The sequence below is a fragment of the Lactuca virosa genome, chromosome 6 (assembly GCF_052849685.1).
Source record: "Lactuca virosa cultivar CGN04683 chromosome 6, Lactuca_virosa_CGN04683_v6, whole genome shotgun sequence".
NCBI lineage: Eukaryota > Viridiplantae > Streptophyta > Magnoliopsida > Asterales > Asteraceae > Lactuca > Lactuca virosa.
The window spans coordinates 13,202,872-13,347,050 of NC_136431.1; the positions used below are offsets into that span (position 1 = coordinate 13,202,872).

The window sequence follows — 144,179 nt, forward strand, 5'->3', positions numbered from 1 at the left end:
TAGGGTTTCGTTAGTCGGGCACCACCCACTACCACCTCGGGTAGTGGTGGTCAACGGCGGTGGCTACCACCTCACGGTGGTGGTGGTGGCCTTTTCTCGATTTTTTCGGCCAAACAAAGCATACACAACACATACTAACACCAAACAATTGGCTGAAACTAACACACACACACACACACACGCATTGCACACACCATCACTTAACAACGGTGGTGAGCGGCGACAACTTGATGGTTGGCGTCGGTTCCACGCACAAAAGAAAGGGAAGTAACATCCGAAATCATTTCCTTGCTGGCGAAACGAATGCAACGATAACATCTTGCCGCTACCTGCTTTGATTCCCTTACTCGGCCTCTCCATTTCTCGCCGGAAAAGACAGCAATGATAGAAGTAGGGTGGTGGTTGCTCGACTTCACTGCATCAGGCTACCACGATGAAGACGGTGGTACGATAATCAGATACTTCTTTCTCTCGACTGCCTCGCTCTTTTTATGTCATAGAGGGGAAAAGGAACGTCGTCGGTCGGCCAAGATGGTGGCGGTTGAGCTGGGCGGCGGCCGGAGGGAGTGGGAAGGAGGGTGTCGGCTGGGAGGAAACGATTAGGGTTAGGGTTTGGTAGGTGATGATGGGTTATAAACCCAGCCTCAAGAAACTTCCGTCCATAATGACATAATCAGTCCCTCCTCTCCAAAATGTTTCCATTTTAGCTCCAATATTGAATGACCCACACTTTCGTACTTGACAATTGTTACTCCGAAACATGCTACATACATATTCATAAAAACAATATTTTATATTGATAAAGTGATTACAAACTACTGGATACAAACCGACTATTTCAAAGTGTTATATATTACATCACTTCCCAGGATTCTATAGTTTTATACATATGAGAGTGCAAAATACAATAGTTTCAAACTATTCAAAAATCTTCTATCAATACAATAGTTTCAAACTATTCAAAAATCTTCTATCAGTATATAACTATACTGGATGCTTATCTCCTGTAATTTGTTAAACATTGAGAGGGTAAGCGGTGACGCTTAGTGAGTTCAATAATAGATACAATATAACATTATGCCATATATATACTTCAATATGGCAGAAGCAAAGAGGAACAAGGAACAAAAAAGGCATATATGAATCATGTGACAAACTTTCCATATCAATCATTGATTTGATTCAAAGATATACAATCAATGAGACATAACAATTTCCATACTTGATATACATCAATAAAGCTTTGGCCCAAATGGCACAGAAGACTTACAACTTTGGATTAACATTTTGGTAGATTTCAGGCTTATAGCCCTGTCTAACCTTCTGCCAATACCATAGAATAGAAATCATTCTCTTACGGAGACATGTTCTACATGGCCAGAGGCTACATACCAGTACCAATGTGAATCTAAGTCCTTTCACTGATCACATGGTCAAAGGTATTACTTTTCTATCAAAAATAGCGAATAAAAATAACACGGGAAAATAACCCGGAATAATAACACTGAAAAGCACATAGCACATATTACACATAACATACAATTGTTCCTATATATTAAACTCACCGTGAAATAACCGGGGGTTAAAATAGTAATTTGGGCAGCACTTCGTTACTATAATTAGCTTTCTTCGTTGAAAACCAGGAGTTTTCTTGAAAATCGGGCCCTGCGAGGGTTGGGCTTCAAAACCGAAAAGATGAATTTTTTTCGGGGTCTCCGGGCACTTCGGGACGTGTTTCGGGTGCTAAAATTGATACCGGGGCTTCGGGGGATGTCAAAATAGTGAAAGTATTGAAAAAGGGGTGAAAATGGCAAAATCTCCAAAACTACCCGGGAAGGCTCGCAAGCCTTGTATTTATAGGGGAGGTCCGAAGGTCGGCCGAGAGGAGTGAGTCAGCAGTGAGGGCACGAGGCAGCAGGAGGCGAAGGCACGTGGGTCGGACAGATGGCACGCATGCGAGGTGCCAGCGCTTCGGACGCGTCATCGGCTTCGGACACCTGTGCGACACGCGTCGCTCCTCGGACGCGCCACGACTCGGATGACGTAGCTGCTTCGGATACATGGCCAGCTCGGAGCGAGGGTGACGTGGCTGGTCCGGATGAAGCTTATCCATGCGAATATTCTCGAAAATTGGGCCCCAATCTTCTAAAATCCATAACTTTCGCATACTGGCTCCGTTTTTGACGTTCTTTATATGCACGCGTAGGTAAAACTATGCTCTACAACTTTCGTTTAGACTTCGTTGGCTAATTTTGACTTTATGTTTAATATTATTATTTTTAACAGACCAGGACAGGAAAATCCGTTAAAAATTCATAACTTCTTCATCCGACATCCGTTTTCGTCAGACTTTTTACCGTTGTACTACTAATGACGAGACCTTCGATTCTCGTTTAGGTTGTGTTGGCTAAAAATCACTCGATCTAAAATTCGAGTTTTTAGCTGTCTGCTACTAAGCTGAAACTTAGAAAAATCATAACTTCCTCATACAAAATCAGATTTTGGCGTTCTTTTTATCGAACTTCTCGGTTTAACGAATACTACGACTTTCATTTGGATCACTAAGGCTAAAAAGTAGTTTATAAAAAACTCACTTTTTACGCTGAATAGTGTTTGCCGGTTTTGTTGCGGATCTTCGATTGGTCATAACTTCTTCCTTATAACTCGGATTTCGACGAGGTTTTCGCCAAAATGTTTCTAACGAGATTATCTACAACTTTAAATAATAGAATTTTACTTATTTCAAATTTTATATTTTCGTTAAATTTCTCCATTTGACATTTGATTGGAATCTCATAAGACTTCCAATACTTTCTGAATGATTCTAAGCATAGTTTTACTTCATTTCTAGTAAAAACCATCTGTTAGAACTCAACATTCAAATTCACATAATATTTCGTAATATTATTCACTTTTATAATTTACAATACACGATAACTGAACGTGTATGTTACAAATACCTCCTCCTTTTGAGGATTTCGTCCCTGAAATTACATCGATTAAAATAAATGGGGATATTTTGCTCTTATCTCATTCTTATTTTCCCAAGTATAATTTGGGCCTCGATGGTGTTTCCACTTGACAAGCACCAACTCTACTTCTTTATTACATAGATTAGTTGTTCTTTCATTCACGATCTGTTCAGGCTCTTCTACATATCTTAACTTATTATCCAATTTCACCTCGGATAATGGAACTGTCTCATCATAGATGCTCAAGCATTTGCGCAGATAACTCACATGAAAGACATCATGAATACCTGCCAAATCTTCAGGCAATTCCAAGCGGTATGCTTGTTTACCAATCCTCTGGATGATTTTGAAAGGACCAACAAATCTAGGGCTTAGTTTTCCTTTCTTCCCAAATCGCATAATGCCTTTCCACGGGGATACTTTTAGCTTTACGAAATCACCCACCTGGAATTCTATGGGTCGTCTCCTCTTTTCTGTATAGGACTTCTGTCGATCCTGGGCCGCTTTCATTCTTTCTCGTACAATTTGAATCTTGTCAGTGGTGTCTTGAATCATTTCAGGGCCTCCAAGGATCTTCTGTCCTATGTCTCGCCAACATAATGGCGTACGGCATTTGCGACCATATAATGCTTCATATGGTGGCATTTTGATTGAAGCGTGGTAACTGTTATTATACGAAAATTCGACAAGAGGTAAGTATTTATCCCAGTTACCACCGAACTCCAAGACACATGCACGAAGCATATCTTCTACTATTTGGATTGTTCTCTCCGTCTGGCCATCTGCCTGGGGATGATAAGCTGTGCTGAGAGCAACTCGAGATCCCAATTCACGTTGCATACTCGCCCAAAAGTGAGAAGTAAAGCGAGTATAACAATCGGAAATGATCTTTAGTGGCACACCATGTGTTGCAACAATTTCATCCAAGTATACTTGTGCGTATTTCTCCATTGGAGCCGTTTAACGCATGACAAGAAAATGAGCGCTTTTAGTCAGGCGGTCAACGATTAACCAAATGCTATCATGCTGTCTAGCAGTCTTTGGCAAATTGGTAATAAAATACATGGACAGTTCTTCCCATTTCCATACAGGAACACTAAGACTTTCTAGGGTTCCGTAAGGCTTTTGGTGCTCTGCTTTGACTTGTAAGCATACTAAGCATTCCTGTACATATCTTCCAATGTCTCTCTTTAATCCAGGCCACCAATAATCAGCTCTTACATCATAGTATATTTTTCTTGTACCAGGATGTATTGACAGTTTAGATTTATGGGCTTCATCTAAAATCTTCTGTCTTAATCCACCAATCTTTGGAATCTATAGATGATTCTTGAATACCTTTTATCCTCGTGGATCATCAAGTAAAGCATCATTATAATGTATCATCCCTTCTTTCTTCACATTTTCTGGCTTTAGGGCCTCTTCTTGCCATTTCTCCAGTTCATCTAAAATAGTGAATTTTACTGTAGTATGAGTAATAGCATAACACATACTATTACGATAAACCTTTCTGCTAAGTGCATCGGCAACTACGTTGGCTTTTCCAGGATGATATAGGATTTCACAGTCATAATCTTTGATCAGTTCCATGGCTCGTTGTTGTCTCATATTCAAAGTTTGCTGACTGAATATGTACTTGAGACTTTTGTGGTCGGTAAATAATTGGCATTTTGTACCAAAAAGATAATGCCTCCAAAGTTTTAGGGCAAATACCACTGCAGCGAGTTCGAGATCATGAGTGGGATAATTCTTTTCATAATCTTTCAGTTGTCTTGAGGCATAGGCTATCACTTTACCACGTTGCATCAACACACAACCGAGTCCCAATCTTGAAGCATCGCTATATACGGAGAAATCATCATCACCTACTAGGAGTGATAAGATTGGAGCATGAGTGAAAAGTTCTTTTAGGGTTAAGAAAGCTTTTTCTTGGGCTTCACCCCATTCGAACTTCACTTCCTTCCATGTAAGACTCGTGAGAGGTACGGCTATACGAGAAAAGTCTTTAATGAATCTCCGGTAATATCCCGCGAGACCCAAGAAACTGCGAATTTCGGAAGCATTACTGGGCACTTCCTAATTTTGAATAGCTTCGATTTTCATAGGATCTACGGATACACCGTCACTAGAAATCACATGGCCGAGAAATTGAACTTGACGAAGCCAAAATTCACATTCCGAGAATTTAGCATATAGTTTCTCCTTTCGAAGAAGTTCCAATACCGCACGAATATGAATGGCATGATCAGCTTTAGACTTGGAATAGATTAGAATATCGTCAATGAATACGATAACAGATTTATCGAGCATTGGGCGGCATACCCGATTCATCATATCCATGAATACAGCAGGAGCATTTGTTAAACCAAACAGCATAACAAGGAATTCATAATGCCCATATCGAGTACGAAAAGCAGTCTTCGATACATCCTGCTCGTGAACTTTCAACTGATGATAGCCAGATCTCAAATCAATCTTTGAGAAATAGCTAACACCCTGAAGTTGATCAAATAAATCATCAATGCGAGGTAGTGGGTACTTGTTCTTGATAGTCACCTTATTTAGCTCACGGTAATCAATACACATTCGCATCGATCCGTCCTTCTTCTTGACAAACAATACCGGAGCACCCCAGGGAGAGGTACTCGGTCGAATAAAGCCTTTGTCAAGTAATTCCTACAGTTGGATCATCATTTCTTTCATCTCGGTTGGCGCAAGACGATAAGGAGTCTTTGCAATCGGAGCAGCACCAGGCACAAGGTCAATTCGGAATTCTACTTGCCTGTCCGGAGGAAGTCCAGGCAATTCTTCGGGAAAAACATCTGGATATTCTTTAGCAATGGGAACATCATTTACCGATTTCTTTTCCTCTTATGAGATATCGACTGTGTAGGCCAGATAGATAGAACACCCTTTCGATATGAATTTACGAGCTTTGAGGAAAGAGATTATTTTTAAGATTCTTTGTTCGTCGTAGACATAGATAGGATTCTCCCCTTCAATGGGAATACGTACTATCTTTTCATAGCACAAGAGTTCTGCGTGGTTCTTTGACAACCAATCCATGCCGAGAATAATGTCAAAGTTGGGCAAGGAGATAGGGATCAGGTTAGCAAGAAAATTATAGCCTTCAATTTCTATAACACAATCCCTATAGACTTTATCAGCAAGTAACGATATATTTCCCGCAGTATCTACGTGAAATGGTTGCGCGAGTACATAGCAAGCAATTTGAAAGGAATGCACAAATTCATAAGACACAAAAGAATCTGAGGCACCAGAATCAAATAAGATGTGAGCAGGTCTAGAGTTGACAAGAAATGTACCCGTCACAACATTCGGGTCCTCGCGTGCCTCCTCTGAGGTAATCTGGAATGCACGACCCTTAGCTTTTGGCACCTCCTCCTTTTTAGTTGGAGTACCCTTTGATTGTTGAACAGGAGCTTGACTTCTCGCCGGTTGTTGAACAGAAGCTTGACTTCCCGTCATCTGACTAGTAAGAGTAGGGCAAAAACGCTTCTTGTGGCCAGTAATACCACATGCATAACAAGTAACATCCTTTCTTGGGCAAGCTGGCTTTATATGACCCTTTTCTCCACATCCATAACAGACAATGGATTCATTGTCTATTTTGCATTGGCCCGGATGATTCCTTCCACAAACACGACATGAAGGCGATTGAATAGAAAAAGATTGTGATCTACTGCGTCCACGAAAGGCATTTTGAGTTTGTACTTGATTACCAGATTCAGTCCGAACGGATTGAGCTGGTAGAAAAGAGGGAACAGGAACAGTTCTTTCAGTACGTAGATGCTTCGGAACAGTAAAAGTGGCATCACGTATTTCTAAGTCATGCTCGCGTCTTCGAGCATACTCAACGGCTTTATCGAATGACAGAACTTCCGATTGGCAACGAAATCGTGGATTGCGTGTCGTAGTCCCTCCATGAATAACTGAATCTTCTCGTCTTCAGTTGGAATATACTTTGTAGCAAACATTGCTCTTTGATTAAACTGAGTTTCATACTCATTCACAGTCATTCCTCCCTGTTTAAGTTCGAGGAATTCCTTCTCCAATCTCCTCCTCATGTCTAGAGGACAATACTTCTCTATAAAACGAGTTTTGAACATTTCCCAAGCTAAATTCTCCTGGTCAAACCCGTTGAGAGCTTCATATGTTGCTTCCCACCAGACCAAGGCTTCTCCGATGAGCATTGCGGAAGCATAATTAGCCTTGTCTTCATTATCCACATGAGAAATACGAAACACTTTCTCTGTGTTCTGGATCCAGGTAAGAACAACAATGGGATTAAGAACACCAGAAAACTCTGTAGCACCACTACTCTTGAAATCTTTGAACGAGGGATGCTTCACCTCTCCTTTTGAAGATTCTCCAGTGGCTTTCTCTTTTCCTTTATCACCATTCTTTTTGTGTTCTTCGAGAGTCTGTCGAATAACACCGGTAAGTTTACCCAAGAGTCGCTCCTCACGAGGAGATAATGGAGTATTCACTTCCTCAGGTTGAGGACCTCCACCAACCTCAGGGGTATGGCTACTAACCTGTTCAGCCATTGCTCTGCAATATGGAGTAACATTGTATTTTAGAACATTAGGGTTTGTCATTACCTAATACTTTTACTTAAATATTTCCTATGGTTTGTATCCATATACTTACAATGAATCTGCTCATATATTGAACTTCCAATAGTTTAAGTCTAAATACCAATCCGTGGAATTTAGTTCACTTAAACTACTGCTCTGATACCATGATTGAAAGACCCACACTTTCGTACTTGACAATTGTTACTCCGAAACATGCTACATGCATATTCATAAAACAATATTTTATATTGATAAAGTGATTACAAACTACTGGATACAAACCGACTATTTCAAAGTGTTATATATTACATAACTTCCCAGGATTCTATAGTTTTATACATATGGGAGTGCAAAATACAATAGTTTCAAACTATTCGAAAATCTTCTATCAATACAATAGTTTCAAACTATTCAAAAATCTTCTATCAGTATATAACTATACTGGATGCTTATCTCCTGCAATTTGTTAAACATTGAGAGGGTAAGCGGTGATGCTTAGTGAGTTCAATAATAGATACAATATAACATTATGCCATATATATACTTCAATATGGCAGAAGCAAAGAGGACCAAGGAACAACAAAGGCATATGTGAATCATGTGACAAACTTTCCATATCAATCATTGATTTGATTCAAAGATATACAATCAATGAGACATAACAATTTCCATACTTGATACATCAATAAAGCTTTGGCCCAAATGGCACAGAAGACATACAACTTCGGATTAACATTTTGGTAGATTTCAGGCTTATAGCCCTGTCTAACCTTCTGCCAATACCATAGAATAGAAATCATTCTCTTACGGAGACATGTTCTACATGGCCAGAGGCTACATACCAGTACCAATGTGAATCTAAGTCCTTTCACTGATCACATGGTCAAAGGTATTACTTTGCTATTAAAAATAGCGAATAAAAATAACACGGGAAAATAACCCGGAATAATAACACTGAAAAGCACATAGCACATATAACACATAACATACAATTGTTCCTATATATTAAACTCACCGTGAAATAACCGGGGGTTAAAATAGTAATTTGGGCAGCACTTCGTTACTATAATTAGCTTTCTTCGTTGAAAACCAGGAGTTTTCTTGAAAATCGGGCCCTGCGAGGGTTGGGCTTCAAAACCGAAATGATAATTTTTTTTTCGGGGTCTCCGGGCACTTCGGGACGTGTTTCGGATGCTAAAATTGATATCGGGGCTTCGGGGAAGTCAAAATAGTGAAAATATTGAAAAAGGGGTGAAAATGGCAAAATCTCCAAAACTACCCGGGAAGGCTCGCAAGCCTTGTATTTATAGGGGAGGTCCGAAGGTCGGCCGAGAGGAGTGAGTCAACAGCGAGGGCACGAGGCAGCAGGAGGCGAAGGCACGTGGCTCGGACAGATGGCGCGCATGCGAGGTGCCAGCGCTTCGGACGCGTCATCGGCTTCGGACACCTGTGCGACACGCGTCGCTCCTCGGATGCGCCACGACTCGGATGACACAGCTGCTTCGGATACGTGGCCAGCTCGGAGCGAGAGTGACGTGGCTGGTCCGGATGAAGCTTATCCATGCGAATATTCTCGAAAATTGTGCCCCAATCTTCTAAAATCCATAACTTTCGCATACGGGCTCCGTTTTTGACGTTCTTTATATGCACACGTAGGTAAAATTATGCTCTACAACTTTCGTTTAGACTTCGTTGGCTAATTTTGACTTTATGTTTAATATTATTATTTTTAACAGACCGGGACAGGAAAATCCGTTAAAAATTCATAACTTCTTCATCCGACATCCGTTTTCGTCAGACTTTTTACCGTTGTACTACTAATGACGAGACCTTCGATTCTCGTTTAGGTTGTGTTGGCTAAAAATCACTCGATCTAAAATTCGAGTTTTTAGCTGTCTACTGCTAAGCTGAAACTTAGAAAAATCATAACTTCCTCATACGAAATCAGATTTTGGCGTTCTTTTTATCGAACTTCTCGGTTTAACGAATACTACGACTTTCATTTGGATCACTAAGGCTAAAAAGTAGTTTATCAAAAACTCACTTTTTACGCTGAATAGTGTTTGTCGGTTTTGTTGCGGATCTTCGATTGGTCATAACTTCTTCGTTATAACTCGGATTTCGACGAGGTTTTCGCCAAAATGTTTCTAACGAGATTATCTATAACTTTAAATAATAGAATTTTACTTATTTCAAATTTTATATTTTCGTTAAATTTCTCCATTTGACATTTGATTGGAATCTCATAAGACTTCCAATACTTTCTGAATGATTCTAAGCATAGTTTTACTTCATTTCTAGTAAAAACCATCTGTTAGAACTCAACATTCAAATTCACATAATATTTCGTAATATTATTCACTTTTATAATTTACAATACACGATAACTGAACGTGTATGTTACAAATATTTACCAAATACACCCCATCTTCCATAATTCCTCTCAAATTCGATCCATAATTTATTGAACAACCCCTTAGTCTCCAAAATCTCTTCAAATGAAGTCCCAGAAGTTACCAAGTAGTCCCTGCCTTCATAAATATTTACGAAACCAATCCGAAACTTACACTTTTAACCCCCGACTTCTAAAATTGTGACAGTTAGCTCCTCGAGAACATACCTTGCTATACAATTATTGATTTTAGGGCTACTATTCGTTCATTTATTTATTTATTTATTTACTTAATAAACGGGGTGTTACACCAGGTCCGGTTTTTCAAGTTCTTGGACACGGCCGGACCGGTACAACATTATGTACAAGTCGTTAAAACGTGTTTTTGGGTTTAAACTTATATTCAATTGTAATTCAATTGAATATAGTAACAAAAACAATAAACTTATAGTCAAAAATCATGTAGAAACTCTAAATTATACGTTCGAGAAAAACCGAAAATAAATGAGTTATGGTTGTTTAAAGAATTTCACATAATACAAATGTTTACATTTCTTGCTGAAAATCTGAAATATTTGATATCCCAACTTCAAAATATAACATCAAATACAAAAAAAATATAGTGTAAAATCATCTACAAACTCTAAATTACACCTTGGAAAAAACTGCATCTTAATCCGACTTAAAACAAGAAAGAAATGGAAAAAAAAGGACTGAGCCCGTAAAATAACCTGACCGGTTTTGACCAAATCCTAGAACCCAGAACCGGCCCCGAGTCCAAAATCCGATCTAGTCCACAAGTCCAAATGGTCACTCCTAAGGAAGATCATATACCCCTCTCTTATACTCGTTCATTTTCTTCAGTATCATTCCTTAAATCAATTCCCCGAAATCTATCGAAATTATCCAGTAAAATGGCATCAAAACAAAAATTATCCATATTTCAACATCGAATTCCAAGTCATCAGAACTATTTTGAAGCTCCATTTTGATTCAAACATCATCATCTATAGATTTAAACCAAATCGGAAATCAATTTTTGTTCAATCCCGTCTTCAAATCAAATCGGAAATTATCCCATCGCCATTCCTATTTATCCCCATCGACGAACACATCCCCTTCAACCAAATCGAAATCAGGTAAACCCACTTTTTGATTATCATCCAAAACTTCATCACTCTCAAAATATTTTTAGATGAATATTGTGCGTGCAGGGCATCATCGACGAAAAGAAAAAAAATGCAAATGAGATTATCTCGAAATCGATATAACCACAAAGATTGACATCGGATTTGGATTATTAAATTTTTGGTTTGACAAATATTGTATGGAATCGAAATTTTATTATTTCGAGTATTTTTTTATCCAAGGACTAAAAAGACAATAATAATTAAATTTAAGAATCGAACACAACAAATCGTGAATGAAGAACACGGGATAGATGATGAATTGATACAACCATATGGAACAAATCGATTCATGACAATAAGATTGTTAGCTTAATCGATTGAGCAGATGAGATTAATTTTTGAATCTCAACATAGAACAAAAGTCGATGATAAGAATTGGATATGAGGCTTGAAGAACACTTCCTGATGATGGTTGGGAAAAGGGGTAGCGTAGTGTCACGGATCAAGTTTCCGAAAGTTCTCCAGATCATATAAAGAACGTTGGTACGATAAAGAATACTCGAAGAGTCTCCGGAGATATCAAGAATACCCTACAAGGACCTGGAAGATGCTAGAAAATTATAGATGCTCGTGGAACAAGATGGAACGATATGGAATAATCAAGAGGACACTCGACGAAGCTAAGACGAGCCGGAAGACTTTGGAATGACCTAGAACATGCTAGGTCATGAAGGAACAAATTAGATAATGTTGGAACGTCCTAGACATCTCTAGGATATTGTAGATAAGTATGGTACATTCTAGAGTCTTGTAAAAGGCATGTAGATATAATTGGAATAGTCTAGAATAATCAAGAAACTACGGGATCTAGACCCTTCCATTTAAGGAGGTGCAAGATCCTATAAATAGGGGGGAGTTCATTTGTAGCAAACCATCGAGAAGTCGTTGTAATCTCTTGAGTTCTTATAAAACAAGCACTCTTTGTATTCTTAAAGTGTTAGTCTCTTGCTTTCCGATTTCGTTAATACATTTAACAACGTCAAAGTAGCCTGACTTAGTTGAATAAAAACAAAGTGGCACACAAGATAGACTAGTCGTAAGATTCATCCCGTGACACGTGGTATCAGAGCCAAGTTCAAGCAAGCAAGAGACCATAACGATGGAAGGAGCAAGTGAAGTAATAAACATTCCCCCTCTAGTCGAGGAGAAGGGAAGGAAGTCGAAGAAGAGGGACCAATCGGTAGATGCCTTGGCGAGCTTTGAAAACAAGCTTACAAAGGTGGAGATTAACGTCGGAGAGATCCTTCAGTGGAAGGATGTCGTCGAGAAATTTATGGGAGATACAAATGACACTAGTGATGGAATGAAGGAGTCCATTAGTGTCATAAAGGAATAAGTCATTGTACTAATCAACACCTTCCAGAGAGAGTTCCGTGAGAAGGTAGCTGCGTTAGAAGCTAAAGTAAAATTGTGCAAGGTAGCAATCGCCAGCGGAGCCATTGCGAAAACGTTGCCACACACTGAAGCACCCAAACCATTGAAGTATGGAGGCAAACGCGACCCTAAAGAACTTGACGAATTCTTTTGGTCGATGGAATGCTACTTCAATTCTAGTTAAGTGAAGGACAATAAGACGAAGGTAGATACTTCCGTCCTTTATCTATGCAAGAGTGCAACTCTATGGTGGAGAAGGAAGCATGGAGACATTGAAAAAGGCTTATACACCATAGACACATGGGAAGAATTCAAGAGGCAACTTAAGAGACAATTTTGCCCACATAATGTAGAAGACATAGCGATGAAGAAACTTCGTGGGCTAAAGCATATTGGATCCATCTGAGACTACATAGTCGAGTTCACGAGCTTGATGCTAGATTTACCCGACATGCATGAGAAAGACAAACTTTTCTATTTCATGGATGGACTACAATCTTGGGCTTTCAATGAGCTTAAGAGAAGAAATGTTAGAGATATCGATGAAGCTATCGCTGTGGCAGAAGATCTAATGGAATTTCGAAGAGAAACCACGGTTAAAAATTATATTGTGGGAGATCAATCAATATTAGAACCACAACCAACTCAAGACACACCCCAACCCTCGACTACGAAAGGAAAAACTATCGAAGGAAAACACCGAAAAGAAGAATGAAAGGAGATCAAGTGTTACCTTTGTGATGGTCCCCACTTGATTCGAGAATACCCAAAGAAGAAGACCTTCTATGCAATGGTGTTACAAACAGAAGAAGAAGAGGCACAAATGAGCTCATGGCACCTCCTAAACTCAGTAACAAAGGACGGGATAAAATCGGTAAAGAGGGATGAAACTAACAGAGGGAATCTCATGTTCGTCGAAGCTAAGGTGAGTGGAAGGAACACCAAGGTGTTGGTAGATTCTGGAGCAACACATAGTTTCATCGCAAAAGAAGAAGCTAATAAGTTGGGTATTTACTACACTAAGGAGTCGGCACGTTTGAAGGTTGTTAACTCTCCATCAAATCCGATCCTTGAAGTTTCTCGTGGCATATCCATGAAGATTGCAGAATGGGAAGGGAACACCAACTTGATAGTGGTTTCGATGGATGACTATCGCATGGAACTAGGAATGCACTTCCTAGATCATGTACGTCCTTGGTCGTTCGAGAGAGACAACACCATGCGTATAAATAAGGGATCCATGATTCATATTATTCCCTTAGAATGAAGCAAGACAAAGGCTCGTACTCTTTCAACCATGAAGCTCCATAAAGGCCCCAAGAGAGAAGGAAGTACACACACGTCATATGTCCCGAGTAATAACATCAAGAAGAATATAAAGCCTAAAAGGGAAACTCGAGTGAATAAGACACACTCGAACAAGAAGGGATACTTATCTCACATGAAGATTGATCCAATAAATATAAAGACAAGCCAAGCTAAAGGAGATGTCGTAAAGCAACGACAAGACAAACAAGGAACTAACTAAATAAAGACCTAAAATCATCATCCCTTATCAATTGGAGAAGAGATACGACCACCATGAGAAGAGCTCGGTTTACGTCAGAAGTTGGTTGAGTATCTCTGGATTGGATAACATGAGGGATACGAGAGTCGTCATCAATATCATGCACTCTTTGATGAGAAAGAGAACCAGATTCAACAACACCTTTTGGTCTATCGCAATCAACAACGACACCTTGAATAATAGCAGTTTCAACTTTATCTTTTTCATACTCAGATTTGTCTTCAACTGATTCTATAGAGTGGACAGGAGAATTAGAGAAGAAGAATGCTTTGTTGTTGGGTTGCTATTACAAGAAGCAGAGGAAGCACCAGAGCTCTTTACAACCTGAGGACCTCCGTCAACGTTAAGAACTCCAAGCACATTATCTTCCATGCAAGGACTATCTTTAAAATGGAAAGCAGACCACCATAACCATTTGAATATTTTCCATGCTTTTTGGAGGGTCTGGAAACCCTACGATGTTGACCCATAAATTAAACACCAAATGACTATGGATTTGATAAATTTTAAGCACAAAAAATCCAATATAAGAACAAGAACATTCAATCTCCAAATGAAGATCCTAGAGAAATTTCTAGAGGGAGAAAGTGTTCCATGGAGATTTGGCTTGGGTTTAGGGGTTTAGGGGTTTAGAGTTTAGAGTTTAAGGTAGGGTTTAGGGGTTTAGGGTTTAGGATTTAAGGGTTAGAGTTTAGAGTTTAGGGTTGGGGTTTTATAGCAAAGAAACAAAAATATAAAAGTTTGAGTCATTTTTAGACATACCCCAAAAATGATGAAAATCCAAACGTCTATTAAGTACCGAAACCAAATACCAACTCTTATAACTATGTAAGCAAAAACATAAAAAACAACTTATTCATCCGACTCCACAAACCGGAGCGGTCTTCATTCTTCTAAGTCTTCAAATAATGCAACCTCCAATTTCTCTTATTTCTACCGTCATAAGTGAGTCTCAATCTTCAAACAATTACAAGAAATAATTGTAGCAATTAAAATCCCATAATAACAAAGCATGCATAGTCCACTTCAAATCATGTAGACTTCCGCATCTCCATTCTTCATCATAAAAATATCTAAACATTTCCAAATAAGCACAAAATGAAAGCCAAAAGCGTGACTTTCCCAAGTCCAAGTAATACAAAAAATAGCAACGAACTCTTCATTTCCCATATTCCATTTCTGCTTCTTCTTAATGACCATTAAAAGTAAATTGCTATAATGGTCCAAGTCTTCATCCTTCTACTTATCCAATGTACAAGCTTCCAAACTTCAAAATAATCATTTCTTCTCATCAGAATAATAAAATAGTCTTCAAAAATCCAAAAAGTCTTCACAAAAAACTCTTTTTTCCTTCAAGATCTTCACAACAACAATCATCTCATGAAAAACTCTATGAATAAGCAAGGTCTTCAACATAGCCATCCAAAAATCATCATCTTCAACAACACTCAAAAGAATCTTCAATTGGGCCTCAAACCTTGATTTTTTACGGAAAAAAATCATCCAACCAATCAACTAAAGTTTCCGGATTAGAACCGGGGAAACATCTTTTTTACGAAAAAAGGGTAAAACCAACCAACTAAAGCACTTGGAATTAAACCAAGATTTAAGAACTTTTTACGGTTAAAGTTGGAAAACCAAACAACTAAAGTTTTTTGATTTGAATCTAAGGGAAACATTTTTTTTAGGAAAAAATGGTAAAACCAACCAACTAAAGTACCCGGATTTGAACCGCGATTTATTAACTTTTTATGGTAAAAGTTGGAAAACCAAACGACTAAAGCTTCCGGATTTGAACCGGTGGAAAACATCTTATTTAGGAAAAAAGGGTAAAACCAAACAACTAAAGTTTACGGTCAAAAAGTGACATTTTGTAAAATAAAAAATGTCAAAACTAGTGTAGTACAGTCTAAGGATGACGTACTAAGCCCGTGTATTGCCGGGTGAATATCCCACCACTTGCTGATAGAAACAGCAGTGGCACCCACAAAAGTGGAGAATCCTAAACGAATAGGATTGTAACAACTATCTTCGGGATTTGAACCCTTAGGCATGTGAATGCCAATTTTTTTGAGGAAAAAAATATAAAACCATCCGTCAATTCCTTTTTTTATACACTCCTTGTTTCCAAGGAGAAAAACCATAACAAACGGGGATTTTACCCATTTGCAAAATCTCAAAAACCACTTCAAAAGGTAAAAACCCGTTTTGTTTAATAGATTTTACTATATTGTTTGTGTTCATATATTGTAAACGTTGTAATCGTTAATCGTTTTGTTATTTTTGAAGCTCGAAGAAAAGTATGAATACAAAGCAATGTGTTTATTGTAAAACCTCCGACACGAAGTTGTGGAGAAAGGGCCCTACTGGTCCCAAGGTTTGATTAATAAATTACTTTCTATTTCATTTTTCTTTATCAAATTTTATATATAAATTTATTTTTGTTTTTATTTTTGTAATGCAGACGTTGTGCAACGTTTGTGGGCTTATGTACAAGAAGAAGGGAACTCCGTTCCAAAAATTAATAACGGAAAAAGTCGCTAGATGGTGAGCCGAGCGATCAAGACCCTCCATAACTCAAGATCTTAAAAAAAAGCTCAAGCGCAAATGAAAAGATTATAACTTTTTTGATTTAAATTTGTAGATTTTGATAATACTTATCACAATCTCTTTTTTTCCAGACAAAATCACCCGATGACATCACAGCACAAGCGCAAACGAAAGGTTATAATTTATAAGTTTTGATTTAAATTTGTAGATTTTGATAATACTTATCACAAACCTTTATTTTTCAGACAAAATCACCCAACAATATGTGCCAAAGTCTACAAGATTACAACACAAACTTACAACAATATAACATTAAGCTACAAACAGAGCTTACACAAACCGGATAAAAACACTGGAAGGTTGAACGCGAAAAAGCTTCTCTGTTAAACATTTTACAAGACTACCATGTTGCACAACAAGATGAGTTGACTAATACCAAAGTAAGTCAATCAAATTCTTAGACATAATTTCTTCTTTTAATATTTTAAAGATTATCTTTAAAATATTAAAAGAAGAAATTATGTCTAAGAATTTGATTGACTTATTTTGGTATTAGTCAACTCATTTTGTTGTGCAGCATGGTAGCCTTGTAAAATGTTTAACAGATAAGCTTTTTCGCGTTCAACCTTCCAATGTTTTTATTTGGTTTGTGTAAGCTTTGTTTGTAGCTTAATGTTATATTGTTGTAAGTTTGTGTTGTAATCTTGTAGACTTTGGCACATATTGTTGGGTGATTTTGTCTGAAAAAAAAAAATTGTGATAAGTATTATCAAAATCTACAAATTTAAATCAAAACTTATAAATTATAACCTTTTCGTTTGCGCTTGTGTTGTTATCTCATTGGGTGATTTTGTCTGCAAAAAAAGAGATTGTGATAAGTATTATCAAAATCTACAAATTTAAATCAAAACTTATAAGTTATAATCTTTTCATTTGTGCTTGAACTTTTTTTAAGATCTTGAGTTATGGAGGCTCTTGATCGCTCGGCTCACCATCTAGCGGCTTTTTCCGTTATTAATTTTTGGAACGGAGTTCCCTTCTTCTTGTACATAAGCCAACAAACGTTGCACAACGTCTGCATTACAAAAACAAAAACAAAAATAAATTTATATATGAAATTTGATAAAGAAAAGTGAAATAGAAAGTAATTTATTAATCAAACCTTGGGACCAGTAGGTCCCTTTCTCCACAACTTCGTGTTGGAGGTTTTACAATAAACACATTGCTTTGTATTCATACTTTTCTTCGAGCTTCAGAAATAACAAAACAAAACGATTAACGATTACAACGTTTATAATATATGAACACAAACAATATAGTAAAACTTTTTACTTAAATCCACAAAGAAAAAGGGTTAGCAAACACCGAAGTATAGAAAAAACCAGAGACATTATATTTCTGTTAATAAAGATATTGCACAGAGTAAATTACATTTTTGCAACATATTGTTATTTTAAACATGAAAATAGTCAAAATCAGCATGAACAAAATAATTCTTTGTTTTTTAGTTTTTCTTGATAGTGTTCACTCTCGGTGGGATTGTTTCGTTGAAACCAGGTGTACTATAACAAGAAGTAAAAGAGGTAAGATGTCCCCCACATAAAGAGAGACATAGACCGACAAAAGTAGACCAAGTATTGATTTTGTTGGTAATTAACATAGTCCAAGACAATGCAAAAACAAGAGATTAGGGAAAAAGAAAGCCACAAAACCTTCAATACAAATAATGGATACAAGGATTAAGTGGAGTTAGAGAAACATAGGTTTGTAAGTACAAAGAAAAAATAACCAAGCAACAGTATACCACCAATAAAAAGAGGTTCATCATTGATTTCGTTCCAATCAAATGCAGTTTTTTATAAGGAAAGTAAAATGTTACCTGACTTTTTTCAGATTGGATCAACAGAATGGGTTTAGATATGTTTTAGCTTCAAACGTTATTGTTTTTGCTTACTTAAATATTGATATTGCGGTTTCAATGCATCTGCAAATCCACAGCTTCATCAATTAATCATACAACCTACAAAACAGGTAATAAAAATATTTTATGTTTATGAGGTTATTCCGGTTTTTTTAAACATGGGTACAAACTAAAGTCATCTTTTCAAGGTTAAAGACCGATAACTCATCACAAACACTCTATGAATCCCGGGTTCAAACTACAGATTATTCAAAGGCAAGTGTTTCACAGTTACTTTCCTGCCCTCTATGTGATTCCAAAATTTATATATGAATTCAGAAGTTAGAAGAACAGCAATTTACTTAAGCTTGATAATACCTAACAAGAATTTAATGAAAAAAAAAAGAATTAGATTATGCAACATTTGTACAGTACTTTTCTTCAAATGATGATAATTTTTAAGCTTGTTGATTTTTCTTATCCTGATTATTTGTGAATTTTGGTTCTTAGCGACTCACAAGATTTGGATATTGAAACTTTAGAACAACAATACTTAATAGTTGGTATTTGGATTTTTCTTTATTTAATTTGTCTACTTTCTTCAGTTCTATATCATTTTTACATGTTTTCCACATTCAAACACAATAGTTTTTTCTTCTAAACAAAAGATAACAACATCAAAGCATTTGGCAATGAAATTTTGGTAAAAGAAGAGAATAGAGACAACTTGCTAGTTGCTATACGATTAAAATGACATACAACAAGTTCTTAAATTACTCATGTCATGCCATGGTTCTATTAATAAAGTTTCCTTTCTTGCATCTTCTTCTTTTGAAGTTTTCTGTAAGTAGTTGGATCCAACAAGCTTTTGTCTTGCAATTCGTTTAACAAATTTATAGCATCTACACACCTCTTGTGTACCGGCAACATTACCTTATATACGTAGATTCAACATCTATAATACAAAATGACCAATAATAAAACCTAAACACAATGATCATTACGTGCATTAAACAACAAAGAAGAAAAAAAAACATGCACAGGTCAAGCTATCACCACTAAAAAAACGCAGAGGCCAAAAAATTGTAGAAATCACTGAACTCAAAAATCTAAAATCTCTAAACAGAATCGTTGCTGCTGTTGATTCGATGAACAATTCACATTGGTAATCGAGTTCTAGGGCAAGGCAAAAAAGAAAAAAAAATCGATACCTGCAACCAGAAGAGAGAGTAGATTGAGCTCAATGTCGATGTCGCTGCATCAGGTGGCGGAGGCTGGGCGGCAAATCCGGCAGCGGTGGCGTTTTAGATCGGAGGAGACAGACGATTTATTAAAGATCGGAGAGGTAGAAAGAAAGAGGAGAAGGGGTTGTGTCGATGAGTAGAAAAAAGAAAACCCCTCCCGTGTTTGGGCAAACGGTGGCCTGCGAAAGCGGTGGTGCGTGGGTCGGAGTTGGTGCGTGCGACGACAATGGCAGTCCTCTGTGACTAGTGAAAAGGTCTCCATACCCAACAGAAGTCATTGTTATATAAAACCATTAAAGTTTTATAAAAGGTTCAATACATATCGATTGAAGGCAAACGGGCAAAAAGCTGCGCCGCTAGCCCTTTTTGGATGGCAAAACCAATTCTTTTGAAAACTACATTTGTGGATCTAGGAGATATAACATTAGAATGCATGACCCGTTGGACTCTATTGAGGAGCTCCACCGCCTCTGGTGCGAGAAAACCAAATGTATCGAATGCAAAAGGTACAAACACATGTTGATTTTCTATACATGCATTCTCGTGCTTTACCACTTTGCACGCAGCGGCTTTCAAAGCAGCATGCCCAACTGTGAAACCCCCGCTCCCCAAATCATTCGAGAGTATTAAATCAAAACAAAATCAATTTACAGAGCAAAAATCACAAATCTAACCCATTTCTGAAAATTGAACACAAAATCTAACGAAATCAGGGGAATAAACTTACAAAGACGGTGGTGTGCGGCGCCAGACGATGGTGGCCCGTGTGTGCGGCGGCAGATGGTGTCGGTCAGCCGGTGAGCATAGTCCGTCAAGCGTTGGCATCAGTCGTCAATGCGTTGGCAGCGCTGCAACAGCGTTGTGCAGCTGAGGTAAGTTTCCGACAACGGTTGCATCCGCCACTGTCTGTGACGTCCTACGGGATGCAGGCGGAGGAAAGACGGAGGTGGGTGTTGCTGCAAAGGGGAGGAGAGGGTGGTGAGGGTAGGGATTGGAAAAAAAGAGTAACGTCTGATTTTTTATTTTTTTTTATTTTTTATTTTTTATTTTTTTTTGTAAATTACACCAACATTTTTTTTTGTAAATACCAACACCAATGGTATTTCCCTCGTATGGTTTAAACTTGCATCCTTCGCTTTAGCATAAAATTTCTATATTACCCTTATTGTTTTTATTTTGTTTTAATAAGAAAAACAAAAAATAAATTTTAATCCTTTATTTTTTATATTTATTAGTAATTGATAAATAATTAAACCTATCACCCCACCACTCATTTACCTAGAAATACCCTAATTCTCTATTCACACTTTTCATTGTCTCTCACCTCCCCTTAAAATCAAAAGTCGGTGACTGGAGATACAAAGAACCTGCTTGACCACCACCTCACTTCCCTTCCTCGATTCATATCGGAAATGTGGACTCAACCACCGACAGACTCAACTACCCAATTTCTTGAAATCGACCATCGTTATTTTCGGATCTACAATTATCTCATCGGAAAAAAGAATAAGAGCAACCCTCTTTGCAACTCCGACATCGACTAAAGGAGACCTCGCGACCACTGCCGACTGCCCCTAATCGATCCACCAAATCATCTGGCGACCACGATCAACAACGATTTTTGGGACCCGACTTGCGGCGGCCAAACCCTAGATCTCTTTGTTGCCTTGGTTGTTTCCGACCAAACCCCTATCTCCTTCTCCTTCGTTTTCTCCCCCACGATTGCACCTCATATCTGACTGTTCAGAAGAAATCGAACCAATATCTGACCGATTAGGCTTCAAATCATAAGAAATCTAATTTGCATCAGAAGTTTTTTTTTTCATACAGGGGTTTCTTCTTCAAATCATAATAAAACGAATTTGCATCAGAAGAAATCGTATGTATGTGTGTTAGTTTATGTAAGTATTGATTTATGAATTTGATGTTGTGAATGGATTTCTAGATTTGATTTTTTAAATAGCTTTGATGTTTTGAATGGATTTTTGGGTTAACATTTTTTTTTGGATTAGAACATGGATTGCATGTGGCGGTCGTTGGAGGCTAGTGGTGGTGGTGACCGGAGGCTAGTGGTGGTGGTGACCGGAGGCTAGTGGTGATGGTGGCGGTCGTTGGAGGCTAGTGGTGGTGGTGACCGGAGGCTAGTGGTGATGGTAGTATGAAGTAATTTTCTAATGGTTGAATACAAATGGCCCACATATTTAATAAATAATATTTTTAATGGATTAACAAAAATAAATGAATAAGGGCAAAATGGTCTTTTTATGTCCAGGTGGATGAAATGTGTAAGTTTTAAACAACGAGGGATGGTCAAAGTTAATTTTTGAAAATAGGAACTAAACATGTTTTATGGCATATGCACGAAGAACGAATTGTGTAATTTACCCCCCTTTTTTGTTTTCATAAACAAATTTGTTTTGATATCTGTCCTCTGTGAAGTCGTGATTGCTGATTATAGGCGTACTTCAATTTTTAAGGTTCAAGGGATAATTGGAAATTACTGGATTAATTGTAAATATTTTGAAGTGAAAGTTTTTGATTTAAGGTGGACGAGGATTACCAATACCTGTGATTGGAACTGTGTCTCTCTGATTAAAGGGTATTTTCGGTATACTACAAATTGTAATTTTTTTCTAGAGAATACATGGGGTTCTGTTGATGTCAATTAGTCACAGAAGACTTCCGATTTTCTTCTATCTGATCAATTTTGGGTTACCTTGCATTCGAAGTTGGTGGTCAAAAGCTCAGGGACTTTTTAGTCAGTTTATTATTTTTAGAAGACCTTGGTATTCCTGGGACAAATTCGGACTCAACTCTGTTTCTTTTTATCAGAATTTTATCAAGATTGATGTTATTTTTTTATCATTCTCCTCGGGTTGAGATGCAGGGGCTTTTTGGTCAAAATTTCTTCTATGATGCTATAGGTATCTGTTTTTGGTTCTTGAAAGATAAAAGTATGAACTGGATCTTTGAGTCCTATGTTGTTTGGATTGAATTTAGTGGCAATTATTGAGTTGTTGTTTATCACAAGACTAAGGGGCACTTCTGGAATTTTCTTTTGTGGAGGAGTTCAAAATTCAAGATTGGTGATCTCTATTTTGATTTTAATAAACGAATTGACAGTATAAGGTTTTTAAACAATTTTACCTATAAAATTGATTTGCATCTCGGTTTTATCCTGAATTTCAATAGGTTTTTACCTTTTGAAGTGGTTTTTGAGATTTTGCAAATGGGTAAAATCCTCGTTTATTGTGGTTTTTCTCCTTGGAAACAATGAGTGTTGTAACGCCTGGTTTCTGGTATGTATTTAAACTTAAAATTTGTTCATTTTTATAGAGCAACTCGACGAGTCGGAAGCCCCAGACTCGTCGAGTAGAGATTTTATGGACCATGGATTTCAAGCACCCAACTCGATGAGTTGGGTGACCTCAACTGTGACAATCCGAAATTTCTATTCTGCACAACCATTCACTTCAATAGAAGTCAGAATTGTTTCTGCTAACTTACAAGCTTTTTGAAACCAGTTAGAATGTTTTAAAGTTAGTACTTCAAGAGATAACAGGAAAGAGGATACCCTAGGGTTTATTGTGCAACAATAAAGTCCCAAAACTCCAAGAGTTTGGAGTTTAAGGCCTAAACAAGGTGTTTACGGCCGTAAACCCTAAGAGGTATAAATATGACACTTAGTCATTTTTACCACTTTTTCACACTTTCAAGAACTAGAACTCAAATCCTCTCAAGTAGCATCCGATTTTCCTTCTTGATCTTCAACTTTGTAAGTGTTTCTAGCCCTAATAAGTTGATATCTTACTTAATCTAGTGATCTTACATGATTCCATCCGTGAAATCATTCCATATGTGTAGATCTTCAAGTTTCACCAAGAACACCAAGAACACACACTAGTGTTCTTGGACTTTTAACACCCTTTCAAGCTTCTACATAGTAAGTACTCTTACCTTGGCTTGTTATAAGACTTGTTACACTTCTTAATCATCTAGAAAACACAAAGAATCACAAGATCAAAGGTGTTTACGGTCCAGAATGTTATTGGACCGTAAACCCTAATGAAGGGGCCAAAGTGTGCCCTAGTCCCTTACCAAGCCTTGGATACTAGTCTAGATACCATCCTTGATGTGCTTAGGACTTAAAACATCAAAAAGACCATAAACCATTTGGGTTTACGGCCGTAAACCCAAGGAGAAATGGTCCAAGGACCGTAAACTCCACAAAGGGGTGAAATGGTGCCCTAATCACTTCCTAAGGCTTAAACATGGAGTAGGAATGCTTCTTATGACCTTTAAAGCTTCAAAACACAAAATGGTAAAAGTACCATGAGTTTACGGCTGTAAACTCATGGGTTTACGACCGTAAACTCAATGAGAGATTGGTCCCAAAACCGTAAACTCCAAAAGAGTTTACCCTTGGACCCCAAACTCAATAGCCAAGTCCTACAACCCTTAGATGCAATCCTTAGTACTTATAACACTTAAATCAAGTGTTTTACATGTCTTAGGATGTCTTAACTTGGTTAATTAGTTACTAAATGACTAATTGGATACATATATGTGTGATTATATGTTAACTAGGATCCTTGTGTGTGTTCAAGTCTTCACTTGACACTTAACATCCTTTACCATCCGTTCATCCAAACCACTCACTACAGGTGAGTTCATACCCCTTAATCAATCTTTTAAATGATTTTAAATGTTTTTATGGGGGGGATACAAGTTGATCTTTTATAGTTATTATATCAATCACATATGATTAATAACTACCAAACAAGTGGATTTCTTACTTTCAAACTGTGTTATCAAACAAATTACTTTCCAAACTGTTTTATCAAACTCTTTTACATGCCAAATACTTTTATTCAATTTCTTTTGCACTTATATTCTGTTAAATGTATATCTTTATAGATATAGTTATATAAGTAGGATTGAGAAGACTTAGGACTGATAACTCACCTTACCTCCTGTTCCTCGTTTGGTTGTGGATTTAGGGTATCGGTTATTTGTCCGAAGGTCGTTTGAATCCTAGTTATATATTATGTATATGTATAAAGATATGAAAGTTCCTTCTTTCCATTCCATACCTTTGGGTAGCAAAGGTATACAGATATGTTCATACATACAAATCACATTACTAGTAAGCTACAATAGGCGTAGTTTAGGAAGTTACTAATACTATTACTAGAACAATGGAACATACAATGAGTCAGTTCATACATGAGTCTATACATTACAATACAGCTAGTACATACTATACATTTTACAAGAAAACATACATGCTAGACAGAGAGAGAACATACAATACTATACAGAGAGAACATACATTACCATACAGAGAGAACATACATACATACTGGACAGAGAGAGAACACACAATACAGCTAGTACATTCAATACATATACAAGAATACTATTACAGTTATGTGAGCCACGTAACGTGGCATGACACTACCTGTCATGACCGTTTTGTATCCAGAATTTCCTTAAGTGGGGAGCGTATGAGTTTGTGTATAGATCTATACTGGATTGACTATCCTACACCTCGTTGCTCGCTACAGTGGGACTTGCAAGTCTACGGGTGCCAAATGTCATTTCTTCCGACGTCTTACATCGTCGCGTTCTATAGTCGGTAGCAGGATACAGGCCGATCACATGGTACTTTAAATACAAATTGGTTTAAGGTAGTTAGTACAGCAGTAGTTACTTAATACAATACTACAATACTATTTCATTTTCCCATTGCATTCACTTTGTGATCTTCACACAATAAACAGTAATGTAGAAACTATATTTTGGTTAATGATAGTCAGATTTGGGAAAATACATACTCTTACAAGAGACACACACACAGATACTAGATGCCTTGGTAGAAGGCTACTTTTAGTAGGAAACATAGGGTTTTCTAGGAGATTCAAACCTTTTTACAAATTCACACATCACTTACTTATAAATACTTTCATACAAATATAGACACTAATATACTTATGATCTCACCAGCTTTAAAGCTGATACTCGCTTTCAAAATAACTTGTATTCTCAGGTCACCAGTAGACAGGTACGATGACCAGGTTTTAAGAAGACGGAGCGGTCAAGACTCGTCTTTTATTTTGATTTATTATTATCATGTTGTATACTATGAAAGAACTCACATGTATTAAAATTTTACTATTAATGCAATGGATGATGTTGTTGCTTGTTTACTACTTTACATTGTTGTGATACTTCACATGACGTCCTCCGCCCCAAAACGTTTCCGCCGTTCTTGGTTTTGGGGTGTGACATCAACTCGACGAGTTGGCTGGGTAAAATGAAACTCTAATTTCGGGGTTTTGCACCCTATTTAAACACCTTAACCCCAAGGTGTTGGCCTCATTCCCAGCCTCCAATGTCCAAAACCCTAATCTCGAAACCCTAAGGCATTTGTGAGAGTTTGTGAGCCATTTTTGAGGGAGTTTTGTGTGCTTGAAGCTTGTGGGAGAAAGAGAAGCTTGGAGGAACGAAAAGGAGCAGTTGGATCCAGAAACTTTGCTTCATTTTCGTCACTTTCTGGTAAGAAAGTCTCAACCTTGCCTTGTAGTTGCATATATCTCTATATTGGTGTCTTTTGCTTGGTTTTGGCCCAACTGTGTGGTTCTTGAGAGATGGAAGTCCCAAATGGGAAAACCTTCCAGATCTAGGGCCCTTGGGAGCTCTCATGGCATAAATGTGCCAACTTTATGGCCCTAGAATCCCCATGCAAACCCTAAGCCCTTATTTTGATCATTCAAGCTCCAAATGGCCATGCATGTGAATAAAGTTTAAGACTTTACGTGATCTTTTGGTCCCTAGAGTCCATATCTATGACCTCATGGTCTATCTTGTAGTTTTGGTGGTCTTTGGATGAAGACTTTGGCCTTTTTTTGGGGTTAGGGTTTGAGCTTAATCTCATTAGGAAGGGTATTAATGGGTAAAGTTGGAAACTTTACCCTCCTAGAGGCATTTCCATTCTAGATTTGGAGTATAGAGTTTAGATCTGAAGAATAATGGCTTAATGCATTAAGAACGGTTAACAGACTGAAGAACTCGACGAATTCATAAAGGAACTCGACGAGTTGATTGGAAGTGTCCTGATTTTGTTGTAAAGGACGAACTCAGCGAGTTGGAGGAAAACTCGACGAGTCGGCCTGGGATATCGCGATTCTGTGAGTTATGGTAACTCACCGAGTTGGAAGATAACTCGACGAGTTAGATCGCAATATCATGATTCTGTGATTCATGAAAACTCGGCGAGTTGAGGGCAAACTCGACGAGTTGAGTCATCTCGGAGCATTGACTTTGACTTGGACCAAAGTTGACCCTTAATGGGTTATGAGTGTGAAAAGGTACTTAAGGAAATCTTTTATGTGTAGGGGATTGAGTTGGGTTGATATTACGAGTCGGGGATTGTTCAGCTGTTTTCCAGTATTCAAGGTGAGTTACCTTCCTTGTATAAGTGGGTGGAAGGCACCAATGTCGGCCCACTGGTAGTTGTTTATAGTAGAGATGATTGTCTTTGTGATAATTGTCTACTATGCCACTATCTGTTGAGATTTATGTGCTTGTATGCTATGTTATTATGTGGTAGTGGTAGGGGTAAAATAGACCCCGTAACCGGTTGAAATACATCGGAGGGTAGGTCGGGCACCTAGATATGCCTGACAGTATGTTTATGTTATGTTATTATGTGGTGGTGGTAGGGGTGAAATAGACCCCGTAACCGGTTGAAATACACCGGAGGGTAGGTTGGGCACCCTACAATATGCCTGACAGGATAGGTCGAGCACCCTGATATGCTTGACAGGGTAGGTCGGGCACCCAGATATGTCTGATAGGGTAGGCCGGGCACCCAGATATGCCTGGCAGTATGTGATTATGTGGTATGATGGGGGAACTCACTAAGCTTCGTGCTTATGGTTTTCAGTTTTGGTTTCAGGTACTTCTTCTTCAAAAGGAAAGGAGCCGTCATGATCGCAGCACATTACATTATGATTTTTCGCATTATGAGATTCTTGGGGATTGTACTCTGATATTGTTTTTTATGACATGTTTTGGGTTATTTGAAATACTGGTTTTTGATTATGAAATGAGTTGACACTATTGATGTTTCATACTACAGGTTTTTACAATTACTTATTTAAAAATGAAATTTTAGCTCTAAAATTTCGGATGTTACAAGTGTACAAAAAAGGAATTGACGGATGGTTTCATATTTTTTTCCTCAAAAAAATTGGCATTCACATGCCTAAGGGTTCAAATCCCGAAGATAATTGCTACAATCCTATTCGTTTAGGATTCTCCACTTTTGTGGGTGCCAATGCTCTTTCTATCAGCAAGTGGTGGGATATTCACTCGAAAATACACGGGCTTAGTACGTCATCCTTAGACTGTATGTAACGCCCGTAGATCCGGGCTAGTCAATTTAGAGACGATAAGAGTCAAAAATGACTTTTTGATAAAAGATTATTTAGAATGAATAATCTTAACTAAGTTGTAGTGGTCGTGACAAGGATTCCGGATATATAAAGAATGCCGAAATCCGAGTTATAACGAAGTAGTTATGACCTGTCGAAGTTTCGTGACAGAACCGGTACGAAATTGCGTGACGTAAATAGTGAATTTACGATAGAGCGATATTTAGCCTTAGTGATCTAAACGAAAGTCGTATAATACGTTAAACCGAGAGCGTGCATAAAAAGAACGTCTAAATCTGACTTCGTATGAGGAAGTTATGATTTTTCGAAGTTTCGACTTAGCGGTATGCAGCCCAAAGTTCGAATATGAGATCGAGTGGTTTCTAGCCTAAACAATCTAAAATAGAATCGAAGATCTCATCGATAGTAGTCCAACGGTAAAAAGACAGACGAAAACGGACGTCAGATGAAGGAGTTGTGAATTCCTAACAGAGTTTTCCTGTCCCAGCCTACTAAAAATAATATAATAAAAAATAAAGTCAAAATTAGCCGCGGTTGTGGCTGCTGCTCGGGTTGTTCACCCGACTGCTCACCACCCTCATCATCTGATGCCAAAATACCCCAGTGAGATCCAAAGTTCTGAACAACCCGCATTGTCTCCAAATAACCCATGCTAAACTCATTCCCATCCATGCAAGTCATGAAACGAGTGATATCAGGAACAAGCAAACCATACGATCGGGCCAAAGGTGTAATGAATTGCCTTCCACAGATAGGGCTCCCAGGACGATAACTAGCAGTAGAATCAGCCAGAAAGCGTGCCAAAAAATAAGGAATGTTGCAACACACTCCCGGCTGTAAGATACACCATAAGAAGAACATATTCTGCTTCGTTACTTTATCCCCATGTGTGACAATCCGAAATTTCTAGCTTGTATAAATATTCAAATTTATCAGAGTTAGTCTTGTTTGTTAACTTTTAGCCCTATTTGGAGTCTATTCGAGTATTCTAAACTTAGTACATCAAAGGAATCAGTGTTAGGATGAATTGGTTGAAGTTCTAGTCATGAAGCAAACCGAAAACCTCCTCAAAAAGGAGTTTTCGGTCAAGATCTTTGGGTTTTCGGTCAAGGTGACCGAAAACTCCCTTATACATATATATTTCATGATCATTTTGATCATTCTTTCCTTTACAAGTCAAGAAAACTTCCATTCTCTCTCAAGTATCATCGAGTTCTTCATTCCAATCTTCAAAATTGTAAGAATTCCTTTCATCTAATTTGTTGATACAAAGCTTTATCTAGTACAACCCTTTGATTTCATCCATGAAATCAACTCTTTTGGGTTAGATCTTCAAGAACACCAAGAACACCAAGAACACACACTAGTGTTTTGGTCCAAAATCAACTCTATTAGCCTCTAAATCATAAGTATTACTTCCCTATACTTGTTATCTAGTTGAAACTCTTCATTTAGGGCCTTGAAATCATCATTTATCCAAGAACAAAAGGTGTTTTCGGTCTAGTGCATCTCCTTAGACCAAAAACCCTTATGAAGGGTGCAAAATGACTTTAAGCCTTTCCTAATACTTAGTATTGAGTCTAGAACAGTTCATTGATTGTGGAAAGCCCTTAAAAATCACCAAACATCATGAGTTTTCGGCCAACCATTTGGACCGAAAACCCTTTTGGGCCGAAAACCTCTTTGGACCGAAAACCCTTTGGGCCGAAAACCTCTTTGGACCGAAAACCTCAAGAAACATACTACTTGGACCGAAAACTCCTTTAAGTGCCTATACAACCCTTAGATGCAACCCTTGGTACTTCTAGCACTTGAATCAAAGTGTTTTCCATGTCCTAGGGTGTCTTAACTTGGTTAATTAGTTGTTAAATGACTAATTGGATACATATATGTGTCATTATATGTTAAATAGGATCCGTGTGTGTGCTCAAGTCTTCACTTGACACTTAGCATCCTATACCATCCGTTCTTCCAAACCACTCACTACATGTGAGTTCATACCCCTTAATCAACATTTTAAATGATTTTAAATGCTTTTATGGGGGGGGGGGAATACAAGTAGATACATTATAGTTATTATATCAATCACATGTGATTAATGACTATCAAACATATGGATTTTCTTACTTTTCAAACTGGTTTATCAAACAAACTACTTCAAAATGTTTATCAAACACTTTTTACATGTTAACTCTTTATCAAACTTGTTTCTTTATGCCAAACTGCTTTCAAATCGTTTTATGAAATGACATCAAGTCATCAATATTTATTAAAACTCTTCAAAAGGTTTTACAAAACTTCTTTGTCTTTTAAACTAATATATTTTGTTAAATGTGTATCTATGTAGATATAGTTATATAAGTAGGATTCAAAGGACTTAGGACTGATAACTCACCCTACCTCCTGTTCCTTGTTTGGTTGTGGTCTTAGGGTATCGGTTGTTCGTCCGAAGGTCGTTTGAATCTTAGTTATATATTATGTATATGTATATAGATACAAAAGTTCCTTCTTTCAGTCCAATACCTTTGGGTAGCAAAGGTATACAAACATGTTCATTTATACAAACAACATTGCTAGTAAACTATAATAGGTGTAGTTTAGGAAGTTACAAATACTATTACTAGAACAATGAAACATACAATGAGTCAGTTCATTCATGAGTCATAACATGTAGTGATGAGAAACAAACATAACATGTAGTGATGAGAAAAAAACATTACATACTAGACAGAGAGAGAGAACATACAATACAGCTAGTACATACTATACATTATACAAGAAAACATACTATTATGAGAAACAGAGAGAACATACATACATACTAGACAGAGAGAGAACATACAATACAGCTAGTACATACAATACATATACAAGAACACTACAACAGTTATGTGAGCCACGTAACGGGGCATGGCATCACCTGTCATGGCTCGTTTGGTATCCAGAGTCTCCTAGAAGGAGAGCTTTGAATTTGTGTATAGATCTATACTGGATTGACTATCCTACACCTTGCTGCTAGCTACAATGGGACTTGCAAGTCTACGGGTGCCAAATGTCATTTCTTCCGACATCTTTCATCATCGTGTTTTTAGTCGGTAGTATGGTACAGGCATATCACATGGTACTTTAAATAACAATTGGTTTAAGGTAGTTAGTACAGTAGTAGTTACTTAATACAACACTACAATACTATTTTATTTCCCCATTGCATTCACTTTGTGATCTTCTCACAATGATCAGTAATGTAAAAACTATATTTTTGGTTAATGATAGTCAGAATTGGGAACATACATACTCTTACAAGAGATACACATACAAACATTTTCATTCAAACATTTGATGCCTTGGTAGTAGGCTACTTTTAGTAGAAAACATAGGGTTTTCTAGGAGATACAAACATTTACAAACTTATACATCAAGTACTTACAAACACTTTCATACAAAAAATGACACTAAAATACTTATGATCTCACCAGCTTTAAAGCTGATAAACTCTTTCAAAATAACTTGTATTCTCAGGTCACCAGTAGACAGGTACCGGTGCCAGGTTTTGAGAAGATGGAGCTCGTTCAAGACTCATCTTTTATTTTGATTTACATTTTAGTGTCTTATACACTTCACAGAACACACTTGTATTAAATTATATTATTAATGCAATGGATGATGTTGGTGCTTGTTTACTACTATTCATTGTTGTGATACTACACATGACGTCCTCCACCCCCGAACGTTTCCGCCGTTCTGGTTTTGGGGTGTGACACCATGCCTCCTGTGGTTGATGGAAAACGTGATAAATCGGTGGAGTAATCGGTGGATAGGGGATCAAATGATGCTCTCGGGAGACACTCCGGAATTGAATATCCCGGATGCAATATTGTGCTAGAAATTAAACCCAGTAACACCATCTGCATAACTTCTGACCGCCTCCCTCAAGAACATGCCAAACTCAGGAGTCATTGCCTCTTGGGGATTATATATTCCCACCCTCCAAGAAAACTCCACGAGGCTGCATTGATGGTACTCTCCCCCGAGACGGAATACCAAAGCTTGCTAATAATGAGGGTCTTGGACATTTTCTTGGAATGTCACTGTCGAGAAGAACTCCACACAGAATTCCTTATAAACCCTCTCTTGAATTTTAAACAAGTTGTGCCACCCTTTACACGTAAATGAAAATCCATTTCCCAAAAATATTTTCGTGAGATACTGGGACATTTGATCAACAAGCCCAACCTCCCTTAACCTTGCCCAATTAATTGTTGGGGCAACAACAATCTCACGGTTGTAAAGCCACCCCAAACGGTTGTTCCAGCGGGTCAAAATTTCTTGGGACATTGTTGTTGGGAAATTGTAGAACGGATGTAAACTCGACACCCCTGTCGGAATTTCTCTCCTGGGAGCCATTGCTGCAAAAATAATCATAAAACACAGCCAACAAAAACATCCCAAAATATTAGAATTAAACAGAACATGAAATGTCAAGTCCCAGGATTCACGTCGTGAATCCCTAAAGATTCACGTCGTGAAGTCGTAATCGAAGTCAGAATCGGCAATACTGTGTACAAATCGGGCTAATACAATGCTTGGGGTTTATTTCCAGACCATATTTAAGCACATTCTAGGAGCATGCAGTAACAAATTCAAACCTTTAGGGCATTGATTTTGATAATATAATGAAAAAAAACCCTAACCCCTAAATCTAGCAATTAAATCAATAATAGACAATGTAAAGAAGATTAATTTACCTAATTTGGAGGATTACGTAAGCAAAAGATGATTAAATAATGGAATCGGCCGCAATCGCGAAGAGGGGGGACCAGAAAACAACTTCTCACTTCGTGGGAAATAAAGAATGAAGTAGGTCAATGAGTTTTCTATCTTTAATCTGTGGTCCCGTGTGTTTCAGGATTCACGTCGTGAATTCTAATAGGTTCACGTCGTGAGTCCGTTTGGGCTGTACAATTGGGCCAATTAATTATATAGGACTGTAACATGGAGTGGGTTGGACTAATAATGTGCTAAGGAATATATTGTCCGTTTTAACCTGTACTCACGTCGTGAATCATAATGATTCACGGCGTGAATACTGTCTGATCATGAAATTAATTATAAACTCCAAATTTGTCTATTAACTAGATTTTTTTTTAATCATTACCACTTAATTTGTAAGGACCCCACACTCAGTGTTGTATTATGTATAAAGTGATTTGGATGATATGATCGATTTCCCTAAAACTAAAAAGAAAAAGAAAGAAAACGCAAACCAAACTCGGGTTGCCTCCCGAGAAGCGCTTCTTTTTTAGGAGTCTTGAGCTGGACTCCGTGCCTCCTACGTTGAATCATCAGAAGAGTCCACCACCTGGATCTTTTGCTCCTTGAAACGTCTCTTGTAAGCTTGAACTCGACGAATATACGCCTTTTTAGAATTCTCCTTTTTAGCTTTGCTCTCGTCTCCATCAAGCTTGCGTTTGGTCCCTTTTGTTTCCAATTTTTCTTCATTCTTCTTTAGCTCAATAGGAACCTTCTCTTCTTTTACCACTGGAACCGTTTCCTTGGAAGTAGCCTCGTCTTCATCACTCGACAAATCATCTCTTTCCTCACTCATTAAAGTTGTTGGTTTTGTGTAGGTAATTACTTCAACGAGAAATGGGACGGATGCTCTCGGTTTTGTGCGTTTGACTTGATTAATTGTCTTGATTTCTTCCTCCAATATTGAAGTTCATTATCTTCATCAATATTGAAGACCTCATCTTGAACATCAATTCCTTGAAACCCATCTTGTATTCCAAAATCTTCCTTATCATCACCAACCCGCAATGTAAGCTTGGATCACGAACATCAACTAAAGCGCCAACAGTATTTAGCAAGGGGCGACCAAGAATGATTGGGACATTTACATCCTCCTTCATATCCATGATCACAAAGTCAACTGGGAAAACAAACTTTCCAATTTTAACAAGGATGTCTTCTACAATTCCCCTCGGTTGCGTCACTGAACGGTTGGCCATGTGGATAGTCATCTTTGTAGCCTTCATTTTCTGAATGTTCAGCTTTTGATAGAATGAAAATGGCATCAAATTTATGCTAGCCCCAGAATCGGCTAAAGCATAAGTCTTCAAATTGTTACCAAACTCACATGGAAGAGTGAGGCGGCCAGGATCTCCCATTTTCTTAGGCAACTCTCCCAATACAACTCTTGAGCTTTGTTCACTAAGAATGACCTTAGAATTTTTCTTTAGTTGCTGACGAGTGTTTACAAGATCTTGTAAGAACTTCGTGTATTCTGGAATTTTGGATAATGAATTTATAAAAGGAGTATTAATAGGAATACCCTTTACTTGCTTGATAAACTCCAGATGTTCTCTTTCCAGTGGACTGAGATTAGCTCGGGATGGAAACGGCAAAGGCGGTCGGTAAGCCGGAACGGATTCTGAATTTTTCTGTTCAGACTGGGCCCACGACGTGAGCATGGCGGCCTCACGACGTGAGTCTGGTGTTTCAGCAATATCTTCATTTTCGAGCTTCAGCTTGGGATCAGGCTGCTTTGGTTCCACTTCTAGTTCCTCCAAAAACTCAGAGATTGCCTCTTCTTCAGTATTAATAGCCATAACATGAGGTTGAGCTTTCTTTTCGGGAAGTTGTGAGGATAATTTGTTGTTCACCAAAGTAGTGAGTTGACCAACTTGGACTTCTAAACTATGAATCGATGCTTGATGATTTCTTAAGGAAGCTTGCTGGTCAATCATCATTTTGTGCTGTTCTTTCATCATATTCATGTGTTCTTTTAGCACTGCATTGGTATCCTCATGCCTTTTCTCGGATGCTTCCATAAATCGGGTCAAAATATTTTCCAAGTTTACCTTGTTTTCGGCTGGTGGTTGCTCTTTTTGATAGAAGCCTCGGCTTGTCTGCTTAAATTTCTCTTCCTTTTGCTTCTTGTATTCATCATATGGCAGCCACATCTTTCTTTGGTTTTCTCCAATCCTCATCATACTTATCCCCACTCGAGTAGCAAACTTGAGCCCTTTTGTTCCCATACTCATCCAAGTTGCAATCTTTAGTCAAGTGTGGTCCATTGCATCGTTCACACCCAACTTTAATTGCATGAATTGATTGGTCCATTTGTGTCAATCTCCGGTCCATAGTATTGAGCATCGCCATCATAGCAGCCATTTCTTCAGAATGTGTACCCCCACTACCTTTTGCTCCATCTTGCCTTGGGTTGTGGTATTCACGATAGTGTCTCGCGAATTCTTCAACTAACTCCTTGACCTCCCTTGGATTCTTCTTTGTCAATGGCCCTTGAGAGTCAAGGAGTTGTCTTGTCATAACATTGACCCCATCGTAGAAAATAGACATCTCTTGTTGAACATTTAGATCATGTTGAGGACAATTCCTTAACAACCCCTTGTAGCGCTCCCAAGCTTCGTATAATGACTCCCCCGGTTGTTGGTCAAAGTTGGCTATTGCCTTCTTGAGTTTAGCTATCTTGGAAGGTGGGCAAAACTGATCTAGAAATCGCTCACGCATTTGAGCCCAAGTAGTGATTGTACCCGGAGGAAGTGCTTTCAACCAGTCTTTTGCAACTCCCTTAAAAGTAACGGGAAGCATCCTTAACAAGACGATATCTCTATTTACATTCGGAACATTAAAATAATCCGCAATGTCATTAACTTCATCTAGGTGCTTTAAAGCATCCTCATGATCTTTTCCATAGAATGGAATATCCTTCAGTGCAGTAAGGATGTGGCCCTTCAACTCGAATGTGGCAGTGGCAGGAATCGCGGGTTGTACCAAACCTGGACCAACATCATCTCTGATACGTTTCTTGTAAGCTCCCATGGACATCTCGTCAATATTTGCCATTTCGTTGCTTGGCTCGTCTTCTGGTTCGCTCGTATATAGTCCAAACTCGGCTCCGGATTCGTATTCTGATTCGTTTGGGTTAGGAGTTGGTTCTAGGTTTTCAACTTTGCTCTTGTCCTTTGAAGATGAACTTGATTCTCCCGTTTTCTTCCCCGACTTCTTTGAGAACACTGACTTGAGTTCTTGTAAGGGTGTCTTCTTTGGTGTTTGATCTTCTTTCACGTTCTTATCTTTCTTTTTGTAAAGGGCAGACTCTGGATCTTCAAGAGGTGGCACCAAAGGTGTGTTGGACCCTCTGGTCATGTACTTCTGCAAGATAAACAAAATAAACAAAAACGTAAAACTGAACTAAGAAAGACAAACTAAAAACTAAGAAAACGAGGATCACAGGATTCACGTTGTGAGCCTGTAAAGCTCACGTCGTGAGTTCTGTAATGCAGAAAAAAAAATTGAAACTGAAAAAATAACTCTTTGCAGGTTTTACCCCACAAAAAAGGATCGATTAATTTAATGCAAATAAATTAGCAATTACTAAGCCGTTCCCCGACAACGGCGCCAAAAACTTGATGTGCACAAAAGTACCACTAATTTTATAATTTATAACCTAACTAACTTTACTAACTAAAATGCACCTAGGCAGTGTACCTAGTCGAATTATAGAATAGTTGGGTAAGTCGGGTGTCGATCACGGGGAATGGTGTTGACTAATTAATTTACTTACTACCAAATTAACCTAATTATTAACAGCTTAAAAGAGTTTTATCTGATTTTACTAGATCAGACGAACTTTACTCAAATTCAATCAATTACTAAAAACACTTCTGTTAGTTCGAATCCACTTTCCCTCAATGGTTTATAATTTAGCTATGACAATTACTGTTGGTACCAATTAAGATAGTATTAGCAATTTAGTTCTAAATCTACTAACTTTAATTAATTCATGTAAGTCTATGTATTGTCACACAATAGTTAACACAGAATCAATTATTGAATAAAATTGGAGCCATGTAAGATTGATTAATCAAAACACAATTACAGTCATAATATGAGTTCTCTAGCACAGCTTAATTCAATGATTCAATTACTTATCTAAGATTGGTTTGATCTTAGCTCTAATAAACTAGTGTTCACTGAATTATTAGGTATTCAAATTCATGCAGATTTGTATTCACTAACTACACAGAACAAGAATTTAAAGCCATCAAATATTAAATTAAACATGCTAGGTAAAATCAATCAACACAAGCATATTACCAACAAGTAAAGTCAAATCTAATGCATCAAAACCATGAGTTCCAGCTTCATCTAGCTAACAGAAGCAGCTAGATTTAGCTGGACATACTAGCAAATAAACAAGCACAAATCAAAGTATAAGACATGTTCAAGTATCAACAATTAAACTAATTATGAACCTCTACTCTTTTGGTGTTGAAAACCTTCTTCCAAGACTTTTCTTCTGCTAAAATTTGTCTTCTGAAACCCTTTCCTCCAGCCAAAAGTCCTTTAAGTCGTAATGAGCAAGAGAATTTATAATATATGATTTTACCGAGTTCACGTCGAGAACCATAAGGATTCACGTCGTGAATGCGAGTTTTACGTATTCGACAATGACTCTTTCACCCGGATGCATATCTTCTGGAATACTCTGCTCACGTCGTGAATCATGAACTATTCACGTCGTGAGTACGTTTTTTGCTGAGTTTTTCATCCTTCTTCCCTTCAAGCCTCCAAAGTTCCAAGTATTGTCAGTTCTGGTCCCTCTCTTCGAAAATGCTTTACTTTGGCTGCAAATAACAATTTATCATTATAAGTACCATTATTCTATGCAAATAACCAAAATATTAATACAAATGTAAATAAATATTACCTAAAAATATGTATAAATATGGAAATATCAATTCTAGATATCGTGTGAACTGAGACATGGATTTTAATCATACTCTCTGTTCACGTGTTGTTTCCCGATTTCCGATTTATGACGACTGACAACAGACTACAGTTGAACACATCAACTTAGTCCCGGCTTGGCCAAGCGCTTAGGGTGTCATCACTAAATCATCAAGGGGCCCACATATATCGCTTTTATCCCACTTTGGGTAAAAGGAACGGATAAATTTCGACTCAATGCTCGCTTGTACTCACTCACCGAATCACACACAACAATACGTTTTATAACACCAAGTTACTGGTGTGTTTACATATTATCAATGTGTAACCGACTCGCAAGATACAACTCACACATCTCGGTTTCAAGAATATAAGATATTATCGTCTCACCAATCACTCGTGATAAAATCCATGAAGCAATCCAAGTGAGCGTGGGTTTAATCCAATACTCTAATCTTATAGCAGCACTCATGAACTCTGTAGCAAACTTGTGCTATGACTAAACGCTTTAGTCAATCTACAGACGGATTCATGACAGTCTTCTTTCATTCCTACTTCCAAAGAATGAGCGACTGTGGAGGGTTTGAATAATCTTATTATTCGGGAAGTCAAAACATGCAAAGTGAAATACAAGAATAATACTAATCCTATATGGCCCCAAACTTTTGAGTATAAATAAAACACAAGAATAATACTAATCCTATATGGACAATTATACTCATTATTTGTTGTTTCGGGTAATCAACTTCTTACTTGAATTATAACAACAATTGTCTCATGCTCTTAGCATGCACACTATGTTTTCCTATGGTCTTTACTTTGTGAAATAGTATAATTGAATAACATTTCCAATCACACTCATTTCATAATTCCCAATCCTTACCACAAGTGTGAGAATACCAAATTCTTGCCACTTATAGAATATGTTAGATTCTAACATTTTATGCAACGATCCTTTCGTAATATCACAGCGCCAAAGTCAGCAAGACTTTGTCAATGAAATTACAAAGTGCTCTATTGGAGATTGTTACAAGACAATTCCATAGTCATGAAGTCTCACATTCAAAGTACATTCCTTTGAACATCCTTCTTGCATAGAAGTTTCTAATCTAGACATAGATTCTTATCGTCCAACTCCCAATAAGGAAGCATTTCCATATTTGCCATATGACAACTCATTCTAAATAGAGTCTTATCTATTCATAATAAAGTCAATATGGTCCATCCATTAGTATACTTCCAACTGTCCACAAGCGACCAATCTTTGGCGAACCTTAGATTGTCCTTGACAGTTGTTTAATTATTTTAGTCAAATCCAGTTCTATTCCCTTTTTCCCTCTAAATGCTCTAGGCATTTGGAAAATTTTTAGAACGGTCGAATATTACAGCATATGCAATCGATCCTATACCCGAAGCATGTGGGATACGATTCATAATGAAAAACGTGATACTTTACCAGTTTCTTGCTATAATATTGCCATAATATTTCTATTTGCCATGTTCTCAAAATTCGAACTATGAAGAGGGATGCCGTAATCATAATCGAACTTTGAGAATGCAAATAATAAATATATCCTTGACTAAATTCAATTAAAATTTCTCGATCTAAGCTTTTAGATTGGAAACGAAGTATAACATTCTCTCCCTTAATTATAGCAAAGACAACATTCAAAGTACATTCCTTTGAACATCCTTCTTGCATAGAAGTTTCTAATCTAGACATAGATTCTTATCGTCCAACTCCCAATAAGGAAACATTTCCATATTTGCCATATGACAACTCATTCTAAATAGAGTCTTATCTATTCATAATAAAGTCAATATGGTCCATCCATTAGTATACTTCCAACTGTCCACAAGCGACCAATCTTTGGCGAACCTTAGATTGTCCTTGACAGTTGTTTAATTATTTTAGTCAAATCCGGTTCTATTCCCTTTTTCCCTCTAAATGCCCTAGGCATTTGGAAAATTTTTAGAACGGTCGAATATTACAGCATATGCAATCGATCCTATACCCGAAGCATGTGGGATACGATTCATAATGAAAAACATGATACTTTACCAGTTTCTTGCTATAATATTGCCATAATATTTCTATTTGCCATGTTCTCAAAATTCGAACTATGAAGAGGGATGCCGTAATCATAATCGAACTTTGAGAATGCAAATAATAAATATATCCTTGACTAAATTCAATTAAAATTTCTCGATCTAAGATTTTAGATTGGAAACGAAGTATAACATTCTCTCCCTTAATTATAGCAAAGACAACTTTTCAACCCCTACAACTTTGCAAAGTGAAACTTTTGTTTTTCTATAATTAATATTGCCAACTTGCAATAATAATAATCATGCTCCCACTAACATGATGATTATATCCATTCCAGCATAACATTTATACTCCCACTAGCTTTGACACGTATTCAGAAAACAGTTGGACTTCTAAAAGACAATACTTATTGAATTCCAAAGTTCATATTTCCAATACGATGTGCTTCGATAAGCCTTTATCTAAGCTTCTCAAACTCACACACCTTTCTTTAGACAGCTCACATGTGTGTCTAAACTAATTCAGAACATATATTACTAAGTCCCAAATGTTCAGACTAATTGCCAAATCTCACAATTCGAACTATGAAGAGGGATGCCGTAATCATAATCGAATTTGAGAATGCAATTTACATAATCGCTATCTCCTTAAAATCTCTCTCAGTGAAAGCGTTTCCTCACAATCATTTTCATGAAGGAGAGAAACATTATGACACTTAGATTTTATGGTGCATGTGTTCCTATCCATGCAAATTTTTCATAAGCATAATCATAAGATAATGTTTGTGAAAAATTCAAACTCTTATGGACAGAACTTGTTCATTCTTAATTTCTTGCCATCAAGGGTCCCACCATTGCTTCCAAGTTATTTAGCAGCTCACCTATTCCAGTCAATGTACTTTCATTGAACAAGGTGTTTGCCCTTATGCAGTCAATTGAGAACTCGTAGAACTCATATGCATAAGTAACTTTATTGGAATGGCATAGAAATAAAATTTTGTCAACACGATAGGTTATAAACCTCAAGTCGTGTGCTAGTGTTTAATAGGTTTACTTCTTGATTTGTTCTTGAAACTTTTCAAGATCTTTAGACTCCCACTGACCTCTTGACATATTAGATTCTCTTATCAAGAAACATTTCTTGACAAAACAAATATCCAAGAGTTAGTGTGTGTCTATATCAAGACAAAACCTACACGCAATTTGGTACTAGTTGGTCTTTGTCTTATTCAAGACATCACAACTTACCAAAATGTGCAAGTGTAAGAACATTCCTACTTAAGATTATGTCACTCAAGTCACAATCTTGGAGTATGACTCTAAGACTTGATTTTTGGAACGAAGTACGATACATCTTATTAACTTAACCATTTCAACAATTCTCCATTGCTCTTCTTAGCCAAACCAGTGCACTAAGGTATCCTTAGAGGATGAATTGTAATATGGTTCTTACGATTACCAAGACGATCACAAAACACGATACAAAAGTACTCTCCCTTCTTCTTAGATTGGAGAAACTTTTTATCTTTCTGCCTTCATTGATTCTACTTATTCGTTTTGCCATTCATTGAAACTTTTCAATGATTCAGAATTACACTTAATCTTATAAGTATAACCACATTTACTAGACATTTAGTAAATCATGAAGAATAATGTTATTATTATTTATGGTGGACTTGACTAGTGCACAACATTGTGTACTAGTTCCTTTAGTCCTTCACTTGACTCACATACTTATGTGAACAAGGAATTAGTCTTAATTACTTAAGTACCAAGATTTCCATACATCACACAATACAAGTTGTATGATTCCAAGTTTCTATCCAATTAAAACTTGGGCGATGGGAATCTTTCCTTACTTAGAAAATCATGACACTACCATAAATAATAAAACTAAGAATCACATCCATTTCAACATTGCTAATAATAGAAATACACAAACATCAATTTTTCATACATGTCATTGCAAGGATAATAAATAAGACAAAATCAAAATTTATTATATTGCGGAAAAAATTTGTCCTTACAACACAACTAATTGAAAAACTATGCTATTATATTTCTTAGCAATCTATCCTAACTCTAAAGTAGCAGCTCAAAAATCTGATCTTCGAATCCATGCGATCAAAATCCATTTCTTCACGATCAGATTCAGCACACTTCTTTCTCTAAGCTTCCTTTATTTTCTTTGATTCTACAAAACATCAAAAAAATGTAATCTTATCACATAATGTATCAAGAATCAAAAAATAGGAACTTATAGAGTTAGTTAATGGATTTTACCTGAAGTAGAGTTATACGTCTTGACTCTCCCATCTCTTAGATCTCTCAAGTAGACAGGACAGCTTCGTCTCCAATGCCCATTCTCTTGGCAATAAAAGCAAATTGACTCTTTTGGAACAGCACACGAAACTACTTCAGACTTTGCCTTTCTCTTATGATCAAATTTTTCGACCATAGCATGCCTTTTGTTGCTATTGCCTATGTCCATAGAGGTTTGGAAGGCAGATCCACCAAACAACTTTGCTTCTCCAGTGCGCCAAATCATTGCTGATTCAGCAGCAACAAGCAAATATGTGAGATCGATGAGGGTTACGTCGTGGTCTATCATATAGTACTCTCTTACGAACTCACTATATGAGTCAGGAAGCGACTAAAGAACCCAGTCAACAGCTAGCTTCTCACAGACAACGACTCCCAACATTCTTAACCTATCAATGCATGACTTCATCTCTAAGACGTGTGCACACACTGACTTGCCTTCCTCATGTTTACTTGCCAAAAGGGCTTGAGTGAGCTTGAAGTTTTCAAGCCTTTGAACTTGTGGGTTAGGGAGAATAATAGGAGGAGGTGGAGGAAGTGAAGCATGATCTCGTGTTCCTCGATCAAATCATGGAATATCATCTTCATGTGGAAAGCTTGTTCCACGGGATTTGGGAAGACCATAGTTGTCATACTTTGACATCTCTAAAACGGGAGAAAATTCAAGTTAGTTGATTGATTGAGTCCTTAATAAAACACCCAAATGAAATATTAAGTCTAGGACCCAACACAATACTCTACAACTTGGGAGAGGGATGTCGTAACCCGAATTGTAGAACATTTGAAGGTAAGTGAATGACGATTCACTAATTTCCCACCATGAAAAAAACGAAAAAGAGATTAAGTTTTAAATGTATTGAAAACTCCTAGATCCTTTGAGATTCATTGAACTTTTCAATGACATGTTTAAATCTCGATATGCCCCTCGATTTGTGACTGGGATGCCGAGGATCACAAAACAGGGTGTGAATAACCATGCAAACTTACATGGTGCCCCCAATGTTACAGTCATCTATTCGATGTGCCGGTTAACCACACACGCTCCACCGAACTATGACAAACATTGAGTCACCCTTTGCTACCTTTGCTTAGAACCCATTTAGTTTGCCGGTTAATCGCACACGCTCCACTAACGTCTTAGCAAGGGTATAAAGTGTAATTTCATGGAATTGCATCAAATTCACTTTTGCCTAGAGTAACTAAGATTGAGAATTTTGTAAAACGTTTAGTTACTTTAACATTCATTATACTTTTAATGAGGAGAGGGTTTGCCCTATCCTACCTGTTCGGCTAACGACCCTCCACCAATCAAGGAAGCGGTGGGTGAGAGTGGACACCCATTAAACGACCATTTTATAGGCCATAACCTTATACCCCCTTATAGATCGGCTTCGTGAATGAGGCCTACTAACGGTAAGACTAGCAGTTTAAGTTATACATATATAATATTAGACTTTTAATGTTATATATAGTATAAGGGTGTATTTTACACTTTTAAAATACTACGTGGTCTAATTTAACAAATTATACTTTTAATTTAATTATATGTAAACCATATCATTATGGATTTATTAACTCTCTTTTAATTATACACTTAATTAATTTAATAAAACCATAAGGGTGCAATTTGAACTTTTTCAAAAATTAGGGTTTTAGAATTTAACATTTTAAAATTAAACTTTTAATTAAAATTTAATTTCTAAAACTTGAGGGCAAGTTTTGAAACATTTCAAATCATTAGGGTTTAAAATTTAAATATTTCAAAATTAAACTTTTTAATCAAAATTTAAATTCCAAAACTTGAGGGCAAGTTTTGAACTTTTCAAAACACAAATGATCAAATAGCAAATAATTTTAAATTAAACAATTAATTTACTGATTATCTAAATTTGACCTAATCAAGATTATTTACAAGATCATTCACCAAATAAATTAAATAATCAAAGATTATCTTATAATTAAATTATTATTCAAATAAATGGTAATTATCTTTTAATTTGGTAAGGATAATCATAACACATATATAAAAATCGGATTTTATTATTTAAAAACAATTTTGGTGATTATCCAAACACAAAATCAGTCAAAAATCCGAATTTTGAGCCATCTGATCCACAGACTCGTCGAGTCGCCTACTCCACTCGTCGAGTCTGTCAGGCAGACTGGGCTCACGTCATGAACTCGGTGAGTCACGTCGTGAGCTGGGTATTTTCAGAAAAAACGATTTTCATATCAAGCAATGAACGAACATATTAGCATCAAATACAATTGAAACCAATCAAAGCTCTGATACCACTGATGGGTTTGAGCCAAAACAACATCATATGTACTCATGCAAACCCTAATGCTTGGATCTAGGTTTCTCTATTGTACGTGCAATTCATCCAAGGCTCAAGAACCCTAATCTAGCATATACATTTCGAAATTATCATATAAGAGCATATATAGATGATTACCTCTTCTTCAATGGCTTGAATCTTCTTGTCTTTGGAGTTTAGAGTCACAAGTGTCACTCCTCTAATGGCTTACAAACACCACAAGCAAGAGAATGACTTATGAGAAGGAGGAAGAGCACCAAAAACGACCTAGGGTTCTTCCAAGAGAGTTCTCCACGTTTTTGGGGCCTTAGGGGTCTTTTTATAGTGAGGCTATTAGGGTTTACAACTAGGAAACCCTAATTTGACTTCCTAGGCCCTAAGAAGCCCATTGACTCCCTTTAGAACACCCCTTGGACGATTTCTTTATGGGCTTCCCATAGAATTCGTCCAACCTATGTTCCAAGGTGATCCATAGCCCAATTGCAATTATCTTATAATTACAATTCCAGTCCCCTAAGTTTAATTAGTGTCGTTTAGTCACAAAACTAACTATCAAATAATTCTTGACTAATATTAATTAAACAATATGATTTCTCCTTTAATATATTATTCATATAATATATTAATAAATCATAATTAATCCTCTTTCTCCATAAATCATCCTATCAAGTTGCTTTGGTGAAGGCAACCTAAAAGGACCATGCACAACCGGTTCAAGTACATACCAAATATAGTTACGGGCTTAGACACTAATCCAACATTTATATCCTTGAAAAGGTGGCGAGAAGCCCTACGCTTCTAGTGACACACCTCGGCCCAAAACTTCTCAAATAAAAACTTCAAGACCCATAAAAGACCGAAACGCCCCTAGCCTCGGGCTCTGAAATCCATGAACGAATACTTTTAGAACAGGGCGTTATAACTCTCCCCCACTTAAACTAGACTTTGTCCTCGAAGTCTCTCCTTACTAACACCCCTCTTTCCAACAACTGATCTGCGGAATACAACCGATGATTCTACGCGCGAAAACAACATTCCCAAGGCACTGAAAGCCAGCCCGGTCTTCCGTTTTGAAGAAGACGAACTTTAAACTTCCGCAAACTCCAAGCTACTTCGCCCACAGGAACCATTATGATAGACACTTCTGCCCGAATACCATGCTGCCTCTTGCCTTCTCTCCAAAAGAACGGGGACCTCTCAAGTCTGAACTTTTCTGACCACCATCCGGAATACCGGATTCTCTCCGGTTACTGAACCCAAGCTCAAACTCTCAGTCGCTCCCAGCGACCTCCGAAGAAACTTCGGCTATCTAAAACTGCTCTATCTACCTCGCCACTCTGGCTCCCTATGCCCTGGGATCCTCGATCCCCTAACTTGGCCCTATGGTCTCAACCAGGTCCCACCTGCACTGCTATAATCATACGGGCCTCGCCCACGAGTCTCATCCAACTACGTCTTAGAGTGGCCTCTCCCACAGGTCTCACCTATGATTGGGCTATGCAGGCCCCACTCCATCCTAAAACTCAACAAACTACTCTCTCTATCGATCTTCATCATGCTAACTAGGAGATACGGGCCCTCGCCCACACTCCTCTAACTACTGCTAACGAAATGACACGACTATCCCACAACCTTACTACTCTTCCCGCTCCGTCTAGCTACTGGAGATTACTATGGTGAGCCCGTAGTCTTACATCCTGATTAAAATTGCATCCTGCCGAGAAAATCCCCCACCTGGTTCCCACCCAGGTATCATCTACCGCGAATACACGAACTCAATGTTGGGAAGTTTCCCAAACTCCCAATTCGCACGCTTCTCTAACCCAGCAACCACTGGGGCTGCTTTCCTCTCCAACAAAGTTGAAAACTCATCCCAATTTGTGCTTACCCCTGCTCCTGACCTCTGGGATAGTTTTCCCCCACTTCAATTCGACTAGATCCCTACAGCTCCCGACTTGGGAAGGGTTCCCAATCCTTCTCTCCATCTAAGGGGTCGATCTGCTGACATCCAACACTTACCACTGCTAACGCTCCAACCAAACAATACCCAATATGAACCACTCTTGAAGACTAACAGAACACTTCCCAAACCCCACTCACACCTGCTACAGTGACTGCATCCTGAGAACCGGCTCAAAAAGGGGAAACATCTTCGACTACTACCCTAACATCCATGTTATGCAGATGGCATATGATCCGAACACGAACATAAATAAAATTCTAACATATAATCATTAACACAGATGCAGTACCATAACAATATGATCATGAATAAAAGTTGACAGGAAAGCAAAAGATACACACCTGCGACGTCCGGTGTTGCTCGCGTCTCCACTGTAGATAACTGAAAAGTCCTGCTCCCCACCGCAGGTGCCTCTGCTTGGCCTGACGGCCGTCGGTGATCCTCAAAGTCGCAGGGGCAGGTGCCATCACCTATCCTGCTGGAAGTAAACTCGGGCACTGGGCCTTCTTGTAGCCCCTCTGACTGCAATGAAAACATATCAGATCTTATCCCTGAGTGGTGGTAGCAGTACAATCCATGCTGAAATGACCAGTCCGGCCGCACTTGAAGCGGCCAAAATCACCTCCACTACCACCCCTGCACGCACCCTCGTGCGTCCTGCCACACTTTCCACAACGATTGCGCTCCTGATAATCCCTCGATCTCACATCTGACCCCTTGGGTCTCTTGCCTGAACCTGCAGCTACTTGAACCTCCTCCGACTTCCTCTTCCTGAGGTGCTCCAGATTGATCTCCCTCTCTCTGGCCCGAGCAATCATATCCTCCAGCGTCTTGCAGCTGGACCTGCTCACAAACTCCCTGATGTCACTCCTCAACATCTCGTGATATCGGGCCTTCTTCATCTCCTCGTCCGCGACATACTGCGGAACAAGAAGAGCCATCTCCCTGAACTTGGCGGTGATCTCCGCCACTGTCTTTGTAGTCTGCCGAAAATCCTGAAACTCTCGTGCTAACTGTTTCACCTCAATCACTGGTGCAAACTAGGCCCTGAATATGATCGAGAAATCACTCCATGTCATCGTGTTCAACGCGACATCATCCCCAATGGCATGACCAACCTCCTCCCACCAATCCCGTGCTCTGTCCTTCAGAAGACAGGAGGCAAGTCGGACCTTGTCCCCCTCGGGACACCGGATCGTACGGAAAGCGTTGGCGACATCAGCCAACCACCTGCTGCTAGCAGAGTATTATTCAAATAGAGTATTAATTCAAACAAGTTCAATTTATCAGAGTAAAACATCCCAGGCTAAATAAACAATGGTGTGTGCCATGCGATCACCCCGAGCTCTTCCCTCCGCTACCGGAAGTACCTGAAACCAAAACTGAAAACCGTAAGCACGAAGCTTAGTGAGTTCCCCAAACTACCACATACCATACACATAACCACATACTGGGCCCCGACCCGCTGCATCGGGACTTGCCCGGCATCGGACTCGCTCCGGCATCGGGCCCCGCCTGGCATCGAGCTCCGCTCGGTATACATATCTGTTTCTCTTAGGCCCCGCCCGCTAAGCATATTCAAACATATAATATAACACATAACACATAAGCTAGACATATTCTACTGTATCCCTGTACTAAGGCCTCGCCTATCTTGGGCCCCGCCCCTGACCTGCTACTGGTAAGTCATGGAACCCCGTCCACACTCCTGCTGATAGTGAGGTACGGTCCCTCGTCCACACTCACTCCTTTCCTCACTCGGGCCCCACCCCTGCTCTACTTCTAATGAGATATGGAACCCCGTCCACACTCTGCTAATGGTGAGATACGGGACCTCGCCCACACTCACCTCCCTACCAGGCATATACAAGTATCACACAGACAACAAGTATAATCTATCATGCAAACATACCTCGGGCTCCCGCCCGACATCAGACCTTGGTCTGGAATATCATACTAGCATACAGTGCCTAGGGCTATCCCCCGGGTCGTCCTACTCATAAACTACATGGGTCGGCATTGTGGCCGTAGACCCATTCACACAGTGAGGAGACTCACCTTGCACTGCTGAAACCTTGCTGATATCCCTCTGGCTGCTATCTGCCAAATCCCGAACTGCTGCTCCTTCGGCTCCCCGAGCTACCAACACCAAATTAACACTTAGTCCAATACAATAATCCTTCATAGGGTAGAATGACCATTCTACTTCTAGGCCAACTTGGTCCATAACTAAGGCCCACACCATAATATAAAAGGCCCAACACTAGGTAAGCTTCCCAAGCCCACTAGTGGCCCACTAATGGCCCAATTTGCTAAACTGGGCCCAATCCCTCTAATGGGCCTTACCCTAAGCCCAAATATATCCTTGGCCCATAATATCTGACTTCTGATGGCCCAAAAGGCCCAAAGACCCAAAGCACGACCCAAGTCGAGGCCCAACACATGCCAAACCCAAACTGATGATTACGCTGGGCGTACTCCTATGTACGCTGAGCGTATTAGCCAAATGGTATGTACGTTGGGCGTACCTGAATGTACGCTGAGCGTACTCCCCCTATTAAGACACTTCCCCAGTAAGTGCTTAATACTCCACTCCAGAGGCTACCAACTCAGATCCAGGTCCTTTTCCACGTCTTAGTCCATAAAGTCACTAACTTGGTGACTTGCAACCCACCAAATAAGCCCAAACTCAAAAGGTGACAATATACTTCCATAACAAGGGCTAGATATCATGCATGAACTCATTAGGACCATCAAGATTGAAATTTTACTACTTATGGGACACTTTTAGCTTTGAGGGTGGCAACCCCAAGCTCAAAAACGAAGTTGCACCATAAAGGTCCATTCTTTGGACCTAAAAAGGTCCAAAGCTCCATAAACCTAGATCTAAGCTTCTATGAGGAAAGTTGGAAGCTTTATACCTTCTGGGGTTTGTAGATGAGCTGGAGAACTTGAATCTAAAAGCTCTTCCTTGATCAATGAGACTCCAAGATGATCACTCCTCTCCAAGAACACTAAAATGCACTCCAAAATGGTCTTACAAGCTCCAAGAACACTCAAGAGGGTTTAGGGTTTCGTAGCAGTTCTTTAGGGTGGAATAGAGGCTGAACCTTGAGGGTATAATGTTCCTTATATAGAGACACACCCTAAATTTAGGGTTTCTGGACTCTGGACGTACGCTGGGCGTACGCCAAAAGCACTCGCGACCATTTCCCTTTATACGTTGGGCGTAACCCAGCTTATGCTGGGCGTACTCACGCGCCTTCCACTTTGCATGCATGGTCCTTCTTGCCAACTTCTTCCATTAAGGGACCATTAATGTCAATAACTTCAAAGTGCTATAACTCCTTCATTCTAATTCCGTTTCCGACGATCTTTATATCCACGAAAAGGTGGCGAGAAGCCCAACGCTTCTAGTGACACACCTCGGCCCAAAACTTCTCAAATAAAAACTTCAAGACCCATAAAAGACCGAAACTCCCCTAGCCTCGGGCTCTGAAATCCATAAACGAATACTTTCAGAACAGGGCGTTACAGAGGATAATTCACAGTGCAATAATCCATACCGATCTTCGCCGACATTTAACCGATCATCTTTGGACGATGGACAATCTTGATCTAAATATGCCATCGGAAGACAAATTGGAATGTCAGTATTCGGAGGAAGACCCGTTGCTTTAGTGTGTTTTTTTATGAAGTGTGTTTTAATTATGAAGTGTATTTTTTATGTAGTAAGTAGCGTTTCTAGGTTCGTGTCTGTCGGTGTTAAGTCATGTTTGGCGTGGTTTGAATTATTAAATCGTGTTTTTAGGTATTTTAAGTTTTAATTTATTGTAACTTTTTTAATTTAATATGAAATGTTTGTGTTTTAAAAAAATATAATTGATATTATATTAATTTTTTGTGGTTTAAAAAAATAAATTTTCTTTAATATTTATGCACAAAAACTGATTTTATATTAAATAAAATAATTTAATTAAATTAGAAAAAGAAAATAAAAAATATAGAGTGTTAAGAGTGTTACCATTTCCTACCAAATGCTAAGAGCATCCATAATGATGAGTTTAATGAGAGAGTTGAATGAGATGACAAGTCTATGTGTTATTCAATGAATAAAACTTTACCATTGTGAGATGCCATATTGACATTCAATGGATTTGGAGTTCAATGACCATTCAATAGGAAAAATAAAAGTTTTTAATTTTTAAATATTTACTTTAAATTACATTTTGTAACATTAAGAGAGTTCAATATATTGAAGTAAAAAAAAAATTATAAAATTCTATGGATTATAGAAAGCAAACGTTAGGAGTTCTAAGTTTCTTCCACAAACAAACAGGATGATGTTGAGCTCATCCTGACGACTGCGTTGTTAATGATAAAGAGTTGAAATTTTTTGGTGGTGGACTTTAGAACTCCCAAGATTCAGTCTGTGCTCGAAAAGCAATAAAGCATGGCGTTGAAGGTATTTGCTGATCGAATGTCCCAACCATCTCGTGCAGTTCTCATCTTCTGCAAGTATGTTATCTTCTTCCTCGTTTCGATAATTTAGTAAATTAGTTTAAATTCGTTCTCTTTCATCCGTAGTAAATAAAATACCAACGGTTTGATTATTGACCTGTGGCCCGAGTACAAGTATTGTTGCGATTACTTGGTTGCTCAGGCTTACCATGATCTTTAAATTGGGTTCTCTGGCTGTTGAATTGAAATTGGTCGGTAACATTTCTACAACGATAAGCCCCTTTTCTACTAATCTTTGCAAATTGAGTTGGTTTTCTATTATTACTGTTATATGTTCTACTTGTCTTTCCTTCATTAGCATCTGGCCTACAACAATTTCTTGCAATGATACTTGAGTTTCGTAACTTGATGTGTATGTATATGTTGTTTCATGGGTGAATTCAATTGGGCTTATTAATCCTATTAGGGTTTCTTTTTATGCACAAGTTATAATCTATCTGATTATGCTTGCCTAAATTTGTCTTTCTTATGGCTTATTTGGATGTTATTTGAAGGATAAATGGGATAGATTTTGAGGAAATCCGAGTAGATGTCTTGAGGAACGAGCAATTCTCCCCTGAATATAAAGGTTTGTTTCTGATTTTGTATCAAATTCTGCATATTTGGTTAATCACAATTCTCTCTGTTGTACACGTACACATCTACTAAGGGCAAAGTTTTCATTTTTTCAAAAAGATAAAGTTCAACAGTTTATTCAACATTATAGTCTATAGACATGTAACAACATGCTATATGAATTTGAAGATAAAGGATTGTTGTGTGTGTCTTGTATGTTTTACGCAGCAATAAATCCCATGTCTCAGGTTCCAGCAATAGTTGATGGACGCTTTAAGCTGTTTGAGAGGTTTTTTTCTCTTATTTTTAAAGAAATTTCAGTTTATTGCACAATATAAATTCTCGGTTTTCATAATTTGAATTTGTTGTTATTTTGTAGTCACGCGATTCTTATCTACTTATCATGTTCATTTCCCGGAGTTTCTAGTCATTGGTAAGAGTCTGGTTTTCTTCTCCTTCAATATGACAATATCTCTAGAGGCATACAAATCCCAAACTCCATGGATTTATCATTTATATATATATATATATATATATATATATATATATATATATATATATATATATATATATATATATATATATATATATATATATATATATATATATATAAAAGCTTAATCACATCCATAGGTATCCTGGTGATGTATCCAAAAGAGCTAAAATCCACTCTGTTCTAGACTGGCATCATTCCAACCTACGTCGTGGAGCAGGTAATACATGTTTTTTTTTTTTTTAAATAAAAAATTCAGTGATTGGATTTTAAACCACAACTTTGATTGGTTTTGGGGTATTAAGTAACATATGTTTGGATTTTTATATGTACTTTCAGCTGGAGTTGTTTTCAACACTATCCTGGCCCCACTAAATGGCATCCCCTCAAGCCCTCAAGCAGCCAAACAAGCTGAGAAGATACTCATGAAATCATTGACTAAATTGGAAAACTTTTGGCTAAAAGATGGAAGATTTTTGGTTGGAAGCTCTCAGCCTTCAATTGCAGATCTCAGTTTAGTGTGTGAACTCATGCAACTTGAGGTAATCATATATTATAGAATCAAAATATTTCATCACATTCATCTTTTTGGCTAATTCTTAACTAAAAACATAATTTTTTTTCTTTCATGTGTTTAGCTTCTGAGTGAGGAGGAGTGTCATCGGATATTAAGTCCTTACAAGAAAGTTGTTGAGTGGATTGAAGATACAAAGAAAGCGACTGCACCTCATTTTGATGAAGTTCATGAGTTTCTCTTTAAAGCCCAGAAGAGAATTCGAGAGCAGACAGCAAAAGAATCTTCTGGGAAAAAAGAATTGAAGTCAAAGCTGTAAAATCAAACATAATCTTGTGTTGGTAAAAAGACTAAAGTCGTTTGATTTCTGTATAATTCACCACGTAATGTTGCTATATGATATGTGTATTAAGTTGAAATAAACCATTAATGAGATTATGTAATCATCGTTACATTTTAATTACCTGGATTTCATATAAAGAAGTATCGAAGAATATAGGTGATGGTGTTATATATTCCTACACTTTTTCGTAACCCACATTTGATAAAAATAAGAATAAAAAAAGTGATGTTATTTTAGGTTTAGAAATTTTTATGTCAAGTGTATATTAAGATGACGTTTAGGAGAATATATTATTAGTATTAGTATATCCTACAAGTGGTCTGGAGCATTAAATACTAATTTAAACTCATGCTGACGATTACGTTGTTAATCATAAAGAGGTGAACGATTGTTTATTGGAGTTGAAATTTTTTGTAACTCCGAAGATTCAGTCTGTGCTCGAAAAGCATGGCGCTGAAGGTATTTGCTGATCGGATGTCCCAACCATCTCGTGCAGTTCTCATCTTCTGCAAGTATATTTATTATCTTCTTCCTCGTTTCGATAATTTAGTAAATTACTTACAAATTCCTTCTCTTTGATCGGATTGTAAATAAATACCAACCGCTTTGGTCATTGACTTGTGATCGACTGCAAGTATTGAAGCGATTACTTGATTGCTCAGGCTTATAGTGATCTTTAATCGGATTCTCTGGTTGTTGAATTGAAATTCGTCCTTCCCTTTTCTATTAATCGGTGCAAATTGAGTTGGTTTATTGTTAAATTGATACTTAATCCTATTCGGGTTGTGTTTTGTGTTTCTTTTTATGCACAAGCTATTTTCTATCTGATTATGCTTGTCTAAATTCATCATTCTTATTATGGCTTTTTCCGAAGAAAAAATGGGATAGATTTTGAGGAAATCCGAGTAGATGTCTTGAGGAACGAGCAATTCACCCCTGAATACAAAGGTTTGTTTCCGATTTGGTATCAAATCCTGCATATTTAGTTAAGAAAGTACACATCTATCATTTACCAATGGCAAAGTATAAGGTTACATATTGATATTATTACTAAAAGAATGTAAATACAATGCTCTTGTTTTAAATTTTATGCAGCAATAAATCCAATGTCTCAAGTTCCAGCAATAGTCAATGGAGGTTTCAAGCTGTTTGAAAGGTTGCTTCTGTTTATAATTTGAAAGTCCTTATTCTATTTGGATTCATTTATGGTGTAAATAAACTCAAAATGTTGTGATTTTCAGTCATGCCATTCTTATCTACTTATCTTGTGCATTTCCAGGAGTTGCTAGTGATTGGTGAGTTAGTTCCATATCTTGATACAAATTCTAAACTTAATTTTAAATGAATATATATATATATATGAAGATTATAAGGTTATTAACTTATTAGATGTATAGGTATCCTGGTGATTTAACCATAAGAGCTAAAATCCATTCTGTTTTGGATTGGCATCATTCAAATTTACGCCGTGGGACAGGTGATAATTATATCTACTTTATTTTTTTATTTTTAAACAACAGATTTGTTGGACAATGATCTTATCATATCATACTTTTCTACTTTCAGTTGGACTTGTTTTCAACACTATCTTGGCACCATTATTTGGCCTCCCTTCAAATCTTCAAACAGCCAAGGAATCCGAAAAGTTACTCATGAAATCATTGACTAAATTAGAACACTTTTGGCTAAAAGATGGAAGCTTTTTGGTTGGAAGCTCTCAACCATCAATTGCAGATCTAAGTTTAGTATGTGAAATCATGCAACTTCAGGTAAGCATATTAAATCAAAGTAGTATTCAATTACATTTATCCTTTTGGCTAATCCTTAATTAAAATATATATTATGTGTTTAGCTTCTGAGTGAGACGGATTGTAATCGGATATTAAGCCCTTACAAGAGAGTTGTTGAGTGGATGCAAGATACAAAGAAAGCGACTGCACCTCATTTTGATGAAGTTCATGAGTTTCTCTTTGAAGCCCAGAAAAGAATTCGAGAGCAGACAGCAAAAGAATCTGGGAAAGATTGAAGTCCAAGTTGTAAAATTAAAAATAAACTTCTTTTGGTAAAGACTAAATTCAGTTTGATATCTGTATAATTCACCACGTAATGTTGCTGCTATATGAACTATATTAAGTTGAAATAAAGTATGTAATCGTCATTGCATTTTAATTAGCTGGATTTCATAAATTATTGAAGAATACAGGTGATGGTGTTATTTTAAAATAGTACTCTTATATACTTCTTCCCAACGGACATTTGACAAAAAATAAAAAATAAAACAAGTGATGTTATTTTAGGTTTAGAAATTTTTGTCCAATGTATAAGAGAACGTTTAGGAGAATATATTATTACTGTTTTACAAATTGTTTTCTTTGTGTAAAACATGTTGTTATTATTATTATTATTATTATTTGATACAAAGATAAATCTCACGCAAACCAGCTTTCTTGACATGACATATAAGGTAGGCTTTTGTTTTCAAAAGTGAGCATTACCTCTATTGCTCTAAACATGTTACATTTGGTTTGTTTCCGGTTAACTTCTCATACGGTGATTTATAACCAAGAGACGGAGAAGGCAAACGATTTATAACGTACCCCATGGCTTCTGCCTAGAAGTGTCCTGACGAAGAAGACGAATCAATGGACATATGCTTCTTGAATCGCCAACAAGTTCTCGAACTCATTCAAGGACGGCTGCATAGGCCAACCTTGCACCGCAGTTACGAAGCTCCTGTATTCCGGCTTCAAACCATAAATGATAATTTGTTTCATTCTCGGTTCTATATATAATCCTTCCTTCTGGGTCAAGCTCGCCAATCTCCCTACACAACATTTTGACTTTGTGAAAATACTAAGGGATTGTTAAATCCCGTTGTGACATTGAAAGCAATATTCATTTTCAAGAAATTGCAACTTTGTGTCATTCTTCTTCGAAAACAAAGTCTTCAACGTGTCCCATGCCTTTTTAATTTGGTGTGCTAAGGTCCCGAATGTATTCAAGAAACTCCTCCTCGATGGTTGTTTTGATAACGAACAACACTTTGCCTGGTCTTGACTCTCCATTTGTGTATCGCTCCGTTGGTGTCAATTCTCAGTTCTATGGTATCTGCTCCTCTTACTACATCTTATAAGCCCTGGCCAGTTAGTTAGGTATGAACTCATGCATGTCTACCACGTATTGTAGTTTGTATTACCTAATTTTTAACACCACCGATAGCTTAAAACTCATACATGTTTCTACTTTATATACAACCGAATCTGATACCGGTTGTTAGTTGTTACCAACAGTGGAAAGGCTTGCTTTTGGGTATGAGTAAAGAAAAGAGAACAAGACAATGCAAGTATTCTTGGTTGTATGCTTCTGTCACTATTAAGCTGAAAAGAAAGCACAACCACATACATAATAAAGAGAGGAAAAGAAAAATCTGAAAACTAGGAACTACCTTGCTACCCACTGGTCCATAACGTCTACCTAGTCTTTAGGAAAAACCAACTATTTCTAGCTTGCAGAAAAAGTAAAACAAACTAATGATTGAAAATAGCTAAATATTAAAATAACGTAAATATTAATATACATGTCAGTCAGCTGGACATTGCATTCTTCAATATATATATATATATATATATATATATATATATATATATATATATATATATATATATATATATATATATATATATATATATATATATATATATCCTATTCTTCCATAAAAAATCAAACATGATGAAGACTCGAACACTATGAGGATAAAATTAACCAAAAAATGTGCTCATCTAGAAGGTGTTTGAGATTTCATTTTGAAGTTAAAAATGATTTTTATCCAAAAAAAACTAATTGACTTATGAAGGTTAGGAAAAAAAGTTTTTTAAAGTGTTTGGATTAGCTTTTGTAGTGAAAAAAATCAAGAAGTTGTTTTCTAAAAATTGTTCGACTTAAAAACTCTTTTTCAAATGGTTAAGGAGAAGCTATTAACCAAAAATCATAGAGTTTGCAAAAATTATAAATCATGAGGTCTTAAAAACTCTTTTTCAAAAAGTTAAGAAGAAATTGTTTAAAAAAATCTTTTTCTTTTGCCAAACACTTAAAACTTATTGATTTTTGAGAAGTAAATAAGTTAACATGAAGTTTTTAAATAAAGGAGAATTACTAATATAGCCAAATTTGTTAATTACTTTGTAAAAAATAGTAAAAAAAAAAAACAAAATTACACACAATAGCCATCGATTTCACAGATGTATTAGGACCAGCTATGAAATAAATATTCCATCTGCGAAAGTACAAACAATTTATGCACGTTTCTGTTTCGGAGACTTGTACGTTCACATATGGAAAATCCACCTATAAAATTAGTCATTCCATCTATGAAATCAACAAGTTTTAGGTATAAAAACTTTTTTTCTTTTAAATCACTCATTTGTAGTTTTTTGGTTGAGAACATTTTTTGAGGAAGCTATGGACAAGAAAATGTATTCTTCGGAGAAGTTAAACAATAATTCCAAAGATATAAATCATAAGCTAAGATTTTTTTTGCAATTTTTAATATAAAATCTATTGATTTGTATCAATTCATAATCATAACTATTTGATTTCGTAGTCAACCTTAAGAAATTCATAGTCAAAACTAACTATATATATATTTTTTAAATCTACCGACAAATCATAAATGAAATGAGAGCATTTCATAGATGGATTGCAATCCATCTATGAAATGTGGCTAACTTGCTGGTATTTATACTTCAAACAATGATTTTATAAATGGTTATTGCAGATTTCATAGATGAATTTTCCATCTGTTAACGTACAAGTTTCCGAAACAGAAATGTACATAAACTATTTGTATATTCGCAGATGAAATACTCATTTCATAGCTGGTCTTAATCCATCTGCGAAATTGATGGCTATTGTATGTAATTTTGATTTTTTTTTTTTACTATTTTTTTACAAAGTAATTAACAAATTTAATTATAATACTGATTTTCTCTTTGAATAATCAGCCAAACAACCTGTAAAATACCTTTTTTACTTCTTAAGAAAAACAAAAACAAAGAGAAAAGATGAGGTTGGCTGAGGCCGTGGTGACAAACTGATAATTGTATTTTTCATTTCAAAAAGGTCAAAGATGGTGTACTATACTTGAAAATCTTGGTGTTTGAGTCTTCACATTCCCAGGATTCGATTTCGATTTGAGCTCCTCGAGAATCATGGCGCTGAAGGTATATGCTGATCGGATGTCCCAGCCATCTCGTGCTGTTCTCATCTTCTGCAAGTATATGAATTTCTCCCCTTTTCGATAATTTACTAAATTAGTTACAAATGCCTTTTTTTGCCCTGTGTTGACTTTTGACTGAGTGCACGCTTTTTAAACAATTAGTTGATTACTCAGATTCTTGTTGAATTGAAATTTGTTCTTCAAATGTACATTCTAGGGTTTCTTTCATCACTTACAGTAACATTTCTACCCATTTTCTTTTAATTTGTGCAAATTCAGTTGGGGTTATTATTGGTCTGTTACTTATTGCAGTTAGGGTTGCGCTTTTGTTCTTTTTTTTTTTTAATCCACAAGTCTATCTGATGTTTGTCTAAACTTGCCCTTTTTTGGATGTTATTTGCAGGATAAATGGGATAGATTTCGAGGAAATCCGAGTAGATGTCTTGAAAAACCAGCAATTCAGCCCTGAATATAAAGGTTTGATAATGATTTTGTATCAAATTCTGCATATTTAGTTAACAACTTTTAACTGCTTATGTTTTATGCAGCAATAAATCCCATGCATCAAGTTCCAGCTATAGTTGATGGACGCTTCAAGCTGTTTGAGAGGTTCTTTCTGTTTCTTAATTCTTATCCAAAATCCTTACTCCTTATGCTATTAATAAATATTATATGGATTCATAAATGTTGTAAAAAAACTCTGAAATGCTGTTATTTTCAGTCATGCAATTCTTATCTACATCTGTAGTGCATTTCCAGGAGTAGCTAGTCATTGGTGAGTCAATTTTCTTCATCTTCCATATCTTTATACAAATTCCAAACTTCATTAAACTCCATGGATTTATCATTTATATATAAAAGCTTAATCTTATCCATAGGTATCCTGGTGATTTATCCAAAAGAGCTAAGATCCACTCTGTTCTAGACTGGCATCATTCCAATTTACGCCGTGGTTCAGGTAATAATTAATATGTAGTTGTATAATGTATTACACTTTTACTATATATTAAATAAAATAATAAATTAATAAGATCTTAAACCCTGAAAATTGATTGGTTTTCTACTTTCAGCTGGACTTGTTTTCAACACTATCTTGGCACATAATGATTCACACCATGCATATCCTCAAGTAGTCAATCAAGCCGAGGGGATACTCAAGAAATCTTTGAATACATTAGAAACTTTTTGGCTAAAAGATGGAAGATTTTTGGTTGGAAGCTCTCAACCTTCAATTGCAGATATCAGTTTAGTATGTGAAATTATGCAACTTCAGGTAATCAACATGTTATTTAATATGTTTATGATCTTCATGTTTTTGGCTAATTCTTAATTAAAAATATAAAATTTCATGTGTTTAGCTTCTGAGTGAGAAGGAATGTGAACGAATATTAAGCCCTTTCAAGAAAGTTGTTGAGTGGATTGAAGATACAAAGAAAGCGACTGCACCTCATTTTGATGAAGTTCATGAGTTTCTCTTTAAAGCCCAGAAAAGGATTCGAACAGAATCTGGGAAAGATGAATTGAAGTCAAAGTTGTAATGTTAAGATTATTTAATCTTGTCTATTTTAAAGAATAAATCCGTTTGATTTGTGTATAATATAGCTTGTAATATTGCTATATCATATGTTGTAACTTGCAATAAACCGTTATAAGATTATGCAATATCATCGTTGCATTTTAATACAAATGGACTTCTTCAATTATGCCTCTTGAATTCAAACGTTCACATGTCATATGTTGAAATTTTTAATTAGTTGTCAAGTTCATGCAGATTACTATTCGTGTGAAATTGTCCATGCAAATTACTAATAAGTCAATACTTGTATTTTGGAAACTTCTTTTGTTGGAGTTTGTTAAAAATATAACAGTGTGCAAACTTATCCAGTGAGGACTCAAAAAACAGTGAGGATTGCAAGGACAATTCTCGTCCAATTGTGTTCATTAAGGGAAATTCCGTCAAACAAAAAAAGTATTGGGTTGAAAAAAATGAGTTGGGGCGGGCCTAGCTGGGCTAAACCAAAAAACATGTTGGGATAATAAGACGCTCACTGTTCATCGTCTTCTTCTTCGTTCATCCAGCAAAGAAGAAAACCTCAAAAGACATTGAAATCATCATTGTTTCTAGTGAAAGCTTCAACATACGATTCAAATAACGTAAACTCATGTTAGATTCGAACATGAAAAGATATTTTTACAAGTTATCATCATCATCTGTTTCAAATTACACAAAATCAGCTTCTATCATAATGAAATCCTTTAAGAAGTTGATGTATTTATCTCAATTTTCTATTAAAAACGGTGAATTATAGTTAGATTCGTTAATATTTGAAGCCATATCAGTATGGTATATGGTATAGGAAGATTTAGAGGGAATGAATTAAATTATAAAATGGTTGTTAACCTATGTTTATTGATGCCTACCAAGTGCTTGATGAAATGCCTAAAAGAGTTCATGATCTCATGCAAACAAAGGTAAGTTGGAGGTTATTTATGAGAAAATTAAAGTAGTTATATGTAACAATTTGAATAGACTTTAAACATTTTTGGGCCAAGGAATGTGAAGACAAAAGCATACGTTTTAAAACAAAGTTATTTCAGAGGTGAAGACACTTATTTTTCAAAAGGGTGGATCAATTGTTTCCATACCATTTTAATTTTTCATTCTTTATATTAGAAATCAACTGGATTTAATTTATTTCTCAATGACCAGGTAGTCAACTTGAGTTAAATCTAAAGAGACCTTATTGTGCTTGCTTTTTCTCCAAGTGGTGAACTTGAGTTAAATCTAAAAAGACCTTATTGTGCTTGCTTTTCCTCATATTAGTTGATAAAAGACCTATTTTATGGAGGATGTTAATTGTGTTTTATTGTTTTATCGGCTCAACTTGTGTGGAGGCTTTGACTAACCGCTCAAGATTTTGGTATTTTTTTTATATGGTTAGAGTTTTTTAGTATTGGTGTTGTTGGATTTCTTTCCTAAAAAGGGGTGTCACATCTAATTTGTTTCTTAATAAGGTATATTGATGTAGCTTTTGGATTTCTTTCACATAAAATTCAGAACAAGTATATAAACAAACTGTGGTTTCTGATAAACGGTTCCTTTTAAAAGGTTTTTTTTCCTGCTGTTTCAATTATGATTAATCTTATTGGTTGAGTTGGCCTCTCATAGGTTTCTTAAATTATGATCCAGTTATACTTCACCTTGATCAAGTTGTTGTTGATCTTTACACATATAACTAGTGATATTATGTAATCTTGTTAGTTTTGTGATGTTTATCTTCTTCTTTTTTTCTTACTTTTTCTTTTTGTATTTGTACTTCTCCAACTAGTTATATGTTGTAATATTATGGACAAAATTCCACACAAGGATGGTTCTGGTTGTCCATACAAAGTTAGGTTGACATGTAGTTTTTCTGTCATAATTTTTTTGTATCATAATACATTGGATCATAATATTTTTCAATCATATAAGAAACTTTTGGAAACAACTCTTCGTAACTTGAATCATATAATTGAAATCATAAATTTTTGGATCCTAACATTTTATATCATATAATTGAAATCATGTCATTTTGAATCATAACATTTCGAATCATATCATTTTGTATCATAACATTTTGGATCATATCATTTTGAATCATATAACAGACTTTTGGAAACAACTTTTTTATAACTATAATCATATTCTTAAAATCATATCATTTTGGATCGTAATATTTTTAATCATATAATTTTAAATCATATATATCATTTTTAGTCATATCAATTTTGAATAATCCGATTTTGGATCATATCTTTTGGATCATATGTTTTAAATAATATAATTTTTAATCAAGTTAAAATTTTCACATAAGTTATTGTTCATAAATTTTTTTTGATTTTCTAACAGATTTTGGATAGCCAAATTTGTTATGATGCAAATAGTTTTATACTTTGAATTATATCACGTGTTACATAATTTTTTGTTTGTATCCTGTTTTTCAATATGTTATGAAACAAACTTGAATACAAATTAAATGGTTGCATGCTTTGAATTGTATTATTTTGAATCATATCATTTAAAATGATATCAAATTTGAATCATAAAATTTTAACTCGTGTCAGGTTTTTCACATTAGTATCGGTTCACAACATGTTTGGTTCATCACAAGTTTTGAATCATAACAACTTCTGGATCATAACAAGTTTTGGTTCATAACAATTAAATATGAAGGTTGAATAATATGACATAAAATGTGTATAGATTTTACAATGCATAACTCGAGAAAAGTACACTACATAGTTTATACATGCATGTTTGGATCATAGTTGATCATTTTCATCAAAACACTGGAAATATAATGTTATGTTATGTAGATTTTGTCCATTGTAATGCATGGATAAAGAACGTTTATCATTTAAAAGGTATTTGGTTTAGAAAATATATGACACAATTTATATGACCCAAAAATATAATATGAATAATTTTTTTGGATGATGATTTGATCCATAACTTAACGTGATCCATAATAATATGATTCATACATTTTTTATTATTTATCATAGATGGTTTGTAAAATATGTATCATATATTTTTCATCATTACTATTAATTGAGATGCAAATATTTATGTTTAAAAAAGTATATGATGCAAAAAAATATGATCTAAAATGTAACATCCTAAAATTTAAGATAAGGTTCTTAAATTAATTAAGTAATTAAATAAAGGATTATTTACATAATTAAGTCATTTAAATGGTAATTATATCATTAGTTGATATAAAGCTTAGAAAGTTAAAGGTTGAAATGTTAACATTTAAGAGTTAAGTGACCAAAAGTGCCAATTTGGCAAAGTATGTTTGACTAAGGGTTGACTCAACTAATGGAAGTGACTAAAAAAAAGTTATGTAATGGATGGAGAGGGACTTAGGATGTCTATTATCAAAGAAAAGTCACATGTGTTGGAATGGACCATTTTTGACAAAATTATGAAAATTGAGGGACTAAATGTGAAAAAGAGGGAAATAAGATTAACACTCTCCTCACTTCTCTTCCAGATACGTATGAAGCATTCTAGAGAGCTTCTAATGGCGATTCTTCTTCTATCTCCCATCTAGGGTGTGATTCAAGTGGTGAATTAAGCAAACAAGCAAATGAGAGAAGGATTCAAGGCTTGCAAGGTAAAAAACACCTCCCCATTTAGCTTAAAATTCGAATTAATGAAGGGGATGAACCCCAATGTCAAATTTGATTGGGTTTAATGATTAGGGTTTTGGTTTCTAACCTCCCTTGAGTTGTTTTGATGATCCTAATCTCAATCCAATCATCCCATTGATGGATTTGAGGATTTAGGTGAAAACCCTCATGAACCCTAGAAATTCAAATTGGGGATTTAATGTTTATATGTTAGATTTGGAATGGATTCAATGACCTAGATGATGTTTGATGACAATGAATCCAATTAGAATGATCAAACACATCTATGATGGGAGAATGTTGCATAAACATGGGTTTTAGATGGTTATGTGAGAAATTGTGATGATAACAATGAAATTCTTGGAATGTGAGCATTTGATGAGTATATGATACTCATAATCATGAGTTGATACTAAAAAATATGATTTGAATGCAAGAACATGAAGGATTGAGCGATCTATAGTTGAATTTATGGAATAATTGGCCATAAGGGCATTTTGGGAAATTTATTGATAATTACATAATGAATCTCATATAAGAAGTGAATGATATTCATGAACATGAATTGACACTTAAGAGATGATAGTGAAACATAAACAAGAGGGGATGCTAGTAAGTTTATAGCTCTAGTGATTGTTTGGGCAAAAAGGGCAATTTAGGAAACATGGAATGGAATTGAGGATTCCATTGTTGGATTAAGTATTTTCAATGAGATTAATGGAGGTTTTATGTGCTTGACAACATTTATTTGGGTGTTCAATAAGTTGGGAACAAGCATTGTGAGCTTTGGAATGTTCAAGTGAAAAATGGACTAGTTTACTCTTCTTCTAAACACTTAAGGATCATCATGATCTTAAGGTTTCAATGAACACTTAATGGATTAAGTGGAGTGTTTTAAGATGATAAAACACCTCCTAAACATGTGTGACAACCTATACAAATGGTACAAAGTGATTTGGAAAAGGGTCTTCAAGAACTATGCAAAGTGTAGTGTTATTTTGAGAAAAATTGAGTTTTGTGTGTGTACAGACAGGGAAACATGACCCGTGTTAATTTATGCTTAATTGACACTGCCCGTGTAATCCCCTGATTTGAGGATTTTTCTGGTTTTCTTCATAACTTTTGCATACGGACTCGGATTTACGCACGGTTTTCGCGTACATTCATATTTTTGCATGAGGAATGATTTGAAACAATAAAATTTAGTATTTGAACATTTTAGGGGTATTTTGGTCATTTTAATGACTTATGTCCATATATGATGTAGGTAGTATTTGAAGAGGATTAATCTAGGGAAAGGAACCAGAAGAGCATTAGCTAACCTACGTGTGATTGAGGTGAGTACGTGTTGGAATTTTCCCCACTTTGGGGTACATGGCAAAATGATTTTTATAATAATGAAATACTAATGTTTTGATATATGAAACGTTTTGAAGTAAAAGTGTTAATGCTTTTGGAGATAATGTTTTGAAAGAATGCCTTGAAGGCAAAAATGTTTTTGAAATCAAAGAACGTTTTAGAAGAACAAAGATTTTGATAATGTGTTTGAAATGTTTTGAAACGAGTATTATAATCAGAGGCGAGTCTACCTGTATCTAAAGGGTGTCCTGGGACACCCCTTAGTTCTAAATTTTATTTACTAGATATAGCATAATTTTTCTGGGACACCTGTTGGCAAAACAAATTGGACACCCTTGATAATAACAAAGAAAAAAAAATAAACGATATTTGCCAATCATAATCTATTTTCAATCTTTACAACTTTTAAAAAACTTAAGAGCAAAAAAATAGGGGTTGATTAAGCAACAAAATATTTTACGAAAATATAATAACAGATATTCTTTCAAACCCAAGACTAATCTAATTTAAATGTAGAAAAATATAGAAATGGAAAAACAAAAAACCTAAAAAAAAAATTACGATTTTGTGGATTAGCCGCTATCAAAGTTCCTTCGTCTTTCTCAACTTTGGATTGCCACCGACTGCCGACTTCTTTAGTGTTACCGATAATCACGTTTTGGTCGCCTCTGTTCTTTAGTGGCCGCAAACTGTCTTGAACAGTTCTTGGTGTCAAAGGTTTGGACTTCTAATTGTCTTTAACATCATTATCTCCGGTTGCATCCATACGATCTTCGTCGCCGGCCCGTTATCGAACCAGACGGAATTGAAGAACCTGCGGCCGTCGACTTCTTCTCAGCATTCCATTTACTTTTGGGTAAACCCTTTAGTCTTTTATATCTCGTTTTATTTAGAATTGTTATATGGTGTAGAAACTAGAAACAATAAAGTGGGCATAGGTCACTGTATATGTGAGAAGTCATTGTCTATGCCTCTATGGAAAAGTTATAGTCTATTCACCTGCTCTTGCTTTTGTTATTGTGTATGTCAGGCAAATTGTCTTTATTTGTTTAATAAAGAATTAGACCAATAGGCTAGGCATATCAAATTAGTTTTACATATTTCATTTATATAGTTTGTTTTATTTATATAACTTTAACATATTTCATTTGTAGCGGTTGTTTTGATTATTTATTTATATGAGTAAATATTTATTTTATCATTTTAGGCATAATGTTGATGTATTATAAAAAAAAGATGAAAGAAGGTCATTTATATAAGATATATTTATATAGCTTATTTCATTTATACTGCGTAATAAATTAGCATTGATATTGCCCGTTGCAACATCCACAGTGGAACGTGCTTCTTCTGCAATGAAGTTGATAAAGAACGATTTGCGTAATAAAATGGGTGATCAATTTATGAATGATTGTCTAGTTTCATATATTGAGAAAGATGTGTTAGATGGTATTAGCAACAACATACTTATAGATTTTTTTAGGGATATGAAAACTCGTCGTGAACAATTGTAAGAAATTTATGATTTTTTTTAATTAGTTTGATCTTTGGTATTCAAGTTAATAAATATTTTCCTAAGATGGTATTACCGACAAACCGACCCGATAACCAATTTTTTTGACCCATTTATTTTATCATTTCATTTATGGGACACACGTTAATTTGAATCCTAGATTCGCCACTGATTATAATACTAATGTTTGGTATGTGTAAATCATGGAAATTAATGACAAGAAATGTAAAGTAATGAAAAAGAATGGAAAGTAATGAAATGAAAACTGCCCAGGCCATGATACCTCGTGAGAGGCACTGGAGGAATCTATCGGGGTGGCGCCTCCCCTTCGCGAGATAGATGTCCTAATGGAAATGATGCCTTGGTGGATTGATTTGTTCTTTCCACCTTGGTCTAGACTTGGGAGTGGTTCCTATATTGGACGTAGACCCTAAGTATAAAAATGGCAACGGTTTAATACCGAAATTAGCCCTTAATGATAAAAGAAAATGAAATATGGAAATATGGATTTTGAAATGAAATGATATGATATTTATGACATGTATGAAATGAGTTTTCCCTTGAAAATGTTTTGTGGTCTAAAACTATGTTTTGCAAAGATGAAATGTTTTTGGTAAAAATGTGATAAATGTTTTGGGTCATAAACCCACGTAGCTCATGAGACATTATTGTCTTACGTATCTATTTTTAATGTCATGTATCTCAGGTTACCTTTTAAGGAGAGAGGATGATAGATGGAAGTTAGAAGCCAAGTTATAGAGAATGGAGTGGAACTTTATAAGTTCCTTATTATTTTGTATTGATGTAATTCTTATTTGCTTGCTATGGATTTATTGATGCTTAATGGTAACACCCAATGTTTTAATTTATAAAAGTTTTTGTGGGACCGATTTTTGTTAAATGTGGGTTAATACCCGAATGTTTTTAAAACCATAGCATTTTAAAGTTTGAAAAAAAATTTAGGGTGTCACATAAAATTTCTATGATTATAAAATACGACATGAATGATAAACTTTTGTAATTATTTAAGATGGAAAATTTACAAAAGATAGATAATCAATTTTAGCATGATAAGAATTAGTAATTTACTCTTAATAAAATTTTTATCATGATTATGATCCACGAAATAATGATCCAAATAAGATGATATGTAACTTAACTTGATCTAAAACTTTTTGATTATGATGAACAATTTTCATAAAATCGATAATAGAAGTTTGAAACTAATAATTTAATTTGAATATCCAAAAGCTATGAACACAATTTAATATCCCAACACCATATTTAATATCTGGAACCATTCAACACTAAAAACTAAGAATGTATCTTAAAAATGTTCATAACCAAAACACGCATCAAAATAACATTGTTAAAGAACCTGACACGTAAACCATTAAAAATGTAAATGGAAACCAAAAACAAACATATATGCCATTATTTAACAACAACCAAATGAACAACCTGTCTTCAAATACACCCTGACCAACAATCATAAAACTCCAATGCCTGCAATCCTAACTTGAACTTTTTCAAATGCGCTTCACTATAAATCTTCTGCTTTTAACTTCACAAATCATCAAAACACTCCAAAGTTGTCAGAAAGATAGGTGTTTATAGAATAAAATAAGACAACATCTCTGCAGCATATTTCTTCATTATCTCATCCAATTGTAGGGCTTAATCATAAGATTCATGTTCTAAATCAACCTCAACATTATCAGCTCCGTTACCATGATATACTTCATAAGAAACAAACCATAGTCAACATAATTATTTTTCATGGGAGTGGCATAAAGTTTCAAACCATAGGAAAGTTCTTTGTCTTTATGAGTTGGTTCTTTTGGTAGAGAAAATTTGTAACACACCACTTTTTCAACACCATTATACCATATATTTAGTTCATAATATTTCAGAGTTTAGAGGAAGCTTAAGTCCCATTTAATAAACTTTTACAAAAGATTTGTAATGGTGTTTCGATTATAACAACTTACTTCCTTACAAAAAAAATGTAGTTGTCACACAATCTCTGCCTTTTCTTTGAAGAATCTGTACATAGGCAAAACAATGTCCACATAAGATCCACAATAAACAATTTGAATATGATATAAAATAACCAAATTAACAGTATGATACACCAATCAACATATGATCCACAATAAAAAAAAGTATACGAAATTCATCCAGTAACAAAAGAATTTATCAGAACTTATTAAATGAACTAGAAATAACAAGTTTCATATGACATAAGCATCAATCTATGATTCTGAAAACAAAAACTTAATCATATGATCCAATAAGAAAACAAAACAAAAATATCTAATTATATGAACTAGTTTTAACAAAATTACATATGATCCACAATAAACATATGATCCAATCATAAACAGACAAACCAAAACAAGTAATTTATTAATATCATGAAGTAACGAAAACAAAATTATCAAAAATCTCTAAATGAACTATGATCACAAAATTTGCATATAATCCACATAACAATCATGAGTTTATATAGTAACATGCATTTAAAACCAAACAACATCAAAACATAAAACCTTACAGTAACAAAATTAAAGAAAATATTCAATGGCTAAAAATGTCTAACAATTTAATGCCAAGAAAAAAAACATTAATCATTGTTATAAACAACTACATCAGTAACTATAACATATAAATACATGAAAACAACAAAAAAAATGTTCAAGAATTCTCTTTTTTTAGGAAATGGTTTTTTTGAGACATTAGATCGAACACCTTGTGAGCATCATTATATAAAGTTTCACTTTGATGTTTTAGTCATGGGAAGGACTGAGGTAGTTCTTTAGAAGACAGAGCTCATTTAGCAGATTAGGCAGAGACTTCAGACATCTCAAAGTCGACAGAAGAGTTATACCGACAAGCGTCGATCCGAGTTGGAATTCCAGGTCGGGGATATGGTCTTGCTGAACGTATCACCCTGGAAGGGTGTAATACGCTTCAAGAAGAGGGGCAAGTTGGGGACCCGATATATTGGGCCATTTCGGGTGATAGCTAGGATTGGCAAGGTAGCGTACATATTAGGTTTTCCTGAGAAGCTCAACCAGATCCACAACACTTTCCATGTTTCGCAGCTTCGGAAGTGTGTAGTTGATGATTCAGCGGTTGTTTCATTTGGAGGATATTCAGCTTGATGATCGCCTTAATTATGTGGAGAGACCAGTGGCGATCTTGGATCGGAAGATGAAGGCCTTGCACAAAAAAATGGTGTCTTTGGTCAAGGTGCAGTGACAGCACCGGAAGACGTATGAACCCGAGTCTGAGATGCGGGAGCATTACCCTGACTTGTTCACTAAAACTGACTTCGAGGACAAAATCTAGTTCAAGTGGAGGAGAATTGTAACATCCTGAAGTTGAGGTAATTCCAAATTTTAACCCTAAGTATGAATATTATTGCATTTTAGCCCTTTTGTATGAGAAATGTTGCAAAATGGCCAATAGTGGCATTTTTGTGAATTATGGGGCGTGGGCACGTACGCTGGGCGTACACATTGTACGCTGGGCATACGTGGTGAGATCCAAAACCCTAATTTTTAGGGTTTGGACCCTCTTTAAGAATCCTTATGGCCTCCAAGTCTCTTCTCTCATCAGCCTCCATCACCTCATTCGACCTTAGCAAACCTTAGTCCCTTGTTTGAGCATTCTTGATGTAACATCTGAAATTTGAGGATCAATTTTGGGTATAAATCTCCTTTTTGGAATTAGACACGGCGTGTTGGAGGCACCAACACAGCGTGTCGAGATAAGAAAAGGTGCGAGTCTCATTAAGAGCAACACGGCGTGTTGCCTCCTGGAACACGGTGTGTTGGTCGCTGGATATGAAACCCTATTTTTCGGGTTTTGCTCCCTATTTAAAGGAAAGTGGAGGCTAGGGTTTGTTCACCCTCAGCCCCCATCAGCCCCCAAGCCCTGAGGAAACCCTAATCATCTTTCCGTTTCATTTGTGAGCTAGTGTGGTGTTTTTGGAGCCAAAGAAGGAAGAAGTTGGAAGAAGGAAGCAAGATCCAACAAGCAAGTCCCTCATCCTTCAGTTTGGCTTTCTTCCGGACCTTTGTAAGTGTCCAAGATCCACTTTTTATCATTCCATGTTGCTAGATCTTGATTTTTTTCCCTTTTGCTTCTTGTTCTTGAAAGTTGGAATGGTTAGATCTCTTAAAGTTTGCAACTTTATGAATCTTCAGATCAAGGTGATCTTGTAGAGTGTTAGATCTGGCTTATAGTTGAGTTTTGATGCCATTCATAAAGATTAGTTCATAATCCCCTGTGTTGACCTAATTTGGGTTCAAGACATGCATTGGACATGCATGTCTATAAAGCACCGACCTTTAGGATGGTTTTAGTGCTAGAACCTCTTCTGGGAAGTATTGGGCTTCAACTTTAAGGATTAAGTGCTTATTGGTTAAGTCCTTGCATCTTCAAGCCTTGTAGATGGGTTTTGGACCCTTTGGAGTAGTCATAGAGGATAAAGTTGGAAACTTTATCCTTCTTAGTATCATTTTGGTCTAGATATGAGCTTTGGAGCTCTGGGAATCGAAGGAAGCAGCTTAATGGATTAAGCTGCTGGAACTCTGGCAAACACGACGTGCTGGCTCGGGTTTTCCCGACTGGTTGGGTGTGGGAGGAACACGACGTGTTTTCAAGTCAACACGGCGTGTTGGAGTCAACATGGACTGTTGACTTTGACCAAATTTGACCTTAAGGGTATTTTGGGATTGTGATGGATATTGGTCAGTTGGATGGATAGGTATTGGTTGGAGCTGAGATTCATAGTTGGGACCTCATCAACTGTGGATCAGATCGAGAGGTGAGTTTTCCTCACTGTATTTTCGGGTCGAAGACACCAAGGCCGGCCCATTGGTTTGATAAATTGTTATTGTGAACATGTTGAGTATGGAGTAGATATGCATGCTAGTTTTGATATGCTAGTCTGGTAGATCTCTTAGGACTACCTGTGATACTGACCGTTTATCTGTATATGATATTATATGTTATATGCCGACATATTGTGTGGGTTGGGTTGAGGTTGTACTGCTCTGTGATGTAGCCAACAAACAATAGAGCATACCATATATGAGTTGGGGGCCAAGGGAGGGCATGCTAGACTCATACTGAGGGCTCATTAGCATTCCATATATGAGCTGAGGGTCGGGTAGGGCATGCCAGACTCATACTGAAGGCTCAGTAGCATTCCAGATACGAGCTGAGGACCGGTTGGTATGCCAGACTCGTACTGAGGGCTAAACATTTGTATGCCATTCTAATGACTGGTTAGGCTAAGGAGCAATCCAGACATAAGTTGTGGGCCCCGGGGCAAGCCAGACTAATGTTGTGGGCTCAGGAGCAAGCCATATATGAGCTGTGGGCCCGATAGGCAAGCCAGACTCATACTGTGGGCTCAGGAGTAATCCAGTATTTTAGTTGTGGACCCATCGCATGTTGATATATATATATATATATATATATATATATATATATATATATATATATATATATATGTATATATATGCTATTTGATTGGGTGTTGGTACTTTGGGGGAACTCACTAAGCTTCGTGCTTATAGTTTTGGTTTATGGTTTCAGGTACTTCAGTGGACCGTGACAAGGTGAAGGCGTGACCATACACATCCTCGTGCTTTTGGAACTTTAGAAGCTTGAAGAATCTTTGGATCTGGAATTCTCATTTACCTAGAAACCTCTAAGAGGTATAAATTTCTGAACTTGGCTTGCATTTCTTTAGATCTTGTTAGTTCTTGATTCATGAAGCATTTTGGTCCCAAGTCTTGAACTTTATGAGCATGGAATGCTCCAGCCCATATAAGCTATCCTTTCATACATTTTGAGAGGTCTAGAAGCATAAAAATATGATCTTTGCTCCTAGTTCTTCCCCATGCATGTGCTAGGATGTCCTAATTAATTAAGAAGTTAGGGTTTGTTGGTATTAAGCACTTCTAGTCATACAAAGTCATAAAGTTGGAAACTTTATGACTCATAATGATATTTTGAACTTAAATCTGGATTTGGACGTAAGGAATTAGTGTATTAAGCTCTTAATAAGAAGTTGAGGTGACTAGGTGCGTACGTTGCGCGTATGTGGTCAAATCCCCGACTTCTTGGTCAAGAGGAGTACGCCTGACATAGAGCTGAGTACGCCCAGCGTACTCGGCTAGGTTGACTAGGCTGGTTTATTGACCTTGAACTTTTGACCAAGTTTGACCTAAGAGTAGTTTAGGTATTTTAGGTCTTTTGGGATTATTAACGAAGCTTATGTCACCGATTTCGTTTAGGTGATCGGTAGAGTTGGTGTTAGAGTTATACTCGGTGCTACGTACTTTTCTGATGCTCTTCGGATTGAGATGTGATTTTCCTCACTGTACTCGTGAGTTGAAGGCACCAATGCCCAACCACTAGATTATGTATCCTGGTTATAAGATAGTGTTATGCTAGTATATGACTGATTAGTAGATATGTATAATTATCTGTATTTGCTAGTTCTGTGTTTATGTTTATCTGTTACATATGTTGACATATGGTGGTTGGGTGAGGTGGTCCTGCTTTGTGCTGAAGGCCAAGACACCTGGGGCGGTCCGGATAGGCTGTAGGCCCTGCGAGGCAGTTCAGTCATGTCGAAGGCCCGTAGAGCGGTCCAGATAGGTTGTAGGCCCTATGAGGCGGTCCAGTCAGGCTGAAGACTCATATTTGCATGATATTGTTTATTGTGTTGTGTGATGGTACTTTGGGGGAACTCAATAAGCTTTGGCTTACAATTTCAGTTTATTGTTTCAGGCACTTCAGATGATCGTGAGAAAGCGAATGCATGATCGTGCATATCTTCCTGTTTTTATGACACTGGATCTTGGGATACTCTGATTTTGAATAATACTTTTGAAATAATGGTTTTGTAAACACTTTATGGATGAAATGGGTTTCTTTTGAAAATTTTAAATTTTTATGATTTTTGGGATGTTACAAGACAAAACAGACGCGATAAGTCTCACCACTACGTCGTGGGCTTCCTTGGCCGCGCTGTGGTTTACGGTCAGAAAAATTGTCTTCAATAAGAGCTTAATCTATAAGGACCGGTGTTGTAAATATCGGCCTAGGCGGCCGATTAATCGGCGCCTAGGCGCTTGGCGGTCCTCGACTGATGACGATTATAGCTAATCGGACGTGGTCAAAATCGGTCAAAGCCGGATATTATCGGAGCTAGGCGGGGTCTAGGCGCTCTAATCGGTTGACCAGATCAACGAAACTTAAAAACTTTCAGGGGCTAAATTGTCAAAATGTAAAAATTGATGGTAGGGTTCCTTCCGATTACCCCATTCCATCGCATTCAATTTTTTTTCATTTTGAAAGTCTCTCTGTCGGACTCATGGAAGGAACGAACGCCGCCATGCTCTTCTCCATTCACGACGTCGTCTTCTTCTTCTCCGTTCACGACGTCGCCGTCTTCCTCATCTGAAGTTTGTCTAAAGCACACTGGTATCGTCTGAAGTTCTTCATCTTCTGCTGAAGCTTCTGTGTGAGGCTCCGACGCCTTCCGTTCCTCGCCTGGCGTCTTCTGTTCATCCCCCGACTTCTCCTTCAGGTTAGTCTCCAGTCTCCACTTCTCATTCTTTTATTTGTTGTACGAATTGCAATTTCTAGAAATTATTTGGGGAAGAAAACGGGTTTAATCATTTTTTAGAATTTGTTTAAGCGTTTTTCTAGAATATGTTTAAGCATTTTCTAGAAATTATTTCAGGTTAGTCTCCGTCTTCTGTTCCTCATCTACCAATTTCTAGAATCTGTTTTAGCATTTTTTGAATCTAATATGTTTCCATTTCAAGTTTCCAGCTCTAATCTGTTTAATCTGTTGTGTTATATACCAACTATTAATCGATGTTTCTTGAAATGCTATCGTAGATCCTTGTTGAACCTTTGGGAATGTGCAGGAGGTGAACTACACTCCAAATTGCATCTTGATTTTCCTAGGTTCTTAAAACCGATGCTTATATCCCATGTTTCGAGTGGGTTTTGGCTGGTAAGTTCAAAAGAGATTATTATACCCATTATAGCTATATTCATGAGGTTGGTATGTTTGTTTGATAACTAGCATGCTAAGTGTTTGTGTAAATGCTTAAGATAACTTTCAGTGATTTTTGGTTGTTTATGGTGCGACAGTAGTGGAGTAGCTGAGGTTGTGATGGTGCTTGAACAGATGCAAACATGAAGGTTGCCAATGGTGATGTTTGGTGGTTGGAGCAAAAACGGATGGAGTAGGTGGTGATATTTTGCTATTCTTATTAGGGGTAGAAAGGAGGTGGTGGTTTAAGCTTGTTGCAGCTCTCAATTTGGTGGCTTGAATGAACTCGTTATGAAAACATGATTTTGAAGAATTGATGAAGAACATTCAAGAACAAATGAAGAACATTTGTAATTCTTGGCTGATATGGTTGTTTAATCCAAATCATCAATGAACTAATATATTTGTTAACTTGTTTACTTATATTATTAGGATTAATGTTATATTTATTAAATTTTTAATAATTTTTTAATAATTAATGGTCCCCGATTAATCCCCGCCTAGCCGATTAATCCCTTGACATCAGTCCACCGCTGAGCCTACGTCGAGCGTTTTCTGCAACCTTGATAAGGACCAAAGCTAAAAACATCAGATATGATTCCTAATAGTTTCATAATGGATAAAGTTTCCAACTTTATCCATTAGGATGGTCCAAACCACCAAAATCTAGACTTTATGTCTTAAAGAGACCAACAATGCATCTTTCTCAACCTAATCTATTAAGTCCAAATCTACAACCTTCCGAATTGAATCAACATAATGATTATATGGATAAAATTTCCAACTTTATCAATAATAATGTCTCAAACATTCAAGATCTAAAGTTTAATACACCAAAATGACCTAAAGGACCAAGATAACTTGCATGGCTAAAAGGGATGGAAAAAGATCATAACTTTCCTAGTCCATAAGGTCCAAGAAGCATTCTAAACTGATCAAAAGATGTTGGAGTCCACTCAACTCCAAGATCACTCATAAAATGGACCAAAAGTGTTAAAACCACAAATGAAGAGATCTAAAGAACTAAATAGCAAGATTGGAACTTTATACTCACAATAGTCCAGAAATGTAGTGCCTTTGATGGATCCAAACTTGAAACATAATTACTTTCAACCTAAAGAACCTTCTTGATCTTTAAGATTCATCAAAATATCAAAAAACATCCAAAAGAGGAGAGAGAGAGGAGAGCGGAGGAGCTCAAATCTTGAAGATGAAGACTAGGGTTTCTCCCAAGGGGTTCTAGATATGATGGAGACTAATAAAATACCCTAAAACATGAATCCTTACCTTTTAATACCTTGAAAACCCTAAAACATGATGCCAATCTGGTTCTATTGGCTCATCACTTTCAAATGATAAGGTTTGAACATTCTCATTTTCTGGTTCAGCTTCGTCATTTTCTGGTTCAACTTCTTCATGCTCACTTCATAGTCACCATTGTCTCCCCATGTAAGTGTGTCTGTAGTTGTTACTCCTACAACCTTCTTCCATTCCCAGCCCTTATCTTCTTCAAAAACAACGTCCCTGCTTATTGATACTTTGTTATTTGTTGGATCAAAGAGTCTATATGCCTTAGACTCTTTGCTGACACCGATAAACACATGTGGTCTGCTTCGGTCATCCATCTTGGTTCGTGTTTGACTTGGAATATGCATATGGGCTAGGCATCCAAAGACTCTAAAGTAGTTTACCTTGGGTTTGTTGCCATTCCAGGCTTCTTGTGGGGTCTTCTCTTCTAATGCTGCTGTGGGAGATCTATTTAGAATGTGAATGCACCAGTTAGCAGCTTCAGCCCAAAACTCTTTTGGCATTTGTTTCTCATTCAACTTGGATAAAACCATGTTCATAATTGTATGATTCTTACACTCGGCAATCCCGTTTTGTTGAGGCGAATACCCCGCTGTTAGTTGTCTATCAATCCATTGTTCCTTACAGAAAGTGGTGAATTCATTTGAATTGAACTCACCTCCTCGATCAGTTCTTAGAGAAACTATACTTGTTCCCGCTTCCTTTTCAACGGCTGCTTTGAAGATCTTGAAGGAGTAAAAGGCTTCGGACTTCTGGTTCAAAAAATATATCCAAGTCTTGCGTGTAAAATCATCAATAAATGTTAAAATATAACTTTTATTTCCGTTTGACATTGGATTGACCGGACCACATATATCTGAGTGAACCAGTTGCAACTTGTGTGTTGACTTCCATAAACTCTTCTTTGGAAAGATTTCCCGATGTTGTTTGCCTACCAAGCAACTTGTACACACCTTCTTTGGAGTTTCAAATGGGGGCATTCCTTCTACCATCCCCTTGCGTGATAATGTTGTCAAGCTTGTGTAGCTTAAGTGCCTCGTATCGACAATGCCATAGATTGGCATCATCAAGTGACTGAACCTGTAGGCATGCAGGTTCTTTTGACTCCATTTTAGCAATGAGAGGGAACATCTTGTTTCCAATTATTTGTGAGTACATAATAACGCCCATTGTTGGGTGATAAACCTTGCAACTTCCATTCTGAAACAGCACACCTAAGCCCTTTTCTTGTAATTGCCCCACACTCAGTAGATTACTTTTTAGTTCAGGTATATAATATACGTTTGAAATGATCTGAGTCATCCCGTTCACCATCATTCGTGCTGTTCCGGTCCCGCAACAACAATGCGACTGTTATCTCCTAACTTCACGGTGTGAATGAAGTCTTTCTTCAACTTCAGATCTGAGAACCATTCTTGATTACCAGTCATGTGGTTACTGCAAAAATCCATACTTCACTTCGCGTTGCTTGATTTTCTTCTACATAAGTCATCAACAAAACTTCTTCAGTATTATCAAGCTCTACAGAGTTTGCTTTCTTTTCCAAATCAGGACACTCATAACTGAAGTGCCCTAACTTATGACAATTCCAACACTCAATCACTTCCTTATTCAACATCTTCCTCCCTCGTCCTCTACCTCGGTAGCTTGCAGACCGACCGCGACCTCTCCCTCTGGAGCTTCTTTCTTCATTTGTCATCTTTAGGACATGTTCTTCTTCCCTTGTCGTTCTTCGAAACTTCTGTTCATGCACAATTAAGGAACTCTGGGGCTCATCGACACTTAAACGATCTATATCTTTTGTCTCTTCAATGGATACTACAATGTAGTTGAATCTCTCAGTGAGAGTACGTAGTATCCTTTCAACAATGTGCATGTCTTGTAGGGGTTCTCCGTTGTTACGCATGTTGTTGGCAACCAACATTACGCGACCAAAGTAGTCTGTGATCGTTTCACTCTCCTTCATCTCCAGTATTTCAAATTCCCTTCGAAGTGCCTGCAACAGTGATCTTTGAACCCTCGCATTTCGTTGGTATTTTGTCTTCATTGACTCCCAAAGGTCCCGAGATGTTTCTTTTTGGAGTATTGTTTTCAAGATACTTTTGTCGATCGCCGCAAACAAATAGTTTTTGACTTTGAGATCCTTGATCTTCAATTCTGCTCTTGCTGCCTTCTCAGCATCTGTCTCTCTGGATCCTGCTCTTGGTTCTTTATAACCCGGATCAATGAGATTCCACCACTCTTTCGATCGAAGAAGATTTTCCATTAGCATACTCCAGTGATCATAGTCTCTGTCGAATTTCGGAATACTCAGCATGCTCTGCCCTTCATTCGACATTTCTGGGTTCACTCGTGTTTACTCTCGTTCACTCGTGTTTACTGATCTTATCCCTCCTTTTCACTCTCACACCAGGGTTTTTTTGCTCTGATACCAACTGTTATGCAAAGAGAAATCAATAAAGGCAAGATGATGCTGGAATGATTCGATGTTTATTAAAAGACTAATAGGCTTTACATAGCCTTTACAGGAAACAGAAAGTACTGAAAAGAAGGACTTTATAAAACAAAATAGGACCTATTCTACTAGCTAATTATTCGTGGACCAAGTCCCATGAAAAGCACGTGACTTAGTAAACTAAAGTCTAATAAACTAAAGCATTATCTCATCATCGACGATAGTTAAAATGAAATTTTTTCTAAAAAATAATGGCAAATAGGAAAAAAAAAATATCGGGTCCAAATACAAAACAATACGTAAATGTTGGGGCTAAATACAAGCTTTGAGAAAAATATCAAACTGTATGTCATCATGACCTGTAGGTACACGGCTAAGTGCCTGAAAATAAATCGTTTTCTAAAATATTAAGAAAAATGGGAAAAATAAAATAAAATTGAAGTTAAAATAAAACAAAATCGTACAAAGTGTATATATAATGACTTTTTGTAGACACTAGAAAAAAAAACAGTCTTTGACTTTATTTTCTAGATCCCACCAAATCAAAGCTTGATCTGGAAAGTAAATTAAGGACACAATTTCTCGATACAGAGAAAACATGGTGCTGAAAGTATGTGCTGATCGACTCTCCGCACCCTCTCGTTCTGTTCTCATCTTCTGCAAGTAAATTATATTCTTCATTTACCTTCTATTTTTAACTGCATTTTCTTTCATCGTCATCGATCGAGTACTCGAATACACTATTGAAGCTATTAATTAATTGCTCGTTTATATTGGGTGTTTTCTTTTTCTGTTCTTAATGGTTTCTTTCGTTAGTTCCAGTTACGTTTTCTTTATCACTGCGCAACTGATATACTATCTGATGCTTGTAAAAAATTGTCTTTCTCAAGGTTTGTTTTTTTGGATGTTATTGGAAGGATAATTGGGATCGACTTTGAGGAAATAGGAAGCATATCCACTCTAGTTTCTTTCTTTAGTTTGACTGTCATTTCAACTAGAAAAAAAAAACCCATTTGTATCAATTTGTGCAAATTGAATTAGGTTTTGACGATGAACCTTTGTAAATACTATGTTCTATCTGCCTCTTGCTTCGTTAGTTTCAGTAATTTGACTAATTTCTTTTAATTTTTTACTTGTTTATCGTTAAATTGATTCTTTATCAAATTAAATTCCTTCTATATCTTATGCCCTTTTTGGATGTTATTTGAAGAAAAAACGGGATAGATTTTGAGGAAATTGTGGTTACTGTCTTGAAAGGCCACCAATTCTCCCCTGAATATAAAGGTTTGTTTGATGAATATAAAGGAAATTCATTAAGATACGTGATTTCGGAACCTAAAAAAAACTGTCTTGTTGTATGCAGCAATAAATCCCATGGGTCAAGTTCCTGCAATAGTTGATGGAAAATTGAAGCTCTTTGAAAGGTTCTTTTTGCATCTTTTACATGATATTCAAATCCTCACTATCTGTCCATCGATTCATTTGTTTTATGTTGAGATTTTCAGTCATGCGATTCTTATCTACTTATCTTGTGCTATTCCAGGAGTAGCGAGTCATTGGTGAGTCGTTTATTTATTTATTTATTTTAATTGCATGAATTTATTAGTTTGTTACATCCATAGGTATCCTGGTGATCCAGCCAAAAGAGCGAAGGTCCACTCCATTTTAGATTGGCATCATTTGCATCTTCGACGTGGTGCAGGTGATAAGTAATTAAGTAGCACTTGTTTTTAAAATTATATTTTAGATACTGGAAATTGGCAATGCTTCTTTTTATATACTTTCGTCTACTTTCAGGTGGACTTGTATTCCACAGTATCCTAGCACCAGTAAATGGCATGCGTTCATACCCTGAGATACTCATTCAAACTGAGGAGATACTCTTGAGATCTTTGTCTAAATTAGAAAATGTTTGGTTAAAAGATGGAAGATTTTTGGGTGGAAGCACTCAACCTTCAATTGCAGATCTCAGTTTAGCATGTGAAGTCATGCAACTTGAGGTAATCATATAACATGTTACAAAAGCTTCACTTATGTTGGGTTAATTGTAACTATTTTTTTATGTGTGTTTAGCTTTTGAGTGAGAGGGATTACCATAGGATACTAACCCCTTACAAGAAAGTGAAAAAGTGGATAGAAGACATAAGGAGTGCAACTGCACCTTATTTTGATGAAGTTCATGAGCATCTCTTTGAATCTCAAAAAGGAATTCGAGAGAAAATGGTGACACATTCTGGAAAAAACAATGTGAGGTCAAAGATGTGAGATGACACATAAGGGTACCTTGTTGTTTGTTGAATGGATAATATTATTATGCAACACTTTTTTGTATCAGTTTGCACAGTGGCGGAGCCGGTATTTAAGAATAAAGGGGGCTGAAAGCCTCACATTCTAATACTATATTGAAATTCACAAGTAACATCTACTTATTTGATAAAGGAATCGACGGTTTTTTCTTGCTTATAATTTACCCCATAATTATAATAAACCAAACTATCATGATATAATAAAATTATCAGTTACAAGTAACATTAAATACAGTATGCAATAAGAAATAAAATTTACCTGCTTAATTAGAGAATCGAAATCATGTCGATGTGGCAGTGTAGCCGAAAATAATTTGTTAATCGAAAACTAACCTCCTCGACGAATAAAGATAACTACGCCTGACCTGTTGATGATAGTCTATTAATAAACAATGTTTATAAATAAATAGGGGTAATATTGATATCAATAAAGGTGGATAATGTAGCTACCGAATGATTGATATAAATTGGGCATTAATCAAAATATTCAATTAAAATAAAATAGATAGGATGAGGCGGTGGTTTTGAAGAATTAAAGTGAAATGTGGGATTCTATTTAAGATAATTCTTAAATCACTTTCATTGACTCATTGTTTTTTAAAGTAATTGGAAGGGGCTGGGCTCAAGTATTATTAACTATTCGCAAAAGTTAACACAGTAACTCATTTTATCTATGGTATTGCTGCAAATAGAAAAGTTCTTGAGGGGGGCCAAGCATCCAGCAGCCCCCCTATTCCCTCCGCCTCTGAGTTTGCGCAAATTGAGGGACCGTTTGATAGTTGCTAATTGGGTTAGAGCTGACTGAGTTAGAAGCTGACTGGGTTAGAAGTTCTGATTAAGTTAACTTCTAATTGAAAATTGTTGTTTGATTTTGTATCTAACTGACTTTACAAAATGACTGTATTGCCCTCATACAACATTTTTCACATACCCACAAATATACACACATTTCTGGTTTTACATAACTTATCAACATTTTTCAAGTACCTTGGATTCACTCTGTACATACATCATGTACATACATCAGACTCGTCAACCAACAATTTGTATTATGACAATTAATAAATACAAACAACAAAACAATACTGTTTGAGAGTGTTTGCAGCAAGTAATTTCTACAAGATATTGGCCATTCTTACAAGAAATTGCTACAAGAATAGGATCTCAAACTCATACTTTTATAGCTTTACTACCATCTTCACAGCCCCTAACATTCATTGAAATTCTTCTTCTTTATCACCAATCCAAGTTGGAACTTTCACCTGTTATCCAACAATCAACAAAGAACAAAAATAAAAAATCAAGTTTCTGGTTAGAATGCAGTTTCTACTTCTTCCACCCACTGATGTTAATATCAAGTTTGGGTATTGCAAAAATCCTAAAAAGGATAATTGGTTGATACATTATATTTATGATGGAGTCTATATATTTAATTAGAACTCAAAGGATTAAGAATAATTTACAGAGGGTTAAGAAGGAGACGAAGTGCCTTGTGTGATCTGTGTTCAAAATTGGGGCAAATCCACGAACTACAAATCAGAGAAAAGGGATGGGCAAGTTCTTGAACAGAAATAATCAGACAGAGAGGATGAGACGATTGCATTTGTAGTTGTTTACCTGAGAAATTGTGACGAAGTCGGAGTCTCTGAGATGCGTCGGCGATAATAATGTGTTAAAGAAGCTTGGTCGGCAATTGCAGAAGTTCTGGATGTCGGCGACAAGTCGATGGGGAGGCGATGCGGGAGGAAACTGATGGAATACCGGAGGAAGATGATGCCGCTGAAGGTTGAAGTAGTGGCGAAAGTGAAGCTGCGATGGATGTCTATCGATGGTATCAAGGGCACAAAAGAAAAAAATGTGATGCTTACTCGGTCAGTATGATTTTTTTCAAGGACTGGGCCAGACATAAATGACCGAGTCAGATGTGGTTTTAGAGAAATCAAACGGGCTGACTTGGACTATGTCAGCAAAATGCTCTGACTGGACCCTCAGATCCAAATCAAACAACCCCTAGTTAGTTTTCTAACCGACTTTTTGAAAAGACAAAACTGCACAAATGATCTTTATAGTTAGTTGAAAATTGCCACTTTGGTCCAAAAAGGTTTGGACTAGCACCAGAGGTCCAAACTTTTTATTTTGTTGCGAGTTTGGTCCAGTTTTCTATTAACTTTTTCATAATGACTATTTTGCCCTTATTTTTTTCAGTTTTTTATTAGTTTTTTATTATTTAAATACTTTTTTTGATTAAAAGAAAAAATAAAAAAGAAAATTTGCATCTTTTATTTTATTTTTATAATTTTTTATAACAAAATAAAAAAAATAAAAATGAAATCTCTCTCTCTCTCTCTCTCTCTCTCTCTCTCTCTCTCTCTCTCTCTCTCGTTTCTTGATTACCACCGGCCAAAGAAGATCGAGATCAGGTAGCACCACCCCAAACACCCGCTTCGATCGTTGTTGCCCTTCATTTGAACCTCCACGAGAGAAAGGAGATCGAGATCTGAAAGTTAGGGTTTCTTGGCGGCTAGGGTTTTCAAATGGGGCGTTTAATGACTAGGAAATCGAGGGGAAGACACATGGGGTTGCTCTGGCAGCTTCTGCTGCTTCGTTCCACAGCATCAATAAGCGACGGTGGTTCCACAACATTGGCGTCGGTGTTGGCAGGGTGCTCCGGCGGCTTCTGCTGCTTCGTTCCTTGCTGTTCCGACGAGCTCAACGAGAGGGAGGGCATCGAGGCGATGGTTGGAGCTTGAGCTCGTTCCAATTCAACATAAAAAAAAGAGATTAGAGATGGTGGTATCTTGCGGTGGCTGAGGAAGAACTCCGACTGCAGCAGTAGCGGGGGATTTTTGTTGGTGTTTGTTTGACAGAACAGAAGGAAGTGGGTGGTTGGAGTGATGGTTTTCGGTGGTTACAGTGGTGGTGAGTGGTGAAGTGGTGGGTTGTTCTCGGAAGGGAAAAAATAGCGGAGGAAGGGAGAGGGAGGTGGCACCGGTGATGGTGGGTCTTTCTTGGTGGCCAGAAAACAGCTCCACTTCCGGTGGAGTTCTCTTGCTCAAAAATGAAGAAGAAGAAGGAGGAGGGATAACCACCTCCTTTGACTGGTAGGATATGAATGAGAATAAGAGAGAGATTTGTGACGTTAGAGAGAGAGAGAGAGAGATAGAGAGGGAGAGAGAAAGAGAGAGAAAGAGAGAGAGATTTCATTTTTATTTTTTTTATTTTGTTATAAAAAATTATAAAAATAAAATAGAAAATGCAAATTTTATTTTTTATTTTTTCTCTTATTAAAAAAAAGTATTTAAATAATAAAAACCGAAAAGGAAAAAAAAATAAGGGCAAAATAGTCATTATGAAAAAGTTTATAGAAAACTGGACCAAACTCGCAACAAAATGAAAAGTTTGGACCTCTGGTGCTAGTCCAAACCTTTTTGGACCAAAGTGGCAATTTTCAGCTAATCACAAGGACCATTTGTGCAGCTTTGTCTTTTGAAAATTATACGTTGTAAAAGACCTTGCTTCTTCGTTAGTTTATGTAATTTCTTGAGCAAATTATGCGAATGGTCCTTGTGGTTTGGATTAATCTTTGCGGTTGGTCCCTACTTAATTTTTTTAACTCGGACGGTCCTTAAGATGTAATTTTGTTGCGCGTTTGGTCCTACACAACCTAAAAAGACTATTTTACCATTTCTTATTTTTTTAAATTTTTATTATTTGTTTTTATTATTTATTTAATTTTAAAAAACGTTTAACAAAGAAAACGTTCTCTCTCTCTCTCTCTCTCTCTCTCTCTCTCTCTCTCTCTCTCTCTCTCTCTCTCCTTGCAACCAAAAGAATCTTCTTGATCTTTAAGCTTTATCAAAATATCATAAAAAACATCCAAAAGAGGAGAGATGAGAGGGGGGTTTCTCCCAGAGGGGTTCTATATACGATGGATACCATAAAATATGAATCATTACCTTTAAATACCTTGAAAACCTTAAAAAACTGTGCGCTTGGGTTGCACAGTTTTCACCTCGTGACAGCCTGCTTGTCACCTCGTGACGACGGGTTTTCATCCAATTTCACTCCAACTTCAAACAGTCATAACTTCTTCGTTTCAACTCTATTTTCGACGATCTTTATATGAACGGAAAGGGTAGGTCATACCCAAAAAGACGAAGAATATGGGGCTAATAAGCATAAACTTCTAACATAAATAAGATATAGAGATATGATCATCAAGTTCAGAACTTTATGCCTCAAAATGAAGCTTGGAGGTGAGGTGTTTCTGGATCTATGAGGTCTTGATCTTCCAAGTTGGTGCTTCTCTCTTCTCTTTGCTTCAAAGACACCATAAACACACACTTTCAAGCTCAAAGGAACACGGACAAGAGATTAGGGTTGCCATGGACGAAATGAGGGCTAGAGGCTGGTGAGGGAATGAGCATTGGTGAGTTAATTATGCTTTTATAGGGTCCAAACCCTAAAAATTATGGTTTGAGGTTTTGGAACGTACACCCAGCGTACCAATCTGTATGCCCAACGTACGTGAGCTCCGCCCATAATTTAAAAAAATGCCATTATGGGCCACTTTGCAACACTTTCCATACATAAGGGCTAAAATGAAAATATTATTTATACTTAGGGTTAAAATTGGAAATAACTCATCATCAGGATGCTACATGTTGTGTTTGTTGTTCCCAATGATCTGTCTCGACAAGATCCAAGGGTTGGTTATGATGAGCGTGCCTTCCACAAACAGAAAAATCATTGGAAGCTCAGTTTTCATTGTTACTTAACAAAGCTAAGTCTAGTCAATAAGGACAACAACATAAATCTGCTCAGCAGAAGTTTCAACCACGTTCCTCTGGTGCTCATCCATGGACACATTGCCCTCCATAGTTTGTTGTTGCTGCTACGCCACCGGTTGCCACTAAGTCTGTTGGCAACATGTCACCTTCTACGTTGGATCCCAAGGTTTTTGAGAGTTTCAGACAGTATTTGGCCACTAATCCTACTGTTATGTCTGCATCTACGCTCATTCTGGTCCTACTTCATCTGGTACCTCAGGTATTCCCACATCTTTGTAGATTTTAGATTCTGGTGCAACCCATCACATGTCTATTTATTTGTCATCGTTTATTTCTATGTCACACATGTTATTTATCTCTGTTAGGTGTGCTAGTGATACATCTATGCTAGTTGAGGGTGTTGGGTTTGTTTCTATCCTTCATATTTCTCTCCCTGATGTTTATTAAATTCCTAAACTCACATTGAATCTTGCTTCGGTTAGTCAGTTATGTAAGTCTGGTAGTTGGGTGTTCTTTTCTGATTATGTCTATTTTATATAAGATCAACACACCCAGAAGGTGATTACGATTAGCCGTAGGGTGGGGGAACAATATGTCTTGGAGGTTCTTAAAGTGTCTGTTGTTGCTGCCTCTGACATTGATTTGTAATCTTTTTGTTTGAGTCATTTTTCGTCTCAGTTTTATCTTTGGCATTCTCGTTTGGGACATGTGTTTGTATCAAGTTTACGTTTTCTAGCATCTAGTGGTGTTTTGGGTTATTTGAATATTTGTGATATTTCTGATTGTAGTGGTTGTAGATTGGCAAAATTCTCTGCTTTAGCTTTCACTAAAAGTATGTCTTGTTCTATTTCTCTTTTTGATATTATTCATTCTGATGTGTGGGGTCCTGCACCGGTATCCACAAAGGGTGGTTCGATATATTATGTATATAGATGATTATACTCGCTATACCTGGGTTTATCTTATGAAACACAAATATAATTTCCTTGGCATTTACAACAATTTTAGAGCTCTTATTAAAATTCAACATTCGCTTGTGATAAAGTGTTTCAGGTGTGACTTGGGGGGGGGGGGGTGAATATACCTCTAATGATTTTACTCAATTACTTGTTTCTGATGATATCATACATCATTCATCGTTTACTGACACTCCTCAGCAAAACGGTGTGGCAGAACGAAAACATCGTCATATTGATGACACAGCCGCTCATTGCTCTTGTTTGCGTAGGTCCCTAGTACCTTTTGGGGAGAAGCACTCTTAACTGTTGTTTATATGATTAATCGTATCCCTACTGCACTGAATTCAGGAGTGTCTCCTTTTGAGAAGCTATGTGGTCACCTACTAGACCATTCTGCTCTACGGGTTTTTGGATGTACTAGTTTTGTTCTTCGTCCTCGTGTTGAGAGGAACATATTGGGGCCGAAATATGCTATTTGTGTATTTTTGGGGTATGGTGTTGGACAAAAAAGATATTGTTGCTATTATCCTATGAGTCGGAAATTATATGTTTCCCGACATGACACCTTTTTGGAACATATTCCCTTCAACTCGAATCCTGCTACAACCCATAATGTAACGAAGTCAGATCTTCTGCAAATTGATACTTTTGATGTGGATATAGAGGCTCGAGATTCATCTATGCCGCCTGATCTTTCGGTTCATGACACAACCACTTCTTCATAGAGTTCCTCAACTCTTGTTCCTGAGTCTGCCCCTTCGATTGTTGAGATTGAAGACCCACCTCCACTACCCCTCAGAAGGTCTACTTGTCCTCCAAGCTTCCAGATTTTGCTTACTCTACACACTCCGGTTCATTTGCTTCATTTATAGTCAACATCCATCATCTGTCTGAACCTGCATCGCATAGAGAGGTTGTTATGGCTGAGGAACTCACTACTCTGATACCATGATAATAGAACAACATTCATATTGAAAAAGAGAAAAGTGCTAGTTCTTCGTTAGAAAGTGTTAAAGCTACAAAACATGAACAATAGAATAAATACCAAAACCCTAAGGCTAATGGGCCAAAGGACTAGATAAAAAGGAGCCCATATGGGCTAACAATGAGTTTATGAGTTTATCTTGTTAGCTAATTCTTAATTAAAAAGTCAAAAAAAAATTGTTTAGCTTTTGAGTGAGAAGGAATGTCATCGAATATTAAGCCCTTTCATGAAAGTTCTTCGGTGGATTGAAGATACAAAGAAAACGACCACACCTCATTTAGATGAAGTTCATGGGATTCTCTTTAAATCCCAAAAAAAGGATACAGGAGCGGATGACATCAGAATCTAGGAAGGATGAATTGAAGTCCAAGTTGTAATATCAAGATCATTTAATCTTTTCTATTTTAAAGAATAAATTCGTTTGACTTGTGTATAATATAACTTGTAATGTTGATATATGAATATGATATGTCTTAACTTGCAATAAACGTTATAAGGTAATGCAATATCATTGTTACATTTTAATACACATGGAGTTCTTCAATTATGCCTCTTGAATTCAAACATTCAAATGTTATGTAGAAGTTCTTATTCCAACACCCTAAAAGTCCTCTCCAAGTGTTACCAACATAGACAACAATTTTTTTTAAACAAACATTATTTTATATAAAATATGTTTTGGCGTTATGCACAACGGATCAAGGTTATTAACAAAACAAAATACATTATATTACATTCTAATTTTCACGAAAATGAGATGAGTTCTTTCACATTTTGATACGAAATGTCGTTATGGAAGAGTTTAGTTGTCAAAATAATCAATGCATGTTCGAATAAACTTCTGCAATAATTGTTGGGTTGCTTAGTGGTTTTATTATTAATTAACTAGTTTATTTTTATTGATTAATGTTTATCTTTTGTGAACACCACGTTTTAGATTTAAAAAAAAAAAAAAAAGAACATTTTGAGTAGCAAAAGAGTCAAAATATATGTACTTAAAAGTCGAAGGCTTTAATTTACTAGATCCAAATCAAAGCTCGATCTAGACACAGAGAAAACATGGTGCTGAAAGTATATGCTGATCGCCTCTCCCAACCATCTCGTTCTGTCCTCCTCTTCTGCAAGTAAATTACACCCTTCATTTGATTTTCAATTGCATTTTCTTTCATCATCCGATTTTAGTTTTCTGACTGAATTAGTAATACCAAAGGTTTTGTTCTTCGTTTTCGGAATACACCAATTGAAGCTATTAGTTAATTGCTCAAGTTAATTCATCGTTTATATTCGGTGTCTTTTTTCGTTAGTTCCAGTTAGGTTTTCTTTATCACTGCGCAAGTGATATTCTAACTGATGCTTGTCAAAAATCGTGGCTTGTTTTTATTTGGATGTTATTTGAAGGATAATTGGGATCGACTTTGAGGAAATCCAAGTAGAGGTCTTGAAAAATCAGCGATTCTCCCCTGAATATAAGGGTTTGTTTGTTACCATACCATCTGCATTGATTTGTGCTAATAAGTTCATATGAAAACTACAAAACATTCATACAAACTTTACATAGGTCATGATTTATGCAGCAATAAATCCCATGTCTCAAGTTCCAGCAATAGTTCATGGACACTTTAAGCTGTTTGAGAGGTTCTTCACTTCTGTTTCTTAAGTTTATGTTATACTTATACATAATAAACTCTCCATTTTCATTACGTGAATTTGTTGTGGTTTATAGTCATGCGATTCTTATCTACTTATCTTGTTCGTTTCCTGGAGTTGCTAATCATTGGTAAGTCTGGTTTTCTTCTCCTTCAATATCTCTGCATACAAATCCCAAACTTGAATAAACTCCATTGATTGATGTATAGGTATCCTAGCGATGTATCCAAAAGAGCTAAGATCCACTCTGTTTTAGACTGGCATCATTCCAATTTACATCGTGGTTCAGTTGGACTTATTTTGAACACGATCATGGCACCAAAAGGGTTCCCTTCAAGCCCTCAAGCAGCCAAAGAAGCTGAGAAGATACTCATGAAATCTTTGTATAAATTAGAAACTTTTTGGCTAAAAGATGGAAGCTTTTTGGTTGGAAGCTCTCAACCATCGATTGCAGATATCAGTTTAGTATGTGATATCATGCAACTTGAGGTAAGGTGATCATATATATAAAATCAATCAATCAATCTATACATGTTATGTGACATTTTTTTTTTTGGGTAAATCTTGATCAAAGTACAAAATTTTGATTGTCAGCTTTTGAGTGATAAGGATTTTGATCGGATATTAAGCCCTTACAAGAAAGTTCTTCGGTGGATCCAAGATACAAAGAAAGCAACGGGGCCTCATTTTCATGAAGTTCATGGGCTTCTCTTTAAAGCCCAGAAAAGAATTCGAGGGCAGATGGCAACACAGACTTTTTCTGCATTGAGTAAAATTTGATACATATGGGGAATCAACGTCGCTATAGGAGTATAGGACTCGAATGTGTGATTATTTGAGTAATATGTGAAATTTTGGCAAAACATTAAGGAAAGTGGCTATTTTGGTCATTTTCTATTATAATAAGAGTCCTGTTGTAAAGGGAAATATGATCACTAAAATGTCATGAAGAACCCACAAAAATAATCAAAACATGTAAGTCCAAAAATCTAAAATGAATTTAATGATAACACTTGGTAATTAATAACTTGTCCATTTGTAGAAACTGTATTGTAAAAGTTTAACAAAAAAATTCTCGATACCGGATTTTATGAAATCCACTTTGCTAGACTTAGTTTGATTTTTTTTTTCTATGTATTTAGAAATTTGTTAGTATAGCTTGTCACTAGAATTTTATAAGCTCTTGTGTGTCATTGTGTTTTGAAGTTCGAAAACACATCTATGATCAAAGTTCTTTTGATCAAATTTTGGCAAAAACTTGTGTTCGTATGTACATTAAGGTGGTGTTTATTTTTATTTTTTGGCAAAAAAAAATCTTTTTGACTATGTCTGTGGAAGGAAACACATTTTAGAAAAAAAAAAAAAAAAACTATTTGTTTTTTAGTAGTCAAGACATAAAAAAGACTTTTTGACCTCTTTCCATGAAGACAAAAAAAAAAAAAAAACCTTACGAATTTGGAAGAGGTTTGCAACGTTTTAACCATATTGTGGTATTTCTTTTTCCATAATCACCGCCGCCACCGCCACCTTGGTTACCATCCCACCTCCATCACCACCACCCCCACCTCCGACATCACCACCACAACTACATCCGCCACCACCAACACTGACACCACCATTACCGCCATTACTAACAACATCGATCTTTATAATGAAGACTTTAAAAACAAATGATTTTTTGTTTATGAATACTAAAGACATGGAAAAATACTTTTGGTCTACGTATTATTCCCCAGACATTGAAAAAATTCCAAAGTCATTTTACCTCTTCCAAAATAAACACCACCTAAATGGCTAACATCTTTCGTACTACTTTCGTATGTTACCTGCTGCATACATGAGGCATGGGACTCAAGTATGAGTAGTTGACATTGTTTGTTTGTTAACTATTGGTAGGGATGTAAAAGAAACCGAAACCAAAATAGTCCATTTGAACCAAATGAGATTTGAGTTGTTCGGTTTAGGGTTAACCGAATAAAGATAATCTTATTGGTTTGGGTTTTGTTATTTTTCCAGGTTAAGCGAATAACCTATATAAGGCCTATTATAGATTTTATTTTTATTCTTATCTAATAATCTTGTGTTGACAGTGTTGTGGTTTTTCCTTGGTAAAACCAAATCAAAGCTTCAATTTGCTCTGAAGATTTGACCCGTGCTTCATTTCCTGGGGGAGGGAGAGAGAAGCATGGCGCTGAAAGTATATGGTGATCGAATGTCCGAACCAACTCGTGCAGTTCTAATCTTCTGCAAGTAACTTTTTTCCTTTACCCTTTTCGCTAATTTCATAAATTAACTTGTATTTACAAATACCCTTTCTTTCATCTTTCATCTTCCATCTATAATCTTCCGATCGACACCATTTTATTTTGTTCTTGTTCTGTGAATGAGTATACGTATTGAAGCAATTAGGTTATTGTGGTAACCTTTTCATGATTGGTGAAACATGTTGGGTTTGGTTTAAATCTCTAGAACTATTGCTAAAATTTACACTCTAGTTTCTTTCTTTAGTTTGGCTGTCATTTCAACTAGAAAAAAAAAAAAAAAAAAAAAAAAAAAACTCTTTTGTATCAATTTCTGCAAATCGAATTAGATTTTCTCAATGAATCTGTGTAGATACTATGTTGTATCTGCCTTTGCTTCGTTAGTTTCAGTAATTTGACTAGTTTCTTTTAATTCTACTTGTTTATGGTTAACTCGATTCTTTATCCAATTAAATTCTGTGTATACCTTATGCCCTCTTTGGATGTTATTTGAAGAAAAAACGGGATAGATTTTGAGGAAATTCTTGTAGATGTCTTGAAAGGTGACCAATTTTCCCCAAAATATAAAGGTTTGTTTTATACCTTCTTCATTCGTTCATTAACTGAAGCACGAGATAGATAGTAAGTGCAAAGGGTTTCACCACTCTTGTTTTATGCAGCAATAAATCCCATGAACCAAATTCCTGCAATAGTTGATGGACAATTGAAGTTGTTTGAAAGGTTCTTTTTACATCTTTTACATGATATTCAAATCCTCAGTATCTATCTATCGATTCATTTGTTTTATGTTGTGATTTGCAGTCATGCGATTCTTATCTACTTATGTTGTGCGTTTCCAGGAGTAGCTAGTCACTGGTAGGTCGTTTATTTATTTATTTAATTTTAATTGCATAAATTTATTAGTTTATTACATGCATAGGTATCCTGGTGATCCAGCCAAAAGAGCTAAGATCCACTCCATTTTAGATTGGCATCATTCTTATCTTCGACGTGGTGCAGGTGATAAGTAATTAAATTAATTAGTAGTTGTTTTTAAAATTATATTGTAGATATCGGGAATGCTTTTTCTTTTTTTTATATATACATTTTTTTATATACTTTCAGCTGGACTTGTATTCAACAGTATCCTAGCACCACTAAATGGCATGCGTTCATATCCTCAGATAATCATTCAAGCTGAGGAGATTCTGTTGAGATCTTTGTCTAAATTAGAAAATGTTTGGTTAAAAGATGGAAGCTTTTTGGGTGGAAGCTCTCAACCTTCAATTGCAGATCTCAGTTTAGCATGTGAAGTCATGCAACTTGAGGTAATCATAGCAACATGTTAAAAAAAATGTTTCACTTATGTTGTGTTAATTGTAACTTCTTCTTTTTTTGTTGTATGTGTTTAGCTTTTGAGCGAGAAGGATTACCATAGGATCTTAAGCCCTTACAAAAAAGTCAAGAAATGGATTGAAGACACAAGGAGTGCAACTGCACCTTATTTTGATGAAGTTCATGAGCTTCTCTTTGAATCCCAAAAAGGGATTCGAGAGAAAATGGTGATACATTATGGGAAAAATAATGCAAGATCAAAGTCAAAGATGTGAGATGACACATAAGGGTATATGAATCATAATCACTTAATTTTATCTTCTTAATAAACCTTGTTGTTTGTTGAATAGATAACGTAATGTAACATGTAAATGATTTACTTCTTTCGTTTCATCATCAGAAACATTATGCTTTGGTGAATCGTTCTTCTTCTTAAGATTTTACATGTTATCATTATCATTACAACTTTGCATCGCTTTGATGAATACTCAAAAAACTGTTTCACATACACTTTAAATGGGATATTGTAAAAGTTTGTTAGAATAATGGCATTAACCCTTAAGAAACATCTCACATACACTTTAAATGGGATATTCAAATTTCAGATGGTTGATTTGTATATCCGCATGTGTATCCGAAATTTGAATATGTGAATTTTCAATATGGATTCGTATATCAAAATTTTATTGATATAATTTTATAAACATCAAGTATAAAAATAAAAGAAAAACAATGACAATACTAAAACAAATTAACAAACAATAACTAACACCTTGTTCTTGAGTTTTTTTAGGAGAGAAAGGGGATGAAATGAGAGGATGGAGAGGGAGAAGTGTGTTCTTAATTTTTTTTTCAAGGAGAGAAAGGAAAGGAAATGTGAGGAGAGGATTGAAGCAAGAAAGTTTGGTCTCTTTCTGCTCATATTTGGGCGGATTGGGAAGGAAATGAAGAAAAGACCATCCTTACCCTTCTTTATTCATTTGGTGCTCACTCAAGCTATATCCTAATAGAGGGTGAAACTATTATTTGACACCCACCCCTTTCCTTTCCCTTGCAACTGGAGAACGCAGAGACTACTTTCTTTTTCTCCTTCCATATCCTTTACTTCCTTTTCCTTCCCCTCTTAAAAAATTTAACTCAAGAACACAGCGTTATGGTCAGTTTGGTAGAAAACAAATGATTCAATGTTGAACCACTAAAATGTCTGAATGAATAGAGGCCTAGAGCAACTGATGTTTGGTAAAGTTGTTAGACGGATATGATGAATGAAAAAAGATTACCATTTTAACCTTCTAACAAAAAACAACTTTGGAATTATAATTTGTTGAGTTGCCATGTACGAAGACAAATGAATGGTTCAGAGGCGCGTAGGCGATGAGTGATTAAGTGGTGCTTTTAACGGTTCATAGGTAATTTTAACCTAGCCAAACGCCTTAATGGTAACCGCACCATCTAATCGACCCACGTGAACCTGCCCCATAGGCTCACTCAATATTTTGGGTGTGTCAGGGTTTGAACATCAGAATTTCACTCCTCAACTGCTAAGCACCCATCGCAGGCATGGGAGTATTGAGGGGGGTAGACTCTTCAAGAGTCTGATACAAACTGATTTACATTATTGCAATCGTATGATTGCAAAACACGACAGACATATATTTTACATTATTGACTCACTTACACTATTACTATTCTTACATTATTGACGACATATAATTATTACACGACAAACAACTATTTATAATTATTATTCCGTAGGCAGTTTAATAGGACCCAATTATTATTATTATTATATAATATAATATAATATTATATATATATATATATATATATATATATATATATATATATATATATATATATATATATATCATACATACTTATAAAGCTAGCATTTTTCCTTAAACCTCATGCATTTGAAACCCCCATAAAAATTTGCAAACACCTCATGCATTTGAAACCTTCTATTTTAATGAATACCACTCAAAAGTCTCTTAATAATGATTAACAATTCAAAGGTTTTATAACTTATATAATATATTTAATAAACAATTAATAGATATTCTACTATAAAAAGGTAAATCTTTTTTAGTAGACACACAAATACAAATCACATACAAAATTCACAAAGAAAACAAGTTTAAAGTTTTTTGTGTTGGTTTGAGGCCTTTGAACAATTTTTCGAGCCATGTTATTATGTTGAAGTTTTTAATTTGTAAGTTTGTTATATACTAATTCTTTTTTGTATTTTCTTGATTTAAGTATCCTTTTAAGAATATCATTGTATGTTGTGGTTGAAATTTTAATGTAAATTAGATTAGATTCATGTTATCGATCATATGTTATGGAAGGTGATATATAATATTTAATTAACTATTGTATACATGTTTGTATGTTCATGTTGCTTCAAAACAATAATTAATTAAAAATCATGGATATGTCATATTATCCATATTATCCATGTAAGCCTTTTTTAAAATGCAAATTGTCTATCTTATCACTTTATATTTCATATCATCATACATACTTATAAAGCTAGCATTTTTCCTTGAACCTCATGCATTTGAAACCCCCATAAAATTTTGCAAACACCTCATGCATTTGAAACCTCCTATTTTAATGAATACCACTCAAAAGTCTCTTAATAATGATTAAAAATTCAAAGCTTTTATAACTTATATAATATATTTAATAAACAATTAATGGATACTCTACTATAAAAAAGTCAATCTTTTTGAGTAGACACACAAATACAAATCACATACAAATTTCACAAAGAAAACAAGTTTAAAGTTTTTTGTGTTGGTTTGAGGGCTTTGAACAATTTTTCGAGCCATGTTATTATGTTGAAGTTTTTAATTTGTAAGTTTGTTATATACTAATTCTTTTTTGTATCTTCTTGATTTAAGTATTCTTTTAAGAATATCATTGTATGTTGTGGTTGAAATTTTAATGTAAATTAGATTAGATTCATGTTATCGATCATATGTTATGGAAGATGATATATAATATTTAATTAACTATTGTATACATGTTTGTATGTTCATGTTGCTTCAAAACAATAATTAATTAAAAATCATGGATATGTCATATTATCCATGTAAGTCTTTTTTAAAATGCAAATTGTCTATCTTATCACTTTATATTTTAGTATATGTTTAACATTTTAATTATAACAATAAGTGTTTTTTAAAAGTTTCTTTCACTTATTAATAATAACAAGTGGTTTTAAAATTAATAAGCAATAATTACAAATAATAAAATCAAATTACATGGATATGCCATATTATCCATGCAAGTCTCTTTTGAAATGTAAATTGTCTATCTTATCACTTTATTATTTAGTGTATGTTTCACATTTTAATAATAATATTAAGTGTTTCTTAAAAGTCTTCTTTAACTTATTATTAATAATAAGTGGTTTAAAACTAATGAATAACAATTTTAAATAATAATAACATCAAATTATAAATTACATTTAGCTATAAATAAATTGTATTTTAAATGAACATCATTATTGAAATTAGAAAATGATCGCATAAGTAAAAATATAATTAATCAATAATAATAATTGTTAAAAATAATACTAAATAGATAATTATATTTAATTATATTAATGAGGAATGTGGGTTGATGTCAATGAATATTATTGTTCAAAATAATAGAGATTATATATATATATATATATATATATATATATATATATATATATATATATATATATATATATATATATATATATATATATATATATATATTTATATATATATATATAATGAAGAATGTGGGTTGATGTCAATGAATATTATTGTTCAAAATAATAGAGATTATATATATATATATATATATATATATATATATATATATATATATATATATTAGTGTAAAAATATTATCTCAAAGTTAATGTCAATAAGATAACCATTTTAAACATATATTTTTTAATATTTTAACAATATATTTTTAATCTTCGCTGCGCAACGCGCGGGAATTCGTCTAGTATAACTTATAATAGGGACAAAGGCTTTTTTTCTAGTTCGTCGTGTGCATTTAAAAATATTTAAATCCTCAGGACCGGCTTTGATTGTAGGGTTACTGAATCCATTAAGAGGTTGCCTTCGAAACCGTTAATAGACTTACCAAAGAGTCCCTAAATCACAAACCATAAAAAATTCTGCCAGTATTGAATCACATAAACCTATGCGTGTTAATTAATTAACAACAACCATGTTCCCTAGTTTTAATTGCTATCCACAATAGTAATCAGTAGTACAGCAACAAATCTGCAAGTTTTATTTTTCATTTCTTGTCGACTAAAATATTTACTCACAAACTGAGGCAAATCTTACTAATAATAATATTTTTTTCATTAATAAGTAATAAAAGTCTCTGTATCTATTTCTTGAAGAATGAGTCCCACGTTCGAAAGCTGACTCATTGGTGTCGTGCCACATAAGATATCAAAGATCTTCCAATACTGTTGAACATTTTAATTACAACTGGATCCATGCATATTAATTATTAAATCGGCTTCAACTTCTATAAATCAAGCTCCAAACATTTGATTTGATCTGTGCATGCGCCATTGATTCTGAGAAAGAGTGAAACTAACATGGTGCTGAAAGTATATGGTCATCGAATTTCTGAACCATCTCGTGCAGTTATCATCTTCTGCAAGTAAGTAATTTATTTTCTTTCCTCTTAATTTCTGCTAATTACTATTTACATGAAATGCCCTTTCTGTCATCTTCCTCGATAGTAAACACCAACCATTTCGTTCTTAATTGATTTGTGATCACTGACTACAAGTATTGAAGCAATTAATAGATTGAGGCAACCATGCATTTTAAGATGAGTCAAACATGTTGGGTTATATTTCTGAAATTGCCGCTATAGTTTCTTTCATTAGTTTGACTGACATTTATAGTAGAAAAAAAAACCCCTTTTTTGTGTATCAATTTGCGCAATTTCAGTTACCTTTTTAATTCGACTTTTTGAAAATTATTAGTCGTACGTATAAGACTTTGCTTCGTTAGTTTTAGTCATTTCTTATAACTTTACTTGTGTATCTGCAAATATCATTTATATAATAATCATTTCTGGCCTTTATTTGAAGGATAAACAGGATAGATTTTGAGGAAATTCAAGTAGAGGTCTTGAAAGGCCAGCAATTCTCCAAAGAATATGGAGGTTTGTTTGACACCTTTTGCACTCATTAACATAATTAAGGAGTTTGTATCAAAATAAGTGATTATTTAAAAACCTGACAAAACTATCTTGTTTTATGTAGCAATAGCTCCCATGCGCCAAATTCCAGCAATAGTTGATGGACATTTGAAGTTGATTGAAAGGTTCTTTTTGCATCTCATGATCATATATATACAACTCCTCAATATCTATCTACCTATCTATCGATTCGTTAGTTTTATGTTGTGATTTGTAGTCATGCGATTCTTATCTACTTATGTTGTTCATTTCCTGGAGTGGCTAGCCACTGGTGAGTATGTTTTCTTCTTAAAACATGAATAATATATATATATATATATATATATATATATATATATATATATATATATATATATATATATATATAATGCATGAATATAATAGGTATCCTGGTGATACACAAAAGAGAGCTAAGATCCATTCCATTTTAGATTGGCATCATTCCCATTTACGTCGTGGTGCAGGTGATAGTACTATTTTTATAATTAATAATTGTAGGGAATTAAGAAGATAAGATTTTTAATCATATATAATTTGCATGGTTGCCAGCTGGACTTGTATACACCACCATCCTGGCACCACTAAATGACCTCCGTTCATTCCTTCAGATAGTCATTCAAGCTGAAGAGATACTCCTGAGATCTTTGTCTGAATTAGAAAATGTTTGGTTAAAATTAGATGGAAGCTTTTTGGGTGGAAGCTCTCAACCATCAATTGCGGATCTCAGTTTATCATGTGAAGTCATGCAACTTGAGGTATATAATCTTATATAAATTAATGTTACAAAAAGCTTTATATATGTTATGTTTACTGTAACTAAATAGTTTTTGTGTTTAGCTTTTGGGTGAGAAGGATTACCATCGTATATTAAGCCCTTACAAGAAAGTGAAAAAGTGGATTGAAGACGTTAGGAGTGCGACTACACCTTATTTTGATGAAATTCATGAGTATCTCTTTGAATACCAAAAAGGAATTCGAGAGCAAATGGCAACACAATCAGGGAAAAATAAAGGGAGGGCGAAGATGTGACATCACTCAACCTTTATTCATTTAATAAAAAATTTCAAGATTATGTAACCATCATTAAAATTTAATTAGCTAGATTAATTATTATTATTAAGCACAAACACACACATCTTAGATGCTTTAGCTACATGGTAGATAAATGAATGATTAAAAAAAAACTATGACTAGAAAGGTTCTATTTATAGCCTTTTAAAGAGGATTTTAAATCTCTTAAAAATCCTAAAATAAATAATCACATAGAATTAATAAACTTGGAAATCAAGTAATCAACTCCCGAAAAAGATTCCAATAATGGAATTCGGATTATACTCCAACAACTAAAAAGATACAATTTTAATCGATTTATATCTTGCTATATAAAGTGTTTCGGACTTCTATACTCTTTTAATTTTTCCACAAAATTTTGAAGAACAATATCTCATTCACACCACCCCTTTTTGAGTATTGTATATCAAAATGAAGCTATCATGTAGCAGCACATAAAACCATAAATCATCTACCAATAAGATCTAGTACTACAATATCAAAGTGTTGGGGTAGATTGTCTTTCAATGTTCTTTTGCCTCATATGAATTTGACTGATATACCCATTATGATTAATTGATAATCTATTGGTACATTCGATTGAGAATGATTAAATCTATTTCTAAGACAATGTTTGGATTTTCAAACCGTTTATAAATAGTCTAACAAATGTGCAATGTGTCCAACATGTAACATATGAATTGATCTATTGGGATAATAAAAGGCAAAACAGATGACTTTAACTAACCATAAAATTCAAACTGCTTTGTGTAAAACATCAAACATTTAAGATTTACATAGAATCAAAACATGTCCAAACAACCTTGTATATTCCTTTTTACAAATTTCCAAAGAAGAAGCAAGATCTTACTTGCTTTTTACAACATTTATAGAAGAAGATACACAAACAAACATGTTTACAACTTTTGGCTCCAAAAATACATGAAATTGAAACAAGGTGAGTAGGAGTTTCATGATTCCTTTTAAACTTATTCATCTTTATGATTGGGCAATATAAATATCAGAAGCGGACAAAGTCCCAGAGTCATCCACATCAAGACTCTTGAACTCTTCCAAAATAAGCAAAACGTCTTCTTGAGTAATTTTTCCCATTTCTTTCAACTTAAAAATCGCAAATTCAGCAGCCCTACAATTTTTCCAAAATAAACTCAATAAACAATTATAAAAAAAAAGAATCATTAGATGAAATTAGAACATACCCTACAACCCCATCATCATCAAGATCAGCTGCTTCAAGATCAGCAGCTGTTGTTCTTCTTGTAAGAACCCATTTCACCAATGACCTCTGTCTAGTTTCAGTATACAACTCAGCAAAAGCAAACAACAATTGAGCTAAACATATGGTACTCATCAAGATCCAAAATATAGCAAAAACACGTCCATATGTTGTTGAAAAGCTCTTATCTCCATACCCTAAAGTTGTAATGGTGGAACAAACACAGTAAAGCGCATCAACAAACTCCATTTTCTCAACTGTGGTTAAAAAGATTGTCCCGGAAGCTATGAGGACGATAAGTAAGATGGACAAGATTAGACATCTGTATCTCACTCTGTTAGTTTCCATTTCTTTTAGGGTTTCCAATGCTCCAGCTTTTTTACGCAAATGAAATGCTTTCACTAGCAAGATTTCTTGATTTTCAACCAAACTGTCAGCGGCTTTACTGAGAATGATTCCGACGAGTGCCATTCCGGTGAATACAAAAGCACAGGCGAGTAGTTTTGTGGTGGCACTGTTTGGAAGAAGGTCGCCGTATCCGACGGTGGTCATTGTTACGATGCAGAAGTAGATCGAATCAAGAATGCCGTTTGTTTTATCTCCGGAAATCTGGTTTCTCATGAGGTAAAAGCAGAGCGTGCTTATGCTCAGGTATATGAATAAGTAGATGGCTACCCTCGTGAGATGTGGATTGATTTGATCAAAGATGGATTTTGGGTTTTCTAAAAGGCGTTCGATTTTGGATCCTTGTGGAAGTTCGACCATGGGGGCGCTTCTGCAGCGTTTTAACTTTCTGCTTTTGGTTGAAGCAAAACAATCGGGCTGAGGTTTAGGTTCGTGTTCGAGTGTTAGAAATGGCTCGTTTTCACCATCGGACACCATTGTAGTGCTTCAAAGAAGTAAGAAAAGGATTATCAAGACAAAGGTGTTGAGAATCAGTTAATTTTCCACCGGAAGACCAAAATTCAGAAGATGATACTACTTCAAGCATAAATCGAAAGTGGAGAGTAAAAAATCAAAGACGTTGAATTTACAGTGACATGAAATTCAGATCTATTCCAGTCCAGATGTAAGCCATGGAATTGGAATTCCGAAAAATCAAGGAATAGTGTAACTAACCTGTTAAATGGATGAGGATTCAACGACTGTGAACTGAATTTCGCTGACAGATTCCTGTAGAGATCGGAGTTGGTCAATTGCAGCAATGTTGGAACCAGGTATCGATGTTTGTCAATGGTGGATTTGGAGCAATACCGTGTTTCAAATCAGCATTTGTCAAACTTTATGGCAAATTGTGTGTGAGTGTGTGCGTGGTGGGGGTGTGTATTAATTATTATTAAAAATGATAACGCAATCACAACAATAAAATGATAACATGACAAATAAACATTAACGTTTATATCAACAAGGTAAAAATAAAAACTTAAAACAAGTAGATCATTTATATAGGTAGATTTAATTTTTATAAACTATAATAAATTAAGTTTAAAAGTTAAATACACAATAATATAAGTAAGAAACTAAAAATAGAGTACTTGTCGAAATTCTTTTTTAATGGTTTTTTTTGGATGTTCTTTGAATGATAATAAATGCATGGACGAGTTTAAGTAGAGGGTAGGTGGGTTCCATGAGACCATGACCAGACCCATCTAATATTCCTTTTAATTTATTTCCCAGTTATACAAAAAAAGTATTGGAAAAAATAAGAAAAAAAGTAAGTAATAGACTAAAGACAAGGATGTCATATTTGGTCGACTCCAAAGTGGTGGAGGTTTAATTACAAACAGATGATGTCTTTTTCATAATTCCACATTATTAACTTTGTTGAGGAAATTATGCAACTTGAGGTAACCAAATAAAATCAATTCATATGTTATGTGAATGCGAATGTTTTTAATCACAATCTTTTGGCGTACCTAGAGTAAAGTTTGTTGCTATTTCATTTAACATATTTCAACTTGTAGTACTTGAATCAAACAATATACTACTTTTAAATAGATAAAACTATATTTATCTTACATATATACATGTAAACAAAAACACTAATATATTTACATTCAAAGTTAAAAATTCAAAATTCAAACAGTTGTTATTCCTTGAATCTCCAAAGTCTCAAGAATCCTAGGCCTTCTATAATTCCTCAACAACAAAGAGCAACAAACAACACTCACCGAAGACGCAGCCATAGCAGCTCCGGCAATCCACGGTGGCAATCGGAATCCCGTGAACGGAAACACAACTCCGGCCGCAATCGGAATCCCAAGAAGGTTATACCCCAAAGCCCAAATGTAATTCAACCGGATTCTAGTAAACGTTTTTCTCGAAAGATCAATCGCAGTGATCACATCTTCTAGATTACTTTTCATAAGAACAATATCAGCCGCTTCAATCGCAATATCCGTTCCAGCACCTATCGCCATTCCGACATCCGCAGCAACTAGAGCGGGGGAATCGTTGATTCCGTCTCCCACCATCGCCACCACAAGTCCCGAACCTTGTAGCTCTTTCACTTTCTCTGCTTTGTCCTCCGGTTTGGCCTCGGCGATTACATCGGTGATTCCGACTTCCTTTGCAATGGAATTGGCGGTTCCCCAGTTGTCTCCGGTGACCAATAGACTTTTGATTTTCATGGATTTGAGGATGGAGATGACTTCACGAGCACCGGGTTTTAACGGATCGGAAATGGCGAGAATTCCGGTGAGTTGGTTGTCTATGGAAACGAGGATTCCGGTCTGGGCTAACCCTTCGATTTCTGTTAGTATTTCTTCTGAGTCAATGGAAATAGGGATTCCGTTGTTTAAGATTAAGCTCTTGTTTCCGACTATTATTTGTTTGTTGTGGACAATGGCTTTCACACCATGTCCAGTTATGGATTCAAAGTTGTGTGCTTCTGCCCAAATCGGATTCTCTTCATCATCTCTAAATTTTTTGGCATATTCCACAATTGCCTTGGCTAAAGGGTGTTCACTGTTCACCTACAACAACAAAAATATATAATTATCCAAAAAAAAGGGAAAAATATTATCACATTATATAGAAAAGGTACCTCAGCTGCAGCAATCAATTCATAGAACTCTCTAAGCACCATGTTCTTCAAGAGTCTTGTGTTAACAACCAGTGGCTTCCCAATTGTAAGAGTCCCAGTCTTATCAAACACAATACAATTCACCTGTGCATAATTTACTCCAAAACAATCAGAAAAAAGTTTGATGTTTTTTAAAATGTAAGTTTTAAAAAAATAACTGACCTTATGTGCACTTTCTAACGCTTGCCCTCCTTTTATAAGAACACCTTGAGAAGCCCCAACTCCAGTCCCAACCATGACAGCAGTTGGAGTTGCCAACCCTAAAGCACATGGGCAAGCAATAACCATAACAGAGATTCCAAACTGTAAAGCAAGCTGAAAGCTATCCATGGAGGATGGAATCCAAGATTCCGGATACCCATCAAACTTTCCAGCAACAAACCATGCAAGAAAAGTGGAAAAAGAAAGAAGAATAACGAGAGGAACAAAGAATTTGGAAATTCTATCAGCTAACTTTTGAACTGGAGCTTTTGCCATCTGTGCTGACTCAACAAGTTGAACTATTTGTGAAAGTGCACTTTCTGATCCGACACGTGTCGCTTTAATATACAAAACCCCGTTTTCATTCACTGTCCCCCCAATAACTGTATCTCCTTTCCTTTTTCCAACAGGTCTTGCTTCACCTGTGATCATACTCTCATTCACATGGCTTTGTCCCCATGTAACAAAACCATCTGAAGCTACTTTTGCACCAGGGATGATTTTGATCACATCGTGTCTTTGAATCAACCTGCTGTCTATCTCTTCTTCATTTACAACATTCCCTTCAGTGTCAAAAGTCAACAGTGTTGCTGTATCAGGAGTCAGGTCCATGAGCTTTGCAATTGCTTCAGATGTCTTTCCCTTTGCTTTAACTTCCAGATACTTTCCAAGAAGAATGAATGAGATTAACATTGCACTTGTTTCAAAGAAGTCGGTTGCTTCAAAATGTGGTGAAGCTGCAGCTCTTAATACAGAGTAGACTGAATAGAAGTAGGCTGCGTTTGTTCCCAATGCAATCAGAACATCCATATTTGCAGAACCATGGCGCAATGATTTGTATGAACCAGTGTAGAATCTTCTACCAATGAAAAACTGAACAGGGGTGGATAATATCCATCTTAAAAGATGGCCTACAGTCATCATGTTGACAATCTTGGTGTCAAGTCCGTGTTTGAGTCCAGGGATGTACATGAACACCATGGAGGTTAAGAACACTGGAATTGTGAAAACCAAACTCCATTTGAAAGATTTGTAGTATTGATTGATTTCTTCTTGTCTATGAGAATCCCTTCCGTTTCCTTTAGGAAATATCTTGGCCTTGAATCCGGATCCTGTTGATTCGATTACCTGAATGAAGTTTCTAGGTCCTGTTAAATCTGGTTTGTAAGAGAGGGAACACTTTTTGAGATTGGTGTCAAATTCAATCTTTTCAACTCCAGGAAGTGCTTGAAGAGATTCTTGGATGATTAGCATGGAACCATCATTCCATGGTCCATCGATTTGTAAATGTATTTTGCTCACGTCTTCTCCTGTGCTAATCAATATGGCTTCGAATCCAGTGTCTTCTATGGTGTTTAACAGATGGTCATGGCTTAAAGTCATGGGATCATAGTGGATTTCGGCTTCTTCTGTTGCTAAGGCAACTTGGGCTCTCTGTACTCCATGTACAGATCCGAGAGCAGACTCGACTGTACTTGAACAAGTTGTGCAAGTCATTCCTTTGATGAGGATTCTACATACTTGAGTCGATTTTTCATTTGTTTCCTCCATGATCAGTGTAGCTTCGAACCCTACATCTTCAATGGTTTCACGAATAGTCTCCTCCTATGAATAGCAAAACGAGAAACAACCATAAACTTTTGGTAAAATGATGAATCAACCACTCGAAATCAAAAATATTGATATTCTTCATGAGACTAATACACTCTAATTCCATAGATCTGGAGTAAAATTGCAAATTAGTAGAAAAAGCAACGATCATCATCAGAATTTAGTAATTGAAGTCTGAGAAAAAGGCTAGCTAGGGTACAACTGATTGACTGTATCTAATTATCAGGAACGATGAAACTTACATTGACGAAGCTAGGGTAAAACATGACTTGAGCTCGATTATTCAACACATCAATAACAGCCTCCTTGATTCCCGGCAACCGCTTAACGGCCTTCTCCACCGATCCGGCACAAGCGGAACAGGTCATTCCGGTGACAGAAAACAAAGCCCTACGCTCCGATCTATCCATACTACTCTCCATATCTGCCGACATCCCCTTTGGGTACTTTGGCATAGACGGATAGTGCGGCCGCGGTGACAATCCTCGGGAATAGCCATCACCGGCACCGGTGCCACGTATACACGCCAGTGATAAAAACTTGGTCGCCATTTTAAGCTTAATCTCTACTCAAAATTCGAAAATTTCTTCACCAACAACCATCATTCCTTTTGTGTAAAAGCAAATGAATATATAAGTCTGAAGAAATGAAAATGTAAACGGTGATTGCGTAATCGATGATCTATGTGGCAAACTAACGCCAACTACGTGGCCCCACGCACTCTTTTTGCGCGGGTTTCATATGAATTTGACTTTATCTTTTCACCTATGTATTTATATTTGCTTTTACAATAAACCGTAAAGTTATATATTAGCTTTTTCCAAACCATTTTAAAAGGGAAAACTACAATAAAGTCACTATATATTGGTCTCATAATCGATTTAATTATTATATATTTTTTTTTATTCAATTAAGTCTCAAATACCGGTAATCGTATTCAATTTAACCCTTTGACCCGGTCAGCAGGTCATCCAACTTTCAAAAATTACATTTTTGGCCCAGATTCCAAAATTTATTACAAATTTAGTTCAAATTTTACATTTTTGACCCAAATATTAAATTTTGTTACAAATTTGATCCAAACTTTATCTTTTTTGCTCAAATTTTAGAATTTTTTTTATGAATTCATCATAACTTTAGTTTTTTTACAACTTTTTTTCTTAAAGAATTGTTTCTAATATGTTTTTTCTTGACTGCCGGAAAACCCCACCTCTGATGGAGGTTTTCTCGATTAAAATTGAAGAAGAAGAAGAAGAAGAAGGGAGGCAACAACAACAAGTATCTGTGGCTGTTTAGCTTGCTTGTCATCGAGAAAGAAGAAAGAAACATGGCTGGAACATAGGGTAGCAGCCTCCGCTTTTTGCTTGGGTTTTCCCAGAGAGAGAGAGAGAGACAGGCCCTTAAATTAAATAATTATTTTTTTTCTTTTTTTAAATAGAGAAAACCTCATTAATGGTCCCTGGGTATTGAAATGACGAAAATGCCCCTCACTTAACGGTAGAAAGCTGACGGAGTTAGGCGGAAGGACTAAACATTAAAAGTTTTGAAACCACAGGGACCATCCGTGAGGTTTTTGTAAATTAGGGACCAAACTTCAGATTTTGTGAAACCACATGGACCATTTTTGAAGTTTTGTCTTTAAAAAAAGAAAAAGTATTCAATGAGCTTTTTCAAACCTAAGGCTTTTATAAATAGCTTGTTGGTAGCTCTATTTTATACATTTATTTTGTACGCTTAATCTCGTATTTGTACTTATCTTTAGTTATTATTTAGTGCATTTTATCAATAAATTAGGGCACTTGCGGTTTTAATTCGGAATGTCTAATACTTCGTTATTTTGAATTGTTTTGTAGGCATTGTGTGGAGGCAAGCATTAAGCATGGAGAAAAGATGGACTGGACGAGTTGTTGCGAGAAGCCGAAAGATATAGTCCAAAGTCGTTGTGTTTCATCGTAGCAAAGGACTATGGTTGAAATGTGACCTCTGTTACACCAACATGGACCGTGTATATCCTTTTTTCATACTTTTGGGCAACACATCTTAGGATGAATACGTGTTGAAGGCAAAGTGAAGATTGAACACAATCTGGAGCATGTAGAAACACATGGATCATGTTTATTTGACAAGGGTTGTGTTTTTAAAACACGAGCCATATTTATTTGACACGGTCGTGTTTTTAAGGTCAGCGTGTTTTTCAATTTTCGACATTTTCTGGACCCGACATGCAAAATAAACGAAGTCAAATGAGTTTTGTAAAAAACACGGCCCATGTTTATTATATATGACCGTGTTTTTCTCCCAGATATTTTTTGAGCAGACAGAGCAATTATCAACTTTGCTAAAACAGAGGGAATGACCTCATTTTCCAGTCAAACGGTTTATGGGCAAACAGAAGGCGGTTTGAAGGTTTTGAAGGCTTGGAAACAATTACAAACATTTGGTCTAATCATTTGTAAGCATTAGACATTTGCAATTCAGTACTTTTGTTTGATTCGTTTTTAGTCATGTCTTGCTAAAAACTTTGGTTTTCAGTTTCTGTTCAATACATGTTGTTCGATTGATTTGAAGGCTATGATTTGATATTTGGTTTATAATTTTATTCTTATTCTAACCAGAATTCTTGAATTTAATTTGTTTTTGATAGGCTACTTAGATAAATTGAATTCATGTGTAGTTAATTGACTTTGAAATTTAGGGGCACATAATTGCTTTGTAAAGTTAATGTGAGGTAACAAGCAATATGTTTTCTTATTGTCCAACATTAATCAAATGTTTTCACACTTCTGAGCGTATGAGAAGAAATGAACATTATTGGGAACGTTGTACAAAACTTAATGTGGTTTTTCAGTACAATCTAAGAGCGTGTTAAGAGTTTGTTTAGGTTGAATTAGGAAAGTCATGTTTTTTTTAAAGAACGACTACACATGCACCCACTACACTACTCATATTCTACATCTTTCATCTCAAGCGAGACTTGAACCCTCAACCTTTGGCTGAGGGTCATCTATCCGTCAACTTTTGATACCGCTAGGTCAAAGGCCCTTTGGTAAGTAATAAAGTTAGATTTAATCAAACAACGTGTTTTGGTTAAATAATTTGACAAGCAAGAGGTATTAGAGTGTATTAATATCTTCCACTATCAACATTGAATAGTAATTATAAATTGCATCAAGGCATAATCTAGTTAAATAACAACATTAAGAACTGAAAGTAGAACTGTTTCAACCCATTGTTTACAATTTACTTAATTTTCTACATTTTTTTTGTATTTGATTGTTTTTTTTTTACATTTCTCAATACCGTCCATCCCCTTGTGACCAAAGTACCTTACACAAAAATATATAAACAATTGTCTTGTGTCTCTGTGGTTCGATCATGCTTGTCCTATACTTCGCTTTAGTGCAATTCAGCATTGAATTGTAGGATACTTGTATACCCCTTATTTGTAAGGCTTGACACCCCTCAATACTTGTTAATTAACAAGTTTTTACTGTGAAATAGAGAAGCAATTACGACTTTAAAATAAAGGTAAAAAAGAAGCTAACATCGTAAGATCTTTTGAAAACAAAACTTTTATATTCTTTATGATTCGCCGATTATAACAAACCTCATTACAAATCATAATAATATTGTTAATTATATAATAAAATAACTATATATGTAATAAAATTTAAAAAAATATCTAGGATATAGGGTATATTGTAGCGTTGTAGCTAGGTTGCTTAATTAAAAAGGATAAAAAAAATAGAAAACATCCAATTAATTAAAAAAAAAAAAGGTATTAGGTTTGTTTTAGCTACTTAGACCATCCGTTATACCCACCACATACCATATATGTGGTGGGTGTTACATCATCACCACATTCCTACCACTAACCATGAGATACCTACTATTAAACACATCACTCCACATCATTTTTTTATTTAAATTTATTTCAAAAATACATTAAAACACAATAAAACATATTTTTTTTTAAATTAGTTTGTTATTCAATAAAACATATTTTTTTTATTCAATAAAACATATATTTTTTTAAATTAGTTTTTATTCAATAAAACATATATTTTTTTAAATTAGTTTTTTTATTTAAATTTAATTCACAAACACAATAAAACATATATATTTTTTTTAAATTAGTTTTTTATTCAATGAAACAAAGATTACATTAATTTAAAACACACAACATAAAATAAAAAAGATAATAATAAAAAAAACATAAAAATGCAACCACAAAGAACTTAAACTAGTTTGAACCGTTATTTTTAATGACTAAATTTTAAGGACTCTTTCAATTTTCGCCAAGCTTTGACGTGTTTAAACGGCGTGTGTTTCGTGTCTTCATATTGGTGCATGGCTACAACAAACGGGTTGCCTTCGTCCACGTTGTTTATAACAAAGTTATAAATCCCATTGAATTCAAGGCATTTTACCCTCATGTCGCGAAACTTGGAACATATTTCATCAAGATTACGACTTTGGCAACCCATTAAATCATGGAAAACGTTTCCAACTTTTACCCAAAAATTAGGAGGTATTTCTGGATCTTCTGAAACAGCTACCCATGCTAATGCTAAGTTCTCTTCTTCATTTTCTGACCAATTCATCTTTTTAGGAGCCATTGGCTTTGAGTTTATGAAGCAAAAGAAGTGTGTGATTGTGAGAAGAAGAGAAAAGAATTGTGTGAGTAAAATGAATGAATAGGTGTGGTATTTATAGAAGTGGTTTAATGTTGTTTGAATAGTAAAATAAAAAAAATAAAAAGATTTTAACCCTAAATATGGCCGTTACTCTACACCCAATCATATTTTCCGTTTGCATTCGTTGTCCCGACCACGACTCCTCACGACCCTGAACCACCACTAGTCACCGAGATGGTGTGTACGGTCGTGGTTCGTGGCCAGCTAGATCACGAACTCGTCCGTTGCAACCATACTGGACGGCCTTAGGCATATCATGTCTTTAAACTCTATTGAAATTGTTGAGGAGCGCATTCGGCTGGCGTTGTAGTTTTGTACAACTAGATTGGCCATTGGCCATATAACTTTTAAATTATGTGGCAAATTTTATCTATTTTGTCCATATAATGATATCTTGTTCGTTAATACTTAAAGTTTCCAAAAAAAAAATTGTCTTTGTTACAAATATTATATGTTCATTAATACTTATCTATTTATATATTTTTTTACTCTAAGTATGTTTTTCAAATTTGACATTAAAATACTTAAATTCGTTAAATTTTGATGTTTTTATCCCTAAAAACCTGTTATAAGAAGTAAAAAAGGTGAAAAAGACAAACAAAAACAAAATTTTGGCAAATTGTGGGCATTAACGAACAAAAAATTATCACATAGACAAAACCAACAAAATTTGTCAAACTTAAGAACTTTTATGTCAAAAGCCCTTAAGTTTGTTATATCGGAACATATCGTTGCAACTTAGTTTGCTCCATGTTCAAATTTCATGCATTGTGTAAATATATTGTTTAATGACTAATATTTTTGCGATTAATAAGACAGAACCATTAAACCATTAATGTTATATTTGACGTACTAGTTGAAAAATTAATTGATAGATGAAAAAGCTAGTTGATAAAAAATTACGTTTGGTAAAAAATTTGCTTTTGATAAAACTAGTTGATAAGCTAGCTGTAATATGTAAAATGACATTTAGAAGATTGTTTTATAATTAATTAAGGGTATATTTTAGAAATTTTAAAAAACTAGTCTAAGTAGTTTAAAAATAAATAAATAAATAAAATAAAATAACTAAAGTTATATTTTTGTTTGTTAAATATGACAACTTAACAAAACTCAAAAAATAAACTATTATATTAGCTAGTTGTTGTCAAGCATGGTCTAGGTAATATATGTGCGCATTTATTTGTAATATGGTCAGGTTGATATGTTGATTTTTGTATGAAAATTAAAAATAGACAAAATTACATAAATGGTCCTCAAGGTTGACAAAAACGACTAATTGTGGTCTTCATGACGAATTTTTTACACAGATGGTCCGTGTGGTTTCTAAATCTTGCAGAGACGGTCCTTTGGTCTAACGGCGTTAACTTTTTCAGTTAAGCTCCCTATTAAATGACACATTTGTCCTTCCAGCATAGGGACAATTTATGTAATTTGTTTCTGCCATAGGGACCATTTATGTAATTTTCTCTATTATTTATTATTGTTTTTACTTAATTTAATTATATATTTTAGGATTTAGATAGTTTTAAGGTTTTGTTTGAATATATTGTTTAATGTTTTTCTTTTATATTTTTTCGCTAATATTTTCTAACGTTTTGTTCAAATATTTTTTTTTTCTAATTTTTTTTTTACATTTTTCAAATATATTTATTGAAGTTTTATGATGTTCTATTGGAATAATTTTTTCTAATTCTTTTACGTTTTGTTCTAATATATTTTTTAATGTTTTTATTAGGTTGTTTTTTTAATATTTTTTGAAGAATTTATAGTCATCGTAATCACAATTCGTAACTTACTTCATTTATAATCATGTTTTTTTTTCTTTTTTTTTAATATAGATAAGGATATATACTTATTATTTTTAATTCATATATTTAACTATATAAAATATATAATGTTGTATGAGTATTATTTTTGTAAAGTTTTATATAAACGTTTTTTGTAAAAAAAAAGTATATAAAGGTTTGTTAAACTTGAATAGGATTAATATAGATAGGCTAATTGGAATACATATGATAATCGAAATTCGAAACGAATGTCAAGTTATACATAGGCTAATCGAAATCTGTATAACTTTAAAATGCACAAAATGTTTAAAAACAAAAAAATAACTTGAAAACATTACATATAAATCAAATATGAAATGACCCGGTCGTTCTTGGCAAGGTTGTGAGGCGGTCTCAACTTAGTCTATGTCTACCTAATCTATATTAATCATATTCACGTTTAACAAACATTTTACATTTTTTTTATAAAAAATATTTATAAAAAAGTTTACAAAAATAATAAGTATACAACCTTATATAGTTAAATATTTAAATTAAAAAATAATAATTATATAACCTGATAAAAGAAATAAGAAAAATCAAAACATGTTTGAAAGTGAATTAATTTACGAATTATAATTACAATAGTATGCAATCCTTTAACAAATATATACATACTAAATGTTGAAATATGTATTTGAACATAACGTCAAAAAAAATATTATTCCAATAAAACCTCAAAATAAAAAATATTAATAAATGTACTTGAATAAAACGTTAAAAAGATTAGAAAAAATAATTTGAGCAAAACGTTAATATATATATATATATATATATATATATATATATATATATATATATATATATAAACAAATCTAAAAAAAATCTAAATCCTTAAATATATAATTAAATTAAATAAAAACAATAATAAATAATATAGAAAATTACATAAATGGTCCTTATGGTAGGAACAAATTACATAAATCGTCCCTATGCAGGAATAACAAATATGTCATTTCACATAGGATTTAACTGAAAAAGTTAACACCGTTAGTCAAAAAGACCGTCTTTGCAAGATTTTGAAATCACATGGACCATCTGTGTAAAGAATTCGTCATAAGGACCATAATTGGTCGATTTTGTCAACCACGAGGACAATTTATGTAATTTTGTCTTAAAAATAAGCCCTTAAAAGTTTATATCAGCAGTGGAACAGAAAATATTTGCGACGGATAATGACATATTAGCGACAGAATAGTAACAAAAGTGCGGCGGATTAAAATTTCGGGCCTCCTTCCGACATAGGTCATGTGCGGTCTCATACCATTAGGCCCGACCCTGAGTATAACATTAATAACGAGAATATTACTTGTTAGATAGTATAACAACAAATACTAGATTTTTAACAGAATTAAAAAAACGTTATAATGCCAATAATGCACCAAAAAAAATATGATTAAACACAATTGTCAACTAAGTTGTTGATGTATTTGATAGAGAGAGCGCCTTGTAGCTTTACTTAGCTTTACTTGGAAGAAAAGATTGCCATGTACGATATTAGAAAGACCATTTTACCCTTCATGTGAAAAGTAATATAACATTTTATTAGTTGTAATACTAGAGATACAAACATTCACTTCCAATTATCTATAACAGAAAAATGGAAAGACTATATCACCCTTGGTATGTAAGATAGTTGATTTAGTCGAGTGCACCTAGACTTTTTCGCACTTGTGCCAAATCAGATTTGAACACAAATACGTTTTGATAGCAAAGACTACTAGGATTAGCTGATTAAGGCAAGCCTGAATTATTATATTCATATTTTATTATTATTATTCTTTTTTGACATCAATTTTAAAAAGCATAATTGTGTTCACAGTAACAATAATTTTTTATTTACCAATCTCTTTAAACAAAATGGCAAAACAGTTATTACTCAAATCGAGGGAAGTTATTTAGTCCAAAAAGAAAACGGTATTTAATATTTATGTATATAATAATTTATTCCGATATTATACATGTTCAGTTTATTTAATCCTAAAAACAGTATTTGTATCCATAAAACTATAGAAACATGTTTCTATTATATCATTTTTAATCCTGCAAATCACCAGAAAACGTTTATTATGCAATGAATAACAAAGTTTGTTCCGCTTATAATGATATTATTATATATAACATAAAAACTTAAAAAGTTTGGGAACAGTATACTTCTTTCTCTTTCATGTTTTGTCACCGAAGTTCTTCTTCTCTTTCAAACGCCACAGTAGATCTTATTCTTCTCTTCCTTCTTATTTCATGTTTTGCCACCGAAGTTCTTCTTCTCTTTCAAACGCCACAGTAGATCTTATTCTTCTCTTCCTTCTTATCCCACTTTTCCCACCACCGCCTCTTCCACCCAATCAGATGTTGCACTGCCATGGACATCATTCATTATCTTTCTCCTGTGATTAGATCTATTCTCATTCTGAAGCTCCCTTTCTTGGATATCAGTCGATAACCCTGCCCTCCTTTCTTCTTGGCTCTGCTGCTTCACCTCCGCTTAGACCAACGGTAGATAATTGCTTTGATGGGTTCCGATTTTGATTGTTCTTTACAAAGATGGAGGCGATGATGAAATTTGTTTGTGAAAACAGTTTGCACCGGCAACCATGGGTGAACTTGAAGGCCGTATTTTGGCAAGGCAACTCGGAAGGCATATCCGATTGGAATATGCAACCGGTGTTTGCAGGCATACCGTCTTTCATCCCTTTTTTCTGAGCCTCGTCTCATTGAAAATCACTGTTATGAAAATCACTGTTATGATTTCCGATTTTCAAATTTCTGGTGTTTCTTTGTTCGTGTTTGTCTGTACTTTTGGAGCAGGTTGGTTTGATAATTTCCCCTGATTTCTAGGGTACATAGTCTTCTCTTCCTTCTTATCCCACTTTTCCCACCATTTAGTGGTGTTCCAGATTATGCAGGTTGTAAGTTAAAAGACGATGGTGTGGCCGGAGGGCAGCAATGGCGACTGACCAACTGATGGAGGTCGCCTCTTCTGGTTCTTCACTTCTGCATCTCCATTGACTTTTTTGAAGCTTTTAATGTAATAACTCTATTCTATCACATTCTTTCTTTTTTGTCTTTTTTTCTCAATAAGAGCCAATTAATTTCGGGTTAAATAATGTTTTTTATTACACTTATGGATCGAGGACGCAGTGGCTAAGTAGAAGATAAAAACCTTGAATGGAAATAACTTTGTGTCTCTTTCAATCATAGGGTTATCTTGACCACCATTGCCCAGGTAACAAGTATTATAATGTGGAGGTTTTCGACAATTTTAATTCCTGTTGAAGAAAATCAGGGAACCAACATAACAGTCGGTGTGCGATTGAGGTAAGTAATTGTTCAATAGAGGCGAAATTGATGGTCTATTTTGCCCTACTGTGGAGTTTTGATCATGCCTACGACCTGTTTGATGAAATGTTTCAACTAATAACGCTCCATTTAGCAGATGTAAGTAGGTTCTTGACTTTCAATGTTATGGGATGGGAGGTAAGTTTGACATATTTCAGTCGATTATAGTATTCTTTTAGTTACTCACCATTTTCCCTTTTTGATTTTTATACAGAATGATGAGATGTTGAATTAATCTCATGGAGGTAGGAATTTGAATTTGTGATTTCTCATTTGTATTTTTTATCTTTTATTGATTGTGATTATATTCAACATGTATTTGGTTGGCTTGTGAGTCAGGGATGTATATGAATATGACCCTTTTACCCTTTGACTCATTTTACAGGTTTTGAAAGTTCTTTCAGCTTCTCCATCAACCTATTCTACTAACCCAAAGTCCAAGTTGTTAACTCTACCTTTTGTTTTTTTGACACCCATGTTTTCATCTTCACCGCCTTTGACCTCGCCTGTTTCTTCTTATCTCAATTTGCTTCCAGTTTCATCAGAGTTGTGTTTGTCGACGACCAATTGCACACGCCTTGGAGGAGCGATGGGCGTTCTTTTACTTTATCAGGCGGACTGAAAAGCGGTAAAGGGATCTGGACTCTAAGACACAAATATATTTTTGGGAGAAGAAGACGAACAGGGATTAGAGGGAGAAAGCTAGAAGGAGACGGAGAATTGGTGCGAAGAAGAATCTTATCAGAAGTGGTTCAGTTGATGTTGTTGTGGTAGAGAGTGTAAGTAAGGTCTTTATTTTTATAAATACAAATTTTACCCAAAAAAAGAATCTTTTTTTAAACTTATGGGTTTGTTATGTAATATCAGGTTGCTGCCCTTGTGCCTAAATGTGAAGTTGATGGTGAAATGGGTGATGCACACATGGCAATGCGAGGTAGACTTATGAGTCAGGCACTTCGTAAATTAAGCCATTCATTATCTACATCATAAACTATTTTAATCTTCATTAATCAGGTACCAAAAAGTATATAAATTTTACCTGTTAGAGATAAAATATAGTCTGAATCAAGTAATTTTCAAATTTGACTTAGGTAAGGTCAAAGCTAGCTACTTTTGGATCTGGTGCACCCTCTGAAGTGACCTATTTGCCCTTCTTCTTTCTTTGTCCCATTTGATGAATGTTGTGAAATTTGTTTTTTGGAATGTACGGGTAAAATGGTCATTTCTGTGTTGTACACAGACATTAGGAAGTCAAGTTCTGGTGAAGATTATGAAGAATAAGCTTGCACCACCTTATAGAACTGCTCAATTTGAGCTTGAATTTGGGAAGGGTATATGTCGTGAGTCAAAGCTTAGTGTTGATGTTGGGCTAGCCAATTGAAGTACTGCAAAAGTTGGAATAAACATGGGAAAATTAAAATTAAATGATAAATCGCCATTTTCTTTATAATAGCATATAAATTGTGACAAATAAAGTTAAAATATATAACATGTACTGTTGAATATATTTATTACCTTATTAAATCATATGTTTACAATATCTTATAAACGGTCATTGGTTAATTAATTATGTTACGTAATATGTTATGATTTATATATATATTTTTAATTAAGTTAGTTAAATAACATTTATGATATTAAACTTAATATTCTTTTCAAAATCTCTTTATATATTAAATTTTTATAAATGTATGTATTACTTTATTCCAAATTTATAATTTAAGAGCTGTAATAGGGCTATAATAAATGGACCTCTTTTCCAACCGAGATATTATACGACTGATTTAGTGATTTAAGTATGTATAAATTCCAGATTTTGTTGTGTAATGATTTGGGTGTTTGCATTTTTTAGGTTTTGTTGGTCTGTTTTCGATTAACTCAAAGAAAGACAAGATGGGTATTATGTTGTTGTTGGAGGAATTACTCCAACACCTCTTCGAGAAGGCAAGTCTACTACCAATGTTTGTAAACAATTTCAGTATTTTTTTAATTCATGACATTTTTGTACTTTTCTAATTATTTCAATTTCCAATAGAAAGCAGCGTTAACATCACAAATCATTAGGAAAACCAAATTTGGATCGCAGTTGAAAGAAACTATAAAATAACAGAAATGCCCTTGCTACAACATCATTAACCTATACATTCAAGAACACTTTAAAAGCCTTTTATTTCTTCTCCTTTTGATCTTCTTATTCCAACAAAAACCTTCCCATCAGATGTTAAGTTGATCAAAATAGTAATATCCTTCTTTAAACCACAAAAGACCAAATTGCCATTTACCAATTTTACTGCGCCAATCTCAGGTAAAACCAAGCCACAATCTTATACTTTCATGTCTAGCATTATTTTTAGCCTCCAGAAAAATCAACATAAAATCACAGATCATAAGACACAAATAAACCAAAATGCCCATGTTTTCTTATCCTGCACATCTTTTGCTAATGTACTTGTCTGATGTGATCATCTTTTGCTAATATAATCCTCGCTATGTAACCGATTTCAACCTCCGTTTCATATATGTAATGCCATTTCATCAATATTACTTTTAAGGTATCTTAGAACTCATAATTCTTGAATTTTGTTCTTATTAAGCCCTAAATTGATTTGGCATTTCGATTTGCTGTTGACTGCGATGGAATGTTGGCAAATATGGTGTGTATCTCATCTCCTTATTTCACAGTTTCAAGTTTTAGGGTTCACTTATAGATTGAAACATGTGAAAGTTTATATATAAATTACTGTAGCTTATGAATCATGATTCAAGAATCAATCTTTTTTACCTTCTGTTAACTTCTGATAGTTTAGATGATCATATTATTTTCTGAATATGTGTATGCAATTTTGTTTTTGTCAGCTGAAATCATAATTTAAGGCTTTGATGATTGGTATGAACTTACATAAATTACTTCAGTATAGTTATGGTAGATAGGTTTTCATTTCCCATCTCTTAAATCAAAGATTACTAATTACATAATAATCAGTAATTGGCAATGGATATGAGAAATGTTCATGCTTGATCTTACAGGTTGTGGCAAGATTCTGAGAACAGAACATTATTATCTAATTTGCTCATTAAGAATTCTTCCCAGGTATGTTCTTATAACATACGACTCTTGATAATTCATAACGAATTGACAAAATTTATTAAAAAAGATACCTTAATTACCTTCTATCGTTATTTTTTCTATGTTTATGTGTTTTTTAAAAATTGCAGAGACCAAAGATTCTTACTGTTGAAGACAACCTAATGGTCGTAGGATGCAAGTAAATTTTGGGTCTTCCTATTTCTCTTTTGCATTATGTTGACCATGGGTGAACTTAAAGGCCGTATTTTGGCGAGGCAACTCGGAAGGCATATCTGATTGGAATATGCAACCGGTGTTTGCAGCCATACCGTCTTTCATCCCCTTTTCCCGAGCCTCGTCTCATTGAAAATCACTGTTATGATTTCCGATTTTCAAATTTCTGGTGTTTCTTTGTTCGTGTTTGTCTGTACTTTTGGAGCAGGATGGTTTGATTTCCCCCTGATTTCTAGGGCACATAGTTCTAAGTTCTTAATTACCGATTGAGTTATGTAAATTCTATACTACCACTTTCAGTCTCATTTATTTATGGTGTTATTGCTACTCTGTTAAAGGTATGTTCCATTAAGTCCTATGCAAATCTGTCATGCATTTTAATTCCATCACCACAGCGCCAACGGCACAATGATTCCATTCTAGTTTATATAATGGAATTAAATCCCTGATTCTTTTAATAAAAAATATACCCCATCAATCAACCAACCTTGACCTGGTACCTGATGACATCCTTTGCTTAGATTATAAACAAATAAACATGTTTATATATATATATATATATATATATATATATATATATATATATATATATATATATATATATATATTAAATTTACAAACTAGCCATATGTCATTAAATATTTTTAATCAAATGTTGTCCAAAAGATTCTCTTATATAAAAAAAAAAATTAAAGCGTATGACATAATAAAAACTATGAGACTTTATGAATAACTTAGTTACTTTTTTTTTTATTAAACATAACTTTTTTGGTATTGTTTAAATGTTAATATTACCAACCTTTTTAAAATGCTTTTATAGATTAAAAGGGTTAAATGTTGAAAAAAACAAGTTTCAAGAGGGAAATGAGTATAAACTAACAAGATACATAATAGTTAGGGTTTCATATTATTATTAAATAAGAAATACGTACAAGATACAATGAAAGGAAAAGACATAATATATAAACTAGGTAATTGGGGTTTTTTTAGCTAAGTGGCCAACATAAAACTTAATATAAAATAAAATCTAAAATCTTATTAGGCTAACACCCCCCCCCCCCTAAATTCGCAATACAACATCAATAATCATTGAGAGTTTGTCGGACAGAAAATGAGATCAAGGAGCAGTCAATGGCTTCGTGTGACAACCGTCAAATTCTGGTCAGGTCAAAGTCAAATAAAGTCAACAAGTCAAACCGGTCAACTCTACTAACCCTTGTATACTAGGGTTTACGTTATGTAATTATTGTACAACTCGCTGTTTTAATAAGAAGTCATCACTTGGAAAGTTCGTATGTGTAGGATTCTTGAACCCTAATCGGGGTAAGTGATGTAGCAAAGCGATAAAACACTATTACATACCCTTCGGGGGGGGGGGGTGTAAGACTCTTAAACATGGCTTAACAGGGTTTACGGACCTTGCGTTACAAAGCCAAACACTCAAAAAGGTCACAAAATAAATCTCTCCCAAATCTCTCCAAGTATGTCAAATCTCTCCCAAATCTCTCCAAGTATCTCAAATCTCTCCCAAATCTCTCCAAGTATGTGAAATATCTCCCAAATCTCTCCAAGTATGTCAAATCTCTCCCAAATCTCTCCAAGTATGTCAAATCTCTCCCAAATCTCTCTAAGTATGAGAAATCTCTCCAAGTATGTGAAATCTCTCCCAAATCTCTCTAAGTATGAGAAATCTCTCCAAGTATGTGAAATCTCTCCCAAATCTCTCTCAAAATCTCTCTCAACTTTTTATAATCACTCGGGGCATCCTGACCCTTGAATTAGTCCAAAACAGCTCGAAAACGGAAGTTTGCGCGAAAAACAGTCTTAAGGAGCCGAACCCTCTTAAGGAGTCGAACCCTCTTAAAGCCGAAGCTCCTATTAGAACCGAACCTCGGAAGACCGAAGGTCCCTTCGGACCGAACCACTAGCCAGCTTCACCTTCGGTCCCTTCTGATGAGTGCGCCTGCGAGACCTGCTCGGACCGAAACTCCTCACTCTCGGTTCCAATACACCAACCGAACCCTACCTTCGGTTCTAATGCTTCTAAGACCGAACCTTGCCCCTGACTTCAGATTTTCCATTTTATTCCCGGTTTTTGACCCAATCTTCGTTTTAAACCCGTTTTTCATTATTTTAACGTGAGATTTTCACCCAAACTTATATTTTGACAGATAAGACCCTAAATATTCATATTTTAATCACATTTTGAGGATAATTTTTATCCAAGATTAAAATCTAGTGGGTGAGATATTTAGATGGAGTGTTGACTTACCTTTGAGTTATGACACAAGCAACCCTCTACACTCACTCCATGACCATCCCCAGTCACTATTCCACCATACCTGGTCATTCCATCGTCCTTTTCCCACTCTTTTCAACCAAACACTTTGATTCAAGGATAGAAAAATCCTTATATCTCCTCCCATTTCACTCACACTCCTCCAAGAAGCAAAAACTCATTCTCTCTCACTATCTCTCTCTAATCTCGAAATTTCAAGGCTGATCACAAGTTCTTCATCTACTCCTAGTAAGTAATATCACTCCTCACATGATTATTTCTCCTTCTTTCTACTTAAATCATGGATATCTTATACAAACATTGTCATATTTGTGTTAGATCTTCGAATCTTCAAGCATCTTCTAAAGTGTTCTTGAGTTGAACACTTCCTTTCTTCATCATCCATCTTCTGAAACCAAACAAGGTGAGTTCATACCCCTATCTTTTCACGTTTTTCTTAAGTTTTAAGGGGGGGGGGGGGGGGAATACAAGTTAAAACACCAAGAACACAACTAAACTCATCCAACAGCTTTCATCAGAAAAGTTTAACTCCATTCACGGACTGTGTTGGTCAACTTAAACACTTTAGTTTTCAAAACTGTATTAGGTGCAATCAGTTTCATACCTTTAAAATGACTACTTGCACATCTCCACACGATTTTTCTACAATTTATGGTGATTTTTACAAAACTGTCTATCATTTCAAGAACAAATCCGGACCAGTCTGTGAATATGGACTTTTTCACACAAGTGGGAAGTCACCAAAAATCATAATAAAATTTATGAACAAACTAGACACATTTTCCAAACACTCAGAATTTACGGATTCTAATTTGGACCGTTGATGATTTTCTATAAATCTTCTAAGAACAGGAAAAGAAATGTCAACACTAGCAAAATGTTATCAATTTCATTTACACCTTGTAACTTGTTGAGCAAGGTGTGTATCATTATGTGCATATATGTGTTATATTATATGTCATTTTGTCTTGGTAAATAGACATACATCAGAAAACAAATGGATTTTTACCTCCACAAGTATGGTAATTAATTATAATAAACAAAGTTTATATCCATTGCATACAAACATTTTGATAAACTATTGTAAGTATAGTTTATATTCACTACTACTACCATTACTTGATAAACTATAATAGGTATAGTTTATGATGCACTTACAAAACAAGTTCACTACCAGAGGTTTCATTTACACAAAAAGGGTTTTCCTTCACTACACATAAATCCGTTAATGACTAAATTGTGAGACATTCGCTTCATGTTACTTTTCAAGTAATGCACTATAAGTCCTGTATTGTAACCAGAGTCTCTTTGAGGGAGAGCGTGATAGTTGTGTATAGATCTATATTGGGATTGACACCCCACACCTTGTTGTTAGCTACAATAGGACCTCGAGGTCTACGGGTGACAAATGTCATAACATTTCCGACGCCTGAAGAACGTCGTTTCAGGCCATCTAGGTCATAGCATGGTTATAATAACTCACATAAAGTATTAACAACTCATAGGATTTACGGGGATTCCATTAAATCAAACGAGTTTATGTCAATTTAAACTTGCATTGTTTTACTATAAGTATGGAAATTACTTGTACATTTTGGTCTTTGGATTTAAGGCTGCAATTCACACTTTAGGGAAAATATTGGATTTTTCTGGAACAAACATTACTTTTAAAGAGGAAAGGTTTTTATCACTACATTCAAAAGCTTATGAACTCACCAACTTAATTGTTGACACTCTTTCAAACTACTTGTATTCTCAGGAAATAAATAAACAGGTAAACAAGCGCTTTTGAGGATGGGATGTTAAGGCGTCAAACATTTCATTTTTGTCAACATAATGTAATTGATTTGGAAACATGTAAACTTATACTATGGTGTAACTTTTTCAATTATATTTATGTTGGTTGTGTTTACTTTGATCACTATTGCAATTGTTGTTATGATACTATACATGAAGTCCTCCACCCCTGGACGTTTCCGCCATCCTTGGTTTGGGGGTGTGACACTTCGTAAGGATATCAACAATCTGCAAAGTGGAAGGAACATAAGGAAGGGAGATAGTGTCCTCTGGATATGATGTCGTGTGAAATGACAATCAATCTCAATGTGTTTTGTGCACTCATGAAACACTAAATTCTTGGCAATCATTATCGCACTCTCGTTGTCACAATACAAAGGGGTAGGCTGAGAGATGTGAACGACAATATCTGCAAGAAGCCATCTTAACCAAACAATCTCACAAGTAGCAATAGTCATGGCTCAATACTCATATTATGTAGAAGTTCGAGAGACAACATCTTGTTTCTTACTCTTCCATGATATTAATAAATCTCCAAGAAAAACACAATACCCAGTAGTGGACTTACGATCATAAATATCATCATCCTAATTAGCATCACTATGGGCATGCAGCTCAAGAGAGGATGTAGATGGAAACATAAGGGTGTGGAACTGAGTACCACTAAGATATCTCAAATACGAAGAACAGCTCCCCAATGAAAAGTACAAGGGGCAGCGACAAACTAGCTAACCATATGAACTGCATGAGCAATATCTGGTCTAAAGACAGTTAGGTAAACCAAACTCCTTACAATGGTACGATAAAGACTTGGATCTGATAAGGGGACACCATCAGATGGAGAATACTTTGCATTACTCTCTATAGGCGTATCAACTGTCCGATTATCCCTGAGTCGTGCGCGTTTAAACAAATCTAAAATATACTTCATTTGAGATAAAAGATAACCCTTTGGAGACTGAGCAACTTCAATCCCCAAGAAATAGCATAGCAAACCCAATTATTTCATAGCAAAACGGTGAGCCAAATCACACTTTAAAGACTCTATACCATCATAATCATCACTAGTAATAATCATGTCATCAACATATAAGGAAAGAATAATCCGACCAACGCCCATATATCAAACAAATAGAGCCGAGTCATGGTTACTTGGTTGAAAACCAAGCGAAGTAATCACCATAGAAAATTTCTCAAACCAAGCACGAGGGCTTATTTGAGGACATATAGTGTTTTTCGATGTCGACAAACTTCACATGGTTGGTGAGCAATATAAGGGGGAGGAGACATGTATACTTCCTCATGAAGATCACCATTCAAGAATGCATTCTTAATATCCATCTGATAAATCATCCATTGGCAAATGGAAGAAACTGCAATCAAGGTGCGAACAATTGTCATTTTTGCAACAGGAGCAAAAGTCTCCTCGTAATCCATACCATACTTTTGGGCATACCCTTTTCGCAACAAGTCAGGATTTATAACGCTCAATGGATCCGTCAGACTTTGTTTTGATTTTATTTACCCAACAACAACCAATCGTGTGCTTTCCCGGCGGAAGCGGAACCAGATCCCATGTATGAGTCTGATAAAGAGCTACAAGTTCCTAAGTCATTGCGGTCTGCCAAAGGGGATCAGAAACAACCTCTTTGTAGGATGTTGGATCAGAGAGACGATGTACATTAGCAATAAAATAGGCAACCATTGGTGAGTAAGGGGAAAAGAAAAAGTCAAGAAGCTTTGTGGGCTTCTTATTATAATAAGGCCTCAATGGTGGGGGCTCCTCCCGGGTTGCATCATGTGACTAAACAGGAATACTATAGAACGGAATGTGCTCCAAAAATGTGACATTACGATAGAAATATAATTTCTGATTTGATGGATCATAACACTAATAACCTCTCTGACCAATATCGTATCCCAGAAATACAAAAAGGGCTAATGTTGAAGAAAATTTATTTCTCTCTACATGAGGCTTCAAGACAACACAGGTACACCCAAACACTCGTAATGATGAATGATGTGGAAGTTGCCCAAACAACATTTCATAAGGAGACTTCTCTGAAGTGTGCGCAGTAGGAATGTAGTTAATAACATAAGTGGCAGTATGAACTAAAAGATCTTGTATGCCCATAAGTCATTATAGAATGATATTGCTAATAATATATGATCCTATAGGGTCACAACTTATAACAAGTTACTATCAATTCATTATTTATTAGTATAATTTGATTATTTATAAATATATCAACACTTGTATTTAATTGGAAAATTATTATTTCATGGAAATAATATTTTACTAATTGGGAATTTATTATTTATGGAAATAATATTTATTGGAGAAATAATAATTTATGAAATATATCACAAAGTATGATTATTTATAAGTTATATATATATATATATATATATATATATATATATATATATATGTATATATATATATATATCTTAATAAACTAGCTAGAGTTTATTTAGGTAAACTGTAGTTTTATATAAAAGAGATTTTTATATGTATATGTGACTAGTTATATGTTATATATATCTTGGAAACACTTTATATAAATGATAGGCTTTTATATAAAGTTGTTATATATATATATATATATATATATATATATATATATATATATATATATAACATGTATCATCTAGTCATAAGTGTATAGAGAATCCATTTGTTCCATTCTTTGTACATAGGGCCGAAATTTTGGGAAGAGACAAGGCATGCACGGCCTTTTGATTATTTTATTCTACATGCATGCTTGTCCTCATAACCCATGCTTAGACTTGCTTTACGTAAGGTCCTTTACTAGCTTTTGTCTTAATAAAAGGCTAAGGGATTAAGACATGATAGGGGGAAAATTCAAGAGCATCGTGCTCTCTATGGGGCTGCTAAATTTTGAAGTTAAAGTTCCTCTTTTCTCCTCCATTATCTTGCATTTTGATGTTACATTAAGTCCCTTTGTTTCTTCACATTTGAGCATATATTTGGTATATATTTCAATGGCTTATGAACAACAAACACAAGTGTATACTAGCATATCTTGATGGTTCTACTCTTGCTTTGGTTGATACTTTTAGAGAGCTCTTGTTTTAGAATTTCATGTCATATTCATCAACTTCCAACCTCCCATGAGGATCAAAGTCTTCAAAGGTTGTTATGTTTTCTCTTCTATGGTTGTTTTAATCTTTCTAACTCTTGCAAAATGATCATTGGTGGGAATAAAACTAGTATTATTTTTGTTCAAATCTTAAGTCTTTTGTTGCATGGTTTATGTTTTTGAAAATATTTTTGAATAAAAACCCAACATGAACAACTTTTCCCCAAAACATATTGGGAACTTGAGCTAAAAGTAGCAAGGATCTTGCAGTTTCTAGGAGATGTCAATATTTTCTTTCTGCAACACCGTTCTGTTGAGAGGTGTCTGTACAAGATGACTGATGCACAGTGCCATCAGATGCCAATAACTGTTTAAAATCATTAGAGGTAAAACACCCTCCCAAATCACACCGAAAACATTTTATGATAGCAGAGTGTTGAGTCTTGACAAGAGCTCTGAAGTCACTATATATGGTAAAAAAAGCCAGACATGCGCTTCATAAAATAAACTCACGTATAACGAGTGTAATCTTCAATGAATGAATCATAATAGTTGGCACCCAATTTAGAGGTGATCGGAGATGGACCCCACACATCAGAATGCACAGTATCAAATGGAGCAACATAACGAGTGACACTTTTATCAAACGGTAAGGCAAAAAAATTTCCCAGTTTACACCCACAACAATCAGAAATATAATTATTTTTCAAAGAACCTAACACACTAGTGGAAACCAAAAACTGTAAATGTGTAACGTCCCAAAATTACTAAGTAAATTTTTTTTAAGTCAACCAAAACAACCGTTCATTTATTCCAAAAGCCCATCAAAGTATAGAAAAATATCAAATTGTAACGTCCCGATTCTCAGGTATCAATTTTATATAAGAATCTTCTTGATTTCAAGGTCTACTTGACGAGTTGGTTGCCCTACTCGTCGAGTAGCAGCGGGTTGGTCCGCGTGTTTTAGTGACCTACTCACCGAGTCCAATAAGGGACTCGACGAGTAGGAGCTGACAGATGAAACCCTAAATTTCGGGGTATTGCACCCTATTTAAAGGATCGTTGGCCTCCCCCAGCCTCCCCTTTACAGCTCCTTGACACTCTTAAACCCTAAATCGCGTGTGTGTGTTCTTTGGTGTGTTAAAGCTTGGAAGAGGGATCTTGGTGAGGGAACACTTGGGGAAAACAAGTAAATTGAAGCAAGGAACTCGTGGGAAGCAAACATCTACTTCAGTTGGCACTCTCTTGAAGGTATTAGGCTGTTTCCTTGGCTCATTTCATTTTAATCTCTTTTGGGTGGGTTTTAGAAAAGGTTTCTTGTGTTTGAGCCAAGATCTGAAGTTGCAACTTCAGATCTGGACTCCCTTTGGCCTCTAGATCCATAAAGTTATCATCTTTGTCAAGTGTGAGCCTTCCCTCTAGTGTGAGACTTCTTTACAAGCTTGGTGTTGTCATTTTAAGACTTTTGAGTTTTGCATGCACGTAAAGTTTGCAACTTTACGTGATAAACATGCCCTGGGAAGTTGGATCTACAATTTGGAGCCTTAGCATGGCTTAAAAAGCCTTTGTATGGATGAAGGACTGAAGGGACTCGGCGAGTCGCAAGGTCGACTCGGCGAGTCCGATGAAGTTTGTCGTGGGCTCGGCGAGTCAGTTGAGTGACTCGGCGAGTCGGCTAGGGTTTTCCCAACCTTTGGACACGTATGAACGCGACGAGTTGTAAGGGAAAACTCGGCGAGTTGCCCAAGGAGTTACGGCCACTGACACTGGGAACTCGACGAGTCACTCAAGTGACTCAGCGAGTTGGCGAGTCATGCCAGGAACTCGGCGAGTAGCTGAGGGTAGTCGACGAGTTGAGGTCAACATGGACTGTTGACCTTGATAGTTGACTTTGACTTTGACCAAGGGTTGACTACTTCTGGGGTATTTTGGGAAAATATGAGCATGGTGGGAACATTTAGTCAAGGCGGTCATAATGGGTGTTAACTTATTATTTATGGTGTGATAGTGTGGGATTTCGGGGAGACAGCAGTCAGAGATTTGTAGTACTTCAGCACTACTTACGAGGTGAGTTATCCTCACTATATCAATAGGGTCTAAGGCACCAAGGCCGATCCTTTATGGATCGTATTCGGTTATGGCATGATATGTTTATTGATTACATCCTGGTAGTTAGGGTGGTGATATGCTTATGTGTAGCGACCTGGTTAGGTCAGTGTCCTGATTATAGGATGATGCTATGTTAGTGAACGGTTAGGTCTGTATCCCGGTTATTGGGATGTTGTTATGATTAGTGATCTGTTAGATTGGTTTGATTGTTATATGATATGAGCTAGCGTATGATATTTATGTGCACATGTTTGTTTGATTGGGGGTTGGGTTGAGGCGGTCCTGCTTTGTGCTGAAGGCCAACATACCCAGTGAGCGGTCCGGATAGGCTGTAGACCCTGTGAGGCGGTCCAGTCATGTCGAAGGCTCGGGAGCGGTCCAGATAGGCTGTAGGCCCTACGAGGCGGTCCAGTCAGGCTGAAGGCTCATTATGCATGCTGATTTGTATTTGTGGATGTGATATGATTATGGTTATATGAGATTGGTATTTTGGGGGAACTCACTAAGCTTTTGGGCTTACAGTTTCAGTTTATTGTTTCAGGTACATCAAGGGATCGCGGCAAGGCGAAGGCATGATCATACAGCTCCTCATGATTTATTTATGTTTCTGGGAAAACTCTGATAATATACATTTTGAAAACAAAGTTGTAATGGTTTGAAGTGTTTTAAAAGTTCAAATTTGTCTTGAAATTTTTGGGTGCTACACAAATAGTTATCAGAGTACAAAAGTCATCAAATGTGGAACACCGGTGGATGAGATGCAATCACGCCGAGCTATTCTCTCTGGAACTGGAAGTACTTGAGACATAAACATAAACCATAAGCAGCAGCGTACTGTGGCGGCTTAGAAGATGGAAATGAAGGACGTGAATGAGACTGTCCAAAAGACTTATTCTGTTGTGGAGGCTGAGACTGTGCAGGTGATCTTGCTTTGGTGTTGCTGTTGGTTTCCCTTGTTTATCAGCAACGAACAATTTGCCTTCTAATTATTCTTCTTCTTACAAAAATCACACTCATCAAATGCAACTTTGGGACGATTCTGTTTTGAATACCGAGGTCGTTGTGTAACAGCAAAGACAGTAGGAGTGGCTGTCTTCGGACCTTTGTCAGCGTGGGACTGGATACGAGTTTCTTCGGCAATCAACTCGTGAACAACTAAATCAACAGTGGGAAGAGGTGTACGGTGCAAGATTGATCCACGCAAGCCTTCAAAATCTGAATGTAATGTCATCAAGAACTGAACCAAACATTGCTCTTCCCGTCTATCAATATAAGGCTTAAAAGCCTTTAACACATCAAGTTCTATAAGAGCCAACTAAATCCCACAAATCCGATATAGCTACATAAAATTCCCGAACACTGAGATTGTTCTGTTATAGGGCTCGAATATCAAACTCTAACTGATATTGCTTTGCAAAATTAGTCTGAGTATAAAGCCTAGCGAAGTGATCCCAAACCTCCTTTGTTGTGTGATACTTCGCCAACTGAGTACCAATAGACTGGATAACATAATTATTAATCCAAGTAATGATCTTGGAGTTATCAGTCTCCCATTAATTTAGCAAGGTTACATAATTCGTAGTCTTTTCATATGTTGGTTTCTTCTTGTCACCTGTAACAATCCCCCACATAGTCTTGCCTCGCAAGAAATTTTTCATAACATAACTCCAACAGGCATAGTTCTTGCCATCGAGTTGGATACTAATGGACTGAAGAAAATCATTTCTCCAGACCATATTTCCAATATCAGCCAAACAAGAATAACCAAAACAACAGTAAATATGAATAGCAGCAGTAACAATTAGTATCTCGAATCCAACAAAATCAACAGACGAAACGAAATCATCGAAATCAATCCGTGCAACGTCGTGTGTGCTACAACTCGCGCCTAAAAACGAAAATACAGATGATCAACCGAGCTTTAATACCATGTAAACTAACAAGATACAAAACAGCTAGGGTTTCATATTATTATCAAATGAGAAGTACAAGATACAATGAAAGTAAAAGACATGATATATAGACTAGCTAATTAGGATTTTCTAGCTAATGGAACATAAAACCCAATACAAAATAAAGTCCAAAATCTTATTAGGCTAACAATGAGTTCCTCAACGAAACTTTAATTTGTTGTTTATAAATTAATATATTTTCAAACTTAAGTTATATTTACTGCATTAGTTGAAAATTAGTTGCAAAAGCTAGGTGCTAAATTGTAAATTAATTGATAAAAAATAATATTCGTTAAAAGTCAGCTAATAAACTAGCTAAATATATAAAATGACATAAAAAATATTTAGGACGAAGATTTTTTTTATAAATAATTAAGACCATGAAAAACTTTTCTAAATAGGTTTTTAAAAAACTAGTTTATTAACTATTTTTTTAACTTATCAAACTGTTCAAAAAACTAGATAAAACTTATTGTCTTGTCTATATTTTTATACTTTGTGGTGACTTTTCCCTTTATATATTAACTAGACTAGACGATTGTGTTCAATAATAAAATTAAATAGTCAAAATATAATTAGATGTATCTCGTTAAAAGAAGTAATTTATTGTTATTGATGAACTATATAAAAAAGACTTAATAAAAAGGTTAGAAAATTCAACGTTTGTAGTACTTGTATAATATTTTGACGTGTTAAAAAAGTAATTCAACCCAATAAGCAAAAGCCTTAGAAATCAGATTGGGGAGCAAACGCAATGAAGAAGCCCAGAAAAGAGACCAAGCCCAACAAGTAAAACTACATTATTGGGCTGTTGGCTTTATTACTAAATCCGACATTTAAACAAAACGTTTATTGAATTTTAATAATACAACTTTATTTCTTTTTTAGGAGATTAGGAGATGAGTCATTCTATAGTCTACACTACAAATTAATAAAACTTTGCCCGTTTCAAACTCGAAACCGAATGTTTTATGAGCTATAAAATGAATAAGCGTCCTTGTGACAAATTCAGAATGTGCCACTAAGATAATACGGTTTATATGTTTTCTTTTATAAAACTAGTAAAAAAAAAACCCGGCTTCCTCCCGGGTCGAAATTTTTTTAAACCTTTTTTTCAATTAGGGCATCATACTTTGAAAGCTTTATTTTTACCTATAGTAGCAACATTCTTTCATAATGTGACAAATACCTTATTTGATATCTATTGCTATCATTGGTAATTAAATATGTGTTGTTATTTGATGAAAATAAGACCATATAGTAGATATCGAAAGAGGGGGGGGGGGACCAAAAGTAGCAACTCTACAAACTAATGTGGCAAAAACTTGAGGTGTCACATTTGGTAAATGCCAATGACAAAAAGTGAGAAACTTTTGAACCATTTGTGGTTAGCAGTAGAGAATATCGAAGCTGAGGGACCAAAAGTACCAACTCCACAAACTAATATGGTAAAAAGTTGAGGAGGTACCAAAAATGGCAAAGTGTTGAAACTTTTATGGCAAAACTTAGAATAATAGAAAATATGCTAATCATAACACTTTTGTGTTTTAGTATATATATATATATATATATATATATATATATATATATATTAATTAGGTAGTATATACATATGTTTTAAACAAAAAACAATAAGTGTTCTTACATTAGTTGTGCCACTTACCCCTCTCCCATCGATATATATTTGTGCATCATTACATATTAAAATTTTCGAACTGTATCAATCACAAGATGAATTTTATTTTTTTTAGACATCTACGTTTGTTTTTTTCGACGTTAATTATCGAATTAAATATACAAAATCATACTAAAATTGGTATCATTATATTATATATTATATAACACCGCTTGAATGGTTTAAAACTAGAGATGATACCTTCCAACCGTTGATACAAAAAAAAAAAAAAAAAAAAAAAACTCTAATTGTTGACACGTTCCTTTCCCTAATATGTCGCAATGTTCTTTTAATAAACATCGACTATGATTTGATAAGGACATAGTCAACTCCTCAGTGTTTTTGGTTGAATCCTAAATCTTGAACAACTATTATCACTCACTCATATTTTTTTTTCTTTCAAATTCTAACAACATTCGTTTTGTTTTAACTGATTTATTGTTGGTAATTTTAGTGTCTTTATTTTAATATGATTGGAATTAACATGTGTGCCAATTTAAACTATGATCTATACGAGGTAGGTGGTGCAGAGTATACTTATATAAGACAACTTTGATCTTGAACATGACGAAATGCGAGGGCTAAAGGAAGAGTCATTGTCACCTTAAAACATATATAGAATTTTGGATCTAAAATGCAATGGAAAAACATGATCAGAGTGAAGGAAAGTTAACAAAATATAAAATTTTTGGGTATGCTCGAAGGCAACTCAACCTGCCTTGCAACTGAAACTGATTTACAAACAAAATTGTCTCGACAATCCAAACTACATTGGCAGCATGGAGCCAAGTTGGGGCATTTTTTCTACTGTTTAATTTTCATTTTTATTTTTGTCGATCTTATCCAGATTTGGGATTAATGAGAATATATACTCATATTTCGATATTTCGAACCTTCTCAAGATCTCAAACAACTATATATTCTCCGATAACATACACTGTTTTGTGCCTGAAACGTTAAGTGTTCTAACAAATTATCCCTAACTAATTTTTTTTGTTAACAATATCAATACAAAAATGATACACACATGATCCCTAAGAAATGCATGTTCATTGATTATCACGCACTACTTTCTCGCCCTTTTTTCTAGCGTTACTTATGTTCTTCCTTTATTTTGAGCAGATCATGTTAGATCTTCTCTTCTAATAAAAGACTTTTTACACATGCCACATGTCATTTTCTAAGCCTATACTTTGCCACGTGTAATCTTTTGGTTACTCCCGCCCATCAGACTATCCTCTAAAATAGGCTTATATATCAATTTAATTAAATGATATTTTCAGTAAATCCCAAAAAATCAGGAATCAGTTTATCTCAATTGTCTTCAACCTAATAAATCAAGATTGAAATTTGAAATCAACAATCATTGCCTTATTCTCTTTGTTTTCGTCTCCCACTACGCCCTGTGTTTCTCTGATACACCCATTAATTTACTCTCTCCACATCTCTCTGAAAACCCTAGAAATTCGACTATGTCACCACCTTATGGAGTTCTGAGTTTCCAATCGGACCATTGTAGCCTCACGACCCCATCATTGCATTGGCATATCTTCAACGTCGCAGACACACATTGTCGCAGCCCCACCAGGACACCCTACCGTCACCTATGTGAAACATCATGTAGGTGTTTTCTGTTTTACTTTTCCCGAATTTTGATTAAAATTCTTCATCTAGGGAACGTAGAATTTAGAACAGAAAAGGAGGTGGACTCATCTATTCACACAGCTGATTGTTCTTGGTTCCACCTAAGAAAAGTTTATATTAATGCACAAAAATGGTAATTGTGACGATATTGGGTTTGATTTTATGCAAACGTTTTAACCATAATCTTTCATTGGTAATTCAATATCTATAAATGTTCTTTTAATGTGTTATATGTTATATATGTATTTTATTCATCAACTAAATTAAAGCAATTTGTTTTAGGCCAAAAAGTCAAATTGATGTTGCAAAAGAAATATTTACACGGGTTCATAAAGTTGTTTTGTCATGCTTGTGGTTGAAAAATAAAATTATGCAATTATCTAGAATTACTTCATTCTTTGTGTTATCGCAAGTTTAAAAGTTGCAAGTGGAAGTGTTTTTAAGCCTCTTTTACGGTCTCTCTCTCTCATTCTAACAAAGTGGGATTTTAAGAGTTGAAATAATTTCATGGCTTTTGGGGGTTTTCAAGTAAGTGGCCTTATGTTTGTAATCAAAAAAGTTTTTTTTTTTTTTTTTTAATTTATGTTTAATTGAATAGTATATATTCCTTTTGGAAACAATAATAGACCCTTTATCCTCCCTATAATAATCAAAATCATGTTAATAATCCTTCATAAATCGTTACTCTGAATGTATATTTTCCGAAAATGCCTTGAAGTTGATAGGTAAAGGTCTTTTGGCTCAGCTCCTCTATTGCCCAATACCCAACACCTGTGCTTAAGCCACTCAACCATGAAGTGTCATTGATATTTATTTTTTTATGGATCCTATTTCTATAAAAAATTTTGATGATAAATGTTAATATAGATATAGTATCTTTTTTAAATTTATATTGCAATTCATGAGCTGTAATTGGTGAAACATTGCAGACAAGACATCAAAACGATTGTGACCTGACTAGAAATTTGCAATAATGAACCACCACTTGCCCCAAAGGAAGAAGAGAAGCGTGGAAGCGATTAGAGCACAAAAGGGGAAATATTGTCTATCTTACCCACTCGACTTAATTTTGTGGATAACCGAATCAGATATAAATGGAACGAGTAAGAGGTATTAAGTAGTAGTATAAAACGCTCTGTCTCGGACCACCTGACTCTTAATATATGTATGTTATGTTTAGTGTGGATGATGAAACAATATTTTTATCTAGGAATTCTATCTCAAGCTTCTATCATTACCCGTTTCATTTTAATTTGAAAGAAACTATTGTTTTTAAAACTATTCACTAAAATAATCATGAAATGGTCTTTTTTAACAACACATAATCAACATTATTGAGAATATAAGCAAATGACTACGTAACACATGATATTCCATTATTAATCAGTGATATGAATGTTTTGTATGACATAAACTCGTGAATGGAACATGATGGAATAGAAAGAAAAAAAGCATGAAGCTCTATCTGTTCGATTTTCTTAGAAGAGAAAGTTGGGGACCACGTGTTAACTTTTTCATGGCAAGTATTGGCCTGATTCGACCTTGTTTACTCTGATTTGGTTGATGCGGTTTTCAGATCACATTTAGCGAATAAAACTTGCACAATTATTTACAAGTACAACTACTCTAATTGTACTCTCGCGTTTGATGCTCGTGAAATGAATTTATATTTGTAAATTATAAGTTTATACAATGATTCGGATGTTTAACAAATTGCTTAACTCTCATACCTATTTTCCTCTTTCCACTTATAAAGTTTTTGTTATTTGTTCTAAGAAATGTCGACTAGGCCATCTTATATGCTTGGGAAAGGGAAAGTATTTTAAAATCTAAATTAAATACAACAAACTTTATCAATATAAAATTATACTTAACAACTCAGTAGCTAAATTTCTAATATTTTGATTCATTTAATATAGTCTTCAACAACCTACATTGATACGTTGTACTTTATATTTCAGAAACAGTACATTTACTAACTCATCACGATTTCATTAGGCACACTAACCAAAGACCTTCAAGTACAAACTCCATCACAAAAACCACCTACCCAACATTCAACAAAACAAACACCACAACACTAATAATCAATCAAATATCAAATCCCAATCCCAATCCCACAGCATTTAACCTTCTTCCTCGTACTCAACACCTTCCTCCTCATACTCACCTTCCTCATCAGCAGTCGCATCCTGATACTGCTGATACTCAGAAACCAAATCATTCATATTACTCTCCGCTTCGGTGAACTCCATCTCATCCATTCCTTCACCCGTATACCAATGCAAAAAAGCCTTCCTCCTAAACATAGCAGTAAACTGCTCACTCACACGCCTAAACATCTCCTGAATAGAAGTCGAGTTCCCAATAAAAGTGGAAGCCATTTTAAGACCCGTGGGAGGAATATCACAAACAGTCGACTTCACATTATTAGGAATCCATTCAACAAAATAAGACGAGTTTTTGTTTTGGACATTGATCATTTGTTCGTCCACTTCTTTCGTGCTCATTTTGCCTCGGAACATTGCGGATGCGGTTAGGTATCGTCCGTGGCGAGGGTCCGCCGCACACATCATGTTCTTCGCGTCCCACATTTGTTGTGTGAGTTCCGGGACGGTTAGGGCGCGGTATTGCTGGGACCCACGGGAGGTCAGAGGGGCAAAACCGACCATGAAAAAATGGAGGCGCGGGAACGGGATTAGGTTGACCGCCAGTTTACGGAGGTCGGAGTTGAGTTGACCCGGGAACCGGAGGCAGCAGGTGACACCGCTCATGGTGGCTGAGATTAGGTGGTTTAAATCTCCAACTGTTGGTGGGAGGGACCCACAACAAAAACCCACAATCAGTTTATTATATATATTTTTTATTTAAGGAAAAATTTTATAGGACCAGAATTGCAAAAATCAGATATCCTAAAGGTAATTAACTTTAAAACATTTTTAGATGGGAAAGTATTTTATTTCTTTTTGGGTTTCGTGTAAAGAGGGTTTAGTAAAATGAAGCAACCCATCACGTGAAAGGCTGAATTTTGACAACTGTTTGGATATGAAAAAAAAAAAAAAAAAAAAAAAAAAAGATAGAAAGAGAATCTTTGCTTAGGTGGGAATCACATGTCTTGACGACTACAACACGAAATGCTTTGACTAACTACAACTACAAATCTGATCAAGAATCAGAGAAAACGTGGATGCATAAATATAATAAATATGGTTATATGGTTGTTTTGAAACGTCAAGAAACTCGTACACTTATTAATCATTGGTTGGATTTTCTTTTTTAATAAATGTTTAATCTTGGGGGGTATATTGGACTTACAGCTGGGTGTAGTGAGCTTCAGTGTGCGGAAACAGATGTCATACAGAGCTTCATTGTCAAGAACCATGCATTCATCGGCGTTTTCAACCAGTTGATGAACTGATAAAGTTGCATTGTAGGGCTCCACCACTGTGTCGGAGACTTTGGGGGAAGGGAAAACTGAGAAAGTGAGCATCATCCGATCGGGATATTCTTCCCTGATCTTGGATATCAGCAAAGTCCCCATCCCGGAGCCTGTTCCTCCTCCCAATGAATGGCATACCTGAAACCCTGTTATCAAAATAAAACATCAAATGCTATAATCGTCAGTTTATTCCCTAATTTTGGGGGTGGAGGCGGGAAACTGTAATCGAATCATGGGAAGAAGTGAGTGGCATTTCTAGTCATACATGTACTACCTTGAGATTATACTAATCATATTCCCTTTGAGGGATCTAAAATTCTAATGATTTGAAACTGAAAAATTGCATGAACCGATGGAAGATAACTGCAAATGTTCCAATGTATAATTGATGTAAGAGATGCACAAATCAAATGACGATAATTGCAATGCTATGGCTGATTTATAAACATGTATCGAGAGCGCTAGATCTAATTATGGAACCTTAGTTTTCCAGAGAGTAAAATCGTTGCAACGCTAAAATCAAAATGCTAAGATCGTTCCATCATCAAATCGTGCTAAAAGTAAATTCAAAAACTAAACATATTCGTTCGAATCGGGAGGCATGCTGCCGCAAATACATGGATCTCATCAGAGAACATTCAGTAATTGAATTAAGTTGCAATTACGACAGAGATAGAGAGAGAGAGAAGTAACCTTGGAGGCAATCACAGTTTTCGGCTTCTTTTCGAACAACATCGAGAACAGAATCAATAAGTTCTGCCCCTTCTGTATAATGTCCTTTCGCCCAGTTATTGCCGGCACCAGACTGTCCAAACACAAAGTTATCAGGGCGGAAGATCTGACCGTAGGGACCAGATCGGACGCTGTCCATGGTACCTGGCTCGAGGTCCATGAGGATGGCGCGTGGAACAAACCTCCCACAACTGGCTTCGTTGTAGTAGACATTAACCCGCTCGAGCTGAAGATCCTGGTCACCGCTGTAACGTCCGGTGGAGTCGATGCCATGCTCAGCGCAGACGACTTCCCAGAACTTGGCTCCGATCTGGTTGCCGCATTGTCCGCCCTGAATATGGAGGATTTCTCTCATGATTTTGTTGGGGATTTAGATGGAGAGAAAGCGAGCGAGTATCTGTTGTGTGTGTGTGTGTGTTTTCAGGAGAATTAGGAGGAGGGTTTATATACACGAACGGGGGCGGTATCCTTCTTCCGAGAGGGAGATTTAAAAGCTGTTTTGGAATCACATGCTTCAAGAAAACCCGGTTCGGTAACAATACATGGGTAATTTTGTAATTTACTTGGGTTACTTTTTTTCTTTTTTTTTTCCTTTTTTATTGTGTTGCTATACTCAAGCCTTTGGATGAGATGATTTGTTGCCAAAATACAATTCTAATGGGCGAAGAATGTTAACAACAACGTCAAGGCCTCTAATTCTCTAATTTATCTCATTAGGTGGATTCCTTGGTTCTTTAACATTGAGGATTCAAGTCATGTGGTAGACATAATTGGGTATTAGGTATTAGTTTAGGAGTATAATAGATTTATCGGTTAAAAAAAATTATGGATTCATTTATTTTGTTTTTATAATCTCTAAAGCTCATACAATATAACTTTAAATTTTTTATTTTCAGCCAGAAAAACAAAAGATTAGTACAAGCCAGAATTCCTTTTTTTTTTTTTTGAAAAAGTCAAATAGTTTTCAAAATAGTTCAAGATTTTTGAACTTGTTCTAGTTTTCGAAAATACAATGCTCGTGATTTTCAAACTAGTTGAAGATTTTTGAGGGTACTAGCAAATAATGGCATACTTCTATTTGTGCAAAATGGTTTCGAAGAATGAATTTCTTCACATATTTACGAAGATATAAGGTATTTTACTTTTCAAAGGGTAATTTTCGAAACTATAGATGACATCACCTTAAATAGAGGGGAGCACTTTGGAAAATAAATTTATATTCATAAATCCGCTACTCGAGAATATTAGCCTTTGTAATGCATTTGAAAACATTAGTACATTTTCGAAAATCCATATTTTTGAAGATCATGGTTAGATTCTGAAAAGAAAAAAAAAAGTGCTTAGGATGTGAGAAACGTTTTTTTTTGGGTGTTAACGTGGTCAATATCTTTTTTTATATAAAAATATATTTTATATGTGTCATAGGTACTCCATTTGAGTAAAAAAATGTTTCTTCGTATACAATTAGATATTACCTTTGAATCTGTTAGCATTCAACACGTTTGATACAACCTCTAACTGAACCTTTAGATAGTCTTTGAACAATTAAGGAACCATACTTTATATGAACTATTAAGATGTTTGAATCATTCAACGGTAAATGATTAGTTTTATCAAACAATCACTTATATGATATTGTAATACAGTTCATCTAACATCCTTTTAAGTAAACTCGATCGATAGAAAATTTTCATTGAGAAATTGGTTAGAATTCTTTTGTAGAAACGTCAACGAAATATTAAATCCAAGTCTTTCATATGTTAAACATGACTTTTGATGTATTAAGACCAAGTAGTTTTATTTGACGAATTAATGAATTATATAATGTCTATGAGTAAATGAAGATTAGGTATGGGTGGAAAATGAAGTGGATGATGGACATAGACCTTAGTGAGTGTTAAGGCTGCACACACATTTTTTTTGTAATGGTCAAGCTAACTAGTTGGAGTAAGCGGCAAGTGAACTTTCTATGTGGCTGCATCTGCACGTGTCCTCTTTCTCATAGAGCATCAATTGGGGGCCTATATACAGCAATGATCCATGTGTAAATTGTTCGCTTAAATATATGAAATGACTAATATAGCGTAACATAGAGTAAATGCAAGAAAAAGTTTTAGTTTTCTAGTCACCAAGAAGTTATTACGGCCTCAGATTTTCCTAAAAACAAACAAAAACCATTTTGAAGTTTTTACCTTCTAATCAGAGCGAATCAGTAGGTTTAGATCACCTTACCAGTGATTATTATTTAAATCCGGACAGTGTCATGAGAAAAGATAATTGTGAACTTAACAAAATATTCTTTATGTTTTATTATCATCTAATGACTTCAATTTCTTTGAATGATATGATAATCCAAAACTATTTTACCAATGTTTTTAATTGATCAAATATATTATTTGATGAAGTAATTGGCATATCCACAACCAAAAAATAATTTGAAACTTGATTCAATTTAGGTTATGTTTGTCAAACTAGCTAAAAAACTAGCTGGTAAAAAAATAACGTTTGATAAAAATAACTGATAAGCTGACTGGAATATATAAAATAACATAAAGATATATACAAAAAATATGTTTATTATAATTAATAAAAGATACATATGGAAGAATTTTAAAAAAGTTCTATAAGCTATCTGAAAAGCTAACTTATAAGTTACTTTTTGTCTTATCTAATACAACTTAAAAAATTCAAAATAATATGTTAGCTTATAAGCTAGTTATGACATAGCAAACATATATTTACTGTATTTTATCTTACGGTTAGTTTAATTAATTGCAATGTTTAATTAGAAACATCGGTTCTACATAAGAATTATATATAATTGTTTTAGTAATACTATTCATAATAAAGGCAAACTCTTTATTTTTATTGGTCTGAAAATATTTAAGTACACCTTTAATTGGTCATTTTTTTTTAACAACAAATATACTATAGAAAACACTAACAAGAAGCTAGATAATAAAAACTATAAGATATGACAGATGAATTATGAGACAACAACAATCAGGTTTTAAAACTAACCCAACTAATTAATAACATTTTTATGTCTATGATTACATCAAGAAAAGACTAAATATGTATAATGCAAATTGAAAATTCAATGTTCAAAGTAAAAACAATATTCTAAAACAAAAATATTATAACAAAATCACATGATGGAGAAAGTAACTTGTTTTCTATGTCTTGAAAATATCTAAATCGGTCTACCTACAAAGCTCGATCCATGCCCATCATGAAAACATATATTTAAGAACATAAAAGCGACTTAAGACTCCAAGATCAAACCATGTTAATTGTTAAATTGGATTCTTCGAATCATCCCAATATCTTATTTTTATAGCTAAACGAAAAAGGATGAATAATTTATATTTCTCTCTATATATGAAACTATATAAAATAGGTATAGATCAATGTTAGAAGGTCAAATTTTGTAAATCACATATTCACATATTTCCAAGGTTCCCAAAAATAACAAAAATACCAATTCATATTATTTGGCTACGGTGTTATTTTTTCACAAATCAAATACAAACATTTGATTATACCCTAAAAAAGGATCTTAAAGACCAATTTGTATATTTAAGCACATACCCGTCCTTCATACTTCCTTGCCCTCCAATTCTATCATCTTCTCACTTTTAAATATATTATACTTTTCTTGTTGGTGGAAAACATGTTAATTCTCTCTCTCTCTCTATGTGTGTATGTGTGTGTGAGAGAGTGATAGAGTTTTATGTCTTATGCTACATGACATGTAGACCGGACTAAGTGATTGTACCAAAAAAAATATGGATCACTTCAACTAATAAAATGTTTCCTTTTAGGATTATTGGCATGAAAACCTTACGAAGTTTCATTTTTGTCTTTAAGCTGATGTGGACTCCACTTAGACTAATAAAGCTGACGTGGACTTCATTTAGACTAATAATGTTGGTGTGGACCTCTCTTGACAAAAAAAAAGTAAAAACCTTTCTTCAAGCTAATAACGACCATGGGATCTCTCATTGTTGCATCTGATGGAACTCAAAGAAGCTTTGGGGGGGGGGGGGGGGGGAGGGGGGTCACGTATCAGTAGAGATTTGATGTGATGTAGTTTGAACCTATTTTGCCTTGAATCATCTCGCGAAATATTGGCTCGTAGAATTGAAGACAAAATGTGTTCAAACACAAATCTTGTCTACAGTCGAGCAAAAAGTTGTCTCCTGGCGTTTGGTTTATAAACATTGCCATTAAACTCATCTTCGTCTTCAATGGAAATAACTAAATTGTTGAGTGGTTGGATTTCTTCACCAAGATAAATCAAATTATCAAGGGATTTTGAGATGAATGAATCTACACACATATCGATTAACCATATAGGGTATCCCACATATCGGAACCTAGAGCTAATTTGACCATCAAATAGTCAAAATTAAAAGGTTAAATGCATGCATTTTACATTAGAACACGCATATACACCTATACAATTTACAAAAATAAGAACGTAGAGAAAGAAATTGTTACATTTGATTTCCAAAAGGGTATAATTGTCTAATTTGCATCACAACTCAATCCCCTTTCACTAAAAAAACAGCGAAGCGTTTACAAAACCCTTCCAAGCTCCACTTTTTCCACATAATGTAACGCCGTAAATTTTCAAACAGATTTTTCATTTTAAAACCGCATACTTTTCATAACAAATTGTATAAAATCTCGTTTATTCAAATTACAGAGCACAACTCCATTAATAATCTAGGATCCTCAAAATATAACTCTTTCTCTGGTGTGTACAATCAAGCCGGTGCCGTCCCGCGATCTCGAGAAAACCTGAAACACAAAACACATAACACGGTAAGCACAAAGCTTAGTGAGTTCCCCAAAATACCACATACAACACATACGCCACTCGAGGCTACAGTACGACCCCCCGGTCGATGTGTCTCAGCGGAACCCTCCAGTCCCGTAGCTCGTTAGACCCTCTGGTCCCGTAGCTCGTTAGACCCTCTGGTCCGGTCCGATCTGTATCATTGGACCCTTCGGTTCGGTCTATATCGTTGGACCCTCCGGTCCGGTCTATACAACACATAGCATACATATATCATAATGCACATAATCTCATACATACACATAGCACACAAGACCCTCCGGTCTACACATAGATACCACTCTAGGTAATGTATAGTGAGAAGACTCACCTCGGATGAAGAACAGCTCCTATAATCACTGCTGCTACGCACCGGACTCTAACTCTGTGCCAAACCCATAATAATCTCAATTAGGAGCTAAGTCCAACCTCTCACTTATTGGGTCTAAAGATAGACCACCTATCCGCCCATTAATGCCCTAAGTCCATTGGGCCCACCAAGGCCCAATAATAAATGGGCCCTCACACGGCCCAAATCCCTACCAAAAAGGCAAGTCCAAACCAAAGGCCCAAAGCACATACATACACTTCTCTAGTCCAAGACTCTATTACATGAGGTCCAAACTCCCGGCCCAACAAAATGCTTAGCCCAAAAACCCCCAGAAGGAGTTACGCGGGGCGTACCCCCCCCCCTGGTACGCTCAGCGTACCCAAACACTCAAGGAACTGATCGGGGACCTCAACCCAGTACGCGGGGCGTACTGGAATTACGCGGCGCGTACCATTGGGCTTGCTTAATCCATTTTCTGGGTCTTAACCCGTTAAGACCTTAGCTTAACTCTTGGATCTGGACTTCCTAACATCTCTTACTCCATAAAGTTAACAACTTTAAGCCTTTGCATGGCTGATAAGGCCACAACACATGAAAACTCTTGCTTTCTTAACCCAAAGTGCTCATAACTCATGCATGGGTAGATTCACACGATCAAGGCCTTATTTTTATGGTTCTCCACCACAAGAAACACTTAAAAGGACAGGTTATTAAGCTCTGGAGTGCATCAACTCATAAAGCCTCAAGCTTGGGACCAAAAACCCTAAAATTGGTCCAAGAAGCACACAACCATAACAACAAGGAAAGTTCTGAGCTTTTTACCTCCAAGTGAAGCTTCTCCCTCTGTAGAACTCAGATCCAAGCTTGCACTCTAACTTCTAGCCTTCACAAGAATCTCCTCTTCTTCTTTACTAACACACAAAGGCACTTTAGCTCCAAAAACACTCACACAAGCTTAGAACGAAGGTTGGCTCTCTTTTAGGGTTTCACTCACTCAAATGGTGGCTGAGGATAAGGCCATAACCTTCTTTATATAGGGCTCAAGTCTAAATTAGGGTTTTGCATCTGGGTCGGTTACGCCCAGCGTAACTTTAGTACGCCCAGCGTACTTCATGGAGTCCGCGTTTATTAAAAGCGAATGAGTACGCGCAGCGTACTCTTCAGTACGCCCATCGTACTCCTTTGCAACATTTCCATAAAGGGGCTTCTCTTGACAATTTGGAGAAGAGGAAGGGTTAAACAGATATACCCAAATTCTCGGATGTTACACATAAAGTTCTCACAAAATCAATATTGTGGCTTTTCCAACGACGGGTGTTTTCAGCATGCTCAAGTTTTGGAGGTACACAGGAGGCGGGCCTTTCAACTTTTCTAATTCTTTGGGAATTCCTTTTCCCACTGCTATAGATATTAAAGATTGAGAGAACTAAAGATGAAGATGCGCGTGTTTCATTAAAAAAAAAATATAAAACGACATGATTTCACGACACGTTTTTTATGGTAGCTGCCCTCCGTGTTTTTAATTTTTTTTTGTGACACTAATTTTAGGGCACCCAAAAATCTCCATCCTAAATCCTTCAAATTTTGGGAGAGCTGACATTATTTTTAGGCACACACTTTTGCGTATCATAAAACAGCGCGTGTCATTGTTTGCGTGCCATTAAAGGGTATTTTTCTAGTAGTGTTTGATTCCAATTTTGACGAGGATGAGTCGTTCTTTGATTTGGTGTTCACTTATCCAGGTGATGAAACGACAACGATTATGATGCGTCTCCTAATGCCAACCTCTTTGGTGGTGATTCTAAATTGAGTTTCAAATTTTCGTATACTAATGAGGTTTATTCCAAGATTAGGCGGAAGATTTTGCCTCACAATTGACCGAAATCTCCTCAAGCGTTGATTCCAGAGGTTCAGAACAACAAATTGAGATTAGACAAGGAAAATTTCGAAATCGAAGAAGTTAAGATCTGGTCATTGCTGAAAAAAGATAACAATTTGAGAGATGTGTATAAACGGGAGAGAGAAAGAAGAGGGGATGCGGTAGGAAAAACTCTACATATTACCTAGCTTCCAATTCAGTTGATAAATCCACGTGGATTTGATGAGGTGGAAGGAATAAGTAGGAAAAACCTCCACATCAGCTAGACAACGTTCTAAACATTTGGAATTTAACCGAATCCTCTAACAAAAAATATATCATCAAAGTTAAATGATCTTAG

General features: G+C 35.5%; 10 protein-coding genes, 2 long non-coding RNA genes and 1 other non-coding gene across 16 annotated transcripts; 8 read left to right on the forward strand and 5 right to left on the reverse strand.

Annotated features, from left to right (window-relative positions):
* The first annotated feature begins 35,624 nt into the window (after window positions 1-35,624).
* Window positions 35,625-35,731, forward strand: LOC145123006 (small nucleolar RNA R71). The gene has a single exon (XR_013714887.1). It is a non-coding gene; the product is annotated as a small nucleolar RNA R71 (small nucleolar RNA).
* Window positions 35,732-50,976: 15,245 nt separating this feature from the next.
* Window positions 50,977-53,197, forward strand: LOC145120825 (glutathione S-transferase T1-like). The gene is made up of 7 exons (XM_079056618.1): window positions 50,977-51,172; window positions 51,670-51,743; window positions 51,959-52,019; window positions 52,110-52,163; window positions 52,364-52,443; window positions 52,563-52,765; window positions 52,862-53,197. Exons 1-7 carry the CDS (start codon window positions 51,108-51,110, stop codon window positions 53,054-53,056), a joined length of 732 nt encoding a protein of 243 aa, XP_078912744.1. The 5' UTR covers window positions 50,977-51,107; the 3' UTR covers window positions 53,057-53,197.
* Window positions 53,198-53,444: 247 nt separating this feature from the next.
* LOC145119806 (glutathione S-transferase T1-like) lies at window positions 53,445-55,249 on the forward strand. The gene is made up of 7 exons (XM_079055548.1): window positions 53,445-53,592; window positions 53,955-54,028; window positions 54,176-54,236; window positions 54,322-54,375; window positions 54,478-54,557; window positions 54,647-54,849; window positions 54,933-55,249. Exons 1-7 carry the CDS (start codon window positions 53,528-53,530, stop codon window positions 55,104-55,106), a joined length of 711 nt encoding a protein of 236 aa, XP_078911674.1. The 5' UTR covers window positions 53,445-53,527; the 3' UTR covers window positions 55,107-55,249.
* Window positions 55,250-58,138: 2,889 nt separating this feature from the next.
* LOC145121223 (glutathione S-transferase T1-like) lies at window positions 58,139-59,995 on the forward strand. The gene is made up of 7 exons (XM_079057005.1): window positions 58,139-58,352; window positions 58,699-58,772; window positions 58,844-58,904; window positions 59,017-59,070; window positions 59,174-59,253; window positions 59,366-59,568; window positions 59,654-59,995. The coding sequence occupies exons 1-7, from the start codon at window positions 58,288-58,290 to the stop codon at window positions 59,831-59,833; spliced, it is 717 nt and encodes a 238-aa protein (XP_078913131.1). The 5' UTR covers window positions 58,139-58,287; the 3' UTR covers window positions 59,834-59,995.
* Window positions 59,996-67,817: 7,822 nt separating this feature from the next.
* LOC145121239 (uncharacterized) lies at window positions 67,818-80,862 on the reverse strand. Its single transcript, XR_013714552.1, has 3 exons — window positions 80,766-80,862; window positions 68,334-68,388; window positions 67,818-68,081 (listed from the first exon to the last, which is right to left on the reverse strand). It is a non-coding gene; the product is annotated as an uncharacterized LOC145121239 (long non-coding RNA).
* Window positions 78,700-80,600, forward strand: LOC145121238 (glutathione S-transferase T1-like). The gene is made up of 7 exons (XM_079057021.1): window positions 78,700-78,863; window positions 79,411-79,484; window positions 79,564-79,624; window positions 79,706-79,759; window positions 79,823-79,902; window positions 79,998-80,200; window positions 80,274-80,600. Exons 1-7 carry the CDS (start codon window positions 78,799-78,801, stop codon window positions 80,463-80,465), a joined length of 729 nt encoding a protein of 242 aa, XP_078913147.1. The 5' UTR covers window positions 78,700-78,798; the 3' UTR covers window positions 80,466-80,600.
* A 582-nt stretch (window positions 80,863-81,444) lies between the features above and the next one.
* Window positions 81,445-82,396, reverse strand: LOC145120831 (uncharacterized). The gene is made up of 2 exons (XR_013714390.1): window positions 82,124-82,396; window positions 81,445-81,768 (listed from the first exon to the last, which is right to left on the reverse strand). It is a non-coding gene; the product is annotated as an uncharacterized LOC145120831 (long non-coding RNA).
* Window positions 82,397-88,241: 5,845 nt separating this feature from the next.
* LOC145122638 (glutathione S-transferase T1-like) lies at window positions 88,242-89,828 on the forward strand. Of its 2 annotated transcripts, XM_079058200.1 has the most exons (6): window positions 88,242-88,364; window positions 88,639-88,712; window positions 88,815-88,875; window positions 88,964-89,017; window positions 89,097-89,376; window positions 89,482-89,828. In XM_079058200.1, the coding sequence occupies exons 1-6, from the start codon at window positions 88,300-88,302 to the stop codon at window positions 89,665-89,667; spliced, it is 720 nt and encodes a 239-aa protein (XP_078914326.1). In that variant the 5' UTR covers window positions 88,242-88,299; the 3' UTR covers window positions 89,668-89,828. The 2 variants fall into 2 exon arrangements, with proteins under 2 accessions (XP_078914326.1, XP_078914327.1); XM_079058201.1 differs by having other exon boundaries at window positions 88,255-88,712; window positions 88,799-88,875.
* A 1,115-nt stretch (window positions 89,829-90,943) lies between these two features.
* Window positions 90,944-92,882, forward strand: LOC145121148 (glutathione S-transferase T1-like). The gene is made up of 7 exons (XM_079056931.1): window positions 90,944-91,137; window positions 91,644-91,717; window positions 91,808-91,868; window positions 91,950-92,003; window positions 92,068-92,147; window positions 92,253-92,455; window positions 92,540-92,882. The coding sequence occupies exons 1-7, from the start codon at window positions 91,073-91,075 to the stop codon at window positions 92,735-92,737; spliced, it is 735 nt and encodes a 244-aa protein (XP_078913057.1). The 5' UTR covers window positions 90,944-91,072; the 3' UTR covers window positions 92,738-92,882.
* A 4,122-nt stretch (window positions 92,883-97,004) lies between these two features.
* On the forward strand, window positions 97,005-98,798 carry LOC145120291 (glutathione S-transferase T1-like). 3 transcript variants are annotated; one of them, XM_079056111.1, is made up of 7 exons: window positions 97,005-97,136; window positions 97,576-97,649; window positions 97,750-97,810; window positions 97,903-97,956; window positions 98,070-98,149; window positions 98,235-98,440; window positions 98,523-98,798. In XM_079056111.1, exons 1-7 carry the CDS (start codon window positions 97,072-97,074, stop codon window positions 98,712-98,714), a joined length of 732 nt encoding a protein of 243 aa, XP_078912237.1. In that variant the 5' UTR covers window positions 97,005-97,071; the 3' UTR covers window positions 98,715-98,798. The 3 variants fall into 3 exon arrangements, with proteins under 3 accessions (XP_078912237.1, XP_078912238.1, XP_078912239.1); XM_079056112.1 differs by having other exon boundaries at window positions 97,756-97,810; XM_079056113.1 differs by having other exon boundaries at window positions 97,022-97,136; window positions 97,585-97,649.
* A 748-nt stretch (window positions 98,799-99,546) lies between these two features.
* Window positions 99,547-101,280, reverse strand: LOC145120722 (two-pore potassium channel 1-like). The gene is made up of 3 exons (XM_079056524.1): window positions 101,092-101,280; window positions 99,956-100,861; window positions 99,547-99,882 (listed from the first exon to the last, which is right to left on the reverse strand). The coding sequence occupies exons 2-3, from the start codon at window positions 100,852-100,854 to the stop codon at window positions 99,735-99,737; spliced, it is 1,047 nt and encodes a 348-aa protein (XP_078912650.1). The 5' UTR covers window positions 100,855-100,861; window positions 101,092-101,280; the 3' UTR covers window positions 99,547-99,734.
* A 609-nt stretch (window positions 101,281-101,889) lies between these two features.
* On the reverse strand, window positions 101,890-105,494 carry HMA5 (heavy metal atpase 5). The gene is made up of 4 exons (XM_079055783.1): window positions 105,112-105,494; window positions 103,220-104,863; window positions 103,019-103,141; window positions 101,890-102,947 (listed from the first exon to the last, which is right to left on the reverse strand). The coding sequence occupies exons 1-4, from the start codon at window positions 105,418-105,420 to the stop codon at window positions 102,051-102,053; spliced, it is 2,973 nt and encodes a 990-aa protein (XP_078911909.1). The 5' UTR covers window positions 105,421-105,494; the 3' UTR covers window positions 101,890-102,050.
* A 29,003-nt stretch (window positions 105,495-134,497) lies between these two features.
* On the reverse strand, window positions 134,498-137,248 carry LOC145122622 (tubulin beta-8 chain). Its single transcript, XM_079058189.1, has 3 exons — window positions 136,748-137,248; window positions 135,931-136,200; window positions 134,498-135,421 (listed from the first exon to the last, which is right to left on the reverse strand). The coding sequence occupies exons 1-3, from the start codon at window positions 137,139-137,141 to the stop codon at window positions 134,742-134,744; spliced, it is 1,344 nt and encodes a 447-aa protein (XP_078914315.1). The 5' UTR covers window positions 137,142-137,248; the 3' UTR covers window positions 134,498-134,741.
* Between the last annotated feature and the right edge of the window lie 6,931 nt (window positions 137,249-144,179).

Coding starts and splice junctions, on each gene's coding strand:
- LOC145121148 (XM_079056931.1), top strand. CDS start 91,073: ATGGCGCTGAAAGTATATGGTGATCGAATGTCCGAACCAACTCGTGCA. Junction 91,138..91,643: donor GCAGTTCTAATCTTCTGCAA/GTAACTTTTTTC, acceptor TGTTATTTGAAG/AAAAAACGGGATAGATTTTG. Junction 91,869..91,949: donor CAATTGAAGTTGTTTGAAAG/GTTCTTTTTACA, acceptor TGTGATTTGCAG/TCATGCGATTCTTATCTACT.
- LOC145119806 (XM_079055548.1), top strand. CDS start 53,528: ATGGCGCTGAAGGTATTTGCTGATCGGATGTCCCAACCATCTCGTGCA. Junction 53,593..53,954: donor GCAGTTCTCATCTTCTGCAA/GTATATTTATTA, acceptor CTTTTTCCGAAG/AAAAAATGGGATAGATTTTG. Junction 54,029..54,175: donor ATTCACCCCTGAATACAAAG/GTTTGTTTCCGA, acceptor AATTTTATGCAG/CAATAAATCCAATGTCTCAA.
- LOC145121238 (XM_079057021.1), top strand. CDS start 78,799: ATGGTGCTGAAAGTATGTGCTGATCGACTCTCCGCACCCTCTCGTTCT. Junction 79,625..79,705: donor AAATTGAAGCTCTTTGAAAG/GTTCTTTTTGCA, acceptor TGAGATTTTCAG/TCATGCGATTCTTATCTACT. Junction 79,903..79,997: donor GCATCTTCGACGTGGTGCAG/GTGATAAGTAAT, acceptor GTCTACTTTCAG/GTGGACTTGTATTCCACAGT.
- LOC145120825 (XM_079056618.1), top strand. CDS start 51,108: ATGGCGTTGAAGGTATTTGCTGATCGAATGTCCCAACCATCTCGTGCA. Junction 51,744..51,958: donor ATTCTCCCCTGAATATAAAG/GTTTGTTTCTGA, acceptor TGTTTTACGCAG/CAATAAATCCCATGTCTCAG. Junction 52,164..52,363: donor CCCGGAGTTTCTAGTCATTG/GTAAGAGTCTGG, acceptor TCACATCCATAG/GTATCCTGGTGATGTATCCA.
- LOC145122638 (XM_079058200.1), top strand. CDS start 88,300: ATGGTGCTGAAAGTATATGCTGATCGCCTCTCCCAACCATCTCGTTCT. Junction 88,365..88,638: donor TCTGTCCTCCTCTTCTGCAA/GTAAATTACACC, acceptor TGTTATTTGAAG/GATAATTGGGATCGACTTTG. Junction 88,713..88,814: donor ATTCTCCCCTGAATATAAGG/GTTTGTTTGTTA, acceptor TGATTTATGCAG/CAATAAATCCCATGTCTCAA.
- LOC145120722 (XM_079056524.1), bottom strand. CDS start 100,854: ATGGTGTCCGATGGTGAAAACGAGCCATTTCTAACACTCGAACACGAA. Junction 99,883..99,955: donor GATGATGATGGGGTTGTAGG/GTATGTTCTAAT, acceptor GAAAAATTGTAG/GGCTGCTGAATTTGCGATTT.
- LOC145120291 (XM_079056111.1), top strand. CDS start 97,072: ATGGTGCTGAAAGTATATGGTCATCGAATTTCTGAACCATCTCGTGCA. Junction 97,137..97,575: donor GCAGTTATCATCTTCTGCAA/GTAAGTAATTTA, acceptor CTTTATTTGAAG/GATAAACAGGATAGATTTTG. Junction 97,811..97,902: donor CATTTGAAGTTGATTGAAAG/GTTCTTTTTGCA, acceptor TGTGATTTGTAG/TCATGCGATTCTTATCTACT.
- LOC145122622 (XM_079058189.1), bottom strand. CDS start 137,141: ATGAGAGAAATCCTCCATATTCAGGGCGGACAATGCGGCAACCAGATC. Junction 136,201..136,747: donor AAACTGTGATTGCCTCCAAG/GTTACTTCTCTC, acceptor TTTTGATAACAG/GGTTTCAGGTATGCCATTCA. Junction 135,422..135,930: donor GAAGCTCACTACACCCAGCT/GTAAGTCCAATA, acceptor TCCCACCAACAG/TTGGAGATTTAAACCACCTA.
- HMA5 (XM_079055783.1), bottom strand. CDS start 105,420: ATGGCGACCAAGTTTTTATCACTGGCGTGTATACGTGGCACCGGTGCC. Junction 104,864..105,111: donor TTTACCCTAGCTTCGTCAAT/GTAAGTTTCATC, acceptor TGCTATTCATAG/GAGGAGACTATTCGTGAAAC. Junction 102,948..103,018: donor AATTGATTGCTGCAGCTGAG/GTACCTTTTCTA, acceptor TTGTTGTTGTAG/GTGAACAGTGAACACCCTTT.
- LOC145121223 (XM_079057005.1), top strand. CDS start 58,288: ATGGCGCTGAAGGTATATGCTGATCGGATGTCCCAGCCATCTCGTGCT. Junction 58,353..58,698: donor GCTGTTCTCATCTTCTGCAA/GTATATGAATTT, acceptor TGTTATTTGCAG/GATAAATGGGATAGATTTCG. Junction 58,905..59,016: donor CGCTTCAAGCTGTTTGAGAG/GTTCTTTCTGTT, acceptor TGTTATTTTCAG/TCATGCAATTCTTATCTACA.